Below are 144,179 nucleotides of genomic sequence, written 5' to 3'. Positions count from 1 at the left end.
TAATCCGAACTTCCCACTCCCATCTCCAAGATTTCTCGCGTGCTGCACCAATTCTTTAGAATGCACTACCCAGGACAGTTTGATTAATTCCTAATACCCACAGTTTCAAGCGGACCCTAAAAACTAATTTCTTTAGACTGGCGTATCGCCTAAACACACTATCTGTCCGTCCGAGTTTTCCCCCATATTAAAATCTTCTTCAATTTCAGGTTTATACCATTCATGTACTTAATAGCCTTGGTCAGGACTGTACACATACTGGCTCTATCTTAAGTGGTTTGTCTGGTTAGTGTTACTTTTCTGGTTAGTAAACATTTTTTTTTCCACCTGATTATGTGTATTCTCATTTATTACATTCCTATTAAGGTAACTGATCACTTTTATAGCATTGAAATTTTAAAGAAAGGAAAATATAGCCAATTTTCTAGCCTGTGCCTGACAGGCGCAATGCCCGTAAACTCGTTATGAAACATATTGCCCCTGACGAAGGGTTAATTGTGTCAATTATTCTAATATGCTTAAAGGAAGAGAATTTCAGAATACAAGAACTGGTGAGACATTTTCGATCAATCACTATCTTACTTGCTCCTCTGAGTATATAATTTATATGTTACAGTGCCCATGTAATTTACTGTATGTCGGCGAAACTACATTGGATTTTAAAACACGTATAAATTATCACAGATAGACTATTAGAAAAAAAACGGTTAGATCTGCCGGTTTCTAAACACTCTATTGAAAATGGACATACTGAGAAATCTTTAAAATTTATAATTATTGACCATATTTCACCTTTGAGACGTGGAGGGGATAGAGAACGTTTGCTTAAAATAAGGGAATTGGAGTGGATTAGGAAGTTGGATACTTTGAAGCCACATGGTTTTAATGTGGATTTTAAGATGAATATTACTCTGTAAGCATTGAAAATCTTTAGTTTATCCTGGTGATTTTTTTCGTCCAATCTGTGGTATTTTATAGTACTAATTTGTTTTTATTTTTTTTCCTTTTTTTAGATTAACTACGGCTGTAAGAAAAGCTGGGAAACATGATTCATCCCTATTCTACATGGTTAATGTTATCTTGATTGATGATTTAAAATTATTTTTTTCTGTAACTTATGATGTGCTACTGTCCAGAGGAATATAATCTTCTTTTTCTACATAATGAGGAATATGATGATAATGGTGACTATGATTTATATGGTCAGAGGTTGGTTTATAATCTTACATGTAGTCTGTATGGGTTGTGATTAGAGAGGTTTATATTGTGTACCCTCTCCGCTTCCCTTACTGGACCCTGGGTTGCTGTTCCCAGCTAATGGGGAGTGTTCCCATTCCAGATATGGACTATGTTAATATTCAGTATTACCTCAGATCTCAATTGACCATGTATCTGCATGCTTTCTGATATTGCCAGGATTGATGCATTGTGGTCTACGCTGAAATAGATAATATTCTATGTGCATACAATAAGAGCGATGTTTGGGCCACATTCCCTCTTGCAAAATGGTGTCAGAAGCAATGTTTTTTGCAGTGCGCAAGCGCACACTGAATACGTTTTTGTCACCTGATACGATCTCCTCTTGCCATGCGCAAGGGTGCACTGATGTCATATGGCGCATGGGCATTATATTGTGTCCCGGAGTTAAGATGGCAGAACAGGTCATTGCGGACACTGCGCATGCCCACTGCCCCTAACTTTTTGATTCAGTGCTATAGCGCAATTGCGGAAGTATGTTTGCTCTGGACATGCTCACTAGTACTATGTGGACGCCGGTGTTTGGCGCAAATTTAATGGCATATGGGGTGAGTCACTTTGTCTGCTAATTCTATACAGCTGTTATTAAATGACTAATTAAGTATTAATATGGATTTTGTCATTGTTAATTTTATGTACACTGTCACTTGTTGCACATGCTCCCCTTAATATTATACTGTATTCATTATCCTATGGGATGATTTATAATATGTGTCATAATACACTGTTTTGGAATAATTGCTGCTAAATTACTTTTGTAAGTGGTTTGCCTTATATACTATGCATATGCACTTTGTTATTTGCTTGAGAAAGGTCCCCACTGTGGACCGAAACATCACCATATGGGCCATTAAAATCAACTTTTTTCTCTGGACTGGAGTGCTGCTTTTATAATTTTGAAATATATATATTTATGTGACATGCAGAAGTAGTGCTGTTGCAGAGTGTGACATGCAGAAGTAGTGCTGTTGCTTTAAAAGCACCCAGCAACTATTAGAAGTAACACAAGCACATGAGACAGGAAGTGTTGTGCTCCAGAAGCATCCATTAACTAGAGGGGTTAACACAGTCACAGGAGAAGATGAGTGTTTTAGCAGAGCCCCAGGGGGATTGTGGGGAAGTTGTTTACTGTCTGGCTGGAGCTGAAGAGAAAGGTGGTTTGTGTGTTCTGTATCTCACAGAAGGGCCACTGCAAGTGAACAGAATTAAAGTCTGGAGTGAAGCTAAGCACACGTCAGGTAGAGTTCCTGAACTAGCAGTGCAGAGTATTGTCAAGTAGAAAGATAAGGACTGTAAGAAATGGTGTCACAGGGATCATCTCCCTCAGCAAACCCCCCCCCCTCCTCCATCTCACTGTGCTGTAAAGAATGCAGTGTTCATTAATGTGCCTTTGCATTAGAACTGTGCTATCCTGTACTACTGGGAAGACTGTGAACTGCTGTGCTGCTAAGGAAACTGTACTGTTTGTCACTGGAGCCTGTTGCTCATAAGACTTAACTTTCACTGGCTGTGCGACTTCTTATTAAATGCTACTGTTCTACCGTTTATAAGGACTCTTGTCAAGTGTGTCTAGTCAGCAAGTGAAACAATCTACGTGTCTGTGCCTGAGGGTCAATACCCCTGTGTGCCTGAGAGAAACTGCAGCACATGGTCTATGGTCGTCCTGAGTAACGGTTCCCCCAGGATTCCAAAGAATTCAGGTAACCTGTCTCGCCCCTATCTGAACCTAGCGACGTGCGTGTAACATTGGTGGCCCATACGGGGAGTCCTGAGTGGGAATTAGCGTGTAGAGGGAGAAGAGGAAAAGTATCTGGAAAAACACAGCAGCACAGCACCTCAACTCAACTCTGCTACACCAGTTAAAGGGGACCAGCCCTAAAGAAAACTCACTAGCAGCAATGGATGTGGAAATACAAATGGATAGACTTAGTGAGCTGCTTCTTCAGTTAACCTGTGAAGAATTGAGAACAGTAGAAGAACATATAAAGATGTCAGAAGAACAGATTTCTAAAGCAGACAACCGAAGGCAACTGTTAGCTGCCGTTAATGCAAATATGGAAAACAAAAGCAGTTGGAGCGCCAATGGTGAAGAGCCTGAGGTTTGGGGGAGAAATGAAGGGGGATATGTTGTGACCACTCACCTGGTCCTGCTGTGCAAAGGAGCCCCGTATAACAAGGGAAAAAGCTTCCAGGTGGGAGTCTGTAAGATGACCGCAGCTTAGCAGGAACTGCTGTAGAGAGCTTCTGTCTGCTTCAGCGGTCACATGACCAGGACCGTGTGACCGAAGTGGGCGTTCCACAATGACATCACGGCAGGTCCTGTAGTAGGCTAGTTGTAAACAGAGAAGCTTCCACCGCTCTCCACAGGGGAGATTAGCAATCAAGAAAGAAGGAATTGTGCGGTGTTAGTGAAGCGCTAGAACAACTAGACAGGGGATTAGGTTATAACACACAAACCTTTTATTGTTTAGTATGCTCTCTAACGCCACAACGTGTTTCGATAGCAGATGCTATCTTCCTCAGGTAGATTAGAGAGCAAATGAAAGAGCAACCATTATATAAGGTAGGTGCACCAATCAAAGGACACTAACAATTAAGACAACACAGGAAATACAAAACAGGAAGTAAAAAAAAAAAAAAAAGTAAGTAAAAGAAATGAGTCAGCTGAAGTTGGAGGCCCCCGGTGGCCAGTCCGAAGATCATCATGGAGACCCTCCATTGCCGCTTCCGGGAGGAAACCTTAAATCACCAACAAAAGAGAGAACCGCCAGCGCTAACTGGGAGGAAGTAATAGGAGAACTGCGAGCCGAGTTGATTGAGGTGAAAAAGTTGAATCGCTCCAGGCCAGAATTTGTCCCTCAGACCCAGGAGTGGGTTCCAAAACAGAAGATACCCGGCTTGTGAAGCGTGCCGTTCATCAAATCAGAGTATGGTGTGTGTACACTGTCTAAGATGTGGTGAGGAAGGACATTATGCCAAGAATGCCAATGGTCACGGTCGGTTGGGTTAAAAGACAGGAGGTTGCCAGTGCAGGGCACTGGTAACCCTGACATGGAGGAGGCCCTAGAAGCAAATCCAAATCTCACCAAACCCCAGAACGGTGCATGAGGTAAAACAGCTGCGTCAGTACTATTCCCAAGTGTGTTCCCGTCTACAACAGCTGCAAGAGAGACAGGGGCATCAGTTACTTAATGCCCATTGCGGAGGTCAAACGAAATACTCCTGGGAGGAGGATTCCTTGGTCAGTAAAGATAGCTTTATCAGCCTAATTGGTGAAAGGTGCTTTATACAGTGCCAGATAGATGGACTCCTGGTAAAAGCACTGTGGGACACAGGAGCCCAAGCGAGCCTTTTAAATGAAGAATGGAGAAGGCGCTACCTGCCACATACCTGCCTTTGGTAAAAGAACTCTTAGGACCAGTGGAACTCCACGGCAAAGCTGTCAACCAGACCGAAATCCTTTTCATAGGCTGGGTGGAAGTGACTTTCCAACTAAGGGCCACGAAGAACAGCAACACCATTGAGCTTTTCGTACCTTTTCTCGTGACCAGTGATCAGAAAGTGGCAGAGGATCCTATCCTGGGTTACAATGTGATCAGTGAAGTCATCACGAAATACAAGTCAGGGACGCTGGTGGTGGATGCAATTGCAACATCACTTGCCATACTCAACACTGTCGTGGAAAATGTGATTCATAGAGTAAATAAATCACAGAATACAATGGACCTAAAAGAAGTCAAGGTAGGCTGGCGCCCAACCATCATCCCTGCAAACCAAATGGTGGGGGTGAGGTTTGGAGTCCAGGTAAAACCGGGAAGAAAAGTCCAGAAAAGACTGTTTGTGCCAAAAGACTCCTCAGAACGTCCGGAAGGCCTAGTTCAAGGTGAGACTGTGCTTACGATTCCTACTGGTGGGTTTGTTCGGGTGACAGTAACGGTGATTAATACTACGAAACACAAAATTAGACTGAATCCAAAGACTGTGTTGGGTCACATTGAAACTGTTAAAACGGTATATCCAGCCAGTGTTAGACCCGCCCATGGGTCTACCGTTAATTCAGTCTCCCCACCAAGGAACAGGAGTTGCCCTGGGGAGGAAATTGCACGACCCACCTCAGGGTCCTTGGATCCCCCAGTATGCCTGGAACACTTGTGTGCTGAAGATATAGCGATAGCAAAACAGATGCTGAGAGAAGAGCGTCATGCATTCTCTAAAGATGACTCTGATATAGGCTGTATCCCATCGCTGCAACTGGAAATCAATTTGAAAGACATGGCCCCAGTAACCAGAAGTTACATGTCTGTGCCAAAACCATTACATCGTAAAGTGAAAGAATATTTACAAGATCTCATCAATAGAGGTTGGGTCCAAAAGTCAAAGTCGTCTTATACCTCTCCTGTTGTCTGCGTTAGGAAGAAGGAAGGTACATTGAGACTCTGTTGTGATTACCGGGAACTAAACCGAAAGTCAGTTCCTGATCGACACCCGATACCAAAGATTCAAGATATGCTGTATAGCCTATCAGGAAGTACTTGGTTCTCTGTCATTGATCAGGGTAAGGCATACCACCAAGTGTTTGTCATAGAGTCCAGTAGACCCTTGACAGCATTCATCACACCGTGGAGATTATACGAGTGGATCCGCATACCGTTTGGGCTCAGTTCAGCTCCAGCAGAATTCCAGAGGAGCATGGAGACATGTTTAGAAGGATTGAGGGACGATATCTGCCAGCCGTACTTGGATGACAATGTGGTACACAGCAAAACCTTCCGGGAGCATGTTGAACACATGAGGACCGTATTACAACGATATCAACAACATGTAGTTGAGTTGACCCCAAAAAATTGTGAACTGTTCAAAAGGCAAGGTCGATTTCTAGGGAAAATTGTGTCCGGAGAAGGATATACCATGGACCCAGCAGAAATCACTCCGGTACTGGCCTTAAAAGACAAGCGGCCCTTTACCGTCAGGGAGGCAGATATTAGGATTCCTCTCCTACTATCGCATTTGCATACGGAACTTATCCAGGATTGCCGCCCCACTATACCTCCTCTTGGGGGGGACGACAGAGACGACAACACCCACGGAGAAAAAGAAGAACGCGGGTAGGACGGGGCTTAAAAGAAACAATGCCGTTTTGTCCCAACAGCCCATTCTCAGTACAGCATACCACCAGGAGGTATTGGAAGAACTATTAGACTACCTGGTAAAACCACCCATCTTTTGATATCCTGATTTCAATTTATCATTTGTTCTTCATTGTGACGCTTCTCAAGTTGGACTGGGAGCTGCCCTGTATCAGCATCAAGATGGAAAATTGAGAGTCATCGGTTACGGTTGAACATTGACAGATGCCGAGAAGAATTACCATCTACATTCCGGAAAATTGGAGTTCCTGGCCCTGAAATGGGCTATATGTGAACGATTTAGAGATTATCTCTACTACAGCAAAGAGTTTAAGTATACACTGACAACAACCCTTTGACCTATGTCCTTACTACAGCCAAACTGAATGCAACCGGTCAGAGATGAGTCGCTGAACTAGCTGACTTAAATTTCAGCATCAAGTACAGGCCAGGAAAATGCAATGCGGATGCTCACGGATTGTCAAGAATGGCACTAGAGCCTGAGGAGTTCATGCAAGAATGCTCAGAGGTAGTCAGTCTAGAAGCAGTTGAGAGCACTACCCAAGCAGTACAAGCTTATCAGGAGGAAGACACACCATTGTGGTGTCCGTTGATGGTGGAAACCACCATAAAAGCGAGAGAACAAGATCACCCCCGGTCTATTCAAGAACTACCGAAAGGGAAAATCCCTAGAGCACAGCGGGAAGATCAGATAATAGGTAGAATACTACTTTATGTGACCAAAATCGGTTTCCAAGTAAACGAGAGAGAGAATGGACGAAGCTCTACCTCAGTGAAGACTGTATCCTGTATCATAAAGGAGGACAAAACTGACAGTTGGTACTACCCAGAGTATTCCGGTTGGTCTTCAAAGAACTCCATGAAAACATGGGACACATTGGGAGTGGATAGGACAACGAACTTGATCCGTGAACGTTTCTTCTGGCCGTACATGCAGAAAGATTTTGAGAGGTACGTGACGAGGGAATGTGGGTGTCTGAAAGATAAACGTCACAACACAGCAACCCGGGCACCTATGGGCAACATCCAAACCACATATCCGTTTGAGACTTTCTACATCTCGAGACGTACAAGGGTGGTTACTAGTGTTGAGCGAGCACTAAAATGCTCAGGTGCTCGAAGCTCGGGCCAAGCTCACCGTGATACTCGGGTGCTAGACCCGAGCAACGAGCCCAATGTTAGTCTATGTGAGTCCCGAGCATTTTTGCACCCCCGGCAGTCTGTAGAAAGCCTAAAAAGTGCCCAAAACGATAGTGACAGTGCTCAAATGACATGGGGACAGCATGTGGATCGCCCCATGAAGCATTTCTGACCCCCAGGTCACTGCTGTCAACAACGTGGTCAGAGGTATTAAGCCACTTTTACGGGCTCACAATAAAACGTTCAAAAACTAAACTGAAACTGCTTTCCTGTGAAGTATGTTAAGGAACTTCCTTTCCAGGGTAAAGACTTGTGTATAAGGTAAAATAAATAACCAAAAACAAAAATACTCCTCTACACCTTGGGCTATGTTCACAAGTAGCATTTTTAATGCGTTTTTGCACTTTTGTATTGCTTTCAACCGTGACAAATGCATTCACCAGGAAATGTCATTTTAACATTTTACAACCTTATCTGGCCATTTGCTGTGTGACACATGCATACAGTGCTGAAAAGACATGGGAACAGCATGAGGAAGACCCCTGGAAGCATTTCTGACACCCAGGTCACTGCCTAAAAGTGTACAGATCAGAAGTGATCCTTGCCGCATCAGAAGATGCAGACTTGCAACTATCCCCGTGCAAGTCCTTGTCCCAGGGCAGTGTTCAATTGTACCTCCCCCATTCCTTGCAATGCAAGCGCAAGTATGCAGCCTGCCACCCACACACCCCCAGACTGCAATACCATACTGCTTGCTTGCATTTGAAATTGGGCCTTTTAGGCATGTGGAGGCGGAATCTGGCCACCACGTCATGGCTGTGTCGGCGGCCTGGTATCCATACTCAATCCCCAGCCGCCCGGCGGCCGGGAGTCCATGCTTGGTCCCCAGCCACCAGGGGGTGGCCGGGTGTCCATACTCGGTCCCCAGCCACCCCGAGGCCGGGTGCCCACACACGGTCCCCAGCCACCTGGGGGCGGCCGGGTGTCCATAAACGGTCCCCAGCCGCCCCTATTTGTCCCGGTGCGCCTACACAAGCACGCATACCAAAACATTACCTGTGCCCTCCCCATTGCATTTAGTGGGAAGGACAGCCTAACCACAAACACGTGGACAAGTGAATGTGGCCAGGGATGGTCCATCTCACTGACGCCTTCACGCTGGGTTAATATTGTGGAAGCCTGGAAACAGTTGGACACTGGGATGCAACACGTCCTCAAGACATAGAGGATTGCGGGTCCTGGGTCATTCAGGCTTCAACACAAAGTTCAGAAGGTAGACAGCAGCAGTGGTCGGCCTCCTAAACAACGAGTAAATTATTCATGATCATGAGGCCATCCATCTCCTTAGCTTTCTGTTCCTTGGAATGCAAACGCATGTACTGTAAGTAGTAGCGGCTAGGCCTGAGGTGGTCAGCGTTTTGGCGAATATCCTACCTCCTCCGAGGATTGCTGGATGTTTTCCTGCTACTATCCAAGTTCTATGACTCCCATTAAAACAAAGCTTCAGGTGATGAATGATGGATGAGGTGGTGGCAAAGGAGAAAGAGTAGGAGGAACAGGGACCATTCACATCAATACCAGGCCAGTCAACCACACATGTCTTGTAGGATATGTTTCTGTACCAAAAGGAGCGGTTCGGCTACACAGTTATAGAGCATACAGTGAGTGCAATGCCTACCAAAAATTTCGAGGCACTCCAATGCCCCTTAGAAGTGACATGGAGGTCAGTGGGCCTTAACTAAACCGTTTTTTACATTTATAGCAACTGGGCCTCCTGTACACTGTTGGCCTAAGCAGTGAATGGAAGAGTCGTGGAGGTTAGAGGTAATTAAAAACAACATTTCAATGCCCCATGGAAGAGAAGTGGAGGTCACAGAAGCTTACCAAGACGGTTTTAATGCCACTTGGAAGAGATGTGGAGTTCAGAGTGGTTTAGCAAGACGGTTTTAATGCCCCTTGGAAAAGATGTGGAGGTCACAGTAGCTTAACAAGACCGTTTTAATGCCCCTTGGAAGAGACGTGGAGATCACAGTAGCTTAACAAAATGGTTTTAATGCCCCTTGGAAGAAACGTGGAGTTCAGAGTGGTTTAACAAGACGGTTTTAATGCCCATTGGAAGAGTGGTGGAGGTTACAGTAGAATAAAAAGACAATATCAATGCCCCGTGGAAGAGACGTGGAGGTCACAGTAGCTTAACAAGACAGTTTTAATGCCACTTGGAAGAGACGTGGAGTTCAGAGTGGTATAGCAAGACGGTTTTAATGCCCCTTGGAAGAGACGTGGAGGTCACAGTAGCTTAACAAGACCGTTTTAATGCCCCTTGGAAGAGATGTGGAGATCACAGTAGCTTAACAAGATGGTTTTAATGCCCCTTGTAAGAAACGTGGAGTTCAGAGTGGTTTAACAAGATGGTTTTAACGCCCCTTGGAAGAGTGGTGGAGGTTACAGTGGAAAAAAAGACAATATCAATGCCCCGTTGAAGAGACGTGGAGGTCACATTAGCTTTACAAGACGGTTTTAATGCCACTTGGAAGAGACGTGGCGTTCAGAGTGGTATTACAAGATGGTTTTAATGCCCCTTGGAAGAGACGTGGAGGTCACAGTAGCTTAGCAAGACCGTTTTCATGCCCCTTGGAAGGGACGTGGAGATCACAGTAGCTTAACAAGACGGTTTTAATGCCCCTTGGAAGAGACGTGGAGGTCACAGTAGCTTAATAAGACGGTTTTAATGCCCCTTGGAAGAGACATGGAGATCACAGTAGCTTAACAAGATGGTTTTAATGCCCCTTGGAAGAGACGTGGAGATCACAGTAGCTTAGCAAGACTGTTTTAATGCCTCTTGGAAGAGACGTGGAGATCACAGTAGCTTAGCAAGACGGTTTTAATGCCCCTTACAAAAGCCATGCAGTACAGCATATTTATTCCCATTATTGGGGAGTGGGTCTCCCATAGTCTTTGCCTATGCCTTCCAAGCAAAAGCTGGCAAAAATTAGGACGGAGGAACTTGCAATGCTGGCAAACAAGAGCCATGCAGTACAGCATATTAAGAACATTATTCCCATTATTGGGGAGTGGGTCTCCCGTAGTCTTTGCCTATGCCTTCCAAGCAAAGGCTGCCAAAAATTAGGACGGAGGAACTTGCAATGCTGGCAACATGGACCACGGTCACCCTGGTGGTATAGTGGTGGTTGAGGCTGAGGATAAGGAGAAGAGCAAAATACAGCCAAAATGAGGAAGCGTATACCCATGTGTGGGTGTGAAGCGGTGCATGGGAATACACCTCCCGAAATAACACAGTGGATTTGACTTTATTTTACTCTGCTGTCATTTGGTGGTGATGAGAAGTCTGGCCCAATCCAGCCCTTGTTCATTTTGATAAGGGTCAGCTTGTCAGCATTGTCAGTTGACAGGCGAGTGCGCTTATCAGCTATAATTCCCCCAGCGGCACTAAAAACACGCTCCGATAACACGCTAGCAGCGGGGCAGGCCAGGACCTCCAAGGCGTACAGAGTGAGTTCATTCCAAGTGTCCAGCTTGGATACCCAATGATTAAAAGGCACAGAGGAATCACGGAGGAAGCTGGTACTGTCGGCAAGGTACTCCCTCACCATCTTTTGAAACTTTCCACTCCTTGTGAGAGTACCCCGCGCCTCAGGGCCTGTAAGCTGGGGGGGTCTTAGAAAACTGTCCCAGAACGTTGACAGTGTTCCCCTGCCTCTGCTGGATTGCAGTTGCGTCTCTCTCGCCTGTACGCCTTGGTTGGGCTCTCTGCCGCTAGCGTGTTCAGATGGGAATTTTTTTAACAGATCTGCAGCAAGGGCCATCTGGTACTGCCACATTTTTGTAGACCTCTCCACCTCAGGAATAAGAGAGTGAAAGTTCTCCTTGTAGCGGGGGTCTAAAAGTGTCACCAAAAAGTAATGACTGTCACCCAACATTTTGACAACGCGAGGGTCACGATTAAGGCAGCGTAACATAAAGTCAGCCATGCGTGCCAGACTGGTAAAGGGCAAAACTTCCGTGTCCTCACCAAGTTGACGACTGACCATGCTCTCCTCCCCCTCCTCCCCACTGTCCTCAGGCCACCCACGCTGAACCGACGGTATGACAGTTGTACAGGTACTACCGTCTACAGCGCATGATACCAGCTCCTGTTCCTCCTCCTCCTCCTCTCCCTCATTGTCCCCCAATGCACATTGCGATCAGATGAGACTGGGCTGTGTGTAATCGCCCGCTACGGCTTCTTGATCCATCTCATCATACTCTGGCTGCAATGCCTCCTCTTCAATTCTCTGCAGAGAGTGTTGCAAAAGACAGACAAGTGGGATGCTGACGCTAATGATGGCGTCATCGTCACTCACCATCTTGGTGGACTCCTCAAAGTTTGTCAGGATGGTACATATGTCAGACATCCAGGCCATTGTCACACACAAGCATGCCTGGATGTAGGTTTAGCGGTCTCAGCCAGAGATCTGCCTGCTCTTTCACAGCTGTCCACAACTCACAAGCAGTGTGAGGTTTATCACCTAAGCTTATGTGTTTCAGCACAGCCTGTTGCCGCTTGGCGGAGGCAGTACTGCAGTGCTTCCAGCTGGTAACTGATGTGGTGATATCTAAGATGGAGGCTGAACATGAGTAGGAGGAGGAGGATGATGCGCAGGAGCTGTACACTTTGGGGGCAACTCTGACTGACATAGGGCCTGCAATCCTCGGTGAGGATATGTTCCGTCCCAAGGTCCGACTAAGTCCCTGCTTCCACTATGTTTACCCAGTGTGCCGTCAGGGAGATGTACTGTACCGTCCCTGACCTCAAGCACTTTTCCAGTAACTGCGTTGTTGAGGCCACCGCCATAAGGTTGCGGAAGGATTCCGTCTCCATCAGCCTAAAAAGCAGCATTTCCAACGCAAGCAGTCGTGAAATGTGCGAATTTAGGATTGTGGCCTGTTGGGCATTGGCTGCGAATTTGCGCTTTCGTTCAAAGGTCTGGGATATGGACAATTGAACGCTGCGGTGGGACGTGGACGTGGACATTGATGCTGTTTCTTGAGAAACTGCCATAACAAGTGAAGACTGAGAGGAGGGGTCATCTTTGCATGCAGTATGGACAGGGGATTGCCTTGCATGCACAGCAGGGGGTTCTCTTACACGCACAACAGCAGAAGAAGCAGTGGTGACACCCGCTGACACTGGTCATGGACCCTGGAGTTCGCCCCACAAAGTCAGGTGCTTTGCTGACATGTGCCTGATCATGCTGGTGGTGAGGCTGGTGGTTTTGTCACCCCTGCAGATGCTGGCATGGTAAGTGGTACAAATGGTCTTTTTGGGGTTATCAGCAGAGTCTTTAAAAAAATTCCAGACTCTGGAAGACCTACCGGTTGTACTGGCAACGTCCCTCGTGTTGGTGTTACGGGGAACGGTTGCCCGCCTTCTGTCTGCGGCCACCACACTGCTTCTTCCTGCCTGTTGAGGTATTCTGCCTCCCTCCCCCTGTGTGCTGCTGGCCTCGCTCTGCGTGTCCTCCTGCCACGTTGGGTCAGTTACTAGATCATCCACCACCTCCTCCTCTTCCACTTCCGCAACACGATCCTCCTCCTCATTTCGTGGTAATTGTCTCTCGTCATCGTCCACCTCTTGTGACAAATTGCCAGTGTCATCTTCCTGTGGCCGTGGCTGTTCAAATATTTGGGCATCGCTACATGGGATCTCCTCTTCTACCACTTCAAGCGGAGCAGGCGAGGATCACAAATATGGAAATGGACCAGTGAACAGCTCTTCAGAGTGTCCAACTGTGGGATCAGTTGCTGTCTGACGACACTCGGCATGGTGAGAGAAAGGAGCATCAGGGTGAGGAGGAGTACGCGGTCGAGACTCACGGCTACTAAAACTTGACCGTGTGGAAGACAGACCGGAGGTGGTGGTGCCCAGGTAACTGGAAGTATTATCTGCTATCCAATTAATAACCTGTTCACACTGATAAGTTCGCAATACTGGTATTGTTGTGTGCTTTCCTAGTAATTCGGTCAAGAAGTTGGAGAGAGAAGATGTGGCTGTTGATTGTGACACATTTTCACCCTGGCCACGGCCCCGTCCTCTACACGCACCATCACCAGAACGTCCAGTTCCACGTCCCTTGCCACGCGCCTTGCCCATTGTAAATGAAGTAAAATAGCTTACACTCACACTATCAATGGAAAAATGGTAATAAAAAGGAGATTAGAACCATGGACGAGGAAAACCACAGTTCTATTTCTCTGGCCTACACAAGAATCTTTCAAACAGATATATTTGTGTCTGAACAATCAGGGAGACACTATTACTGTTTTACTTTACGGAAAGAAGGCCAAAAGCTGGATAATACAGAGATTTGAACTGTGGAAATGCAAAACCACAGTTATAGTTATGTGGCCTACACCAGAATCTTTTAAACAGATATATTTGTGTCTGAACAGTCAGGGAGACACTATTACTGTTTTTTTTTTACGGAACAAAGGCCAAAAGCTGGATAATCCAGAGATTTGAACCGTGGAACTGTAAAACCACAGTTCTATTTCTCTAGCCTACACCAGAGTCTTTTAAACAGATATGTTTGTGTCTGAACATCAGGGAGACACTATTACTGTTTTTTTTTACAGAACAAGGCCAAAAGCTGGATAATACAGAGATTTGAACCGTGGAACTGCAAAACCACAGTTAGAGCTATGTGGCCTGTTACGAGTCCGGGTGGTGGAACCTCTGTGCCGAGATGCAAGGAGGGACCCAAAGGGGCGTGACTAAGTATCAACCCGAACCGACCCTGGTCGTACGGCGGCAAACGACACCGTGACCAGGTAGGATCCAGGCTGAGGGACCAGGTGCTACTCTGGGGACGACTTTGTAAGAGAGCAGGTGGCTCCCATGGGTCAGATGGCTGGGACTGACCGGTATGGCGGATGGACACTGCAGCGGACTGGCAGACAGGGCAGGTAACAGGCAGGTCACAGGTGAGCGCTCCAGGTGAGCAGGCTGGCAGGCTCGGCAGGTAATGGGCAGATAACTGGTTGGCAGGCAGGACGAGGAGTCAGGCTAGCAGCGGGACCTGAAGGCTGAATCAGAGATCCGACACTGTGCAACAACTTTGCTCGGGCACCTCCATTTTGGAGGAGGTGCCTTATATATGGGAGGTCCTCCGGCAATTGGCCGGGGACTCCTTAGGACGACGCGCGCGGTCCCTTTAAGAGAGGGGGAGCACGCGCGCCCTAAGCACATTGCCGGGGAAGGAGCGCGCGCCGGCAGCAGCGGGGGGAGAAGCGCTGGAGGACGCCGCACCAGGAGCAGGAAGGTGAGAGGGACAGCGTCTCTGCCTAGCAAGGGGCAGAGACGTCAATGCTACAGTACCCCCCTTTAGTACCCCTCTTTTTTTGGCCTGAAAGAAATTTTTCAAGGAGAAGCGGGGCGTGGATGTTCTTCCTGGGTTCCCAAGATCTCTCCTCAGGACCAAACCCCTTCCAATCTACCAGAAAAACGGTCTTTCCTCTTACCCTCTTGGTGGCCAGAATACTCTCTACCTCAAAGACGTCCTCAGCGGAAACGGAGCAGGGGGAGTACCTGGATTGTTGGAAAAAGAGTTAAAGACAACGGGTTTGAGGAGAGATACATGGAAGGAGTTGGGAATCCATAAGGTGGCCGGAAGTTTTAACTTGTGGGCCACTAGATTAATTTGCTTGAGGATTTCGAAAGGGCCGATGAAGCGAGGACCTAACTTGTAGGAGGATATCTTGAGCCGCACATGTTTGGAGGAGAGCCAAACATTTTCTCCTGGACAGAATTGAGGCGGATCCAGACGTCTCTTATCAGCATATAAGTGCGGACCTAGTACTCTCCTAAATGGTAGAAAACTCGCTGACAAGAGACTCCGCGTCAGGGTTGTCCACAGAAGCGGAGACGGGAAACGGAATGCGGGGGTGTTGGCCATAGACAATAAAGAACGGGGACTTGGAAGAGGATTCGCTCTCGTGGTTATTATAAGAGAATTCGGCCCAAGGAAGGAGGTCCACCCAATCAGAATGGTGGGCATTAACAAAGTGCCGGAGGTAGCTGGTAAGGATCTGATTGATCCGCTCAACTTGACCATTGGACTGAGGGTGATAAGCGGAGGAGAAATCCAGGGTGACATCCAGCAGTTTACATGTGGCTCTCTAGAAGCGTGAGGTGAATTGAACCCCTCGATCCGACATGATGTGGAGGGGTAGGCCATGGAGACAGAAAATATAGCGGATAAAGTCCTTAGCCAGCTCTGGTGCAGACTGGAGACTAGGCAGGGGAATGAAGTGGGGCATTTTAGAAAAGCGGTCCGCGACCACCCAAATGACAGTACACCCGGCAGAAATAGGGAGATCGGTAATGAAGTCCATAGCGATGTGTCGCCACGGGGCAACAGGTATGGGAAGCGGCAGGAGATGACCGGCTGGTAAGTGTCTGGGAACTTTGTTGCGGCCACAAGATGAACAGACAGAGACGAAGTCTACCACATCCTTACGCAGGGTAGACCACCAGTAATGCCGGGAAATGAGCAGGAAGGTCTTCTTTTGGCCAGCATGGTCAGCTAGTTTAGAAGAATGACCCCAGCGAAGAACCTTCTCACGGTCAGGAACTGCCACGAACTTCTTGCCGGGTGGAAGACGAGTCAAATCCAAGGGGGCCACATTCATCACCTTGGAGGGGTCAATAATGTGCACAGGCTCTTCCTCTTGGACGGAGGACAGGAAGGATCGGGACAAGGCATCAGCTTTGACATTCTTGTCCGCCGGGCGGAAATGAAGGATGAAATCGAAGTGGGCAAAAAACAAAGACCACCGGGCCTGACGTGGATTAAGTCTCTGGGTATTTTGGAGATATGCCAGACTTTTGTGATCCGTGTAGATGATCACCGGGTATAGAGCCCCTTCAAGCAGATAGCGCCACTCCTCCAGCGCCAATTTGACGGCTAGCAATTCTCAGTCTCCTATGGAGTAATTGTGCTCAGAGGAGGAGAATATTTTGGAGAAAAAGCCGCAGGTTACCATTCTCCCGGATGGAGACTTTTGGGTGAGCACCGCTCCGGCTCCAGAGGAGGAAGCATCAACCTCAAGGTAGAACTGTTTGTTGCAGTCCGAACGGTGCAGCACAGGGGCAGAGGAGAAGGCTTGCTTGAGGGAAATGAAGGCCTCCACAGCCTCGGGTGGCCATACCTTGGGATTTGCTCCCTTAAGGGTGAGCGCAGATATGGGAGTAGTCCGAGACGAGAAGTGTGGAATGAAGAGACGATAGTAATTGGCGAAGCCCAGGAATCGCTGTATCGCCTTCAACCCCTCCGGACGGGGCCACTTTAGGACAGCAGAGAGCCTCTCGGGATCCATTCGCAAGCCTGTCTGGGACATAACATAGCCCAGGAATGGAAGAGAGGTCTGCTCAAAAAGGTACTTCTCGTATTTAGCATAGAGGTGGTTCTGCCTGAGCCTAAGCAGGACCTGATGAACATCCCTCCGGTGTGTGGGAAGATCCGGAGAGAAGACCAAGATGTCGTCCAGGTATACCACCACGCAGGAGTAAAGATGTCGTTGACCAGTTATTGGAAGACGGCGGGAGCATTGCAGAGGCCAAAGGGCATCACACGGTACTCATAGTGTCCGTCCCGGGTATTAAATGCAGTTTTCCACTCGTCTCCTTGACGGATACGGACCAGGTTATACGCTCCACGTAGATCTAGCTTGGAAAAGATCCTGGCGCCTTTAAGGCGATCAAATAACTCGGAGATGAGCGGCAGGGGGTATATATTTTTAACCATGATCTGATTGAGTCCTCTATAGTCAATACAGGGGCGTAGCGAGCCATCCTTTTTTTTGACAAAGAAGAATCCAGCTCCAGCCGGGGAAGTAGACTTCCGGATGAATCCCCTAGCCAGATTCTCCTCTATGTACTCAGACAAGGCCCGGGTTTCAGCCGCAGACAATGGATAAATACGCCCACGGGGTGGAGTGGAGCCAGGTACCAGGTCGATCGGGCAATCATATGGCCTATGAGGTGTCAATGTCTCTGCTTCCTTTTTACCGAAGACATCAGCATAGGGCCAGTAAGGAGCCGGAAGACCGGTTAAATTAGCTGGGGTAGGTGGTGGACGAACCGGGCGAACCGGAACCAGGGAGGTCTTATGGCAGGACGGCCCTCACCGGAGTACTTCACCGAAATGCCAGTTCAACACGGATTCATGTGTCTGGAGCCAAGATAGGCCTAGCAATAGGGAGTGGGAGAGTCCGGGTAGCACATGGAAGGAGATAACCTCAGAGTGCAGCATTCCCACCTGCAGGGTTATGGGTTCCGTGACGAGCAGGATGGTCACCGGAAGGAGTCTTCCATCCACGGAGGCGACTGACAATGGTTCAGCCAGAGACTTGGTGGGAATATGGTATTTCTCAACCAGGAACTGGGAGATGAGGTTTCCAGCGGATCCAGAATCCAGGTGGGCGAGTTCAAAGTGACGGTTCTCTCCCCAGGAGATAGAGAGAGACAAAGTCAGGGATGGAGAGGACTTACTTTTATCTAGGGCGACCTCTCCGAGCGGTCCTAGACACTGTAGTTTCCCGGCCTCTCCGGGCAGGAACGGATCAGGTGCTCCTTACTGCCACAAAAGAATCAGCTCCCTTCGGCTCGGCGTGACTCTTGGCGAGATTTGACCATCTTGGTCTGGTCGATCTGCATGGGTTCGGGTGAGTGCACCCGGGGAGTGACAGAAGAGGAGACAGGTCTCTGGAAAGTAGGAGCAAGGCGGGGAAACCTTCTCTCACGGGTGGTCTCTTTGGTGCGCTCTTGAAACCGGATGTCAAGCCGGGTAGCCAGTGACACCAGGTCATCCAGGGTGGTAGGAATGTCCCGACCGGCGAGCTCGTCTTTAATCCAGCCGGAAAGGCCCTCCCAGAAGATGGACACCAGGGCCTCGTTATCCCAGGCAAGCTCAGAAGCGAGGGTGCGGAACCGTATGGCATATTGGCCCACTGTGAGACTCCCTTGGCGGAGACGTAGTAGAGAGGAGGCTGATGAGGTCTTACGTCCTGGTTCATCAAAGACTCTGCCGTGAGGAAAGACGACAGGTCGGACACCAGGGGGTCTCCTCTCTCCCACAGGGGATTTAGCCAAGCCAGTGCCTCCCCAGTGAGATGGGACATGATGAATGCCACTTTGGCCCGGTCGGAGATAAACTGATGAGCCAAGAGTTCAAAGTGCAGGGTGCACTGGTTTATGAAGCCCCGAGCTTGAGCGGGGTCGCCTCCGAAACAAGGAGGTGCAGAAAGCCGGGGTCCAGAGCAGGAGGCCATGGTATTGGTGGGCAGCGGCGCTGCCGGGGTGCGAGTCGTGCGACTATCGGTGGTTACTGGAGGAGCAGTCAGTGTGTCCAGCGGGAGTTGACACTCCGCAGGTGATTCAGGATGGACTCCTGTTGGGATCTCTGACGGGAGACTTCATGGTATAGGTCAGAGAGTGAGGGAGCTTGGGTGCCACCAGGTTCCATGGCCCGAGCAAACTGTTACGGGTCCGGGTGGTGGAACCTCTGTGCCGAGGTGCAAGGAGGGACCCAGAGGGGCGTGACTAAGTATCAACCCGAACCGACCCTGATCGTACGGCGGCAAACGACACCGTGACCAGGGAGGATCTGGGCTGAGGGACCAGGTGCTACTCTGGGAACGACCTTGTAAGAGAGCAGGTGGCTCCCACGGGTCAGATGGCTGGGACTGACCGGTATAGCGGATGGACACGGCAAGCAGGCAGAAGTCTCTGGTGGCAGACAGGTGGTCATGGTACGTGACGGCAGAGCAGGTAGTAGTCTCTGGTTTTACCAGGCAGGTGGTCACAGCAAGTGACGGCAAAGCCTCCAGGCAGGCTGGCAGGAAACAGGCGGGCGCTCCCAGGTGAGTGGGCAGACCGACTAGGCAGGAAACAGGCAGGTAACAGGTGAGCGCTCCCAGGTGAGCGGGCCGACGGACTCTGCAGGGAATAGACGGATTCTCTCAGGTGAGCGGACTGGCAGACAGGGCAGGTAACAGGCGGATGCTCCCAGGTGAGCGGTCTGGCAGATAGGGCAGGTAACAGGCAGATGCTCCCAGGTGAGCGGACTGGCAGACAGGGCAGGTAACAGGCAGGTCACAGATGAGCGCTCCAGGTGAGCAGGCTGGCAGGCTTGGCAGGTAACGGCAGATAACAGGCTGGCAGGCAGGACGAGGAGTCAGGCTAGCAGCGGGACCTGAGGGCTGAAGCAGAGATCAGACACTGTGCAACAACTTTGCTCGGGCACCTCCATTTTGGAGGAGGTGCCTTATATATGGGAGGTCCTCCGGCAATTGGCCGGGGACTCCTTAGGACGACACGCGCGGTCCCTTCAAGAGAGGGGGAGCGCGCGCGCCCTAAGCACATTGCCGGGGAAGGAGCGCGCACCGGCAGCAGCGGGGGGAGAAGTGCTGAAGGACGCTGCACCAGGAGCGGGAAGGTGAGAGGGACAGCGTCTCTGCCTAGCAAGGGGCAGAGACGTCGATGCTACAGGCCTACACCAGAATCTTTTAAACAGATATATTGGTGTCTGAACAGTCAGGGAGACACTGTTACTGTTTTTTTTTTTACGGAGAAAAGGCCAAAAGCTGGATAATACAGAGATTTGAACAGTGGAACTGCAAAACCACAGTTATAGTTATGTGACCTACACTAGAATAATTTAAACAGATATATTTGTGTCTGAACAGTCAGGGAGACACTATTACTGTTTTTTTTATGGAAAAAAGGCCAAAAGCTGGATAATACAAACGTTTGAACCGTGGAACTGCAAAACCACAGTTATAGTTATGTAGCCTACACCAGAATCTTTTAAACATATATATTTGTGTCTGAACAGTCAGGGAGACACTATTACTGTTTTTTTTACGGAAAAAAAGGCCAAAAGCTGGATAATACAGAGATTTGAACCGTGGAACTGCAAAACCACAGTTCTATTTCTCTGGCCTACACCAGAATCTTTTAAACAGATATATTTGTGTCTGAACAGTCAGGGAGACACTATTACTGTTTTTTTTTTACAGAACAAAGGCCAAAAGCTGGATAATACAGAGATTTGAACTGTGGAACTGTAAAACCACAGTTCTATTTCTCTGGCCTACATCAGAATCTTTTAAACAGGTATATTTGTGTCTGAACAGTCAGGGAGACACTATTACTGTTTTTTTTACGGAACAAAAGCCAAAAGCTGGATAATACAGAGATTTGAACCGTGGAACTGCAAAACCACAGTTATAGCAATGTGGAATACACCAGAATCATTTAAACAGATATATTGGTGTCTGAAGAGTTACAGACGCACTCAATTTTTTTTTTTGGGGGGGGGGATACCAAAAGGTTAATAAAACGCGTATTTGTACAGTCTGACTGAGGAAAAAAAAACAACAGGAATTAGATGAAAAAAAATGGATTTTTCCTGGCCCCTGAGACCGGGGTGATAAGTCTAGCAATTTGACCAGCAGGAGCACACAGGACTGTAATGCACTGTTTGTTGGTATAACCACTGCGTCTCCTATACAGCCTGTCTGCCTGCCTGCCTGATATCTGGCATGGATATTAGTCCTGAGAAGGACTGTTTGATTTGGCAGGCTTTAGAGACCCTACACTACCTATTTCTCGCTATATATCTCTCCCTAACTCAGCAGCACTGATCCTACACTGTCTTATCCCGGGCAACTGTGTCCAAGATGGCGGCGCACGGTTTTAAATACTCGAGGTGATGCTGTGCGGCCAGCCAATCACTGTAATGCCCACAAGCAACATGGCTGCAGCATTACAGTGACTGGTTGGCAATCCCTGCATGTTCATTGGCTCTGTAAAGAGCGCCAAACGTGCAGGGTGGAGACGCGAGCTCCCGCCCGAGTAACCCGGAAATGCTCGGTGCTCGCTGAGCATCCCGAGTAGCGAGATGCTCGGGCGAGTACCGAGCAGTGTCGAGCATGCTCGCTCAACACTAGTGGTTACGAATACATCTTGGTGGTGATGGACCATTTCACTCGATTTGCTCAAGCATATGCCACCACCAATAAATCAGGTAGAACAGCGGCAGAGAAGATCTTCAATTATTTTTCTTTGAGGTTTGGGTTCCCTATAAGGTTACACCATGACCAAGGAAGAGAATTTGAGAACCAGCTCTTCGCCAAGCTAGGAAAGTACTGTAGAATTCAGAGATTCCACACAACGCCCTATCACCCAGAGGGTAATGGACAAGTGGAACGTTTTAACCGGACTTTATTGTCGATGTTGCGCACTTTAACAGCTGATGAGAAGAAAGACTTGAAAAGTTCTCTGTCAAAAGTGGTACATGCCTATAACTGTACAAAGAGCGCTGCAACGAGTTACTCACCCTTTTTCCTATTGTATGGACGATCGCCAAGACTGCCAATCGACATCATGTTCGATACTCCAGTGTCAGAGACTTACAGAACGTATCCGGAATACGTTCGAAAATGGAAGGAACGGATGGCAGATGCATACAACATAGCGTCCAAAGTGGTTACGCAAGGACAGAGCAAGAGTAAGGAGTACTATGATTGAAAATGTTATAGAGCAGAATTGGCACCGGGAAGCCGGGTGCTAGTCAAGAATGTACGTGAGAAAGGCGGTCCAGGTAAACTTCGTTCATACTGATAAGAAAAGGTGTATGTGGTTGTAAGGAGGAAAGCTGATGACAGCCCAGTGTATGAAATCCAATTGGAACCAGAATAGTCCATTGGAATTTACTACTATCCTGTGATTATCTCCCACCACAACAAGACTTCCCAGATGTAGACCAACATTGTCAGAAATTGACTAAGGGACCACCACAGAATGAAGGTGGATAGTGACCTGAAAAAAGTTCCGAGGGAGAAGAACGCACCGTTGTATTTCTCGGACCGGCAAGGAGAGGGATGTACCATCCTCAGGAGAGTGAACTAAGTCCTGAGGCTCCAAAGTTCATACCAAGGAGTACAGATGAAGTCCAATTCAGATCTGATGATCGAGCACCAGCCCCTGAGGAGACCGATCGACACTCAGGAGGAGCGGAATTACCAGACCGTGCAGAAACAAGCAACTCAGGAGAAGTACAAGAACTTAAAGTGGCAGCTCCAAGAGCATCTGAGGAAGCATGGGAAACGAGTGTGGCAGAAGAAACTCCTGTGACCGAAGAACCCGTGGTATCTGAGGAACAACCCACCAGGAGGATATCGACTCGAGAAGTGAGGAGGCCCATGATGCTGACATATGAGACACTTGGTGAACCGAGTCAAGTGCCAAGGACTGTCGACTGGAAACAGGTATCTCTGCCTGCGGACCGGGTAAGCCCACTTGAGTGGTATTCGCCACCGAGAGGCAGTATGGAAGATGTTGCCTAATGGAAAGACTTGCTTTCATGCTTTGATTTTTCTTAAAAGACTTTGTAGAAACAAAGAACTGTTAAAGCATAGATAGAGAGAGCTGGTTGAAGACATACGAAAAGCTCCAGCTGAAGAGATGCTGATTGTTTTAATTGTGTTAATTGTTGAGTTCTTACAGGCGTCCTACAAGAAAAAGGTCATAAGAATAGGTTGTTATCAATGTTTATGAACGTTATACTAATTTGTCAATGCCAATTTGTATATAAAGCTATCCAACTTTCACCACTGTCTCAGAATTGGTCAGATTGACCAATTAAGACGAATGTCGAGGACGACATTCAAAAAGGAGGGAAGAGTGTGACATGCAGAAGTAGTGCTGTTGCTTTAAAAGCATCCAGCTACTATTAGAAGATACACAAGCACATGAGACAGGAAGTGTTGTGCTCCAGAAGCATCCAGCAACTAGAGGGGTTAGCACAGTCACAGGAGAAGAGGAGTGCTTTAGCAGAGCCCCAGGGGGATTGTGGGGAAGTTGTTTACTGTCTGGATGGAGCCGAAGAGAAAGGTGGTGTATGTGTTCTGTATCTCCCAGAAGCGCCCCTGGAAGTGAAAAGGATTCAGATCAGGAGTGAAGCTAGGCACTAGTCAGGTAGAGTTCCTGATCTAGCAGTGCAGAGTATTGTCAAGTAGAAAGATAAGGACTGTAAGAAATGTTGTCACAGGGATCATCTCCCTCAGCAAACCCTCCCCCCGTCCTCCATCTCACTGTGCTGTAAAGAATGCTGTGTTCATTAATGTGCCTTTGCATTAGAACTGTGCTGTCCTGTACTACTGGGAAGACTGTGAACTGCTGTGCTGCTAAGGAAACTGTACTGTTTGTCACTGGATCCTGTGGCTCATAAGACTTAACTTGCACTGGCTGTGCGGCTTCTTATTAAATGCTACTGTTCTACCGTTTATAAGGACTCTTGTCAAGTGTGTCTGGTCAGCAAGTGAAACAACCTACGTGTCTGTGCCTGAGGGTTAATACCCCTGTGTGCCAGAGAGAATCTGTAGCACATGGTCTATTGTCGCCCTGAGTAACGGTTCGCCCAGGATTCCAAAGAATTCATGTAACCTGTCTCGCCTCTATCTGAACCTAATGGGGTGCGTGTAACATATATATGACATAGAGTGCAGAGCTGTGTATATATATATGGCATACAGTGCAGAGCTGTATATATATATATATATATATATATATATATATATATATACAGTACAGACCAAAAGTTTGGACACACCTTCTCATTTAAAGATTCTTCTGTATTTTCTTGACTATGAAAATTGTACATTCACACTGAAGGCATCAAAACTATGAATTAACACATGTGGAATTATATACTTATCAAAAGAGTGTGAAACAACTGAAAATATCTCTTATATTCTAGGTTCTTCAAAGTAGCCACCTTTTGCTTTGATGACTGCTTTGCACACTTTTGGCATTCTCTTGATGAGCTTCAAGAGGTAGTCACCGAAAATGGTTTTCAGTTCACAAGTGTGCCCTGTCAGGTTTCATAAGTGGGATTTCTTGCCTTATAAATGGAATTGGGACCATCAGTTGTGTTGTGCAGAACTCAGGTGGATACACAGCTGGTAGTCCTACTGAATAGACTGTTAGAATTTGTATTATGGCAAGAAAAAAGCAGCTAAGTAAAGAAAAACGAGTGGCCATCATTACTTTAAGAAATGAAGGTCAGTCAGTGCGAAAATTGGGCAAACTTTGAAAGTGTCTCCACGTGCAGTTGTAAAAACCATCAAGCGCTACAAGGAAGCTGGCTCACATGGGACCACCCCAGGAAAGGAAGAACAAGAGTCACCTCTGCTTCTGAGGATAAGTTTATCTGAGTCACCAGCCTCAGAAATCGCAGGTTAACAGCAGCTCAGATTAGAGACCATGTCAATGCCACACAGAGTTCTAGCAGCAGACGCATCTCTTCAACAACTGTTAAGAGGAGACTTTGTGCAGCAGTCCTAAAAATAGCATGGTAAAATAGCTTCTAGGAAACCACTGCTAAGGACAGGCAACAAGCAGAAGAGACTTGTTTGGGCTAAAGAACATAAGGAATGGACATTAGACCAATGGAAATCTGTGCTTTGGTCTGATGAGTCCAAATTGGAGATCTTTGGTTCCAACCACTGTGTCTTTGTCATGAACGGATGGACTCTACATGCCTGGTTCCCACCGTGAAGCATGGAGGAGGAGGTGTGATGGTGTGGGGGTGCTTTAATGGTGACACTGTTGGGGATTTACTCAAAATTGAAGGCATACTCAACCAGCATGGATACCACAGCATCTTGCAGTGGCATGCTATTCCAACCGGTTTGCGTTTACTTGGACCATCATTTATTTTTCAACAGGACAATGACCCCAAACACACCTCCAGGCTGTGTAAGGGCTATTTGACCAAGAAGAAGAGTGATGGGGTGCTACGCCAGATGACCTGGTTCCACAGTCACCAGACCTGAACCCAATCGAGATGGTTTGGGGTGAGCTGGACCGCAGATTGAAGGCAAAAGGGCCAACAAGTGCTAAGCATCTCTGGGAACTCCTACAAGATTGTTGGAAGAGCATTTCCGGTGACTACCTCTTGAAGCTCATCAAGAGAATGCCAAGAATGTGCAAAGCAGTCATCAAAGCAAAAGGTGGCTACTTTGAAGAACCTAGAATATAAGACATATTTTCAGTTGTTTCACACTTTTTTATTAAGTATATAATTCCACATGTGTTAATTCATAGTTTTGATGCCTTCAGTGTGAATGTACAATTTTCATAGTCATGAAAATACAGAAAAATCTTTAAATGAGAAGGTGTGTCCAAACTTTTGGTCTGTACTGTATATATATATACAGTACAGACCAAAAGTTTGGACACACCTTCTCATTTAAAGATTCTTCTGTATTTTCTTGACTATGAAAATTGTACATTCACACTGAAGGCATCAAAACTATGAATTAACACATGTGGAATTATATACTTATCAAAAGAGTGTGAAACAACTGAAAATATCTCTTATATTCTAGGTTCTTCAAAGTAGCCACCTTTTGCTTTGATGACTGCTTTGCACACTTTTGGCATTCTCTTGATGAACTTCAAGAGGTAGTCACCGAAAATGGTTTTCACTTCACAAGTGTGCCCTGTCAGGTTTCATAAGTGGGATTTCTTGCCTTATAAATGGGGTTGGGACCATCATTGTGTTGTGCAGAAGTCTGGTGGATACACAGCTGATAGCTCTACTGAATAGACTGTTAGAATTTGTATTCTGGAAAGAAAAAAGCAGCTAAGTAAAGTAAAACGAGTGGCCATCATTACTTTAAGAAGTGAAGGTCAGTCAGTCTGAAAAATTGGGTAAACTTTTATTACTTTTATATATTACTATAGGAGGTGGTAACTGCCTCCTCTTTGACCTTGCACTCCCCCCCATTTAACCAGCAGGTGATTTATATTCTATTCTACCAGCCCATTTGAATTGTAGGTGTTTCAGCCCAGAAGTGACATGTTCTGTCCAGAGTTATAGGCTTGTATCCCAAGAGAGGTATGTTAGCAGAGTAGTACCCATCAGCTGGGAGGTCACCTTGCAGCGGTTGATGGGCACATATGAATTGGCCAATTTATGCGCTAAGAACCTCTGTTTTTTGTAAGTAAAGTTCATTAAGTAATAACACAGTTTATATCAAACGTTTTTATTGTCTTTATGTATTTTGACCATAATGGAGTGCTGCTGCGCTCTCTTTTTATACACTGTGTGCAGAATTATTAGGCAAATGAGTATTTTGATCACGTGATACTTTTTATACATGTTGTCCTACTACAAGCTGCATAGGCTTGAGAGACAACTACCAATTAAGTAAATCTGGTGATGTGCTTCTCTGTAATGAGGAGGGGTGTTGACTAATGACATCAACATCCTATATAAGGTGTGCTTAATTATTAGGCAACTTCCTTTCCTTTGGTAAAATGGGTCAGAAGAGAGATTTGAAGGGCTCTGAAAAGTCCAAAATTGTGAGATGTCTTGCAGAGGGATGCAGCAGTCTTGAAATTTCCAAACTTTTGAAGCGTGATCACCGAACAATCAAGCGTTTCATGGCAAATAGCCAACAGGGTCACAAGAAGCATGTTGGCCAAAAAAGGCACAAAATAACTGCCCTTGAATTGAGGAAAATAAAACGTGAAGCTGCCAAGATGCCATTCGCCACCAGTTTTGCCATATTTCAGAGCTGCAACGTTACTGGAGTATCAAAAAGCACAAGGTGTGCGATACTCAGGGACATAGCCAAGGTAAGGGAGGCTGAAAAACGACCACCTTTGAACAAGAAACATAAGATAAAATGGCAAGAATAGGCCAAGAAATATCTTAAGACTGATTTTTCAAAGGTTTTATGGACTGATGAAATGAGAGTGACTCTTGATGGGCCAGATGGATGGGCCAGAGGCTGGATCAGTAAAGGGCAGAGGGCTCCACTCCGACTCAGACGCCAGCAAGGTGCAGGTGGGGTACTGGTATGGGCTGGTATCGTCAAAGAAGAACTTGTGGGACCTTTTCGGGTTGAGGATGTAGTGAATCTCAACTCCCAGACCTACTGCCAGTTTCTGGAAGACAACTTCTTCAAGCAGTGGTACAGGAAGAAGTCGGTATCGTTCAAGAAAAACATGATTTTCATGCAGGACAATGCTCCATCACATGCATCCAACTACTCCACAGCGTGGCTGGCCAGTAAAGGTCTAAAAGAAGAAAAAATAATTACATGGACCCCTTGTTCACCTGATCTGAACCCCATAGAGAACCTGTGGTCCATCATAAAATGTGAGATCTACAGGGAGGGAAAACAGTACACCTCTTGGAACATTGTCTGGGAGGCTGTGGTGGCTGCTGCACGCAGTGTTGATCAAAAACAGATCAAGCAACTGACAGAATCTATGGATGGAAGGCTGTTGAGTGTCATCATAAAGAAAGGTGGCTATATTGATCACTATCTTTTTTTGTTTTTGTTTTTGCATGTCAGAAATGTTTATTTTTAAATTTTGTGCACTGATATTGGTTTACCTGGTGAAAATAAACAAGTGAGATGGGATTATATTTGGTTTTTATTAAGTTGCCTAATAATTCTGCACAGTAATAATTACTTGCACAACCAGATATCCTCCTAATATAGCCAAATCTAAAAAAAAAACACTCCAACTTCCAAAAATATTAAGCTTGGATATTTATGAGTCTTTTGGGTTGATTGAGAACATAGTTGTTGATCAATAATAAAAATAGTCCTCTAACATACAACTTGCCTAATAATTCTGCACACAGTGTATATCTTATTCAGTTTCTGTAGCTTGCACCTGTTCACATTTAGGATGTGCTGGTCAGTTCTTTTTATATATTACTATAGGAGGTGGCAACTGCCTCCTGTTTGACCTTGCATTCCCCCCATTTAACCAGCAGGTGATGTATATTCTATTCTACCAGCCCATTTAAATTGTAGGTGTTTCAGCCCAGAAGTGACATGTTCTGTCCAGAGTTATAAGCTTGTAGCCCAAGAGAGGAATGTAGGCAGAGTAGTACCCATCAGATGGGAGGTCACCTTGCAGCGGTTGATGGGCACACATGAATTGGCCAATTTATGCGCTAAGAACCTCCGTTTTTTGTAAGTAAAGTTCATTGAGTAATAGCACAGTTTATAAGTTTATATCAAACGTTTTTATTGTCTTTATGTATTTTGGCCATAATGGAGTGCTGCTGTGCTTTCTTTTCATATATCTTATTCAGTTTCTGCAGCTTGCACCTGTTCACATTTAGGATGTGCTGGTCAGTTCTTTTTACACATATGTATATACAGTGCCTACAAGTAGTATTCAACCCCCTGCAGATTTAGCTGGTTTGATAAGATGCAAATAAGTTAGAGCCTTCAAACTGCAAACGAGAGTAGGTTTTATGAACAGAACCATAAATCTTACAAACCAAAAAGTTATGCCGCTCAGTTGAATTTTATTAAATTTTAAACATAAAAGTGTGGGTCAATTATTATTCAACCCCTATGTTTAATATTTTGTGGAATAACCCTTGTTTGCAATTACAGCTAATAATCGTCTTTTATAAGACCTGATCAGGCCGGCACAGGTCTGTGGAGTTATCTTGGCCCACTCCTCCATGCAGATCTTCTCCAAGTTATCTAGGTTCTTTGGGTGTCTCATGTGGACTTTATTCTTGAGCTCCTTCCACAAGTTTTCAATTGGGTTAAGGTCAGGAGACTGACTAGGCCACTCCAACACCTTGACTTTTTCCCTCTTGAACAAGGCCTTGGTTTTCTTGGCTGTGTGCTTTGGGTCGTTGTCTTGTTGGAAGATGAAATTACGACCCATCTTAAGATCCTTGATGGAGGAGCGGAGGTTCTTGGCCAAAATCTCCAGGTAGGCCGTGCTATCCATCTTCCCATGGATGCGGACCAGATGGCCATACCCCTTGGCAGAGAAACAGCCCCACAGCATGATGCTGCCACCACCATGCTTGACTGTAGGGATGGTATTCTTGGGGTCGTATGCAGTGCCATCCAGTCTCCAAACGTCACGTGTGTGGTTGGCACCAAAGATCTCGATCTTGGTCTCATCAGACCATAGAACCTTGAACCAGTCTGTCTCAGAGTCCTCCAAGTGATCATGAGCAAACTGTAGACGAGCCTTGACATGACGCTTTGAAAGTAAAGGTACCTTACGGGCTCGTCTGGAACGGAGACCATTGCGGTGGAGTACGTTACTTATGGTATTGACTGAAACCAATGTCCCCACTGCCATGAGATCTTCCCGGAGCTCCTTCCTTGTTGTCCTTGGGTTAGCCTTGACTCTTCGGACAAGCCTGGCCTCGGCACGGGAGGACACTTTCAAAGGCTGTCCTGGCCGTGGAAGGCTAACAGTAGTTCCATAAGCCTTCCACTTACGGATGATGCTCCCAACAGTGGAGACAGGTAGGCCCAACTCCTTGGAAAGGGTTTTGTACCCCTTGCCTCCACGATCTTGTCTCTGATGGCCTTGGAATGCTCCTTTGTCTTTCCCATGTTGACCATGTCTAAGTGCTGTTCACAAGTTTGGGGAGGGTCTTAAATAGTCAGAAAAGGCTGGCAAAAGAGATCTTTAATCCACACATGTGAAGCTCATTATTCTTGGTGCCCGAACTACTTCTTAATACTTTAGGGGGACCAAACAGAATTCTTGTGGTTTGAGGGGTTGAATAATAAATGACACTCTGAATTATCTTTTAACGTTTTAAAAAAAAAAAAAAAAAAAAGCAAAAACAAAATTTGCTGCAGTGCATTTCCCACTTCCAGGCTGATCTACAGTACAAATGTCACAATGCCAAGTTAATTCCGCATGTGTCAACCAGCTAAATCTGCAGGGGGCTGAATACTACTTGTAGGCACTGTATATATATATATATATATATATATATATATATATATATATATATATACAGTAAAGACCAAAAGTTTGGACACACCTTCTCATTAAAAGATTTTTCTGTATTTTCATGACTATGAAAATTGTACATTATACATGTGGAATTATATACTTAACAAAAAAGTGTGAAACAACTGAAAATATGTCTTATATCTAGGTTCTTCAAAGTAGCCACCTTTTGCTTTGATGACTGCTTTGCACACTCTTGCCATTCTCTTGATGAGCTTCAAGAGGTAGTCACCGGAAATGGTCTTCCAACAATCTTGAAGGAGTTCCCAGAGATGCTTAGCACTTGTTGGCCCTTTGCCTTCACTCTGCGGTCCAGCTCACCCCAAACCAGCTCGATTGGGTTCAGGTCTGGTGACTGTGGAGGCCAGGTCATCTGGCGTAGCACCCCATCACTCTCCTTCTTGGTCAAATAGCCCTTACACAGCCTGGAGGTGTGCTTGGGGTCATTGTCCTGTTGAAAAATAAATGATTGTCCAAGTAAACACAAACCAGATGGAATAGCATGCCGCTGCAAGATGCTGTGGTAGCCATGCTGGTTCAGTATGCCTTCAATTTTGAATAAATCCCTAACAGTGTCACCAACAAAGCACCCCCACACCATCACACCTCCTCCTCCATGCTTCACGGTGGGAACCAGGCATGTAGAGTCCATCCTTTCACCTTTTCTGCGTCGCACAAAGACACGGTGGTTGGAACCAAAGATCTCAAATTTGGACTCATCAGACCAAAGCACAGATTTCCACTGGTCTAATGTCCATTCCTTGTGTTCTTTAGCCCAAACAAGTCTCTTTTGCTTGTTGCCTGTCCTTAGCAGTGATTTCCTAACAGCTATTTTACCATGAAGGCCTAATGCACAAAGCCTCCTCTTAACAGTTGCTGAAGAGATGTGTCTGCTGCTAGAACTCTGTGTGGCATTGACCTGGTCTCTAATCTGAGCTGCTGTTAACCTGCGATTTCTGAGGCTGGTGACTTGGATAAACTTATCCTCAGAAGCAGAGGTGACTCTTGGTCTTCCTTTCCTTGGGCGGTCCTCATGTGAGCCAGTTTCTTGTAGCGCTTGATGGTTTTTGCAACTGCACTTGGGGACACTTTAAAAGTTTTCCCAATTTTTCGCACTGACTGACCTTCATTTCTTAAAGTAATGATGGCCACTTGTTTTTCTGTACTTAGCTGCTTTTTTTTGCCATAATACAAATACTAACAGTCTATTCAGTAGGACTATCAGCTGTGTATCCACCTGACTTCTGCACAACACAACTGATGGTCCCAACCCCATTGTCCTGGGACCTGTATTGTTCAACACCTTTATCAATGACTTAGATGAAGGAATTGAGGGTAAACTGCTTAAATTTGCTGATGACACAAAGCTAGGAAGGATAGCTAACACTAGAGAAGAGAGAGAGGCTTCAAAAAGACCTAAATAAACTGGAGCAGTGGGCAGCAACTAACAGAATGGTTTTTAACAGGGAAAAATGCAAAGTACTACATCTGGGCAATAAAAATGAAAAAAACATATACAGAATGGGAGGAATAGAGCTAAGCAACAGTACATGTGAAAAAGACTTAGGTATACTGAACATGAGTCAACAGTGTGATGCAGCAGCAAAAAAGGCAAATACAATTCTTGGATATATTAACAGAAGCATACAGTCTAGATCACGTGAAGTCATTATCGGACTTTACTCCTCTTTGGTCAGACCTCATCTGGAATACTGTGTCCAGTTTTGGGCACCACATTTTAAAAAAGACATTGACAAACTGGAGCAAGTTCAGAGAAGAGCGACCAGAATGGTGACCGGTCTGCAAACCATGTCCTATGAGGAACGGTTACAGGATTTTGGAATGTTTAGCTTGCAAAAAAGAAGACTGAGAGGAGACTTAATAGCTGTCTACAAATATCTTAAGGGCTGTCACATTGTAGAAGGATCATCTTTATTCTCAAGAAAAGACTAGAAGCAATGGGATGAAACTGAATGGGAGGAGACACAGATTAGATATTAGAAAAAACTTTTTGACAGTTAGGGTGATCAATGAGTGGAACAGGCTGCCACGAGAGGTGGTGAGTTCTCCTTCAATGGACGTCTTCAAACAGAGGCTGGACAGATATCTGTCTGAGATGGTTTAGTGAATCCTGCTTTGAGCAGGGGGTTGGACCAGATGACCCAGGAGGTCCCTTCCAACTCTACCATTCTATGATTCTATGATTCTATAAGGCAAGAAATCCCACTTATTAAACCTGACAGGGCACACATGTGAAGTGAAAACCATTTCTGGTGACTACCTCTTGAAGCTCATCAAGAGAATGCCAAGAGTGTGCAAAGCAGTCATCAAAGCAAAAGGTGGCTACTTTGAAGAACCTAGAATATAAGACATATTTTCAGTTGTTTCACAATTTTTTGTTAAGTATATAATTCCACATATGTTAATTCATAGTTTTGATGCCTTCAGTGTGAATGGACAATTTTGATAGTCATGAAAATACAGAAAAATCTTTAAATGAGAAGGTGTGTCCAAACTTTTGGTCTGTACTGTATATATATATGGCATACAGTGCAGAGCTGTATATATTTATATATGGCGTACAGTGCAGAGCTGTGTATATGTATATATATACTAGCTATTGAAGCCGTTCAACGCCCGGGTGCCGAGCATTTTTATTGGTATATGGTCTCCCATGCTGGTATGTGCTGCCCCCTCCTGGTATTTGTGTTGCCCCCATCCTGTCCCCACCATCCTATCCTGGTATGCATGGCACCCCTCACCCCCTATCCTGGTATGCATGGCACCCATCACCCCCAATCCTGGTATGCATGGTACCCTCCACACCCAATCCTGGTATGCATGGCACCCCTCATCCCCAATCCTGGTATGCATGGCCCTCCTCATCCCCAATCCTGGAAGGCATGGCCCTCCTCATCCCCAATCCTGGAAGGCATGGCCCTCCTCTTCCCCAATCCTGGTATGCATGGCACCCCTCACCCCCAATCCTGGTATGCTTGGCTCCCCTTATCCCCTATCCTGTATGTGTGGTACCCCATCCCTCATCCCTATCCTAGTATGTATGGTATCCCTCATCCTGGTATGCATCGGCCCTCACCCACATCCTGGTATGCATGACTCCCCTCATCCCCAATCCTGGTATGCATGGCTCCCTAATCCCCAATCATGGTATGCATGGCTCCCTCATTCCCAATCCTGGTATGCATGGCTCCCTCATCCCCAATCCTGGTATGCATGGCTCCCTCATCCCCAATCCTGGCATGTATGATACTCCTCATCCCCAATTCTGGTATGTATGGCACCCCTCATCCCCAATCCTGGTATGCATGGCTCCCTCATCCCCAGTCCACATATGCATGGCACCCCTCATCCCCAATCCTGGTATGCATGGCTCCCTCATCCCCAGTCCACATATGCATGGCACCCCTCATCCCCAATCCTGGTATGCATGGCTCCCTCACCCTCATCCTGGTATGCATGGCAATCCTCATCCCTATCCTGGTATGCATGGGCCCCCCATCCCCAATCCTGATATACATTGTACCCCTCATCCCTATCCTGGTATATATGGTACCCCTCATCCCTATCCTTGTATGCATGGTACCCCTTATCCTGGTATGCATGGCACCCCTCATCCCTATTCTGGTATGTATGGTACCCCTCATCCTGGTATGCATGGCACCCCTCATACCAATTCTGGCATGTATGGCACCTCTCATCCCCAATCCTGGTATGCATAGCACCCCTCATTCCCAATCCTGGTATGCATGGCAACCCTCATCCCCAATCCTGGTATGCATGGCACCCCTCATCCCCAATTCTGGTATGCATGGCACCCCTCATCCCCAATCCTGGTATGCATGGCACCCCTCATCCCAATCCTGGTATGTATGGCACCCCTCATCCCCAATCCTGGTATGCATGGCTCCCCTCATCCCAATCCTTGTATGCATGGCTCCCCTCATCCCCAATCCTGGTATGCATGGCTCCCCTCATCCCCAATCCTGGTATGCATGGCTCCCCTCATCCCCAATCCTGGTATGCTTGGCTTCCTCATCCCCAATTCTGGTATGCATGGCTCCCTCATCCCCAATCCTGATATACATTGTACCCCTCATCCCTATCCTGGTATACATGGTACCCATCATCCTTATCCTATTATACATGGTACCCCTCATCCCTATCCTGGTATGTATGGTACCCCTCATTCTGGTATGCATGGCACCCCTCATCCCTATTCTGGTATGTATGGTACCCCTCATCCTGGTATGCATGGCACCCCTCATCCCCAATCCTGGTATGCATGGCACCCCTCATCCCCAAACCTGGTATACATGGCACCCCTCATCCCCATTTCTGGTATGAATGGCACCCCTCATCCCCAATCCTGGTATGCATGGCACCCCTCATCCCCAATCCTGGTATGCATGGCACCCCTCATCCCCAATCCTGGTATGCATGGCTCCCCTCATCCCCAATCCTGGTATGCATGGGCCCCTCATCCCCAATTCTGATATACATGGTACCCCTCATCCCTATCCTGGTATACATGGTACCCCACATCCCTATCCTATTATACATTGTACCCCTCATCCCTATCCTGGTATGTATGGTACCCCTCATCCTGGTATGCATGGCACCCCTCATCCCTATTCTGGAATGTATGGTACCCCTCATCCTGGTATGCATGGCACCCTCATCCCCAATCCTGGTATGCATGGCACCCCTCATCCCCAATCCTGGTATGCATGGCATCCCTCATCACCATTGCTGGTATACATGGCACCCCTCATCCCCAATCCTGGTATGCATGGCACCCCTCATCCCCAATCCTGGTATGCATGGCTCCCCTCATCCCCAATCCTGGTATGCATGGCTCCCTCATCCCCAATCCTGGTATGCATGGCTCCCTCATCCCCAATCCTGGTATGCATGGACCCCTCATCCTCAATCCTGGTATGCATGGGCCCCTCATCCCAAATCCTGATATACATGATACCTCTCATCCCTATCCTGGTATACATGGTACCCCTCATCCCTATCCTATTATATATGGTACCCCTCATCCCTATCCTGGTATGTATGGTACCCCTCATCCTGGTATGCATGGCACCCCTCATCCCTATTCTGGTATGTATGGTACCCCTCATCCTGGTATGCATGGCACCACGCATTCCTATCCTGGTATGTATGGTACCCCGCATTCCTATCCTGGTATGTATGGTACCCCTCACCCCCCAATCCTGGTATGCATGGTCCCCTCACCCCCGAATCCTGGTAAGCATGGTCCTCCCACCCCCCAATCCTGGTATGCATGGCACCCCATCCCTCATCCTGGTATGCATGGTACCCCACAATGCTATCCTGGTATGCATGACACCCCTCATCCCTATTCTGGTATGTATGGTACCCCTCATCCTGGTATGCATGGCACCCCTCATCCCTATTCTGGCATGTATGGTACCCCTCATCCTGGTATGCATGGCACCACGCATTCCTATCCTGGTATGTATGGTACCCCTCACCCCCCAATCCTGGTATGCATGGTCCCCTCACCCCCCAATCCTGGTATGCATGGTCCCTTCACCCCCCAATCCTGGTATGCATGGTCCCCTCACCCCCAATCCTGGTATGCATGGTCCCCTCATCCCCCAATAATGGTATGTGTGGTACCCCTCATCCTGGTATGCATGGTCCCCTCACCCCCCAATCCTGGTTTGTATGGTACCCCTCATCCCCCAATCTTGGTATGTGTGGTACCCGTCATCCCTCAATCCTGGTATGCATGGTCCCCCTCACCCCCCAATCCTGGTATGTGTGGTACCCTTCATCCTGGTATGCATGATCCCCCTCACCCCACAATCCTGGTATGCATGGTCCCCACACCCCACAATCCTGGTATGTGTGGCCCCCTCACCCCCAATCCTGGTATGTGTGGCCCCCTAATTCCTTTCACACTGTACACACATACAAAAAAATAAACACTTATACTAACCTTTCTTCTCTGTGCTCCAGCGCTGCTACGTTCTGTTCTGCCGGAGGCCGGGGGAGGAGTGCGGCACCAGAGCACCGTGTTGTCCGGCACCATTTGGTGAAGACACGCTGCAAATGTGTCTTCAGTAAAATCGCGCCGGATAGCGCTATGCGCATGCGCCGATCCGACGCCTCACTCCTGCCCCGGTCTCCGGCAAAGAGAGGCGCCGCGGCAACGCTCCTCCCGGTCAGGTAAGTATGTAACTATGGCTCCGGACATCGCGGTATGCGCTCAGTGCCCACGCATACCGCGATCTCCGGCGGCATACACTCCTCTTACCTGTAACGCAGTCTATCGAGGCTTCAGACAGTGGGACGCATCCCCGGTTATATTATAGATATGGCATGCAGTGCAGAGTTGTAAATATATATATATATATATATATATATGGCATACAGTGTAGAGCTGTGTATTTATATATATATATATATATGGCATACAGTGCAGAGCTGTGTATATATATATATATATATATATATATATATATGGCATACAGTGCAGAGCTGTGTATATACACTGTGTTCCAAATTATTATGCAAACAATATTTTCTCAGATTTTCCCAAATTACCTATATGAATTGCAGTCATTGTAATTTTCCAGTCAAATAACTATTAGAGTACAATTGAAAGGTTTTTGTACAAACTGCCTATGATAACAGTATATTTTTTAAAAAAATTAAAAACTCAAACTACACTCAAAATGCATGTTCCAAATTATTATGCACAGCAGAGTTTTCAACCTTTTCATTTTAATAAAGAACAAAAAAATGGTCATTTTTGAAATTATGAAATTATAAACATTAGCAGGTTATTACAAACTGAAATCAAACAGTTTTCAACTCAAAACTTTATTCTAGGTGATGTTACATTTGCACATAGGACCGCTTGTTCGAAAGGAGCTTCTGAACTCTCTCGTCCATTGAATTTGTCAGGTTTTGGATGGTTTCTGCTTCCAATTGTTTTGCATGAGGACAGAATACCCTCCCAGAGCTGTTACTTAGATGTGAACTGCCTCCCGCCATCATAGACACTCCTTTTGATGAAGCTCCAGAGGTTCTCAATGGGGTTGAGGTCAGGGGAGCATGGGTGCCACACCATAAGTTTGTCCCCTTTTATGCCCACAGCAGCCAGAGATGCAGATGTGTTATGTGCAGCATGAGATGGGGCATTATCATGCATGAAATGATCTCGATGGTCCAGATGGATGGAGTGGAGGATGGCTGGTTGATGGACACCCCATGCAAACACGGCTACGGCGCTAACAAGGAGGAGGTGGAGTAATGTTTTGGTCTGGAATCATGGGGAGAGAGATTGTCGGCCCTTTTAGGATCCCTGAAGGGGTAAAGATGAACTCCATAATGTATGTTGAGTTTCTCAAACAGCACTTCCTTCCGTGGTTCTAGAAGAAGAACCGTGCATTCCGCAGCAAGATCATTTTCATGCATGATAATGCCCCGTCTCATGCTGCACATAACACATCTGCATCTCTGGCTGCTGTGGGCATAAAAGGGGACAAACTTATGGTGTGGCGCCCATGCTCCCCTGACCTCAACCCCATTGAGAACCTCTGGAGCATCATCAAAAGGAGTGTCTATGATGGCGGGAGGCAGTTCACATCTAAGTAACAGCTCTGGGAGGGTATTCTGTCCTCATGCAAAACAATTGGAAGCAGAAACCATCCAAAACCTGACAAATTCAATGGACGAGAGAGTTCAGAAGCTCCTTTCGAACAAGCGGTCCTATGTGCAAATGTAACATCACCTAGAATAAAGTTTTGAGTTGAAAACTGTTTGATTTCAGTTTGTAATAACCTGCTAATGCTTATAATTTCAAAAATGACCATTTTTTTTTCTTTATTAAAATGAAAAGGTTGAAAACTCTGCTGTGCATAATAATTTGGAACATGCATTTTGAGTGCAGTTTGAGTTTTTTATTTTTTTAACAATATACTGTTATCATAGACAGTTTGTACAAAAACCTTTCAATTGTACTCTAATAGTTATTTGACTGGAAAATTACAATGACTGCAATTCATATAGGTAATTTGGGGAAATCTGAGAAAATATTATTTGCATGATAATTTGGAACACAGTGTATACTTTATATATATATATATATATATATATATATATATATATAGATATAGATATATATATATAGATATATAGATATATATATATATGGCATATATGTCCATGTAAGATACTGGGTTGAAAATGAGAAAAAGGGGGTAATAATATCGCTGGCAAGATAATAGGCAAATATATCAACTATTCAGATGTCCTGTGGAATGTATAAAGATCCCCTCATCGTCTGGACAAATTAAAACTAAGATCTAATGTAATTCGAGAATGTATAGTATATGCCATTAACTAAGAGTGGCACAAGCTAAATACATGCCAGTTGCCAGGTATATTCTCCACCAAAAATGTATACATTGCAATTATGGTGCACCTAAAATACATATCAATATATTACAGGTTAAATACAGTGCACAACATCAAACAGCAATATATAATGACTAGTGATGAGTGAATTTGTTTGAAATCCGAACTTACAACTTAAATTCGACACAAGTATGGCACATTCAGATTTGTGATCGAAAATGCAAGCAAAATTTCTTAAATTTGGGAAAAATCGTCAACGCTCGGCGAAAAAATGCGGGAATATGATTGCAGGGCAACTACAGAGGTTTTAACAGTTTTTCTAGCATAGTGTATGATGAGCGGGGGGAAGTGGAAGATTAGTGGGGGGGCTAGTGATAGTTCAGAACAGGTCAGATCAGCATTGCGCTTGTAATTTTTTTTTTTCCTGTAGGCGGTAACTTTAAGTCAGGAAAGCGCGGCTAGCCAATCAGCACGCAGGAAGCATCCACACTGTCCAGCCACAAGGGCTTCTGCAATTGGCTGCTGAAATCACGTTCTCTCTATATAAAAAACAGCCATGTTCCCTCAGCGCCATTTTAAGCATGGCACTGCGGGAGACAGACGCTGCTGAGTGTGCGCCTGTGTACTGAGAGATATTAGCTAGATAGAGGGGCGCTTGTGTGAAAGTCAGATAGTGTAGATAAGTCCTGTGCTGTGTTCCTGTTCAATCGACCGTGCAGCATATTTTTTTTTCTTGGGCAATTACTGAGATTCTGACAGAAAGAGCAGGGCTCATGCCATAGAACAGTGTTGTGCACCGGTTGTATTGTGCTCCATGCACGAGTATACCTTCAGTCTATTTTGCACTTGCTAATGTGATAAAGCAAGCAAGCCCTTTGGCCACTTTTTGATTTTGTGGGGTTGAAATTCAGCTATCTATAGAGCTTGTCATTGCAGAGCTTCTGAGTGCAGAGCACAAGAACCTTTTTTTTTCATTTGTTAATGTGATAGTGCAAGCTGTGTTAGCCCAGTTTGTCATTTTTTGGTGGGTGAACTTCAGCTGTATGCACAGTAAAACAAATATATTTTTTCTGTTGGCCTGCAGAGTCCACAAAAGATTTTTTTGTGTCACAAAAGTGATACACTCTGCTAAAAGCCACCTACTATGTTAGCGGTGGCGAACTTCAGCTGTTTTCAGAGTAAAAAAAATTGAATTTTTTGTCTTGCTAGGCAGAGTCCACAATTTTTTTGTGTTGCAAACGTGATACACTCTGCTGAAAGCCACCTACTATTTTAGTGGCGGTGAAATTCAGCTGTATGCAGAGCTCATGCAGAGTAAAAAAAATCTATTTTTTACTGTGACTAGCGTGATACAGCAGACTAGATCTAAGTTTGATATATCTTGGAGCATATATTCTATGTTATACAGGCCTCATCCACAGTCAAAAAATACTTTCTTCGATTCCTAGCGTTATACAGCAATGTGTATCTCAGTTTGAATTAGTTTGGAGAATATCTCGTATGTTATACAGGCCTCATCCACACTAAAAAAAACTTTCTTCTGTTACTAATGTGATATAGTAGGGGACATCTCAGTTTTGAAATTGTTCGTAGCATATCTCCTATGTTATACAGGCCTCATCCACACTAAAAAAAACTTTCTTCTGTTACTAATGTGATATAGTAGGGGACATCTCAGTTTTGAAATTGTTCGTAGCATATCTCCTATGTTATACAGGCCTCATCCACACTAAAAAAATACTTTATTCTGTTACTAACGTCATACACTATGGGACATCTCGGGATGCCAAGGGAAGGTGGATCACTGCAATCGAAAGGGGTTGGCAATACCAGAAAAAATGTTAGTGAAGGTATTAGTGAAGGCGATGAACAAATGGAAGAGGTGATAGGCGAGCAGAAGTCAGAACATGAAAAGGATAATCGTCCCCTCGCCATTTGTGTTTGTCGGGAGGTGACAGGGGAAACAAGCATCAGAATTACCCAGCCACCAAACACAGCATGGGCTTGAACCTCATAAATGAACCCGACATATGTTCTTGCTGCACTATCTGCAACATGATCCCCATATAGATATGATTTGAAATAGTGCTGGCTACTGGGTTGCCACTCTGTTAGATCCACGTTATAAGAGTACATTTTTCCAGATGCTTCCCATCCTGGAAAGGGACCCGCAAATGCTAGAGTATCGAAACACGCTTTTATACAACTTTGAGATAGGTTTTCCCCAATCCAGCAGTGAGGCACACAGAGTTCATCGCAGCTCTACACTTTCAACCTCAGTCATGTCTATTAATCAACACCAAAATATTAGTAGCAGCAGTAGCGTAAGTTGCAGAAGCAATTTCTGTCCGTCCTTTCACAAATTTTTTAGACCAACTCATGCACCTGCACAACAGAGTACAAGTCTGACAAGTGGTGAACGATTGGAGAGGATGGCGGACTCCTGATTGAATCTCTATCTGCTGCGTTGGCTGTAGTGGAAAAGGTTTAGGTTCCTAATTCTAAAATTTCTACTTTAGTGAAATTGATGCCACTTTACTGTTGTCTGCCACTAATTTTTGGAAATGTGGAGAATCATGATTGGGTCTCCATCTATTGTGTTGGCTGTAGTGGAAGAGGTTTCTGTCTCCATTAAACTACTTCTACTCTGGTGAAATTGATGCCACTTTGGTGGTGTTTGGCCCTAATTTAGGGCAATGAGTCTCTCTGTCTCAATCTTTGCTGCCTTGGTTTGGTTTTTACAGAATTTAATTTTCTGTATTTATTTAATACATCATCACTACCTACTTGCTTTATTTCTCTAAATGCTTTCTTTTTGTTACTTATTTCACCCCTTACTGCTCTATTTAGCCATAGCAGTTTCCTCCTATTTCTAGCATGTTTATTCCCATAGGGTATATATTGTGCACAGGTCCTATTCAGGATGCTAATATTTGTCTCCCATTTGCTTTGTGTAGTTTTATGTCTCAGGATATCGTCCCAGTTTATTGCACTAGGATCATCTCTCAACCGTTGGAAATTTGCCTTCCTGAAGTTTACTGTCCTTGTAAGCCCTCTACTACACATCTTATTAAAGGATACATGAAAACTTATTGTTTTGTGATCACTATTACCCAAGTGACCCCCAACTCTTATATTTGATATGTGGTCTGGCCTGTTGGTTAATATAAGGTCTAGCAGTGCCCCACTTCTTTTACCTTTGCTGAAACTACAGGTTTCTGTTCCCCAATGTATTTCAGGGTAGTTGAAGTCCCCCATAATAATGACTAAGTCCCACAGTTGTGGTCATGTAAAAGATTGTTTACTCCTACACGTGACAAAGATAAGAGTTTGAACTCCACCATCTACAATCTGTAGGCAACGGAAATGGTGGTCTTAGGCCCTAACTTTTTAAATGTGAACTGTTCTGATTGTGGCTCCATCTGCTAAGTTGGCTGTAATGGAAGCGGTGTCGATCCCCATTATACTACTTATTGTAGCGTCGGCGTCCCTGCCTCCTGCTAGGCAGGGACGCTGTTCCCCTGACCTCTCCGCTCCGTGCCCGGCGTCCTCCTCCCGCTCTGCTGGCAGCGCGCGCTGCTTCCCGGCCACTGTGCTTAGGGTGCGCGCGCGCTCCCCCTCTCTTAAAGGGGCCGCGCGCGCCGTCCTAAGGAGTCCCCGGGCAATGGCCGGAGGACCTCACCATATATAAGGCACCTCCTCCAAAATGGAGGTGCCCGAGCAATGTTGTTGCATAGTCTATCACTCTGCTTCAGCCCTCAGGTCCCGTTACCAGTTACCTGCCAGTTACCTGCCAGTTACCTGCCAGTTGCCTGCCAGACTCCTGCTTGATACCTGCCTGATACTTGTCTATCTACTTGCATTCTTGCGGTCCGACAGTCTGCCTACCAGCCCTGCCAGTTTGTCTATGGATCTGATTGCCCGCTCACCTGGGAGCGTCCGCCTGCTACCTGCCTGCTAGCCTACCTGGAGGCTCTGCCGTCACGTGCTGTGATCACCTGCCTGTCCAGAGACTCTTACCCGCTCACCTGGGAGTGTCCGCCTGCTACCTGCCTGCTAGCCTACCTGGAGGCTTCGCCGTCACGTGCTGTGACCACCTGCCTGTCCAGAGACTCTTGCCCGCTCACCTGGGAGCGTCCACCTGCTACCCGCCTTCTAGCCTATCTGGAGGCTTCGCCGTCACTTGCCGTGACCACCCGCCTGTCAAGAGACTGTTCCCGTCACTTGCCGTGACATCCTGCCCCCCTACCCAGAGACTGTCCCCGTCACTTGCCGTGACCTCCTGCCCTTCTACCCAGAGACTGTCCCCGTCACTTGCCGTGACCTCCTGCCCTTCTACCCAGAGACTGTCCCCGTCACTTGCCGTGACTACCTGCCCGCCTACCCTGGGAGCCACCCGCTTCCTTACAAGGACTGCCCCTTCGTATCGTAGCTCAGAGGTTCCACCTCCCAGACCCGTTACAGTTTGCTCGGGCAATGGAACCCGGTGGCACCCAAGCTCCCTCGCTCTCGGACCTATGTCATGAACTGTCCCGTCAAAGGTCCCAACAGGAGTCCATCCTGAGTCTTCTGCGGAATGTCAACTCTCGCCTGGACACTCTGACTGCTCCACCAGCAACCACCGCTAGTGTCATGAGTCGCAGCCCGGCAGCGCCGCTGCCCACCAATACCATGGCATCCTGCCCCGGACCCTGGCTTTCTGCACCTCCTCGCTTCGGAGGCCACCCCGCTCAAGCTCGGGGCTTCATAAACCAGTGCACTTTGAACTCCTGTCCCACCAGTTTATCTCCGACCGGGCCAAAGTAGCCTTCATCATGTCCCATCTCACGGGGGAGGCACTGGCTTGGCTAAATCCTCTATGGGAGAGAGGAGACCCCCTGGTGTCCAACCTGCCAGCCTTTCTCACGGCTTTCCGGAAAGTCTTCGACGAACCCGGACGGAAGACCTCATCCGCATCATCTCTGCTACGCCTCCATCAAGGAAATCTCACTGTGGGCCAATATGCCATACGGTTCCGTACCCTTGCTTCGGAGCTGGCCTGGGATAACGACGCCCTGGTGTCTGTCTTTTGGGAGGGTCTGTCCGGCCGTATTAAAGATGAACTCGCCGGTCGGGACATACCTACCACTTTCGACGACTTAATAACTCTTGCCACCCGGATTGACATCCGGTTCCAGGAACGCGCCAAAGAGGTCACCCGTGAGAGGAGGTTTCCACGTTTAGCCCCTACCTTTCAGAAACCTGTCACTTCTCCTGCTACTCCCCAGGCGCACTCACCCGAGCCTATGCAGGTCGACCAGACCAAGATGGTCAAGACCCGTCAAGAGTTACGCCGAGCCGAGGGGAGCTGCTTCTACTGTGGCAGTAAGGAGCACCGGATCCGTTCCTGTCCGGAGAGGTCAGGAAACGCCTGTGTCTAGAAACGCTCAGAGAGGTCGTCCTAGACAAGAGTAAACCCTCTCCATCTCTGTTGCTGTCGGTCTCTATCATCTGCGGGGAGAACCATTATTTTGAACTAGCCCAACTTGACTCTGGAGCTGCCGGAAATCTCATTTCTCAGTCCCTGGTAGAGAAATACCGCATTCCCACCAAACCTCTAGCTGTACCCTTGTCTGTCGCTGCCGTAGATGGGGGCCTCTTTCCACATCCCATCCAACTCATCACCGAATCCATAACCCTGCAGGTGGGAATGCTGCACTCTGAGAGCATCTTCTTTCATGTTCTGCCTGGACTCTCTCACGCCCTCTTGCTAGGCCTACCTTGGCTTCAGAAACATGCACCCGTGCTTGATTGGCAGACCGGAGAAGTCCTTCGCTGGGGACAGGACTGCCATAAGACTTGTTTAGTCCCCGTCCATCCTGTCCATCCTTCTCCTACCCCAGCCAATCTACCTGGTCTTCCGGTTCCCTATTGGTCTTATGCGGACGTCTTTAATAAAAAGGAGGCAGAGACATTACCCCCTCATAGACCATACGACTGCCCAATCGACCTGATGCCCGGCGCTACTCCTCCCCGTGGGCGTATTTACCCTTTGTCCCAGGCTGAGACCCGGTCCATGTCTGAATATATTGAGGAGAATCTGGCCCGGGGATTTATCCGGAAATCGACCTCCCCGGCGGGAGCAGGCTTCTTCTTCATCAAAAAGAAGGACGGCTCACTCCGTCCCTGTATAGACTATAGAGGCCTTAACCAGATCACGGTGAAGAATAAATACCCCCTTCCGCTCATTCCGGAATTATTTGACCATCTGAAGGGGGGCTAGAATCTTCACCAAGCTGGACCTCCGTGGGGCGTATAACCTGGTCCGTATCCGTCAGGGGGATGAATGGAAGACGGCATTCAACACCCGGGACGGCCACTATGAGTATCTGGTAATGCCCTTTGGTCTCTGTAACGCTCCCGCCGTCTTTCAAGAGTTGGTCAATGACATCTTCCGGGACCTTCTCTACTCCTGCGTAGTGGTGTACCTGGACGACATCTTGGTCTTCTCTCCGGATCTTCTCACTCACCGGAGGGATGTTCGTCAGGTCCTGCTCAGGCTAAGGCAGAACCACCTCTACGCTAAATATGAGAAGTGCCTCTTTGAGCAGACCTCGCTTCCGTTCTTGGGCTACATAATCTCTCAGACCGACCTACGAATGGATCCTGAGAAACTGTCTGCCATCCAGAAGTGGCCCCGACCAGAGGGGTTGAAGGCTATGCAGCGGTTCCTGGGCTTCGCCAACTACTACCGCCTCTTCATACCGCACTTCTCTTCCCGGACTGCCCCAATCTCTGCGCTCACCCGTAAGGGTATTAATCCCAGAGAATGGCCGCCCGAAGCAGAGGAAGCCTTTCTTTACTTAAAACAGACTTTCTCTTCTGCCCCGGTGCTGCATCGTCCGGAAAGCAACAAACAATTCTTCCTGGAAGTGGACGCCTCCTCCTCTGGAGCCGGAGCGGTACTTACCCAAAAGTCGTCTTCCGGAAGAATGGTAACTTGCGGCTTCTTCTCCAAACTCTTCTCCCCTTCTGAGCGCAATTATTCTATAGGAGACCGAGAGTTATTGGCCATTAAGCTGGCACTGGAGGAGTGGCGTTACCTGCTCGAGGGGGCTCTTCACCCGGTAATTATTTACACGGACCACAAGAACTTGGCTTACCTCCAGAGCGCCCAGAGACTTAACCCGCGCCAAGCCCGGTGGTCCTTGTTTTTTGCCCGCTTTGATTTCGTTCTTCATTTTCGCCCGGCAGACAAAAAAATCAAAGCTGACGCCTTGTCCCGATCCTTCCTGGTGTCTGATCTAGAGGAGGAGCCTAAGCACATCATTGATCCCGCCAGAGTAATGCAGGTGGCCCCCGTGAATCTAAATCGTCTCCCTCCCGGTTAGACGTTCGTAACAGTACCTGATCGGAAGAAGATCCTACACTGGGGTCACTCGTCTAAGCTAGCTGGCCACGCCGGTCAGAAAAAGACCCTCCAGCTTATTACCCGGCATTACTGGTGGCCTACCCTGCACAAGGACGTAATAGACTTTGTTTCAGCCTGTGTGTCCTGCGCCCGCAACAAGGTTCCGAGACATCTGCCAGCCGGTCGCCTCCTTCCTCTTCCAGTACCTGCTGCCCCGTGGCAGCATATAGCTATGGACTTTATAACGGATCTCCCTGTCTCTGCCAGTTGTACGGTCATTTGGGTGGTCGCTGACCGCTTTTCCAAGATGGCTCACTTCATTCCCCTGCCGGGCCTCCCGTCTGCACCCGAGCTGGCTAAAGACTTTATCCGCCACATCTTCCGTCTCCATGGCCTGCACCTCCACATCGTGTCGGATCGTGGGGTTCAGTTCACCTCACGCTTCTGGAGAGCCACATGTAAGCTGCTGGACGTCACCCTGGACTTCTCCTCCGCTTACCACCCACAGTCCAATGGTCAAGTGGAGCGGATCAATCAGATCCTGACCAGTTACCTCCGGCACTTCGTTAATGCCCACCATTCGGACTGGGTGGATCTCCTACCATGGGCCGAGTTCTCTTACAATAATCACGAGAGTGAGTCTTCCTCCAAATCCCCGTTTTTTGTAGTCTTCGGTCAGCATCCTCGGATCCCATTTCCTGTCTCCACCTCGGTGGACAATCCGGCTGCGGAATCTCTCGTTAGCGAATTCTCCTCCATTTGGGAGAGTACCCGATCCGCACTCCTTCAGTCATCCGAGCGGATGAAAAAACACGCTGACAAAAAACGCCTGGATCCTCCACAATTCCGTCCTGGAGATAAAGTCTGGCTCTCGTCCAAATATGTCCGGCTCAAGATTCCTTCCTACAAGTTAGGGCCTCGGTTCATCAGCCCACTGGAAGTTATCAAACAAATCAACCCAGTGGCCTATAAATTAAAACTCCCGGCCAACTTGCGGATCCCTAACTCCTTCCATGTATCTCTCCTCAAACCCGTGGTACTTAACTCTTTTTCCAAGTCTACAGGTACGCCTCCTGCTCCGGTTTCCGCTGAAAACGAGTTTGAGGTAGAGAACATTCTGGTCACCAAAAGGGTAAGAGGAAAGACCTTTTTTCTAGTGGATTGGAAGGGGTTTGGTCCTGAGGAGAGAACTTGGGAGCCCCGGGAGAACATCCATGCCCCTCTCATCCTTGATAAATTTCTGTCTGGCCTAAAAAAGCGGGGGCCTAAAGGGGGGGGTACTGTAGCGTCGGCGTCCCTGCCTCCTGCTAGGCAGGGACGCTGTTCCCCTCACCTCTCCGCTCCGTGCCCGGCGTCCTCCTCCCACTCTGCTGGCAGCGCGCGCTGCCTCCCGGCCACTGTGCTTAGGGCGCGCGCGTGCTCCCCCTCTCTTAAAGGGGCCGCGCGCGCCGTCCTAAGGAGTCCCCGGGCAATGGCCGGAGGACCTCACCATATATAAGGCACCTCCTCCAAAATGGAGGTGCCCAAGCAATGTTGTTGCATAGTCTATCACTCTGCTTCAGCCCTCAGGTCCCGTTACCAGTTACCTGCCAGTTACCTGCCAGTTGCCTGCCAGACTCCTGCTTGATACCTGCCTGATACTTGTCTATCTACTTGCATTCCTGCGGTCCGACAGTCTGCCTACCAGCCCTGCCAGTTTGTCTATGGATCTGATTGCCCGCTCACCTGGGAGCGTCCGCCTGCTACCTGCCTGCTAGCCTACCTGGAGGCTCTGCCGTCACATGCTGTGACCACCTGCCTGTCCAGAGACTCTTACCTGCTCACCTGGGAGCGTCCGCCTGCTACCTGCCTGCTAGCCTACCTGGAGGCTCTGCCATCACCTGCTGTGATCACCTGCCTGTCCAGAGACTCTTACCCGCTCACCTGGGAGCGTCCGCCTGCTACCTGCCTGCTAGCCTACCTGGAGGCTCTGCCGTCACGTGCTGTGACCACCTGCCTGTCCAGAGACTCTTGCCCGCTCACCTAGGAGCGTCCACCTGCTACCCACCTGCTAGCCTATCTGGAGGCTTCGCCGTCACTTGCCGTGACCACCCGCCTGTCAAGAGACTGTTCCCGTCACTTGCCGTGACCTCCTGCCCCCCTACCTAGAGACTGTCCCCGTCACTTGCCGTGACCTCCTGCCCTTCTACCCAGAGACTGTCCCCGTCACTTGCCGTGACTACCTGCCCGCCTACCCTGGGAGCCACCCGCTTCCTTACAAGGACTGCCCCTTCGTATCGTAGCTCAGAGGTTCCACCTCCCAGACCCGTTACACTTATACTCTAGTGAAATTAATGCCACTTTACTGGTGTTTGCCACTAATTTTTGGAAATGTGGAGAATCCTGATTGGGTCTCTATCTATTGAGTTTGGCTGTAGTGGAAGAGGTTTCTATCTCCATTAAACTACTTCTACTCTGGTGGAATTTATGCCACTTTGGTGGTGTTAGGCCCTAATTTAGGGAAATGTAAACACTTCTGATTGAGTCTCCATCTACTGGGTTGGCTTTAGGGGAAGACGTGTCGTTCCTAATTCTACAATTTCTACTGTACTGAAATTGATGCCACTTTGCTGGCGTCTGCTACTAATTTTTGGAAATGTGGAGAATACTAATTGGGTCTCCGTCTATTGGGTTTGGCTGTAGTGGAAGAGTTGTCGGTCACCATTATACTAGTTCTATTCTAGTGAAATTAATTCTTTAGTGCAGATATTTTTGTCACAGGGGTACACAAGATATAATCGAAATATGGTTTCTTAGTACCATGGTATATAAAGCAGGCTATATTTCATCTTTTAATTTTTCGGTGCTGATATTGTTCTCCATACAGGGGTTCACATTTGTAATGAGAGAGCACTAAATGTGCTCAACTTGGTGGTTCGGCAGTTTCTCAAAACCTACCCATATCTTCCAGAGCTGCTTGTGAAAGTACAACGTGTGTGTGCCCATTTCAAGAAGTCAGCTATAGCTTCCACCACTCTGGCAGTGCTTCAGCAGCATATGTAGCTGTTAGAACCTTCCTGTTAGTTTTTTCTATTTTGTGGTCACGTGACCTGCTGCCTATTTATTCCAGCTTCACCCTTCTGGCCTGGCTGGACAACAGTGTTATTTGGACTCTCTATCTAGCCAGGTGCTTTTGTACCTATCTCTCTAGTTCGTTTGGTCCTTTGGACCTCTAAGTACTTTTTGTCTGTTTGTATTTTTGCTCCGCTACAACTTCTGCTAGGAGGTGTCCAATTTTGTCCCAGTCCCTAGTTCTTTTAGGGACCCCTCCCCTTATTCTATAGGTCTGCGTTCAGACTAGCTGAGGACGAAGGCAGGTCTGCTCACAAGGAACAGGTTGCCCGCTGCATCGTAGGGAATCAGCTTAGTCTTATGGCAGGGACAGATTCCCTTTCCTTAGTTCTTGTAGCAGATCATAACAGTAGCTTCCAGCTCACCGACTGTTGTGTGATGTCACCACATATTGGAAATCAATGTTGCAGATGTTGGGAAGGAAGGATTTGTGAACAGCAGATAGAAGTTGTATAATACCAGCTTCAACATGCCCATCGGCATTCAGGTCAGCCTCCGCACATTAGAACTGATGAGTGGGCATGGATGTCTGACATATGTGTCGTCCTCCAAAACTTTGAGGAATCCACCAAGATAGTGAGTGGCGATGATGCCATAATTAGCGTCACCATCTCACTTCTCTGTCTACTGAAACGCTCGGTGCTCAAAGTTAAAGAGGAGGCATTGCAGGTGGAGCAAAGAACTATGCAGCCCAGCCTCATCTCAATGCAGATTGGGTGATAATGAGGAGGATGAGGATGAGGAGGAGAACATGGATAGTCATCCTCTTGGGTAGGACAGGGAAGTCTTGGCTGTCTTGGAAGTCTTGATACCCCTCTTTCAGTCTGTGGGAAAGCAGTATGAGTTTCGCTTAATGACTTTCAGTGTCCTAAACCGTGGCTTTGCTTATGCACGTTATTTCTCAAAACGCATTGCAGATTATGCCATTGTCCAACTCTGTAGTGATTAAATTCAAGGCGTAAAAAAAGATCTTTGTCTGTGACTAAGTACCACAGAGAAGTGTGAGCTGATGGTGGACGGGCTGCCATTGCTTATGCACCAAGCTGCATTAGAGGACTTCCTGGGATTAATGACAGCCAGAGTAAATATGGTTTCCCTCTATGCCAGTCCTTTCACCGAGCTAAAGAATATGGCTGTGGTGAAATACAACTCTCATCGAGAAGCAGTGTCAGACTGAAGAACATTGGGCCCACCAGAGGATTTGATTCTGAGGGACCACCTTTCTCCCCCGCTAAAAACCCCCTAGCAGCTGCAACGTTTGCACTATTAACTAATAAATAAACTAATAAAGGAGAATAAACTAGTAAAGGAGAAGCCAGGGCCCACTGGAGGATTCCTCGGTTCTCTGGTGGGCCCATTCAACCCTGCCGAGAAGCATCCCTGGCTAAGAAAAGTGTGTGGGAAGGTTCCCGGACACTCTATGGCTGTTTTTTTTTTTACTGTGGACTGGCTCCGTACCATCCCTTGCCACATTCACTTGTCCACGTGTTTGTGGTTAGGTGGTCCTTCCCACTGAGTGCACTGGGGAGGGCAGGGGTAATGTTCTGGAACCCGTGCTTCTGGGAGGTGGGGACGACACCGTGAGAAACCATGGAGCTAGGGACAGAGTATGAAGACCGAGCCGACGCCATGAGGTCGTGAAAAGCTTCCACCTCCACAAGTCTAAAAGGTAACATTTCAAGTGCAAGCAGCTGTCCAGAAATGTGGCAGTATAGTATTGCGGCCTGTGAGTGGGTGGGTGGCTTGCTGCATACTTGCTCTTGGATTCCAAGTAACAGAAAACTAAGGAGATGGATGGGCTCATCATCATCACAACCTGAAAGGTTTGCGCTATTAACTCTCCTGATGGAGAAGCCAGGGCCCACTGGAGGATTCTCCGGTTCTCTGGTGGGCCTGTTCAACCCTGCCGAGAAGCAGTCCTGGCTAAGAAAAGTGTTTGGGAAGGTTCCCGGTTACCCTATGGCTGCTTTTTTTACTGAGGGGGAAACCCATGCAAACATGCAAACACAGGGAGAACATACAAAAGCCTTGCAGATGTTGTCCTTGCTGGAATTTGAACCCAGGATCCCAGCACTGCAAGGCTTCAGTGATAACCACTGAGCCACTGTGCTGCAGTTCACCCTCTGATATCTAACAGGCTGGAGAAACTTGCACCTAATGTCACTCTGTATCTTCAGCTCCTTTGTGAGAAACTAATGTATTTGGGCCACTCTGTCTACCAAATATAATTCCTGAGAAGGAAATTGGGGATGGCTTCACTACTGGTACTGAGGGCAATGCTAATATCATGGCATCGTACCATAGTTCACTGTAAATAATCCAGGCTGGTAGGAGCCAAACAGATTCCCAAGAAAAGTACCAGCAGTAATGTTCTGGGACCCGTGCGTGTGGAAGGCGGGGACGACATCGGGAGAAATAGTGGCGGCTGGGGACCAAATATGGAGACCCGGCAGCTGCCGTCATGAGGTTGTGAAAAGCTTCCGTCTCCACAAGCCTAAAATGTGACAGTATAGTATTGCGGCCTGTGGGTGGGTGGGTGACTGGCTGCATACTTGCGCTTGCATTCAAAGTAACACTGACGTACAAAGCCACCCATAACCTTTCTTCTCCATACATCTCTGAACTAATCTCCCGATATATTTCCTTACGTAATCTCCGGTCCTCCCAAGGCCTCCTTCTTTCCACACTTATTTGTTCCTCAACCAATTGCCTCCAATACTTCTACCCAATATCCCCCATCCTCTGAAATTCTGTGCCTCAACACGTCCGATTAGCTACCACATTCGGATCCTTCAGACACAACCTGAAAACTCATCTCTTCAAGACAGCCTACAGCCTGCCATTGCCTCGCTGCCACCTCATCTCAACACCACCGTAGCTAATGCAACTCCACGACCTACTGTCTCCTTCCCCACCATCCTGTAGAATGTAAGGCCGCAAGTGCAGAGTCTATAAGACTTAAGATGCAATATGGCACCTTGGCAAAGCTCAGTTATGTTCTCCCTCTGATATCTAACAACAACAAACAGGTCATGCTGGAGAAACTTGCACCTACTGCCACTCAGTGTCTTCAGCTCCTTTGTCAAAAACTAATGTTTGCTCAGCCAGTCTACCAAATAGAATTCCTGAGGTATGGAAATTGTGGATGGCTTTGCTTCTGGTACTGGGTGCTAATACCAAACCGTGGTGTGCCATTCAATGAATAGTCTTGGCTTATTGGAGACAAGCTCATTCCCACAGAAAAGTATCAGCAAGCTAAGGAGATGGTGGCCTCTATTATCATGAAGGATTTTACTCGTTGTCTAGTAGTCTGGCTTTTATATTAAAGATCCTGCTCATTTTTTTTAAGTGAGCACGCAGAGACCGTGGTTTCTGCAGCAGCACATCCAGAACGGGATAGGGGCGGAGAAATTGTTGTACCATCAGGTTGAGGATGCAAGCCATGCAAGGCACGTGTCTGATGTTGCCCCGATGTAGGGCCGCCACCAGGTTTGCACCGTTATCGAACACGGCCTTCCCTTGCTCCAGGTTCAGTGGAGACAGCCATTGCTCAAACTTGGCCTGGAGAGCTGTCCACAACTCTTCAGCTGTATGACTGCGATCTCCAAGGCATATTAATTTTAACACTGAGTGATTGCGGTGAGACCTGGAAGCGCAGTACGGAGGTGGGGGGGATTCTCTCTGCACTGTTGGAACATGTCTCAGTAAGGCAGAGGTTGAAGGTGCAGGTGGAGACCCTAGAGGAGGTGGAAGATGCAGAAGCACTGGAGGAAGTGTTAGATACAGAGGTATGTTCCGCAAGCCTTGGGGATTCCAAAACTTGCAGTCTAGAGACACCTTGGTGTCTAGTGGTTTAGTTCTCCATCCCCTGGTGTGTAGTGGTTTAGTTCAACAACCCTGACTGTTTAGTAGGTTAGTTTTCCAACCCCTGTTGTCTTATTAGTTTAGTTCTCCAACCCCTGTTTTCTATTAGTTTAGTTCTCCATGTTCTGGTGTGTATTTGTTTCAATCTCCAACCTTAGCTGTTTAGTAGTTTAGTTCTCTAACCCCTGTTGTATATTAGTTTACTTCTCCATGTTCTGGTGTGTATTTATTTCTTTCTCCAACCCCCCAGAGGTTAACATCTGGTGACGAGGGTTTGGAGTCTTCTCTGACACTACTTCATCCGGTCTCAGATCAACTGAAAAAAATTTTGGACATCGCTACAAATGCTTTCCCCCTTCTTGAGTCTGTGAAGCTTTGGATCAGACCTCTGATGCCCCAGAATAGAATGTGTGAACAGCTCTGCAGACTCACCCATCTGTGCTTCCCCATAGTCAGTTTGTCGGTAGGAGAGTTGTGATGTGGGTGAAAACAAGGGTAATTGGGGTGGTATCTCTGAGAACTGTACTTGTGTGATGTTAATGTAGCACCCTGAGGATTCGTCTGCTACAGGGGTATTACACCTCAAGCCAGAGGTGTGGTATTCCACTCCCGGGTAAGGATGGAGTGTGGGACTGAGCTCAGTAGGCTGCATGCACTACATACATCCCATTTCCGGGGGACAGAACTACGGTACTCCCACCAAGTATATGTGCAGGTACGACAGCGTCTGTCCCTGGCTGGAGTGGGAGGGGGGTGGAACATCCCAGTAGTGTAGGGGCAGATAGGGGGAGTACTCTGGGTAAAGCTAGGAGCTCATTGGGTGCTAGTCACCTGGGCTCACACATAGAGGGAGTATATAAGGTGGGCACCATCTTAGGACAGGGTCGAGTCTTTAGGAAGAGTTCAGCCAGGAGGGCTGACAGGGAGCTGTGGCTCCGTCTGGGCCCAGCTCCAGGGCTGAGCCTGCAGAGAAGCAGAGAGGAGAAAGAAAGGCCCAGAGTGGAAGACAAGAGGGAACCCTAAGAACCCAGAATCAGACCAAAAAGGGTGAAGGGTTGGCGGACACGGGTACCGGAACCCGAACTGGTGGAGGCCACTTATCCTCAGCCAGGAACCGGAGGTCGTGGTCAAGATTTGCCACGACCCTCACCAAATCCACCAGAAAGGCACACCAAGTATAGGGTCAGGGAACCCAGAGGAGGTTTGACCACTAAGAGACCCGAGGGAGCCGGCCAAAGGTGGATCCCTGGTGGGAACGGCCTGAGACAGAGAGAGAGAAGGGAGCTCAGAACCACGCTCCGGAACTGCCTGGGGGTTAGCCGAGTCCAGGACCTGGTGGACGCAGCACGGCTCGGGTGGTCACTCAAGGCCAGAGTGACTGAGAGAACACCCGTGAGTAAAAACCCTGAAACTGCATCTCCTGACTCTGACTCTTCTTACTGCACCATCACAACCCCCATCATCTACACCTGCTGCCCTGAGGCCATACCCCTCCCGTTGGGGGTTATACCATCCTCGCTGCACCCATACCACCGGCCTCAGCGGACTGTTCTGCAGCGGTGGCTTTAAAGCCACACTCAACGGGTGGCGTAGTCGACACTCAAGTTAACATCTACTGCCTTAGACTGCCACTTAGTTTGACACCCTGGGCACGGACCGGGTCAACGCCACAAGGACTACTACCCCTATCCAGATCCGGCTCCGGGTATCCCCATGAACACGACCCAGGGGGTGCGTCAACTTTGGCGTAGTCGGCAGGATAACGTGCCCGCAACTACCGGGTACTGCGTGCCTGAAGAAAAGTTCACATTTACCTCAAAAAGAAGTCTCCCGCCGGTTCCGGAGGGTCCACGCCATCGGACGCCATCACAGATCGTTTCCCGCCGGTTGCCCGCCATCTGCAGCTTTTTCCCGCCATCCACAGAGTTTCCCGCCACTGGGAGACGGTTCCCGCCATCTGAGAAGATTTCCCGCCCTGGCAGAGCGGACGCCATTATGGGCGTGCCAAAGGGTGGCAAGAGGTCACCTCCCATCGTGGGCCAGGACCAAGAATGGCGCCAAAAACGAAGACCGCCCCCACCAGCAGAGACTGCAGTGATTGAGATGTCCGTCAGCGTGGGGGGTCTGCCCCTGGAACTGACAATCACCAAGTTGCCCCAGGACCGTCCTCAATGGGGGCGGATACAGAACAAAACAGAGAAGATGGGTGCCGCCTGGAGGAGTCTGGAGAAGTCGTACCCGGAGATGGAGGGAGAGGCAGGCAGCACCGACCCTGTGGTCAGGAGCCTGTTGCAAGCCACCACCCCACTAGGCCTGGTGGAGATCCTGGCACAGCTCCCCCGAGACCGGGAGCGTGCACAGACCGCGCTGGAGGGCCTCGCACGGAGGATGGCCCAGGTGCAGCGAGAAACGCTGACGGAATGGAGCAGGGAGATGGCCCAGCAGGCTGGAACCCGCCAGCGGAGCACACTACCCGCAACGAGGAGCATGCCTGCCCCTGAAGAGGATGCGGAAGGGACGGAGGCCGGAGACGACGCCGCAGAGGGAGCTGAAGAGACGGAGGCAAGTAAAGGGGACGTCACTACCCCAAGCCCAGCCACCGTAAGCCTACCCCCGCTCCCCGTCGCAGAGCCCGAAATCCCACCGCTTGTGCCCGTTGCCGCACCGCTACCGCTCCAGACTAGGCCTCAAGCAGGAGCCGCGGCCACGCCCCCTGTGACGTCACGCGCCTCAACCCTGAGCGCGGCCAAGCAGGAGACGCCACCGGCCTGGTCGCAGGGCCGAGTACCCCCGGGCGCCGCAGTACCAACAGCGCCCTCTACCGAGCCACCGGCCTGGTCGCAAGGTCGAGTACACCCGGGCGCCGCCGTCTTCACGGTGCCCTTTACCTTCAGGGTGCCCCAGGCCTGGTCGCAAGGCCTGGTGAACCCGGGCGCCGCTGCCACCACCGCGCCCTCAACCTCTACAGTGCCGCACCTGGGTGAAGACTTGCTCGCCCAGCACATTTGCCCGGATGGGCAGCCCTTAGAGTGGCCACCGGAGTATTACCATCCCCGACTCCGGAAGGAAAGACCCCTGGATGAGCCCCTGATCCCGGCTCCGGCGCCCGTCAAGATCACCCCACTCTCGTTGGAGGAAGCGCAGTTTGCGTGGGACCCCACCGGAGGAGACCTCATCGGGTTCACTCAAGAGACCCGGGCGGCTGCAGCTGAGCGTGCGGAGTGCTGCCGGCAGCAATTAGAGGTTTTCGACCGGGAACGACGAGATAGGCGGGTCCGCGAGGAGCAGCTGCAAGTGAAGAGTGCAGAACAGAAGAGCCGGACCCGACGGAACCCCCGTGCAGCCCACGGTCCCCGTGCCACCGGGACTGTAATTAAATTCCAACTGCAGCACGGTTGGGGCTTCATCCGGGATCACCGCACCCCCGGCGACGTCTTCGTGACCCGCAGGGATGTTGAGTCCCACCTACCGGAGGGACACAGAGGTCGTGACCTATACCTGGGTGACGAGGTCACCTTTACCCGGCACCAGTGTGCTAAAGGACCCTATGCCCTTCATGTACACCGTTTGACGGAGGAAGAGCTGAAGTGTCAGGAGGAGCAAGAGGACCCGGACGGGTCTGAAGAATACAGGGAGGAAGCATCAGGAGGACGCCGTTATTAGAGTACGGTAAAAAGAACTGTACATAGTTACCCGTCGGGGTACCAGAACTGCTGCTGATTTAAATATGTTCCCCGTTGGGACAAGTGTGAACTGTTACCCGTGTGTCCCCATCCCTTAACAGGCTGAGGACTGTGAGCAGCCATCCCTTATTCCCACTGGCCGAGGACTGAGAGCGGCCATCCCCTTGTATATAGTTGCGCTTTTTAAGGCGCCCCCTACTGGTTTTATAGGAAAACTGTTGTTCCTTAAACTGACTGTGGCACTTTTACCTGGTCACAAGCGCACAGTGGCCAGTAACTCAAAGAACATTTATATGAGAGAGTTTTTATATGGAAAAAGTTTATATTGCTAAAATTTGATAATGTTTTATGTTTAATATGTTCTTGGATGTTATGAAAAAAAAATTGTATGTTTTTGGATATTTTATTCTTTTACAGCCCGAGGACGTGCTGTGATTTACCAGGGGGGAATGTAGCACCCTGAGGATTCGGCTGCTACAGGGGTATTACACCTCAAGCCAGAGGTGTGGTATTCCACTCCCGGGTAAGGATGGAGTGTGGGACTGAGCTCAGTAGGCTGCATGCACTACATACATCCCATTTCCGGGGGACAGAACTACGGTACTCCCACCAAGTATATGTGCATGTATGACAGCGTCTGTCCCTGGCTGGAGTGGGAGGGGGGTGGAACATCCCAGTATTGTAGGGGCAGATAGGGGGAGTACTCTGGGTAAAGCTAGGAGCTCATTGGGTGCTAGTCACCTGGGCTCACACATAGAGGGAGTATATAAGGTGGGCACCATCTTAGGACAGGGTCGAGTCTTTAGGAAGAGTTCAGCCAGGAGGGCTGACAGGGAGCTGTGGCTCCGTCTGGGCCCAGCTCCAGGGCTGAGCCTGCAGAGAAGCAGAGAGGAGAAAGAAAGGCCCAGAGTGGAAGACAAGAGGGAACCCTAAGAACCCAGAATCAGACCAAAAAGGGTGAAGGGTTGGCGGACACGGGTACCGGAACCCGAACTGGTGGAGGCCACTTATCCTCAGCCAGGAACCGGAGGTCGTGGTCAAGATTTGCCACGACCCTCACCAAATCCACCAGAAAGGCACACCAAGTATAGGGTCAGGGAACCCAGAGGAGGTTTGACCACTAAGAGACCCGAGGGAGCCGGCCAAAGGTGGATCCCTGGTGGGAACGGCCTGAGACAGAGAGAGAGAAGGGAGCTCAGGACCACGCTCCGGAACTGCCTGGGGGTTAGCCGAGTCCAGGACCTGGTGGACGCAGCACGGCTCGGGTGGTCACTCAAGGCCAGAGTGACTGAGAGAACACCCGTGAGTAAAAACCCTGAAACTGCATCTCCTGACTCTGACTCTTCTTACTGCACCATCACAACCCCCATCATCTACACCTGCTGCCCTGAGGCCATACCCCTCCCGTTGGGGGTTATACCATCCTCGCTGCACCCATACCACCGGCCTCAGCGGACTGTTCTGCAGCGGTGGCTTTAAAGCCACACTCAACGGGTGGCGTAGTCGACACTCAAGTTAACATCTACTGCCTTAGACTGCCACTTAGTTTGACACCCTGGGCACGGACCGGGTCACCGCCACAAGGACTACTACCCCTATCCAGATCCGGCTCCGGGTATCCCCATGAACACGACCCAGGGGGTGCGTCATTAAGATGGAGGAAGAGGAGCAGAGGCCACTTGGTGCAGCGCTTGTCATCTACTGGAGCACATATTTTTCCTGTCCCTCATCTACAAGGTATACCGCCGTGCGACTGCCAAAGAAAGGGAGTGGAGTCCAGTAACAGAAGTTTTCAAAATGCTGCACAATTGCTCACTGCAGCAAAACAAAGCTACTTCTCATCTCTCATATCGTACGTGTTGAGAGCGGGAAAAAAAGAGGGCAAAACAGGCACCAAGCATACAAAATCATGAGGTATAGAAACAGAGTGTTGAAAAATATTTAGAAATTTTATTATGACTGGGATAAACAACACCACTAATTAAAAACATGGTAAAAAACATATACGACAAAGACAAGTGAGAATGTGACCCCTTATAGAGTTTTTAGTATAAATAGCCAATAAATATAAAATAAATAATGAATAAATATTAATTCATATATCCAAAATATTGCACAGGTATGGTATATAGAAGTTTGATTTTGTTCCTAATAGTATAAATGTACATATGTGGAGTATACTTTCCAAATGTGTCGCAGGAAAGCCACAAATATACTGATATTCTCCCTAACATGGACAAGTGCCAAATAAAGAATAGTAAGGAAGAAAGCATATAAATCAATTACAGAAAAGGACAAAATATACCAACCATGTGAGAGTCATAAATGAAGCAAAGGCATTTCTTGGATATCCCCTTTGCTCCATTTGCCGGTAATTCGACAAAGTGAACCATTTTACTGAACCTATCTACAACCACCAAAACCAGAGTTTTGCCTGCAGATACTAGTAGGTAAATAATAAAATCCATGGACAACTGTGTCCATGGCCTGCTAGGAATAGGTAGCGTAAGAAGAGTGCCAGACAGACGGGTATGCGATACCTTAGAACGCGCGCAAACACTAAAAGAAGACACATGTTCAATCACATCCCAATGCAACCCCGGCCACCAAAAATGACGAGAAAGGAGGTCCGCAGTTACCTCACCACCTGGATGACCAGCAAGCACAGAGTTTCATGTTCCTTAATTACCTTGCGGTGCAGATTAGATGGTATGAATAACCTTCCTGAAGAGCAGGAGGTAGAGGTGTCCCCTTGCGCCTCGAGCACCTCACCCTCTGGTTCTGGGTACAATGCCGAAATGACTACCCCCTTCTGCAATATCGGGGCAGGGTTCTCCTGGTTACCACTACCAGGAAAGCTACAGGACAAAGCATCAGTCTTGACATTTTTGACCCCTGGACGAAAAGTGACAACAAAATTGAACCTAGTAAAAAACAGGGACCATCTAGCTTGCCTAGAGTTGAGACGTTTAGCCGATTGAAGATATCACTGACCATAAGAACCTGTCATAAAAGTAATAGGATGGACAACCCCCTCCAATCAATGTCGCCATTCTTCAAACGCCAATTTAATCGCCAAAAACTCCCTATTACCCACGTCATAATTTCTCTCAGCCAAAGATAATTTCTTAGAAAAGAAAGTGCATGGACACCAGTTACCAGAGGACGGACCCTGAGACAATACAGCCCCAACCCCCACCTCCAACTCATCAACTTCTACAATAAAGGATTGGGAAACATCGAGTTAACTGAGTATAGGTGCCATGGAAAAACAGCTCTTTAGGGAGGAAATGATGGAAAATATCATTAATGAATTGCTGGAACACTGCAGGTGCATTGGTCAGACCGAAAGGCATAACCAGACTCTCGAAATGCCCTTTAGGGGTACTGAACTCTGTTTTCCATTCATCCCCTCTCTGATTCTAACTAGATTGTAGGCTCCCCTTGAATCCAACTTGGAGAACACCTTAGCTCCCACAACCTGGCTGAACAAATCTGGAATCAAAGGAAGAGGGCATGGATCCCGGATGGTAATTCACGGAAATCTAAACGGAGGACAGCCATATTTTTTCTTCACGAAGAAGGTCCCTGCAGCCACAGGCGAAGTTAAGGGTCTGATATGTCCCTTCTCCAGACTTTCAGCAATGAAATACTTCATGGCTTGTCTCTCAGGGCCAGAAAGATTATACAGTCTGGACTTTGGTAGTTTAGTGCCGGGGGTCAGGTTAAAAGGACAGTCATATGCACGATGAAGAGGCAACTCCTGACACCCCTCTCAGAAAAAACATACTCAAAACCAGACAAAAATTCAGGTAAGGTTTCCATAGAGACTGTAGAAAGGGATTCATTTAAGTATGTTTCACCAACCAGGGTAGGCCCAATACAATTGGGGTGGGAAGGCCGTCCAGGACATAGCAAGGAACTATCTCACAATGAACCGACCCCACCCTCAGTCTCACATTATGTACAATCTGAATCGGAGCTTTCTGTGCAAGTGGCACTGAGTCGATGGCGAAGATTGGAATGGGCTTAGCTAAATTACAACAAGGAAGACCATGAGTTCTCACAAACTCAGCATCAACCATGCTGACTCCAGCTCCACTGTCAACAAACACAGAAAATGTTCTTGGTTTTGCTCTCTAGCACCATCTCTGCTGTCAGGACAAACCCTGGAACTGCAGGGTGACGATAAATGCACCCCTTGCTTATCCAACTACAGACTATCAAGGGTTAAACAAGTTTACTTTTGCTTAGGCATCAAAGGATGGGCCCAAATAAAATGTTCCCTTTTTCCAGAAAAAAAAGCACGTCTTTTTTATTGAGAATCTCCAGGGAAATGTACCCGCTAACTGCATGGCTTCCTCCACCTCCCCAAGTACTGGTTCACTGCCAGACTGCTCTCCTGGCAAAGGTGCATAACCCCGACAAGAAGGCCCCAGAAAAGGTGGTCTTACCCACCTATCCTGAAGGCATCTATCAACACGTATGGCCAATGACATGGCAGCCTCCAAGGACTCAGGAGTTTCATATACTGCCAAAGCATATTTCAACTTTTCAGTAAGGCCCTGACAAAATTGGCTTCTAAGAGTCAGGTCATTCCATTTTGAATCAGTTGCTCATCTGTGGAATTCGGAGCTGTACATCTGCACTGACTGATACCCCTAATGAAGGCGACGCAACCTGGACTCAGGCAAGAAGATTCGATCAGGGTCATCATAAATGAGGGCTAAGGCCCCCAAAAAAACCTCCACAGACCGAAGACAAACCGAACCCTGTGGCAAAGAGAATGCCCAGGATTGAGGATCTCCTTGCAGCAGTGAGATCACAATTCCCACTCCTTGCTCCTCATTTCCAGAGGAGTAAGGACAAAGTTTAACATACAGTTTGCAAGCTACATTTAACACAAAAAAACTTGTCCTTACCTCCTGAAACCCTGTCTGGGAGGGCAACCTTGGGTTCAAGCTGGACCAGCCTACCTGCAGAGACCCCAACATTAGCAACCTGCAGAAGCTGTTGCTGCTGCTGATCATCATGGCAGAGTTCAGTCACCTCCAGAAACAGACAGTGCAGCTGCTCTGCCAGCTCTGCAATCGGATCTGTCAGGGAAATATTGAGGAATACTGAAAATATTCTTCCTCCCCCTGTCATAGATATTGACCATTTCTCCCAAGCCTCTCTTCACCCCCTCCTGTATTCCCCTTTTGGTCAGTACAAAAGCTGTTTCCATGTAAATCTCAGCACAAAAACCCACTTAACACAGTCATGAGTAAGGCCTTAAACAAATTCTGGCAGCCAACAGGTGCCACCAAACTACTTAAAATGCGAGCATCCTTTTCTCTGGCAGACACAGGGGGTGATTAGACACAGAGAGGTGGACGAAGCTCGTTAAGTTGAAAGGCAAAGCAGGTCGTCCCGTGCAGGTGACAGGGTCATGCCAGATGGTGACATGGTCAGTGGTAGCTGCCCCATGACTAGTACGGCTTCAGAGGTGGTGAGAAAGGATGGGGAGAAACACGGGGATCATAAGGAAGGTGGTCCCGTGCCACCGACAAGTGCCATGATGGACTGTGACAGGGCCGGTCTTAGCTCCCCTATTGGGAGCACAGCTCCTAAGGTAACGATGACAGGTAAAAAGGTAGGCCCCATAACGCGGCAAGGTAACAGGAACGTGTGTCTCCCTGTCTGTCAGGAGTATGGGAGGAAGGTACCTATAGCCTGTCAGAGGTGTGGGGAAAATGTATCCCGAACCGGTCAGGGTGACCGGAAAACTGGATTCCCAGTCGATCAGGGTGGTGTGCAAGTTGGGTCCACGGCTTGTCGGATCAGCAGGAAGGGTGGGCCAGGAGGTGGGCTTAAGGGGTGACCTGTAAATCAGCCCCTACGCCACCTCAAAGAGGGGGAGATGTCAGGGAAATATTGAGGAATATTGAAAATATTATTACTCCCCCTGTCATAGATATTGACCATTTCTCCCAAGCCTCTCTTCACCCCCTCCCGTATTCCCCTGTTGGTCAGTACAAAAGTTGTCCCCATGTAAATCTTAGCACAAAAACCCACTTAACACAGTCATGAGTAAGGCCTTAAACAAACACTGGCAGCCAACAGGTGCCACCAAACTACTTAAAATGCGAGCATCCTTCTCCCTGGCAGACACAGGGGGTGGTTAGACACAGAGAGATGGACAAAAGTTGTTAAGTTCAAAGGCACTCACAAACCATTCCCAGCCACCAGCCCCAGTCTGATCAGAGCCGATATGAAATATGGAATAACTGAAGTTCCATAACTTCAGTTTTTCTTATCCGTAGGCCCCTTCTGGGGGGCTGTAGCTCAAAAGTAACAAAACAGCAAATTGCAACTATGCGATATGTGGTCTCTAAATGAAGGTAAAATCGTAATAGAAAATATGGTACCATTTTGGGTTTCTGTGATCAACCAGCGATAAGTTATCCCAAAAAACAGATTTTTAATACAAACATCAAGGGTGGAGCCGAGCCCACATGATGTCATCACAGGGGGTCTCTCCCTTCAGCATAACATAGTTTGCTGAGGCTGGAGCCATGTTCTTTGTCCGGGAGTAAATGTCTATAATAGCGGAGGACCCTGTTCGATAACAGTTTAAGCGGAGCGTCTACCCTCTACCCATATAGAATAGTCACAGCGATCTTTATAGTGTAAGTTTCTTCTTTAATCCTTATTATTTTGTGTAACTGCTTATGTATTTTAATGTTTCCTTTGTAACATCCTTGTATATATTTTTCCTAAACACTGCCTCCCTTTTTGATTAAATACAAAATGTAATAGTTGTTTCTTTTGTCCTGTAATCGTTCCCTCCCCCAAAGCTATACGCTACCAGAACGCAGGCGTCCGCCCAGGCCTGTATTATATTTCAAATCTGGACGCTGGTGGCAGAGAATATTCATAATTGGGCTATCGTGAAGCAGACAGTGACCGTAAACATGCATTTCATGCGTTGGAATCCAGAGGTGTAACGCCCATATGCTCATTGGTCGCTTGCTGATACCTAAGGAGTGAGTAGTCTGGATCGTGTGCTCGCGATTCCAGATGGCACGGTGAGATATTGCGTGATCTCCCCGGTCCCGTCCCATAACCAAGAAAGAGGAAAAAAACACGCCCGGAAAAAAAAACACACACACAAATACGTAAAACTAACCACGTGTCAGGGTTTTTTTTTCTCCTAAATATGCATGGCCGGTAATAGTCTCATGCACAGTGTGGGAAAGACTAAGTGCAACACAAAGGGATGAGGGGAAGGAAACCCAGAAACTAGGGAAATGTGGAGACCCCTAGGCAGTTCTAATAACACCCTGCCTCCCCTACTGTCCCTATATTGGTTCCACACAAATCGCCGATACCTAAGCCCTGTATATCCCTAGTACTAGGCCCTGGATAGGGAAGGGGGTGTGAGCACTGGTCATTTTTCACTATAAACTAAAGACTACAAGGGAGACAAACAAAAGGGGATAACTTAGCTTAAGCAGACATCAGAGGAGAAATGCCAACAGTCTTCCAAGGGCACCAGAGAAGGAGCTGCTAGTACTCCAGCCAGAGCCAAAGAACATAGAAATATCACCAGCGAGTCCCAGAAGAAGACTGAGATGTTTTAAACACCAAGACCAGGGTGTGTCAATTAGAGCAGAAGGGAGGTAGCAGCTGGGTCCTAAAAGCGGACGCATTAAGAAGGCATCTGCAATGCCAAACGAAGTGACCTTCTGCAGCCAGATACAGAGCGACTGTCTGTTACATCTGACACCTCCGTGACAATATTATTCTGTATATGCACTGTATGACTTGGAGTGATAATGTTATGTAAAATCCCTTAGGCTGCATTCTCACATTTGTGTGAAAGGTCCGTGAGTTGCCAGATTTTTTTATAGGACGGCACATAGACTCATAGAGTTTTCTGGGTCCATTCACACATCCCTTAAAATCACGGATCTGAGAATGAGATCCGTGAGGGTCAGAGAATGTCCTGTTCTGATCGGATTTTGAGGACCAGAATAGGACATGCTCAATGCGTCTGTAAAAGCGGGAAGCACACGGGCACTACACACGGATACAGGAATGTAGCCTTATTATGTATAGCACAGTCCCTTAATATGTAGTGTACTCACTTATTATGTAAAGTGCCATCCTTAGTTACATAGTCTCCTTTCTTATTATGTATAACAACTTCCCTTATTATGTACCATCCTCTCTAGTTATATATGACTAGCTATTGAGCCCGTTCTATGGCCGGGTGGCGAGCATTTTTATTGGTATGTGGTCTCCCATCCTGGTATTTGAGCTGCCCCATCTTGGTATTTGTGCTGCCCCCATCCTCGTATTTGTGCTGCCCCATCCTGGTATTTGTGCTGCCCCCATCCTGGTATTTGTGCTGCCCCCATCCTGGTATTTGTGCTCCCCCATCCTGTTCCCCCATCCTGTTATGTGCTGCCCTCATCCCTATCCTGGTATGCATGGCATGCCTCATCCCTATCCTGGTATGCATGGCACCCCTCACCCCCAATCCTGGTACGCATGGCACCTCTCACCCTCAATCCTAGTATGCATGGCACCCCTCACCTCCAATCCTGGTATGCATGGCACCCCTCACCACCAATCCTGTATGCATAGCACCACTCACCTCCAATCCTGGTATGCATGGCACCCCTCATCTCCAATCCTGGTATGCATGGCACCCCTCACCTCCAATCCTGGTATGCATGGCACCCCTCATCCCTATCCTAGAATGCATGGCACCCCTCACCCCCAATCCTGGTATGCATGGCACCCCTCATCCCCAATCCTGGTATGCATGGCACCCCTCATCCCCAATCCTGGTATGCATGGCATCCCTCATCCCCAATCCTGGTATGCATGGCACCCCTCATCCCCAATACTGGCATGCATGGCACCCCTCATCCCAATCCTGGTATGCATGGCGCCTCTCATCCTGGTATGCATGGCTCCCTCATCCCTATCCTGGTATGCATGGCACCCCATCCCTCATCCTGGTATGCATGGTACCCCTCATCCCTATCCTGGTATGCATGGCCCCTCATCCAAATCCTGGTATGCATGGCCCCCCGAGATCCCTATCCTGGTATGCATAGTACCCCTCATCCCTATCCTGGTATGCATGGCACCCCTCATCCCTATCCTGGTGTGCATGGCATGCCTCATCCCTATCCTGGCATGCATGGCACCCCTCACCCCCAATCCTGGTATGCATGGCACCCCTCACCCCCAATCCTGTATGCATGGCACCCCTCATCCCCAATCCAGGTATGTATGGCACCCCTCATCCCAATCCTGGCATACATGGCGCCCCTCATCCTGGTATGCATGATACCCCATCCCTCATCCCTATCCTGGTATGTTTGGTACCCCTCATCCTGGTATGCATGGTACCCCTCATCCCTATCCTGGTATGCATGGCCCCTCATCCGAATCCTGGTATGCATGGCCCCCCCAGATTCCTATCCTGGTATGCATGGTACCCCTCATCCCCCAATCCTGGTATGCATGGTACCCCTCATCCTCCAATCCTGGTATGCATGGTACCCCTCATCCCCCAATCCTGGTATGCATGGTACCCTTCAATCCTGGTGTGCATAGCACCCCTCATCCCCCAATCCTGGTATGCATGGCACCCCTCATCCCCAATCCTTGTATGCATGGCACCCATCATCCCCAATCCTGGTATGCATGGCACCCCCATCCCCAATCCTAGTATGCATGGCACCCCTCATTTCAAATCTGGTATACATGGCACCCCTCATCCCCAATTCTGGTATGCATGGCACCCCTCATCCCAATCCTGGTATGCGTGGCACCCCATGTCTCATCCTGGTATACATGGCACCCCTCATCCCAATCCTGATATGTATGGCACCCCTCATCCCCCAATCCTGGTATGCATGGCACCCCCCATCCCCCAATCCTGGTATGTATGGTAGCCAAACCCTTATCCTGGTATGCATGGCTTTCTCATCCCCAATCCTGGTATGCTTGGTACCCCTCATCACCCAATCCTGGTATGCTTGGTACCCCTCATCCCCCAATCCTGGTATGCATGGTACCCCTCCTCCCCCAATCCTGGTATGCATGGTACTCCTCATCGCCCAATCCTGGTATGTGTGGTCCCCCCACCCCCAATCCTGGTATGCGTGGTCCCCTCACCCCCAATCTGGTATGCATGGTTCCCTCATCCCCCAATCTGGTATGCATGGTCCCCTCATCCCCCAATCCTGGTATGCATGGTATCCTCATCCCCAATCCTGGTATGCATGGTCCCCTCATCCCCCAATCCTGGTATGCATGGCACCCCCATCCCCCAATCCTGGTATGTATGGTAGCCAAACCCTCATCCTGGTATGTGTGAACCCCTCATCCCCCAATCCTGGTATGTGTGGCCCCCTCGCCTCCCAATCCTGGTATGCATGGTCCCCTCACCCCCAATCCTGGTATGTATGGTACCCCTCATCCCCCAATCCTGTTATGTGTGGTCCCCTCATCCCCCAATCCTGGTATGCATGGTCCCCTCATCCCCAAATCCTGGTATGCATGGTCCCCTCATCCCCAATCCTGGTATTCATGGTCTCCTCATCCCCAAATCCTGGTATGCATGGCACCCCTCACCCCCCAATCCTGGTATGTGTGGTCCCCCCACCCCCAATCCTGGTATGCGTGGTCCCCTCACCCCCAATCTGGTATGCATGGTCCCCTCATCCCCCAATCTGGTATGCATGGTCCCCTCATCCCCCAATCCCGGTATGCATGGTCCCCTCATCCCCAATCCTGGTATGCATGGTCCCCTCATCCCCAATCCTGGTATGCATGGCACCCCCCATCCCCCAATCCTGGTATGTATGGTAGCCAAACCCTCATCCTGGTATGTGTGACCCCCTCATCCCCCAATCCTGGTATGTGTGGCCCCCTCGCGTCCCAATCCTGGTATGCATGGTCCCCTCACCCCCAATCCTGGTATGTATGGTACCCTTCATCCCCCAATCCTGTTATGTGTGGTCCCCTCATCCCCCAATCCTGGTATGCATGGTCCCCTCATCCCCAAATCCTGGTATGCATGGTCCCCTCATCCCCAATCCTGGTATTCATGGTCTCCTCATCCCCAAATCCTGGTATGCATGGCACCCCTCACCCCCCAATCCTGGTATGTGTGGTCCCCCCACCCCCAATCCTGGTATGCGTGGTCCCCTCACCCCCAATCTGGTATGCATGGTCCCCTCATCCCCCAATCTGGTATGCATGGTCCCCTCATCCCCCAATCCCGGTATGCATGGTCCCCTCATCCCCAATCCTGGTATGCATGGTCCCTTCATCCCCAATACTGGTATGCATGGCACCCCCCATCCCCCAATCCTGGTATGTATGGTAGCCAAACCCTCATCCTGGTATGTGTGACCCCCTCATCCCCCAATCCTGGTATGTGTGGCCCCCTCGCGTCCCAATCCTGGTATGCATGGTCCCCTCACCCCCAATCCTGGTATGTATGGTACCCCTCATCCCCCAATCCTGTTATGTGTGGTCCCCTCATCCCCCAATCCTGGTATGCATGGTCCCCTCATCCCCAAATCCTGGTATGCATGGTCCCCTCATCCCCAATCCTGGTATGCATGGTCCCCTCATCCCCAAATCCTGGTATGCATGGCACCCCTCACCCCCTAATCCTGGTATGCATGGTACCCCTCAATCCTTGTATGTATGGTACCCCTCATCCCCCAATCCTGGTATGTGTGGACCCCCTCATCCCCCAATCCTGGTATGTGTGGCCCCCTCATCCCCCAATCCTGGTATGTGTGGCCCCCTCATCCCCCAATCCTGTTATGTGTGGCCCCCTCATCCCTCAATCCTGGTATGCATGGTACCCCTCATCCCTTTCACACTGCACACATACAAAAAAAATAAACACTTAAACTCACCTTTCTTCCCTGTGCTCCAGCGCTGCTGTGTCCTGTTCTGCCGGAGGCTGGGGGAGGAGTGTGGCGCCGGAGTACGAGCGTGCCCATACGCTCCTCCCGGTCAGGTAAGTATGTAAGTATGGTGCCGGAGATCGCGGTATGTGTTCAGTGTCTACGCATACCGCGATCTCTAGTGCTTACATAGCATATTCTTGTTTTTTTTTTCAGTCACAGTGCCCTCTTTTATTACATAGTCGTCTCTTGTTAGATATAAAATGACTGCTGATGAGGTAGCATCTGACCAGAAGACCAGTCCATCATCTCCTCCATCAGAATAGAAACTTTCCCATGCTCCATCAGCCGTCAATATATACTGCATTATATATCTAACAAGAGAGGACGTCGTGTAATAAAAAAAACAGGGCACTATATTATCTGATATGTAAGGGGCGGTGCAGTACATAACAAGAGAGGGCACTGTGTAATAAGGGATGGTAATATATATAACAAAGGAGACTATGTAAGATATATTTGTATATATGGATATATATATATATTTAATCTGTAGTTTTTTTGTAATAAAAGGAGGGGGGCCCAGACACATTTCTTGCACAGGGGCCCCAAGCTGTCAGTGTCAGCCCCTGGTGAGTATATATAGGAGAGTGGAATGGCTAACACTTAACAGCTGAGATCATCCAACCAGGGAAGCTTCAGATACTGAAGCTGAACAGTTTAACCCCTGCACTGCTAACAGAAATCTGTACCGCTTAATATGAAGAAGTGCTTCTGGTCAGTGCAGGAGTGCATGAAATCAGTCGCTGCGGCCTTCTGGGCCCTCTCTGTCATGGTAAATCTGTGACATTAAAGCAGTCTAATTGTCATTTTGAGGTAACAGATTCCCTTTCAATAAGCTTAAAAATAATTTCACCCAACGAATGAATTCTTTGCTCTTGCATCAAGTGATTCACAGCTTGCTTAGATAGATCGATAATCAGTTTACGATAATTGGCTGCAGTGTTAATGCTCCTTAAAAGGGGTTGTTTCACATTGGAAAATTACCCCTATCATCAGGTGGTTGGGTGGGGTTAGCTTTCTGACCTCTGCGGTCATGACTTTGTTGTCGGGTATCCCAGGACCAGGGGCTCCTTCCCTGCCCCTAATGCTAGGGGCGCCCTCGCTAGCCCTGTTCCCTAGATTACTTCTGATAGTGAAGACACCAGGGCCATGTACCTTGTCTGAGCTCCTGAATCCAGCCTCAGTGAGGGAAGAGGGAAGTAGTAGTGTATGGCAATACACCAACTAGACTAATAAGGTAATATAAACAGGGATAAAGGAAAATGCCAAACATACAAATATGCTCACACAAACAACAGAGGTAAACACCGGGGAGTGGAGGATGGGGGAAAACCAAAGTAGGAGAAGGAGAGGATTAACATACAACCAAAACCACGCAACAGTCTTAGATAAATTCATCAAACACCTTCTCAAACAAAAACAAACCAACAAACTCCTGAATTATGCAGCAATGAAACTACCTCTGGCAATGAGCGCTTGCCAGAGCCCAGAATATATAGGAGAGGGGAGTGGCTAACAGTGAACAGTTGAGAGCCAAGGCAGCGAAGCTTCCAACAGCTCTCAGCTCTCAGGTTAACCCCTGCACTGCCAAAATAAACCTTCACCGTTTAATATGAAGGTGAAATGCTTCTAACCAGTGCAGGAGTAGGAGGAATCAGGCGCTTCTGTCTTCTGGCTCCTCTCTGTTGCGGTAAACCCATGACATCTGCTACATGCTACAACTAAAACCTCTGATTGTGTCACAACTACTGTACCAAGTAAACTAATTTATATATCGTTGTAATCAGGGTCTCTTTTCCTACATTATGCTGCTCTCAAAGGAGGTAGCGAAAACCTGCTGACAGATTCACTCTAAGTGATCTTGCCCCCTACTGATAAGATTTATCTCAAAAAATGTCCTATTGTAAAGTCAAAACAGTACTTCTACAATACAATATATTTCGACTTATCAGGTGGCATAGTTACAATCTGATAATAATTAGAAGTAACACTAGAGTGAGAAATAAAATAAGAATTTTATTTAACGTAAATTAAAATGATCATTAAAACAGGATTTAGGTGCTAATACTGGAAGACTTATATGAGCCTACAGAACTATATACAGTTATATGAAAAAGTTTGGGTACCCCTATTAATCTTAAGCTTATTGTTTTATAAAAATTGGTGTTTTTGCAACAGCTATTTCAGTTTGATATATGTAATAACTGTTGGACACAGTAATGTTTCTGCCTTGAAATGAGGTTTATTGTACTAACAGAAAATGTGCAATCTGCATTCAAACAAAATTTGACAGGTGCATAAGTATGGGCACCTCACCAGAAAAGTGACATTAATATTTAGTGGATCCTCCTTTTGCAAAAATAACAGCCTCTAGTCGCTTCCTGTAGCTTTTAATGATTTCCTGGATCCTGGATGAAGGTATTTTTGACCATTCCTCTTTACAAAACAATTCCAGTTCAGTTAAGTTTGATGGTCGCCGAGCATGGACAGCCCTCTTCAAATGATCCCACAGATGTTCAATGATATTCAGGTTTGGGGACTGGGATGGCCATTCCAGAACATTGTAATTGTTCCTCTGCATGAATGCCTGAGTAGATTTGGAGCGGTGAGGTGCCCATACTTATGCACCTGTCAAATTTTGTTTGAATGCAGATTGCACATTTTCTGTTAGTACAATAAACCTCATTTCAAGGCAGAAACATTACTGTGTCCAACAGTTATTACATATATCAAACTGAAATTGCTGTTGCAAAAACACCAATTTTTATAAAACATTAAGCTTAAGATTAACAGGTGTGCCCAAACTTTTTCATATAACTGTATATGAAAACGCTGCCACACTCTGCATACCCCAGCCACATATACTCACCTGATAATTCTTGGTACTAATGAGGAGTTCCAATTGTATGGGCACTCTAAATGGCATTTGTAGCATCGGAGTCTCTGCCTCCTGCCGGGCAGAGATGCCGTTCCCCTCACCGCCGCGGTCCTGGTCCAGCGTCTTCCTGCTCCCCTGCTGCTGCTGTGGTGCGCACTGCGTGCAGCTTCCCGGGTACTGTGCTTAGGGCGCGCATGCTCTCCCTCCCTCTTAAAGGGGCCGTGCGCGCCGTCCTAAAGAATCCCCGGCCAATGGCCGGAGGACTTCTCCTATATAAGGCACCTCCTCCAAAATGGAGGTGCCAGTGCAAGGTTGTTGTTTTGTGTGCTAACACTTTCCTCAGCTCTCAGGTCCCGCTGCCTGTCAGTCCTGCCCGCCAGTCTAACAGTCCAGCCCGTCAGTCTGTCTAACAGTCCAGCCCGCCAGCCTGTCTAACAGTCCAGCCTGCCAGTCTGTCTTACAGTCCAGCCCGCCAGTCTGTCTATCAGCCGTGCCCGTCAGTCTGTCTACCTGCTGTGCCCACCAGCCTGTCTAGCTGGAGCACCTGCCAGTTACCTGCCGTGCCCTCCAGCCTGCCTACCTGGAGCACTTCTCAGTGACATGCCGTGCCCGCCAGTCTGCCTAACTGGAGCACCTGTCAGTGACCTGCCGTGCCCGCCAGCCTGTCTATCTGGGCACCTGCCAGTTACATGCTGTGCCCGCCAGCTTGCCTACCCGGAGCACCTGTCTGGCTATCTGCTGTACCTGCCTGCTTATCTGCCCGACCACCCGCCAGCCTTCCTGCCGTGCTCATCCACTGTACCGGTCAGCTCCAGTCATCTGACCCGTGGGAGTCAACTGCTCTCACACAAGGTAGGTCCCAGAGTTGCACCTGGTTTACCTGCCCGGTCCCTCCCTGGTTCATGGAGTCGACTAAGCAGCCGTGTGACCTGGGTCGGTCCGAGTAGGCACTTAGTTACGCCCCTCTGGTCCCTCCTTGCACTGAAGCACAGAGGTTCCACCACCCGGACCCGTAACAGCACTTCTGCACTTCTGAGCGCCAACATATTGTTACTCTAATGGTTTGATACTTGCTCCACCACCAGGCGTTCTATGCACAGGTTGCACAATGTATGGATGCATTTTCTCCCCTTTTACCTGTATCATAATTTTCCAAATAAAGGTTTTTGTATGTTTTGAAACACAATTGGACTGTTTGATCGTTTTTTGTTTGTTCTATTCCACTGCTTGCACATGACGATCAGTCCTATGTAGGTCCTAATATCTATTTACATACTGTATATTGAATATGCTGTTAATTCTTTCTTGTCATTGTGACAAGATGAGTCGTGACTGGAAGATGTTGACAAGAAGGTCTGACCAGATGGAGAAGAAACCGTAGAAAACGACTCTAATCAGACGAGACGAGAGCTGTAAGTTCCTGGATGTAAATATTATTCTGTATCTGCGCTGTGTGACTTGGAGTGATAATGTTATCTGTAAAATCCCTTACGCCACATTCTCACATTTGGGTGATATGCCTGTGTGCTGCCAGATTTTTTTACCGGACGGCTCACGGACTCGTAGTTTTATAGGTTCATTCACACATCTGTGAAAATCACAGATTTGAGAATGAGATCTGTGAGGGTCAGAGAATGTCCTGTTCTGATTTTGAGGATCAGAATAAGACATGCTCAATGCGTCTGTAAAAGCAGGCAGCACACTGACAGGGCACACTGATACAGGAATGTACCCTTATTATGTATAGCACAGTCCCTTAGTATATACTGTATATACTCACTTATTATGTATAGCGCCATCCTTACTTACTTAATTTCCTCTTTTATTATGTATAACTCTGTCCCTTATTATGTGCAATGCTCTCTAGTTATATATGGTGCTGTCTCTTATTACATAGCTTCCTCTGCTATTATGTACAGTGCTGTCCCTTACATAGTGTATTCTTGTTATTTTTGTTATTCACAGCGCCCTCTTTTATTACATAGTCCTCTATTGTTAGTTATAAAATGACTGCTAATGGAGCAGAATCTGACTAGAAAACCGATCCATCAGCCTCCTCCATTAGAAAATAAGCTTTCCCATGCTCCATCAACAGTCATTGCATTATATATCTAACAAGAGAGGATGCTATGTAATAAAAAACAGGGCTCTATATAATCTGATATGTAAGAGACGGTGCTGTACATAACAAGATAAGGTACTGTGTAATAAGGAATAATAATATATATAATAAATTAGACTATGTAACATATACACAGTATATATGTGTGTGGATATATATATATTTCTTGCACATAGGCCCAAGCTGTCAGTGTTCATCCCTGCTGGTACATATGTCCCTCATCCTGGTATATATGCCCTCCATCATGGTACATATGTCCCTCATCTTGGTATATACAGAGGGGAAAATAAGTATTTAATACACTGCCAATTTTTGCAATTTTTGCCATCTACAAGGAATAGAGAGGTTAGTAATTTTAAGTACACTTCAACTGTGAGAGACAGAGTCTAAAAATAAAAAACAGAAAATCACATTGCATGATTTTTAAATAATTAAATTGCATTTTATTGCATGAAATAAGTATTTGATCACCTCCCAACCAGCAAGAAAAACAAAAAAACAAACAACAAAATTGTCGACCTGCTGGGATGGGCTACAGGACATTAAAAAATGGAAGAAACACAAGATGACTGTCAATCTTCCTCGGTCTGGGACTCCATGCAAGTTCTTGCCTCATGGGGTAAGGATGATTCTGAGAAAGGTCAGGAATTAGCACAGAACTACATGGGAGGACCTGTTCAATGACCTGAAGAGAGCTGGGACCACAATCTCAAACATTACTGTTAGTAGCACACTGCACCATCATGGATTAAAATTCTGCAGGGCACGCCAGCACATGTCCAGGCTAGCTTTAAGTTCGCCAATGACCATCTAGATGATACAGAGGAAGCATGGAAGAAGGTCATGTGGTCAGATGAGACCAAAATAGAACTTTTTGGCATCAACTCCACTCGGCGTGTTTGGAGAAAGAAGAAGGATGAATACAACCGCAGAATCACCGTCCCAACTGTAAAGCATGGTGTGGGAAATATTATAATTTCGGGGTGATTTCCTGCAAAGGGGAGAGGACAACTGCACCATATTGATAGGGAGGATGGATGGGGTCATGTATAGCAATATTTTGGCCAACAACCTGCTTGCCTCAGTAAAAGCATTGAAGATGGGTCATGGCTGGGTCTTCCAGCATGACAATGAGCCGAAACACACAACTAGGGCAACTAAGGAGTGGCTCTGGTCTGATTTCTAGGTCCTGGAGTGGCTTTGCCCGTCCCCAGACCTAAACCCAATAGAAAATCTTTAGAGGAAACTGAAACTCAATGTTGCCCAGCAACATCTCGAAACCGGAAAGATCTGGAGAAGATCTGTATGGAGGAGTGGGCTAAAATCCTTGCTGCACTCTGTGCAAACTTGGTCAAGAACTACAGGAAACCTCTGACCTCTGTAATTGAAAACAACGGTTTCTGTACCAAATATTAACTTCTGTTTTGTTATTGTACCAAATACTTATTTCATGCAATAAAACGCAAATTAATTATGTAAAAAATCATACAATGTGATTTTCTGGATTTTTTTAAGATTCTGTCTCTTACAGGTGAAGGGAACCTACGATAAAAATTACAGACCAGTTCATTCTTTGTAGGTGGGAAAACTTGCAAAATTGTCAGAGTATCAAATACTTATTTTCCCCACTGTATTTCCATCATGCTGGCCTCATCCTATTATATATATTGCCCATTCTGGTATATATCCCTTATCCTGTGCCCCATCCTGGTATATATATATCCACCATCTTAATATATGAGCCTTGTTCTGTTGCTGTTCTTTAATATATACTGTACTGAAATTGATGCCACTTCGGTGGTGTCTGAAACTAATTATTGGGTCTCCATCTGCTGGGTTGACTGTAGTGGAAGAGGTGTCGGTCCTAATTATACTATTTGAACTGTAGTGAAATTGATGCCACTTCGGTGGTGTCTGAAACTAATTATTGGGTCTCCATCTGCTGGGTTGACTGTAGTGGAACAGGTGTCGGTCCTAATTATACTATTTGAACTGTAGTGAAATTGATGCCACTTTGGTGGTGTCTGCCACTAATTTTTGGAAATGTGGAGACTCCTGATTGGGTCTCTATCTCCTGGGTTGGCTGTGGTGAAAGAGATGTCGGTCCAAATTATACTATTTTTACTATAGTGAAATTGATGCCATTTCGGTGGTGTCTACCACTATTGTTTGAAAATGCGGAGACTCCTGATTGGGTCTCCATCTGCTAGGTTGGCTGTAGTGGAAGACGTGTCTGTCCCAATTATACAAGTTTTACTCTACTGAAATTGATGCCACTTCGGTGGAGTCAGACCCTAATTTAGAGAAATGTGAACATTCCTGGTTGGGTCTCCATCTGTTGGGTTGGCTGTAGTGGAAGAGGTGTCAGTCCTAATTATACTATTTGTACTCTAGTGAAATTGATGCCACTTTGGTGATGTCTGACACTAATTTTTGGAAATGTGGAGTCTCCTGATTGGGTCTCCATCTGCTGGGTTGGCTGTAGTGGAAGACGTGTGGGTCCCCATTATGCTAGTTCTACTCTACTGAAATTGATACCACTTCGGTGGTGTCAGGCCCTAATTTAGGGAATGTAAACACTCCTGGTTGGGTCTCCATCTGCTAGGTTGGCTGTAGTGGAAGAGGTGTCAGTCCTAATTATACTATTTCTACTGTAGTGAAATTGATGCCATTTCAGTGGTGTCTGCCACTAATTTTTGGAAATGTGGAGACTCCTCATTGGGTCTCCATCTGCTGGGTTGGCTGTAGTGGAAGAGGTGTCGGTCCTAATTATACTATTTTTACTGTAGTAAAAGTTACGCCACTTCGGTGGTGTCTGACACTAATTTTTGAAAATGTGGAGACTCCTGGTTGGGTCTCCATCTGCTGAGTTGGCTGCAGTGGAAGAGGTGTCAGTCCTAATTATACTATTTCTACTGTAGTAAAATTGATGCTACTTCGGTGGTTTCTGCCACTAATTTTTGGAAATGTGAACACTCCTGATTGGGTCTCCGTCTGCTGGGTTTGCTGTAGTGGAAGAGTTGTCAGTACTCACTATAATATTTCTACTGAAATGAAATTGATGCCACTTCGGTGGTGTCAGGCCCTAATTTAGGGAAATGTGAACACACCTGGTTGGGTCTCCATCTGCTGGTTTGGCTGTAGTGGAAGAGGTGACAGCCCTAATTATGCTATTTGTAATGTAGTGAAATTGATGCGACTCCGGTGGTGTCTGCCACTAATTTTTGGAAATGTGGAAACTACTGATTGTGTTTCCCTCTGCTGGGTTGGCTGTAGTGGAAGACATGTGGGTCCCCATTATACTAGTTCTACTCTACTGAAATTGATGCCACTTCAGTAATGTCAGGCCCTAATTTAGGGAAATGTGAACACTCATGATTGGGTCTCCATCTGCTGGGTTGGCTGTAGTGGAAGAGGTGTCGGTTCCCATTATACTAGTTCTACTCTACTGAAATTGATGTCACTTCGGTGGTGTTAGGCCCGAACACTCTTGGTTGGGTCTGCATCAGCTGGGTTGGCTGTAGTTGAAGAGGTTTAAGTTCTTATTATACTATTTGGACTGAAGTGGAATTGATGCCACTTTGGTGGTGTCTGCTACTACTTTTTGGAAATGTAGAGATGCCTGATTGAGTCTCTATCTCCTTGGTTGGCTGCACTTGAAGACGTGTGGGTTCACATTATACTATTTCTACTGTCGTGAAATTAATGCCTCTTTGGTGGTATCTGTCACTAATTTTTGGAAATGTGGAGTCTCCTGATTGGATCTCCATCTGCTGGGTTGGCTGTAGTGGAAGCGGTGTCGGTCCTTATTACTCCATTTCTACTGTAGTCAAATACGACTTTGGAGGTTTGCCTCTAAAAATGTTGAGACTCTTAGTTGGGTCTCCATCTGCTGTGTTGGCTGTAGTGGAAGGGGTGTCGATCCTCATTATACTATTTATACTGTACTGAAATTGATGCCATTTCGATGGTGTCAGGCCCTAATTTAGGGAATGTGAACACTCCTGGTTGGGTCTCCATCTGCTGAGTTGGCTGTAGGGGAAGAGGTGTCAGTCCTAATTATACTACTTCTACTGTAGTGAAATTGATAACATTTTGGTGGGGTTCGCCACTAATTTTTGGAAATGTGGAAACTCTTGATTGGGTCTCCCACTCCTGGGTTGGCTGTAGTGGAAGAGGTGTCAGTCCTAATTATACTATTTATAACGTAGTGAAATTGGTGTCACTTCGGTGGTGTCTGCAACAAATTTTTTGAAATGTGGAGACTCCTGATCGGGTCTCCATCTGTTGGGTTAGCAGTAGTGGAAGAGGCATCAGTCCTAAATATACTATTTGTACTGTAATGAAATTGATGCCATTTTGGTGGTGTCAGGCCCTAATTTAGAGAAATGTGAACACTCCTGGTTGGGTGTACATCAGCTGGGCTTGCTGTAGTGGAAGAGGTTTCAGTTCTTATTATACCATTTGTACTGTAATGAAATTGATGCCACTTCGGTGGTGTCGGGCCCTAATTTAGAGAAATGTGGAGACTCCTAATTGGGTCTCCAACTGCTGGGTTGGCTGTAGTGGAAGATGTGTTAGTGTTAATTATTCCGTCTCTACTGTAGTGAAATTGATACCACTTTGGTGGTGTCTGGCACTAGTTTTTGGAAATGTCAAGATGCCTGATTGGTCTCTATCTGCTGAGCTGTCTGTAGTGGAAGACGTGTGGATTTCCATTATACAATTTCAACTGTAGTGAAACTGATGCTACTTTTGTGGTGTCTTCCACAAATTTTTGAAAATGCGGAGACTCCTGATTGTGTCTCCATGTGCTGGGTTGACTATAGTGGAAGAGTTGTCAGTCCTAATTATACTATTTGTAATGTAATGAAATTGATGCCATTTCGGTGGTGTCAGGCCCTAATTTAGAGAAATGTGAACACTCCTGGTTGGGTCTCCATCTGCTGGGTTGGCTGTAGTGGAAGAGGTGTCGGTCCTAATTATACTATTTCTACTGCAGTGAAATTGATGCCACTTCAGAGTTGTCTGCCATTTATTTTTGGAAATGTGGAAACTCCTGATTGGGTCTCCATCTGCTGGATAGGCTCTAGTGGAAGAAGTGTCGGCTCCTATTAGACTAGTTCTACTCTACTGAAATTGATGCCACTTCGGTGGTGTCTGCCACTAGTTTTTGTAAATGTGGAGACTCCTGACTGGGTCTCTATCTGCTGGGATGGCTGTAGTGGAAGAGATGTCGGTCCTAATTATACTATTTGTAATGTAGTAAAATTGATGCCATTTTTGTGGTGTCTGCCACTAACTTTTGGAAATGTGGAAACTCCTGATTGGGTCTCCATCTGCTGGGTTGACTGTAGTGAAAGAGGTGTCGGTCCCAATTATACTAGTTCTACTCTAGTGAAATTGATGCCAATTCAGTGGTGTTAGGCCCGAACACTCCTGGTTGGGTGTGCATCAGCTGGGTTGGCTGTAGTGGAAGAGGTTTAAGTTCTTATTATACTATTTGTACTTTAGTGAAATTGATGCCTCTTCGGTGGTGTCAGGCCCTAATTTAGACAAATGTGTACACTCCTGGTTGGGTCTCCATCTGCTGGGTTGGCAGTAGGAGAAGAGGTGTCGGTCCTAATTATTCCATTTCTACTGTAGTGAAATTGATACCACTTTGGTGGTGTCTGGCACTAATTTTTAGAAATGTGGAGACTCCTAATTGGGTCTCCATATGCTGGGTTGGCTGTAGTGGAAGAGGTGTGGGTCCTCATTATACTATTTCTACTGTAGTAAAATTGATGCCACTTTGGTGGTGTCTGCCACAAATTTTTGAAAATGCAGAGACTCCAGATTGGGTCTACATCTGCTGAGTTGGCTGCAGTGGAAGAGTTGTCAGTCTCCATTATACTAGTTCTATTCTACTGAAATTGTTGCTACTTCGGTGGTCTTTGCCACTAATTTTTATAAATGTGGAGACTTCTCATTGGGTCTCCATCTGCTGGAATGGCTGTAGTGGAAGAGATGTCGGTCCTAATTATACTATTTTTACTGTAGTAAAGGTTATGCTACTTCGGTTGTTTCTGCGACTAATTTTTGGAAATGTGGAGACTCCTGATCAGGTCTCCATCTGCTGGGTTGGCTGTAGTGGAAGAGGTGTGGGTCCCCATTATACTAGTTCTACTCTACTGAAATTGATGCCACTTCAGTGGTGTCAGGCCCTAATGTAGGGAATGTGAACACTCATGATTGGGTCTCCATCTGCTGGGTTGGCTGTAGTGGAAGAGGTGTCAGTCCTAATTATACTATTTCTACTGTAGTGAAACTGATGCCATTTCGGTGGTGTCTGCCACTAATTTTGTGGAGACTCCTGATCGGGTCTGCATGTGCTGGGTTAGCTGTAGTGGAAGAGGTGTCGGTCCCAATTATACTAGTTCTACTCTACTGAAATTGATGTCACTTCGGTGATGTTAGGCCCGAACACTCCTGGTTGGGTGTGCAGTCGTATTATTTGTAATGTAGTGAAATTGATGTCACTTCGGTGGTGTCTGCCACAAATTTTTGGAAATGTGGAAACTCTTTTGTTACGGATCTGCGTAGTGGAACCCCTGTGCTGTGCTACAAGAAGAGACCTGAGGGGCGTAACTAAGTGCCTACTCGGACCGACCCTGGCCACACGGCGGCTTAGTCGAGTCCGTGAACCACGGAGGTACCGGAAAGGTGAACCAGGTGCTACTCTGTGACCGACCTTGTGTGCGAGTAGGCGACTCCCATGGGACTGATGGCCGAAGCCGACAGGCACAGCAGATGAGCACGGCTGGTAGAAAGGCAGGTGATGCGGATAGACAGGCAGGTGGGCACGGCTGATAGACAGGCAGGGGACGACGACCAATAGACAGGCAGGCGGGGATAGCTGATAGACAGGCGGGCACGGTTGATATATAGGCTGGCAGGCACGGCTGACAAACAGGCTGGCGGGTGTAAAAATATACTTCTTTCTGTATTTTTTTCTATCGAGGACTTCTCAAAGTATCAATATCAAGATATTCTTATAAAAAAATGTATCTATTTATTCTCCGGTTGTCCATTAGAAAGAATGATTGCAGAAGATACATACAATAATTAGTAACAAAGTGATTGTTCATTTGTCCATAATTAGCTTAATTGTTGAGATTCACCAATCTTTTCCTGGGATCCTGGATGGTAGATTGCATCTGTCTGTGTCCAGCATGTGTGTCAAGATGACACCATGTGTCCGGGTAAAGAATGTGTTTCCTTGGGCCTACATCAGCAGCTGATTTACACATACAGTGCTGGCCAAAAGTATTGGCACCCCTGCAATTCTGTCAGATAATACTCAGTTTCTTCCTGAAAATGGTTGCAATCACAAATACTTTGGTATTATTATCGTCATTTAATTTGCTTGCAAGGAAAAAATACAAAAGAGAATGAAGCAAAAATCAAATCATTGATCATTTCACACAAAACTCTAAAAATGGGCCAGACAAAAGTATTGACACCCTCAGTCTAATACTTGGTTGCACAACCTTTAGCCAAAATAACTGCGAACAACCACTTCCGGTAACCATCAATGAGTTTCTTACAATGCTCTGCTGGAATTGTAGACCATTCTTCTTTGGCAAACTGCTCCAGGTCCCTGATATTTGAAGGGTGCCTTCTCCAAACTGCCATTTTGAGATCTCTCCACAGGTGTTCTATGGGATTTAGGTCTGGACTCATTGCTGGCCACCTTAGAAGTCTCTAGTGCTTTCTCTCAAACCATTTTATAGTGCTTTTGGAAGTGTGTTTTGGGTCATTGTCCTGCTGGAAGACCCATGACCTCTGAGGGAGACCCAGTTTTCTCACACTGGGCCCTACATTATGCTGCAAAATTTGTTGGTAGTCTTCAGACTTCATAATGCCATGCACATGGTCAAGCAGTCCAGTGCCAGAGGCAGCAAAGCAACCTCAAAACATCAGGAAACCTCCGCCATGTTTGACTGTAGGGACCGTGTTCTTTTCTTTGAATGCCTATTTTTTTTTCCTGTACACTCTATGTTGATGCTTTTTCCCAAATAGCTCTACTTTTGTCTCATCTGACCAGAGAACATTCTTCCAAAACATTTTAGGCTTTCTCAGGTAAGTTTTGGCAAACTCCAGCCTGGCTTTTTTATGTCTCGGGGTAAGAAGTGGGGTCTTCCTGGGTATCCTACCATACAGTCCCTTTTCATTCAGATGCTGACGGATAGTACGGGTTGACACTTTTATACCCTCGGACTGCAGGGCAGCTTGAACTTGTTTGGATGTTAGTCGAGGTTCTTTATCTACCATCCGCACAATCTTGCGTTGAAATCTCTCGTCAATTTTTCTTTTCCGTCCACATCTAGGGAGGTTAGCCACAGTGCCATGGGCTTTAAACTTCTTGATAACACTGCACACGGAAGACACAGGAACATTCAGGTCTTTGGAGATGGACTTGTAGACTTGAGATTGCTCATGCTTCCTCACAATTTGTTTTCTCAAGTCCTCAGACAGTTCTTTGGTCTTCTTTCTTTTCTCCATGCTCAATGTGGTACACACAAGGACACAGGACAGAGGTTGAGTCAACTTTAATCCATGTTAACTGGCTGCAAGTGTGATTTAGTTATTGCCAACACCTGTTAGGTGCCACAGGTAAGTTACAGGTGCTGGTAATTACACCAATTACAGAAGCATCACATGATTTTTCAAACAGTGCCAATACTTTAGTCCACCCACTTTTTTAGGTTTGGTGTGGAATTATATTCAATTTGGCTTTAGGACAATTCTTTTTGTGTTTTCTCATTGAAGACAAATTAAATAAAGATAATAATACCACAGAATTTGTGATTGCAATCATTTTCAGGAAGAAACTGAGTATTATCTGACAGAATTGCAGGGGTGCCAATACTTTTGGCCACCACTGTAATATAGTAATAAACTAGTTATATTATTATTATCTTAAAATGTTATACACATAAAATTATGCAATTTTTTCCAACTTCTGTGTGAATAAAGAAATAAATCCATTTTAGAGTTGTTTGATCAAATCCTGCTTTGGAATGAAAACTCTAAGGAAATATAAAAAATAAAATTAAATATCAAATTCATACAGAAACAGAATTCTTTAAATATCTTATACATATATTTGTTCTAATGTAATTCAAAATATTGCTACTTTAATTTATATATGAGATTATAATTTATTAATTAATATTTTATTTATTACCATAAATATATAAATACAATTATACACAATCTCTACTGTATATAAGTGTGCATATATATATATTTATATATATATATTTATATATATATATATATATATATATATATATGAACTAGCAGATACTATTTACAGTTCAGACCAAAAGTTTGGACACACCTTCTCATTTAAAGATTTTTCTATCTATATTTTCATGACTATGAAAATTGTACATTCACACTGAAGGCATCAAAACTATAAATCAACACATGTGGAATTATATACTTAACAAAAAAATGTGAAACAACTGAAAATATGTCTTATATTCTAGGTTCTTCAAAGTAGCCACCTTTTGCTTTGATGACTGCTTTGCACACTCTTGGCATTCTCTTGATGAGCTTCAAGAGGTAGTCACCGGAAATGGTTTTCACTTCACAGGTGTGCCTTGTCAGGTTTAATAAGTGGGATTTCTTGCCTTATAAATGGGGTTGGGACCATCAGTTGTGTTGTGCAGAAGTCAGGTAGATAGACAGCTGATAGTCCTACTGAATAGACTGTTAGAATTTGTATTATGGCAAGAAAAAAGCAGCTAAGTAAAGAAAAACGAGTGGCCATCATTACTTTAAGAAATGAAGGTCAGTCAGTCCGAAAAATTGGGAAAACTTTGAATGTGTCTCCAAGTGCAGTGGCAAAAACCATCAAGCACTACAAAGAAACTGGCTGACATGAGGACCGCCCCAGGAAAGGAAGACCAAGAGTCACCTCTGCTTCTGAGGATAAGTTTATCCGAGTCACCAGCCTCAGAAATCGCAGGTTAACAGCAGCTCAGATTAGAGACCAGGTCAATGCCACACAGAGTTCTAGCAGCAGACACATCTCTTCAACAAATGTTAAGAGGAGACTTTGTGCAGCAGGCCTTCATGGTAAAATAGCTGCTAGAAAACCACTGCTAAGGATAGGCAACAAGCAGAAGAGACTTGTTTGGGCTAAAGAACACAAGGAATGGACATTAGACCAGTGGAAATCTGTGCTTTGGTCTGATGAGTCCAAATTTGAGATCTTTGGTTCCAACCACCGTGTCTTTGTGAAACGCACAAGAGGTGAACAGATGGACTCTACATGCCTGGTTCCCACTGTGAAGCATGGAGGAGAAGGTGTGATGGTGTGGGGGTGCTTTGCTGGTGACACTGTTGGGGATTTATTCAAAATTGAAGGCATACTCAACCAGCATGGCTACCACAGCATCTTGCAGCGGCATGCTATTCCATCCGGTTTGCATTTAGTTGGACCATCATTTATTTTTCAACAGGACAATGACCCCAAACACACCTCCAGGCTGTGTAAGGGCCATTTGACCAAGAAGGAGAGTGATGGGGTGCTACGCCAGATGACCTGGCCTCTACAGTCACCAGACCTGAACTCAATCGAGATGGTTTGGGGTGAGTTGGACCACAGAGTGAAGGCAAAAGGGCCAACAAGTGTTAAACATCTCTGGGAACTCCTTCAAGATTGTTGGAAGACCATTTCCGGTGACTACCACTTGAAGCTCATCAAGAGAATGCCAAGAGTGTGCAAAGCAGTCATCAAAGCAAAAGGTGGCTACTTTGAAGAACCTAGAATATAAGACATATTTTCAGTTGTTTCACATTTTTTTGTTAACTATATAATTCGACATGTGTTAATTCATAGTTTTGATGCCTTCAGTGTGAATGTACAATTTTCATAGTCATGAAAATACAGAAAAATCTTTAAATGAGAAGGTGTGTCCAAACTTTTGGTCTGTACTGTAACTACACAATTTTACTGTATAAAATAATAAATAACTAATGATACATTGTATAACACTTTGATACAACATATAATTACATTTTTTCTTAGCCACTACCTAAACCAAATCTTCCGTCTCTGTCAAAAATCTCCAGAAAAGTTCTGTTTAGAAAATACATCTTTCTATCCTTCAAAAACTCAGATAATTGCCTGTTCCTCTGTCTACATTCCATGATGTCACTGTGAGCTGGTCGTCTCACCTGTCTCTGTCCGTCAATTTTGGCCATTTTCCTTTCTAGAGAGAAGTCACAGTTCTGACTGAGTTTTAACTCTTTCTGTGAAAAAAATGACTTTTGAATCATCTGATATGGCTTATAACATATATGAAATCTTCTACGTATTTCATAGATTTCATTTTGAGGATGACTCATTGGCTTCTGATATTTTTCCTTTTCTGGTGTTACAAATTTAGCTTGATTTATTTTCTTTTCACGATTTTCATGTTTTCTAACAAAATCCAGCAACTGCGCACATTTAAATAGAGAAACTTTTTGTGACGCAATAACTCGAGATACTGGATTTAAGAATTTGAATTTTTGTACAAAAGTTGTTATCATTTGTTGTAATTTTCCATTTTTGATGAGAGCTTTGTACAACCATTCAAATATGGACATGAATGTATATGTACATTCTTTCCTACCAATTCTTAATTTTTGAAGATCATCTATGTCTGGGAAATCCTTTGTGGCACAATAAATCAAATATTTTAATCTGTCCGAATCATTTTTCCATTCATTAGGAGAGTCATTTTCACAGGGCATTAAATTTAAAAGTCTGGAAAATGTGACTGGAATCCACATTTTAAATAATTGATTCCTCTCCTCATTGGATAAATCAAACTTATCAGAAAAGCTCTCAAATATCTCTGAATTTCTACAGACATGGATTTTGACATTATATTTTGGCATGATTTTGTATAATTTTAGCAAATTTTTCCTCATTTTAATTTGGAGTTGGGCCTCGGTAGCTTCTAAGTTTCCTGCTATTTTAGTGGCCCTTGTATGTCAGCTCCTCCTACGTCAGTTATTTGATATGTCAGTTTCTCGTATGTCACTCATGTCTCCTCCCATGTCAGTTTTTTGTATGTCCGTCTCTTCCTCAGACCCAAGGTCACCTTCAGTTACAGACATGTGTCTTACTTCTTGTTCAATTTCCACATTACACTCAGAATCAGTATCACCATTTGACACTACTTCTACACATTTGTCCAGCTTAGACTTCTCTAACACAAGACTATGAAATACATCTACCAAATGTAGAATATTTCTCAATTTTTCTTTGTCTCTTTGAAAAGATATCAACTTAGCATTTAACTGTAAATTCTGAAATTCACATTCGCTATATAAACTAAGCCACAAAACATTTAAGTCAGTTTCATCATTAACTTTGAAGTTAATCTTACTTTGTTTAGCAAAAGAAGAAATTATATCCATATTTTGCTTACCTTCAGATTTCTTAGCTTTGGTGATCAGCACGTCTTATCCTCAGTTCGTCTGATTCTGGTGCCTTGTAGTACTTCTGGTGCCTGTCAATCCATCTGGAGAATAGATCAGTCCTCAATCTGTAGGTTCTTTCTGATTCTTGTGACAAAGTTAGTGGATTTCCTGACACGTGAACAACAGCTGTTCAGCTCGTCTCATCTCTTCTCTCCCCCCTTTGTTCAAGACGGAAATTCACATGCAAACATGAAAAATCAGGACTGGATAAGGCCCGCCAATGTAAAAAAATACTTATTTCTGTATATTTTTTCTATCGAGGACTTCTCAATGTTATGATCTGCTACAAGCACTAAGGAAAGACAGGAGATCTGTCCCTACAATGGAACTAAGCTGGATCCCTACGATGTAACGGGGAACCTGATCCTGCGATCAGACTCGCTAAAGTCCTCGGCTAGTCTGAACGAAGACCGATAGATGTGAGGGAAGGGATCCCTACAAGAACTAGGGACTGGGAGAAAGATGGACACTTCCTAGCAGAAATTGTAGCAGAAATAAGACAAACAAACAACATAGAACATAAAGGTCCGAAGACCTAGCAAAACTGACAGAGAAAGGTAACAGAGCACCAAGCTAGCTCGAGAGTAGAAATTACAATGAAGTCCAGCAAGGCTAGGAGGGCGGAGCCGGATTAAATAGGCAAAAAAGGTCATGTGACCAGCAAACTAGATAAAACCTAACAGGAGAGTTCTAACAGTACCCCCTCTTCTAAGAGGATCCTCCGGATCCCCTAGGCCCGGGCTTATCAGGAAACCTCCTGTGAAACGCTCTGACAAGTCTAGAAGCAGAAACATCATCCGCCCTCACCCATGAGTTATCCTCGGGTCCGAAACCCTTCCAAGCGACGAGATACTGCAAACTCCCTCTATACCGTCTAGAATTTAGGATGCGGGAAATTTCATATTCCCCATCCTCCACCACCGGAGGAACAGTGGCAGAGGCGTCACCATCCGACACATCAGCTCTTTTCAACAGAGAAACATGAAACACCGGGTTAATCTTCCAGGAGGTAGGAACCTCCAACCTAACAGCAGATTGGTTAACTATCTGAAGCACCTTAAAGGGCCCTACAAACTTGGGACCCAATTTTTTAGAAGGAATCCTCAATCGCAGATTCTTAGAGGACAACCAAACCATGTCACCAATAGCAAACAAAACCTCTTGCCGTTTCCTATCAAATTACCTCTTAGATTTTTTGTTAGCCTCCTGAAGATTACCACGCACATCCGTCCAAACTCTCTCCAAATCACCGGAAAAACTCTCCTCCTCAGGCACAGCCGATATCAATTTGGAGAATGACCCAAAAGACGGATGTCTCCCAGAACAGCAAAAAAAAGGCGAACACCCAGCAGAAGAGGATGTATGGTTGTTAAGAGCAAATTCAGCAAGTGGCAGAAACTCAGACCACCCCTCCTGATTGTCTGCCACAAAACAATGCAAAATCTGCTCAACATCCTGGTTCTTTCTTTCTGTCTGGCCATTAGACTCAGGATGATATCCGGATGAAAACGACAAATGAACTCCCAACCTGTCACAAAAGGCACGCCAAAAATGACCCATGAACTGAGGTCCCCTATCAGAAACAATGTCAGTAGGAACGCCATGTAGTCTGACAATTTCCTTGACAAAGGCCTTAGCGAGTGTCGTAGCGCAGGGCAGTTTGATGAAGGGAACCAAGTGACACATCTTGCTAAAACGGTCCACGACCAACCAGATGACCGTGAAACCCTCAGAGGGGGGAAGGTCAGTAATAAAGTCCATAGCCAGATGTGTCCAAGGTGCACTAGGAACCTCCAGAGGGCAAAGCAACCCCACAGCAGGAGCATGCGAAGACTTAGATCTAGTACACACAGTACATTGACGCACCCACTTAATGACTTCCTTTTGCCATCCAGGCCACCAAAAACTGCGACCCACAAGTCTCTTGGTCTCAGAAATTCCTGGATGACCTGCCAACCGAGACTCATGACACTCAACAAACAAATCTCTCCTAAAGGTCCTAGGCACAAACAACCTCCCATGGGGAGTTCTAGACGGGGCATTCTCCTGAGCTTTAAGAATCTCATCCTCCAAAATGGAGTCCAAAGCAGCAATCACAACATCTTCCTGTAAAATGCTCTCCTCCGCCTCCTCAGCACTGACCATTGGAGAAAAGCTGCGAGACAAAGCATCAGCTTTAACATTCTTGGTACCCAGGATGTAAGTAACGGAAAAATTAAACCGCGAGAAAAAAAGTGCCCACCTAGCCTGACGGGCATTAAAGCACTTGGCAGCATCAAGATAGATCAGATTTTTATGATCAGTGAAAACCTGAATGGGAAATTCAGCACCTTCCAAGAGATGACGCCAGTGTTCAAATGCGAGTTTAATCGCCAGCAATTCCCGATTACCAATATCGTAATTAAGTTCAGTCTCAGAATTTTTTTTTGAAGAAAAAGCACAGGGATGTACTCCATCCTTGTTTTCCTGAGACATCACCGCACCGACCCCCACAGAAGAAGCATCAACCTCAACCAAAAACGGCTTAGTCACATCAGGCTGCATAAGGATGGGAGCAGAGGTGAACCTCTCCTTTAGAAACACAAAAGCTTCAGAAGCCCACTGAACCGCATTAGCACCTTTCCTGGTGAGATCGGTCAGTGGTTTGACAATAATAGAAAAATTCTTTATGAATTTTCTGTAATAATTGGCGAAACCCAAAAACCTCTGTATCGATTTCAAACCAATAGGCCTAGGCCATTCCTGCACAGCTTGAACTTTAACCGGATCCATCTCAAAACCTTCATTGGAGATAATGTAACCCAAAAAACTAATTCTCTGTACAGCGAACTCACATGTCTCTAGCTTAGCAAAAAGCGAATTGTCCATTATTAACTGTAAAACCTCACGTACGCTCCGCCAATGAGACTCCAGATCCGGCGAATAAATCAAAATGTCATCCAAATACACAACCACATTTTTGCCGATCAAAGGTCTAAGGATGTCATCAATAAGATTCTGAAAAAATGCTGGAGCATTGGTAAGACCAAAAGGCATAACCAGATTCTCAAAATGACCCACAGGAGTGTTAAAAGCAGTCTTCCATTCATCACCCTCCTTCATGCACAACAAATTGTATGCCCCCCGGAGATCAATTTTAGAGAACCACTTGGCCCCCACTAACTGGTTAAACAAATCAGAAATCAATGGCAATGGGTAAGGATTGCATACAGTAATTTTATTAATCTCACGAAAGTCCAGACAAGGACATAAACCGCCGTCCTTTTTTTTAACAAAAAAAAATCCAACAGCCACAGGAGACTTGGAAGGCCTAATGTGACCGGCGGCCAAGCTTGTCTGTATGTATTCCTCCAAAGCCTTTCTCTCAGGAATAGTAAGATTAAATAAACGACTTTTAGGAAGAGTCGCTCCAGGGACAAATTCAATGGTACAATCATAGTCTCTATGAGGAGGCAAAATTTGCGATTCCTTCTCAGAAAAAACTTTCCAAAAATCCTGAATAGGTACAGGTAATTCCCCTTTATCCACAGCAGCAATGCGCCCATTACAACACTTGTCATAACACTTAGGGCTCCAGGACTTAATTTCATTGGTAGACCAATCCAGTACAGGATTATGCAATTTTAACCAGGGTAACCCCAACACTACTGGAGAAGGCAAATTATTTAATACTACCAAATCCAAATTCTCTTGGTGAATACCATTAATAGTGAGGGGAAATTCACAGACCTTGTGAGTAACACTCTTTAAGGGAGAGCCATCGACAGAAACCACAGCAATAGGGGATGACAAAGGTTTGGGTTTTAACTTAAGTTTTTCCAGGAATCCCCCATCAATCACATTCAGAGTAGAACCACAATCCACAAATATCCGAAATTCAATTAATTCTTCCTGAGCAGTGGTAGTAGCAGAAAGAAGTACACCCTTAGTATTTAAACAGGCTATACGAGCGTAACTGACCTTTTTTTTTTCTTTGTTCATACGAAGCACACAGTTCTTAATGAAATGGTCAGATTATCCGCAATAAAAGCACAAACCTTCAGAAAATCTGCGGTCTTTTTCCTGAGAGCGGGGTGACATCGCCCCAATCTCCATCGGCTCTCCGATATCAGTACAGACCCTCTCAAGACTTGGAGCTGACATGGCAGAGGATTTACTCTCATTAACCCTTGCACGCAGTCTCCTGTCCACCCGTATAGCTAATTGCATTGCTTCCTGCAAGTTTCCAGGTGAAGGATAAGCAATCAGCAGATCCTTAACCCTTTCACCTAGCCCCACAAGAAACAAACTTTTCAAAGCTGATTCATTCCACCCAACCTGAGCAGACCACCGACGGAAGTGAGTACAATAATTTTCCACATTACCTGATCCCTGCCTCAAACGTCTTAATTCAGACTCAGCAGATGAGACACGATCAGGATCATCATACAACAACCCCAAAGCAGAAAAAAAACTATCCACTGATCTAAAGCACGGATCACTAGGTTGGAGAGAAAAGGCCCATCCCTGAGGTTCTTTGCGCAAAAGTGACATTATGAACCCTATGCGCTGTGATTCATCACCAGAGGATCGGGGTCTTAAACGAAAATACAATAAACAAGCATTTTTAAAGGAAAAAAAATCTTGTTGTTCACCAAAAAATAGATCAGGCAGACGTACCTTTGGCTCTACAAAATGTGCTCCAGAACAGCTACTCACGTGTTGTTGGAGCTTGGCCACCTCCAGAGAGAGTCCGTGCAGGCATTGAGCCAAATCCTGAACCGACACCATGATGGAAACTGGAGGTCTTTCCTTAGAGAAATTTTTGGGCTGGACTTACTGTTATGATCTGCTACAAGCACTAAGGAAAGACAGGAAATCTGTCCCTACAATGGAACTAAGCTGGATCCCTACGATGTAACGGGGAACCTGATCCTGCGATCAGACCCGCTAAAGTCCTCGGCTAGTCTGAACGAAGACCTATACAAGAACTAGGGACTGGGAGAAAGATGGACACCTCCTAGCAGAAATTGTAGCAGAAATAAGACAAACAAACAACATAGAACATAAAGGTCCGAAGACCTAGCAAAACTGACAGAGAAAGGTAACAGAGCACCAAGCTAGCTCAAGAGTAGAAATTACAATGAAGTCCAGCAAGGCCAGGAGGGCGGAGCCGGATTAAATAGGCAAAAAAGGTCATGTGACCAGCAAACTAGAAAAAAACCTAACAAGAGGAGTTCTAACACTCAAAGTATCAATATCAAGATATTCTTTAAAAAAAATGTATCTATTTATTCTCGGGTTGTCCATTAAAAAGAATGATTGCAGAAGGTAAATACAATAGCTAGTTACAAAGACATTGTCCATTTGTCCATAATTAGCTTAATTGTTGAGATTCACCCATATTTTCCTGGGATCCTGGATGGTAGATTGCGTCTGTCTGTGTCCAGCACACGTGTCAAGATGACACCATGTGTCCGGGTAAAGAACGTGTTTCCTTGGGCCTACATCAGCAGCTGGTTTACACACAGATCCTTGTCCTGTGTCCTGTGGAATTGCAAGAGCCCCCCTGTCTCTAACATGGGCTTTTATAGCACCTGTTATTCCGCATATGGTAGTGAACAAAAAATACACACACAAATAGCGCATGTCATCTAGAAACCCTAGCACGAGGCTGATGCAATCTTATGCAATGTATGGTACAGAATTCAGAATTAAGAATAAAATGAATATCCATAATTATTATTTAACAGCGGGCACAGCTGATAGACAGACAGGTGGGCACGGCTGATAGACAGGCTGGCGGGCATTGGAACCTGAGGGCTGGGGAGAGTGTTAGCACACAAAGAACAACTTTGCACAGGCACCTCCATTATGGAGGAGGGGTTGTAAGTAGGGGCAGTACTCCGGCTATTGGCCGGGGACTTTTTAGGACGGCGTGCGTGTCCCCTTTAAGAGGAAGGGAGCGCGCGCGTGCCCTAAGTACAGAGACTGGGGATCTATGCACGGTGTGCGCGCCGCGGACAGGCACTGTGATGAGGCCGGGCGGAGGAGCATGGAACGCCAGACCAGAGCCGCGGTGGTGAGTAGATCGGCGTCTCTGACGGGCAGGAGGCAGAGATGCCGACGCTACAGTATCCCCAACTCTTCTTCAAGCCCGCAAGAAACTTTTCAAGAAGAGGAGGAGCATGTATGTTCTTCCTGGGCTGCCAAGACCTCTCCTCAGGACCAAACCCCTTCCAATCCACAAGAAAAAAGCTTTTTCCTCTTACCCTCTTGGTAGCCAGAATGTTCTCTACCTCAAAAACGTCCTCAACGCTGACTGGATCTGGAGCTGTACACGGATAATGAGAGAAAGGATTGAGGACAACAGGCTTGAGGAGTGACACATGGAAGGAGGTGGGGATCCGTTATGAGGCAGGAAGTTTCAGCTTGTACGCCACCGGATTAATTTGGCTCAGAATCTCAAACGGGCAAATGAATCGAGGACCCAACTTGTAAGAAGGCATCTTGAGGCAAACATACTTAGAGGAAAGCCAGACCTTGTCTCCCGGACGGAAAAGAGGCGAATCCAGACGTCTCTTATCGGCGTGTCTCTTCATCCGCTCAGAGGACTGTAGAAGTGCAGCTCTAGTGTCTTTCCAAATCACCGAAAAGTCATTGACGAGACACTCTGCGGCAGGATTGTCCACTGAAGAAGAGACAGGAAACGGAATTTGGGGGTGTTGATTGTAAACCACAAAAAACGGAGACTTAGCAGAGGACTCACTCACATGGTTGTTATAAGAATACTCGGCCTAAGGCGGAAGTTCTACCCAATCGCTATGGTGAGCGTTGACAAAGTGCCGAAGAAAAATGGTGAGGATCTGATTAATATGTTCCACTTGACCATTGTACTGAGGATGATAGGCCGAAGAAAAGTCCAAAGCGACATCCAGCAGCTTGCACATGGCTCTCCAGAAGCGAGAAGTGAACTGAACTCCTCTGTTCGAGACAATGTGGAGGGGTAAGCTGTGGAGACGAAAGATGTGACGGATGAAGTCCTTAGCCAGCACAGGTGTGGACAGAAGACCAGGCAAAGGAATGAAGTGGGCCATCTTGGAGAAGAGGTCAGCGACCACCCATATAACGGTAAAACCGGCAGATACCGGAAGATCAGTGATGAAGTCCATAGCAATGTGTTGCCAAGGAGCAGAAGGCACGGGGAGAGGAAGAAGACGACCAGCTGGAAGGTGCCTAGGTATCTTGTTACGGGCACAGGAGGAACAAGCCGCGAAAAAATCCGCAACATCCATGCGCAGGGTGGGCCACCAATAATGTCGGGCAATAAGCAGAAGCGTCTTACTCTGGCCGGCATGACCAGCCAGTTTGGACGAATGATCCCAGAGTCAAACGGAGCAACAGTCATTATTCTGGAGGGCCAATCATAAATAAAGGAAACGTTTTTTTTCCTGCTCATCTGTCCCTTTGTGCCTGGCTGCAATCCTCGAAGAGTCCAATAGAAATATGAAGAAATCCGGTACCAAAGCAATATGTTCCAAAGCTTTGTTCCAAAAAATTCTTAGGTATAAAAACACAGGCATACATTTTTGAAGGTGGAGGGCTTAATACAGCAAGGTCCCAGGACACTGGTTTACGCGTTTCAGGGCTATGTGTGCCCCTTAATCATAACCTAGCTGTATGGCTGTGGCATGGGAATTTTAAACTAGCCGAGCAAACATGTCCCGCCTCCCTTGTCACATGACTTACAAAACCTCTGTATCAAACACATTTTAAAATGCCAATGTAAAACACATATACAAGTTTAAAAACAAATTACAATATTGTAACAAGGTGCTATAAATGTGATTCGTGAACAGTTTTAATAGAATAGAATCAAATCCGAGCGTTTATTCAGGCTGGTGGGGTGGGCGGTCTCCTTCATCAGAATCCAATAGGTTTACTGACTCAGGAGTTTCTGTCTCCAAGCCCCACCTCTCCTAGGCTTGTTGACTCTTTGTATCCCAAAGAATGGGAAACCCCTCAGATCTCCTCCATGTACTTGAAAAAAATGCTTGGATACATTGGATGGATTACAGGCTTCGCCGTTCACTGAATCACGAAGATGCTCGTTAATACGATGTCGCAATTTCCTCGTAGTGCAGCCTATGTATGAGAGATTACAGACATTGCAGGTAATTATATAAATGACATATGAGCTTCTGCAGTGGATAAAATTCTGAATTTTAAACATTTCTGGTTTCGCTATTTTCTGAAATTGTTTAGTATTCACTGCATATCTACATGTACCACACTTATTATTACCACATTTAAAAAAAACCCTTGTAGATAGCCATATTCTATTTCCCAAACCTGTCATCACCAGACTTGGTGATAAAATATTGGACAAAGTTGGAGCTTTCCTAGTTGAAAATAAGCAGCCTTCCTTCAGAATGTTATCTAAGATTTGGTCACTTTTTAACATTGGCAAATATTTTTTAATAATTGATTCAATCTGACTATATTCCTTGCTGCATGTTGCTACAAATACCGTTTTTTAATTATTTTTCCGTCTCTGCTGATTTTTACACTTGCCCACCATATCTGACCGGGGAATTTTTTCCACTGATTTAATTGCTCTGGTAAGAGACCAGTCCTGATAACCTCTTTCTTTGAGTCTACTGCAGATATCATTTCTCTCCTGGATATAACATTCGTGGTCACTGCAGTTTCTTTTAGATCTATACATCTCACCCCTTGGAATATTAACCCTTACGTGTCTTGGATGACAAGAATCAGCTCTGAGGATAGTATTTCCCATGGTTTCTTTACGAAAAGTCGATGTTTTTACTTTACCATCAGATACATTTGCAGAAATTTTTAAATCCAAAATACTAATCTCTGCCTTACTGCACCTGTAAGTAAAAAAAAGATTGCAATTGTTGGCATTAACATATTCCATAAATTGGGGAACATTGGCAACGTCTGTGGACCACAGAATGATCATATCATCCATATATCTAGCATCTATATATATAATTGTCTTATCCCGTTTGTCTGTCTGTCTGTCTGTCCAGGAAATCCCGCGTCGCTCATTGGTCCAGCCGCTGTCTGTCAAGGAAGTCCCGCGTCTCTCATTGGTCCGGCCGCGGCCAATCAGCGACGTGGGATTTCAGAAAAAGATGGCGGCCGTTAGCGTCTCATCTGCCGCATGGAGGTCAGCGGCGATGCAGCCGGGAGATGAGCGGCGCTAGTTGCTCATCTCCCCGCTGCTGGCAGCACAAGTACCCCGACAGGCGGCGCCGCTCACCTCCATGCAGCTAACGTCGGGAGATCAGCGGCTTGGCCCGCTGATCTCCGGACGGCAAGTGTGAACGGAGGACCGGGGAGAGGCGCCGCCGGTCGGGATGCTTCTGCTGCGAGCAGCCGCTCATCTCCCGACTTCTCGCAGCGGAAGTAGCCGCACAAGCAGCGCCGCTCCCCGGTCCTCAATAATGCGACGCTGATTAGTCGCGGTCGACGCCCCCGACCAATCAGCGATATAGAAGGAAAATTTAAACGCCGCTCTGCTGATTGGTCGCGGTGGCAGGCCGCGACCAATCAGTGATATGCGCGGCAAATTTAAACGCCACTCTGCTGATTGGTCGCGGTGGCCGGCCGCGACCGATCAGCGATATGGAAGGAAAATTTAAACGCCGCTCAGCTGATTGGTCGCGGTGGCCGGCCGCGACCAATCAGCGATATGGGCGGCAAATTTAAACGCCGCTCTGCTGATTGGTCACGGTCGCTGGCCGCGACCAATCAGCATTATTGGCGCCAAATTTAAACCCTGCTCTGCTGATTGGTCACAGTGGCCGGCCGCAACCAATCAGCGATATGGGCGGCAAATTTAAACGCCGCTCTGCTGATTGGTCGCGGTGGCCGGCCGCGACCAATCAGCGATATGGGCGGAAAATGTAAACACCGCTCTGCTAATTGGTCGCGGTCGCTGGCCACAACCAATCAGCATTATTGGCGCCAAATTTAAACCCCGCTCTGCTGATTGGTCGTGGCCGCCAGCCGCGATCAACCAGCGATTTTGGCGCCAAATTTAAACCCCACTCTGCTGATTGGTCACGGTGGCCAGCCGCGAACAATCAGCATTATTGGCGCCAAATTTAAACCCCACTCTGCTGATTGGTCGCGGCCGCCAGCCGCGACCAATCAGCGATTTTGGCGCAAAATTTAAACGCTGCTCTGCTGATTGGTTGCCGCCGCCAGCCGCGACCAATCAGCGAGATTGGCACCAAATTTATACAACGCTGTGCTGATTGGCGCCAAATTTAAACACCGCTCTGCTGATTGGTCGTGGCAGCCGGCCGCGATCAATCAGCGAGATTTGCGCCAAATTTAAACCCCGTTCTACTGATTGGTCGCGGCCGCCAGCTGCGACCAATCAGCGAGATTAGCGCCAGATTTAAACAACGCTCTGCTGATTGGTCGAGGCCGCCGGCCACGATCAATCAGCGATTTTGGCGCCAAATTTAAACACCGCTTAGCTAATTGCGCCCGATCGGCCGCATACATGTTCTAGAATACCTGATGCGCTAGAATCGGGCCACCATCTAGTAATGTGGTATACTGTATTGGAAAGGGTTGTCAGCTGAAAAAATACTTGACTCTTCCCACCAAGAAACGAACAAATTAGCAAAAGAAGGGGAAAATTTTGCGCCCATTGAGGCACCCCGGCATTGTAAAAAATATTTATTATCATACAGAAAATAGTTATGGCTTAATAGGAATTCAAGTGCCAAACAAACAAAGGAAATCAAGTCTGGGGAATAATTCGAATATTTCTGCAACATCTCAGAGACCGCTTTTATTCCCAAGGCATGTGGAATACAAGAATAAAAGGATTCAATATCACATGCAACCCATGTGTGTTTTTCCTCCCATACAACCCGTTCCAAAAGGGTTAACAAGTGATTTGTATCCTTTATATAGCCTGGACAAATTTGTACCACCGGCTGCAAAAGAGAGTCCACCCATTGGGACAAATGTTCACTATATGACCCTATCCCAGAGACAATAGGTCTCATGGGTGGGGGGAACCTCCCCTTATGAAGTTTATTCTTGTCAATGGTGTGTAGAGGCTCCTCCTCTGGGTCAGCAGACAGAGAAGAGCGGGATAGAACGTCAGCTTTAATATTCTTGTCTGCCGGGCGGTAATGGAGAGTAAAGCTGAAATGAACAAAGAACAGAGACCATCTGACTTGACACGGATTTAGCCTTTGGGCGGTCTGCAAGTAAGCGAGGTTTTTATGGTCAGTGTAGATGGCCACCGAATCCAGGGCCCCTTCAAGCAAGTAGCGCCACTCCTCCAAAGCTAATTTGATGGCCAGCAGTTCTCGATCTCCTATGGAGTAATTGCGCTCGGTCGGAGAAAAGAGTTTGGAGAATAAGCCGCAGGTCACCATTCGTCCGGACGAGGATTTCTGGGTGAGCGCTGCTCCTGTCCCGGAGGAAGAGGCATCAACCTCCAAGAAGAACTGTTTATTGCAATCTGGACGTTGTAGCACTGGAGCAGAGGAGAAAGCTTGCTTAAGAGAGGCAAAGGCACTTTCCGCCTCGGAAGTCCATTCCCTGTGATTTGCCCCTTTACGGGTGAGAGCAGAGATGGGAGCAGTTCGGGAGGAGAAATGAGGAATGAAGAGGCGGTAATAGTTAGCGAATCCCAGAAACCGCTGAATAGTCTTCAACCCCTCAGGTCGGGGCCACTTTAAGATGGCAGACACCTTCTCGGGATCCATCTGCAGTCCGGTCTCTTAGATGATATACCCCAAAAATGGTAGGGAGGTCTGCTTAAAGACGAATTTTTCGTACTTAGCATACAGGCGATTCTTATGGAGCCTCAGCAGTACCTGACGAACATCCCTCCGATGAGAGGGCAGATCAGTAGAGAACACCAAGATATCGTCCAGGTACACAACCACGCAGGAATACAGGAGATCTCGGAAGATGTTGTTCACTAACTCCTCCAAGATGGCTGGAGCATTACAGAGACCGAAGGGCATCACATGGTACTCGTAGTGACCATCCCGAGTGTTGAACGCCGTCTTCCACTCGTCTCCCTGGCGAATCTGGACCAGATTGTATGCCCCTCAAAGATCAAGCTTAGTGAAGATCTTTGCGCCTTTTAGGCGGTCAAACAACTCCGAGATGAGAGGCAGGGGGTACTTATTTTTGATGGTAATCTGGTTTAGGCCCCTATAGTCGATATATGGACAAAGAGAGCCGTCTTTCTTTTTGACGAAGAAGAATCTTGCTCCAGTTGGAAAGGTGGATTTCTGGATAAATCCCCAAACAAGATTCTCTTCTATGTACTCAGAGACATAGCATGGGTCTTGGCCACGACAAGGGGTAGATTCGCCAGCGAGGAGGTGAAGCACCAGGTATTAGGTCGATGGTGCAATCATACGGCCTATGAGGTGGTAGTGTCTCTGCCTCCTTTTTATCAAAGACATCCGCATATGACCAGTAGGGTGCCGGCAGGCCAGGTAGGTTAGCTGGAGTAGACAGAGGTCGAGCAGGACGAACAGGAACCAGACAGGACTTATGACATTCCTGACCTCACCCTAGCTCCAATTCAGGATGGGCTTATGTCTCTGTAACCAAGGGAGGCCAAGCAAGAGGGGATGAGAGAGACCGGACAACACGTAGAAGGAGATCTTCTCCGAATGTAGAATTCCCACCTGAAGAGTTACAGGCTCAGTGACAAACAAGATGGTCTCAGAGAGAAGCTTTCCGTCCATGGAGGAAACCGCTAAAGGATCAGCCAGACATATAGTAGGAATCTGATATCGCTCAACGGCCTGTTGAATGAGGTTCCCAGCGGCTCCAGAATCCAGATAGGCAGTCTCGAAGAAGCGGGTCTTGTCACTGGTAACCGAAACGGACAGATTCAAGGGCGGAGAGCAAGAACTTTTGCCTAGGACGACCTCTCCGAGCGGTCCCAGACACTGGAGTTTCCCGGTCTCACCGGACAGGAGCGGATTAGATGCTCTATATTGCCACAGTAGAAGCAACTCCCCTCGGCGCGGCGGGCCTCCTGGCGACACTTGACCATCTTAACTTGGTCTATTTGCATAGACCCTGGAGAAGAAACTGGCGGGGATGTTGGTTGCGAGACTGGCCTTTGGAAGGTTGGTGCGAGGCGCAGGGATCTTCTCTCATGGGTCGCCTCCTTAGAACGCTCCTGAAAACGAATGTCGATCTATGTAGCTAATGACACCAGGTCGTCCAGAGAGGTAGGTATGTCACGACCGGCTAGCTCATCCTTGATCTGTCCGGAAAGGCCCTCCCAAAAGGTAGACACCAGAGCCTCATTGTTCCAGGCAAGTTCAGATGCGATGGTGCAGAAACGCATGGCTTACTGACCCACAGAGAGACTCCCTTGGCGGAGTTGGAGAATGTTAGAACTCTCCTGTTAGGTTTTTTTTAGTTTGCTGGTCACATGACCATTTTTGCCTATTTAATCCGGCTCCGCCCTCCTGGCCTTGCTGGACTTCATTGTATTTACTACTCCTGAGCTAGCTTGGTGCTCTGTTGCCGTTCTCTGTTAGTTTTGCTAGGTCTTCTGACCTCTATGCTTTTTGTTGTGTGTTTGTCTTTGACTGCTACTATTTCTGCTAGGAGGTGTCCAACTTATCCCAGTCCCTAGTTCTTGTAGGGATCCCTCCCTCACATCTATAAGTCTTCGTACAGACTAGCCGAGGACTTTAGCAGGTCTGATCGCAGGATCAGGTTCCCCGTTACATCGTAGGGATCTAGTTTAGTTCAATTGTAGGGACAGATCTCCTGTCTTTCCTTAGTCCCTGTAGCAGATCATAACAGTAAGTCCAGCCTTAAAAGAAAAAAAAAAAAATTTCTCTAAGGAAAGACCTCCAGTTTTCCATCATGGTCTCGGTTCAAGATTTGGCTCAACGCTTGCAGGGACTCTCTCTGGAGGTGGCCAAGCTCCAACAACACGTGAGTAGCTGTTCTGGAGCACATTTTGTGGAACCAAAGGTACGTCTGCCTGATTTATTTTTTGGCGAACAACAAGATTTTTTTTCTTTTAAAAATGCTTGTTTATTGTATTTTCGTTTGAGATCCGGATCCTCTGGTGATGAATCACAGTGCATAGGGTTCATAATGTCACTTTTGCGCAAAGATCCTCAGGGATGGGTCTTCTCTCTCCAACCTAGTGATCCGTGCTTTAGATCAGTGGATAGTTTTTTTTCTGCTTTGGGTTTGTTGTACGATGATCCTGATCGTGTCTCATCTGCTGAGTCTGAATTGAGACATCTGAGGCAGGGATCAGGTAATGTGGAAAAATATTGTTCTCACTTCCGTCGGTGGTCTGCCCAGGTGGGGTGGAACCATTCAGCTTTGAAAAGCTTGTTTCTTGCAGGGCTAGGTGAAAGGGTTAAGGATTTACTGATTGCTTATCCCACACCTGGAAACTTGCAGGAGGCAATGCAATTAGCTATACGGGTGGACAGGAGACTGCGTGCAAGGGTTAATGAGAGCAAATCCTCTGCTATGTCAGCTCCGAGTCCTGAGAGGGTCTGTGCTGACAATGGAGAGCCGATGGAGATTGGGGCGATGGCACCCCGCTCTCAGGAAAAAGACCGCAGGCTTTCTGAAGGCTTGTGCTTCTATTGCGGAAATTCTGGTCATTTTATTAAGAACTGTGTGCTTCGTATGAAGAAAGAAAAAAAAAATGGTCAGTCATGCACGTATAGCCTGTTTAAATTCTAAGGGAGTATTCCTATCTGCCACTACTGCTGCTCAGGATGAATTAATTGAATTTCGGGTATTTGTGGATTGTGGTTCTACTCTGAATGTGATTGATGGGGGATTCTTGGAAAAACTTAGATTAGAACCTAAAACTTTGTCATCCCCTATTGCTGTGGTTTCTGTTGATGGCTCTCCCTTGAAGAGTGTTACTCATAAGGTCTGTGAATTTCCCCTCACTATTAATGGTATTCATCAAGAGAATTTGGATTTGGTGGTATTGGATAATTTGCCTTCTCCAGTAATATTGGGGTTACCCTGGTTAAAATTGCACAATCCTGTACTGGATTGGTCTACCAATGAAATTAAGTCCTGGAGCCCTAAGTGTTATGACAAGTGTTGTAACGGGCGCATTGCTGCTGTGGATAAAGGGGAATTACCTGTACCTATTCAGCATTTTTGGAGAGTTTTTTCTGAGGAGGAGTCACAAATTTTGCCTCCCCTTAGAGACTATGATTGTACCATTGAATTTGTCCCTGGAGCGACTCTTCCTAAAAGTCGTTTATTTAATCTTACTATTCCTGAGAGAAAGGCTTTGGAGGAATACATACAGACAAGCTTGGCCGCCGGTCACATTAGGCCTTCCAAGTCTCCTGTGACTGTTGGATTTTTTTTTGTAAAAAAAAAAGATGGCGGTTTACGTCCTTGTCTGGACTTTCGTGAGATTAATAAAATTACTGTACGCAATCCTTACCCACTGCCATTGATTCCTGATTTATTTAACCAGTTAGTGGGGGCCAAGTGGTTCTCTAAAATTGATCTCCGGGGGGCATACAATTTGTTGCGCATGAAGGAGGGTGATGAATGGAAGACTGCTTTTAACACTCCTGTGGGTCATTTTGAGAACCTGGTAATGCCTTTTGGTCTTACCAATACTCCAGCATTTTTTCAGAATCTTATTAATGACATCCTTAGACCTTTAATTGGCAAAAATGTGGTTGTGTATTTGGATGACATTCTGATTTATTCGCCTGATCTGGAGTCTCATTGGCGGAGCGTACGTGAGGTATTACAGTTATTAATGGACAATTCGCTTTTTGCTAAGCTGGAGAAATTTGAGTTCGCTGTACAGAGAATTAGTTTTTTGGGCTACATTATCTCCAGTGAAGGTTTTGAGATGGACCCGGTTAAAGTTCAAGCTGTGCAGGAATGGCCTAGGCCTATTGGTTTGAAATCGATACAGAGGTTTTTTGGGTTTCGCCAATTATTACAGAAAATTCATAAAAAATTTTTCTATTGTTGTCAAACCGCTGACCGATCTCACCAGGAAAGGTGCTAATGCGGTTCAGTGGACTTCTGAGGCCATTGAAGCTTTTGTGTTTCTAAAGGAGAGGTTCACCTCTGCTCCCATCCTTATGCAGCCTGATGTGACTAAGCCGTTTTTGGTTGAGGTTGATGCTTCTTCGGTGGGGGTCGGTGCGGTGTTGTCTCAGGAAAACAAGGATGGAGTACATCCCTGTGCCTTTTTTTCAAAAAAATTTTCTGAGACTGAACTTAATTACGATATTGGTAATCGGGAATTGCTGGCGATTAAACTCGCATTTGAACACTGGCGTCACCTCTTGGAAGGTGCTGAATTTCCCATTCAGGTTTTCACTGATCATAAAAATCTGATCTATCTTGATGCTGCCAAGCGCTTGAATGCCCGTCAGGCTAGGTGGGCACTTTTTTTCTCGCGGTTTAATTTTTCCGTTACTTACATCCCGGGTACCAAGAATGTTAAAGCGGATGCTTTGTCTCGCAGCTTTTCTGCCATGGTCGGTGTTGAGGAGGAAGAGGTGAGCATTTTACAAGAAGGTGTTGTGATTGCTGCTTTGGACTCCGTTTTGGAGGATGAGATACTTAAAGCTCAGGAGAATGCCCCATCTAACACTCCCCATGGGAGGTTGTTTGTGCCTAGGACCTTTAGGAGAGATTTGTTTGTTGAGTGTCATGAGTCTCGGTTGGCAGGTCATCCAGGAATTTCTGAGACCAAGAGACTTGTGGGTCGCAGTTTTTGGTGGCCTGGATGGCAGAAGGAAGTCATTAAGTGGGTGCGCCAATGTACTGTGTGTGCTAGATCCAAGTCTTCGCATGCTCCTGCTGCGGGGTTGCTTTGCCCTCTGGAGGTTCCTAGTGCACCTTGGACACATCTGGCTATGGACTTTATTACCGACCTTCCCCCCTCTGAAGGTTTCACGGTCATCTGGGTGGTCGTGGACCGTTTTAGCAAGATGTGTCACTTGGTTCCCTTCATCAAACTTCCTTGCGCTACGACACTCGCTAAGGCCTTTGTCAAGGAAATTGTCAGACTACATGGTGTTCCTACTGACATTGTTTCTGATAGGGGACCTCAGTTCGTGGCTCGTTTTTGGCGTGCCTTTTGTGACAGGTTGGGAGTTCATTTGTCGTTTTCATCCGGATATCATCCTGAGTCTAATGGCCAGACAGAAAGGAAGAACCAGGATGTTGAGCAGTTCTTGCGTTGTTTTGTGGCAGACAATCAAGAGGGGTGGTCTGAGTTTCTGCCACTTGCTGAATTTGCTCTTAACAACCATACATCCTCTTCTGCTGGGTGTTCACCTTTTTTTTGTTGCTCTGGGAGACATCCATCTTTTGGGTCATTCTCCAAATTGGTTTCGGCTGTGCCTGAGGAGGAGAGTTTTTCCGGTGATTTGGAGAGAGTTTGGACGGAAGTGCATGCTAATCTTCAGGAGGCTAACAAAAAATCTAAGAGGTACTTTGATAGGAAACGGCAAGAGGTTTTGTTTGCTATTGGTGACATGGTTTGGTTGTCCTCTAAGAATCTGCGATTGAGGATTCCTTCTAAAAAATTGGGTCCCAAGTTCGTAGGGCCCTTTAAGGTGCTTCAGATAGTTAACCAATCTGCTGTTAGGTTGGAGGTTCCTACGTCCTGGAAGATTAACCCGGTGTTTCATGTTTCTCTGTTGAAAAAAGCTGATGTGTTGGATGGTGACGCCTCTGCCACTGTTCCTCCGGTGGTGGAGGACGGGGAATATGAAATTTCCCGCATCCTAAATTCCAGACGGTATAGAGGGAGTTTGCAGTATCTCGTCGCTTGGAAGGGTTTCGGACCTGAGGATAACTCATGGGTGAGGGCGGATGATGTTTCTGCTTCCAGACTTGTCAGAGCGTTTCACAGGAGGTTTCCTGGTAAGCCTGGGCCTAGGGGATCCGGAGGATCCTCTTAGAAGAGGGGGTACTGTTAGAACTCTCCTGTTAGGTTTTTTTTAGTTTGCTGGTCACATGACCATTTTTGCCTATTTAATCTGGCTCCGCCCTCCTGGCCTTGCTGGACTTCATTGTATTTACTACTCCTGAGCTAGCTTGGTGCTCTGTTGCCGTTCTCTGTTAGTTTTGCTAGGTCTTCTGACCTCTATGCTTTTTGTTGTGTGTTTGTCTTTGACTGCTACTATTTCTGCTAGGAGGTGTCCAACTTATCACAGTCCCTAGTTCTTGTAGGGATCCCTCCCTCACATCTATAGGTCTTTGTACAGACTAGCCGAGGACTTTAGCGGGTCTGATCGCAGGATCAGGTTCCCCGTTACATCGTAGGGATCTAGTTTAGTTCTATTGTAGGGACAGATCTCCTGTCTTTCCTTAGTCCCTGTAGCAGATCATAACAGAGAAGAGAGGAGGCAGTCGAAGATTTTCGTCTGGGCTCATCGTACACCTTCCGGAAAGCCGCGAGAAAAGCCTGGAGGTCGGACACCAGAGGATCCCCTCTCTCCCACAGAGGGTTAAGCCACGCCAACGTCACTCAGGTGAGGTGCGACATGATGAATGCCACCTTGGCCCTGTCGAAGGTGAACTGGTGCGCCAGGAGCTCAAAGTGAAGTGAAAACTGATTAATGAAGCCCCGAAATAGGGCAGGATCATGACCAAAATATGGAGGAGCAGATACCCGGGTTACTAAGTCTGGTGCCACAGTGCCACTGGTTTTAGGATGGCGCGCGCGCCCACTTTAAGAGGAAGGGAGCGCGCGCGTGCCCTAAGTACAGAGACTGGGGATCTAAGCGCGGTGCGCGCACCCCGGACAGACGCTGTGATGAGGCCAAGGGGGGAGCGGAACGCCGTACCGGAGCCGCGGTGGTGAGTGGATCGGCGTCTCTGACCGGCAGGAGTCAGAGACGCCGATGCTAAAGTACCCCCCCTTTACGCCCCCTCTTTTTCAAGCCCCCAAGAATTTTTTCAAGAAGAGGAGGAGTATGTATGTTCTCCCTGGGCTGCCAAGACCTCTCCTCAGGACCAAACCCCTTCCAATCCACAAGAAAAAAGGTTTTTCCTCTTACCCTCTTGGTAGCCGGAATGTTCTCTACCTCATAAACGTCCTCAGCGCTGACTGGAACTGGAGCTGTACCCAGATAATGAGAGAAAGGATTGAGGACAACAGGCTTGAGGAGTGATACATGGAAGGAGTTGTGGATCCGTTATGAGGCAGGAAGTTTCAACTTGTATGCCGCCGGATTAATTTTTCTCAGAATCTTGAACGGGCAAATGAATCGAGGACCCACCTTGTAAGAAGGCATCTTGAGGCAAACATACTTAGAGGAAAGCCAGACCTTGTCTCCCAGACGTAGATGAGGCGGATCCAGACGTCTCTTATCAGCGTTTCTCTTCATCCGCTCAGAGGACTGTAGAAGTGCAGCTCTAGTGTCTTCCCAAATCACCGAAAAGTCACTGACAAGACACTCTGCGGCAGGATTGTCCACTGAGGAAGAGACGGTAAACGGAATTCGGGGGTGTTGACCGTAAACCACAAAAAACGGAGACTTAGCAGAGGACTCACTCACATGGTTGTTATAAGAATACTCGGCCTAAGGCAGAAGTTCTACCCAATCGCTATGGTGAGTGTTGACAAAGTGCCGAAGAAAACTGGCTGTTCATCATTATGCTATTTGTACTGTGGTGAAATTGATGCCATTTTGGTGGTGTCTGCCACTAACTTTTGGAAATGTGGAAACTCCTGATTGGGTCTCCATCTGCTGGGTTGGCTATAGTGGAAGAGGTATCACTCCTAATTATACTATTTGCACTGCAGTGAAATTGATGCCATTTTGGTTGTGTTTGCCACTAATTTTTGGAAATGTGGAGTCTCCTGACTGGGTCTCCATCTGCTGGCTTGGCTGTAGTGGAAGCGGTGTCGGTCCTTATTACCTCATTTCTACAGTAGTCAAATTGATACCACTTTGGTGGTGTTTGCCACTAAAAATGTAGAGACTCTTACTTGGGTCTCCATCTGCTGGGTTGGCTGTAGTGGAAGAGGTTTCAATCCTCATTAAGCTATTTCTACTGTAGTGAAATTGATGCCACTTTGGTGGTGTCTGCCACTAGTTTTTAGAAATGTCGAGACGCCTGATTAGGTCTCCATCTGCTGGGTTGGCTGTAGTGGAAGACGTGTGGGTACCGATTATACTAGTTCTACTCTACTGAAATTCATGCCACTATGGTGGTGTCAGACCCTAATTTAGGGAATGTGAACACTCCTGGTTGTGTCTCCTTCTACTGAGTTGGCTGTAGTGGAAGAGGTGTCAATCATAATTATACTATTTGTAAAGTAGTGAAATGTGGAGATTCCTGATTTGGTCCCCATCTGCTGGGTTGGCTGTAGTGGAAGAGGTGTCGGTCCCAATTATACTAGTTGTATGCTACTGAAATTGATGCCACTTTGGTGGTGTTAGGCCGAAACACTCCAGGTTGGGTGTGCATAAGCTGGGTTGGAAGAGGTTATGTTCTTATTATACTATTTTTACAGTAGTGAAATTTATGCCACTTTGGTGGTGTCTGCCACTAGTTTTTGGAAATGTTGAGAGGCCTGATTGAGTCTCTATCTCCTGGGTTGACTGTTGTGGAAGATGTGTGGGTTCCCATTATACTATTTCTACTGTAGTGAAATTGATGCCACTTCGGTGGTGTCTGCCACAAATTTTTATAAATGTGGAGACTCCTGATTGGGTCCCCATCTGCTGGGTTGGCTGTAGTGGAAGAGTTGTCAGTCCTAATTATACTGTTTGTAATGTAGTGAAATTGATGCTACTTTGGTTGTTTCTGCCACTAATTTTTGGAAATGTGGAGACTCTTGTTTGGGTCTCCATTTGCTGGGCTGGCTGTAGTGGAAGAGGTGTCAGTCCTAATTATATTATTTGTACTGTAGTGAAATTGATGCCATTTTGGTGATGTCTGCCACTAATTTTTGGAAATGTTGAAACTCCTGATTGGGTCACCATCTCCTGGGTTGGCTGTAGTGGAAGAGGTGTTGATTCTAATTATACTATTTCTACTGTAGTAAAATTGATGCTACTTCAGTTGTTTCTGCCACTAATTTTTGGAAATGTGGAGACTCCTGATTGGGTCTCCATTTGCTGGGTTGGCTGTAGTGGAAGAGGTGTCGGTTCCCATTATACTAGTTCTACTCTACTGAAATTGATGCCACTTCGGTGGTGTCTGACACTAGTTTTTGGAAATATGGAAACTCCTGATTGGGTCTCCACTAGTGATGAGTGAGCGTCCTCGCCACTGCTCGGTACTTGCACGAGCATCTCACTGCTTAACATGCTTGGTGAGTATTTCCGAGATACTCCTGAGGGAAATCGGGTCCCAGCCCCGCATGTTGGGCGCTCTTTAGACAGCCAATTAACATGAAGGGATTGCCTGCCACGCATTGCAATGCCGTAGCCATGTTGATTGTGGCATAACAGTGAAGGCTGGCAGCATAGCGTCATCGGATGTATATAAGACCCAGTGTCCCTATGCTTGGCACAGTTTACCCTGGAAACAGGCAGAGTAGGGAGAGGTGCTGCTGAGTGAGGGATAGAATTGACGGTGTAATAATTAGGTATAGGTATTCCACAGTAAGATATATATCCATCTGAACTAACAGTCCTGAGGACTAATCCAGCTGCATATATAAATCCAGATGACAGCAGGAGCTATGCAGGCAGAGTTTGTGGACACTGTAAACAGCAGAATAGGGTCCATTGCACATTCTGTCTGCTCTGCTGCTGTTACAGATATCCGTAGCCTTAGATAACAGGGCTATTTTTGTTGCTCTTAATCCTGATTGTTTTGCTTAAAAAGTGATATAGTACACCATTTTACTGATCTATTTGCTTGTTAGCAGAATTCAGACAGATTTTTATTTTGTTTTATTTGCATTGCTGTATTGTAGAAGTAGAAACTTTTCCATCATCGGATGTGACCCCATATTACTGTGGTAATAATACAGACATTTTGTGGAGCGTGCCAAATATTACCCTCCATTTAAAGTCTACCACTTTGGTGTTGTTCATCCTATTCACACTTTATCGCTGACCAATACCACAGCTATAAGACCACTTCCTAAAGCTGTGGTCATCAGACGTTATACCATATTACTGCGGTAATAATCCTTACATTTTTGGGAGCGTGTCAAGTATTACACTCCATTTAAAGTCTGGCAGTTGTGTGTTCAAATATATTCACAGTTGGTTGCTGACATACCGTATCTGTGAACAATGTTGTCAGAGTATTAAGCCACTTTTACGGACTCTGATAAAATGGCTTGCTCAGCTGTACATGGAGGTAGACATGGAACACTGTCTCTTTAAGTTTTCGAGTTGGTTTAATAAAACGTTATAAACCAGCCTAGAGTTCATAAGGTAAATACAGCCCATTCGGCATAACGGAAAAAAATATATATAAAGATGCAGCACAGTCCATATATTGGCTGGGTTCAGGACACTCAGGGTTAACCACACACAGTTCAGCACAATACATGCAAGTTCCTATCTGGAGTAAGTCTCTCCAGATTCAAAAGACTGGCTATTTATAGCCTGGACCACACCCTGAGGTGGAGATATGGAGAACAACTTCCCACCCTCTCTATGGTGGTTCTCATAAAACACGCCCTTTCAAACAAGGCTGATTAACCCTCTCTGCATCTACCATGCAGGAGAAAATTTCCATGTTTCACATCACTGAAGCTAATAGCCTCAGTGAAGCATATCTCTCCTCCAGTATTCTGCCAGTGACTTTGTCAGAAGACTGACAATAAAACATACAAACACAAAGCTAAATTGGATTTTCCTGGGAGAAATGTTAAGAAACATTCTTTGCAGGGTCATGACTTGTATATAAGGCCATAAAAAATAAAAAAAATAAAAACTATAAAAACACAGCAGGATCTTTAGTATAAAAACCAGACTCGCCAATGCAATCTCTTAATCCTTGCAAGCTTCAACACAATGTTCACAAGGTAGACAGCAGAAGTGGTGGCTCCCCTAGACAACGAGAAAACTCCTTCACGATGGTAGAGACCACCATCTCCTTAGCTTGCTGCCTGGTACTTTTCGGTGAGAATGAACTTGGCTCCAAGCAGCCAGGAATTTCCAGCGAATGGCACGTCATGGTTTGATATGAGCAACCAGTACCAGAGGCGAAGCCATCCCCAATTTCAATAACTCAGGAATTTTATTTGCCAGACTGGCTGCTGTGAGGTTTCTACTCACTTGGGAGAGTTGGTAGTCAAAACAGGAAGCATTTCCATTAAAAGGTCCATTCTAGTTTATTGCGGAGTCATAATCCAGCCATAAACTAAGGAAAATAAACAGCCTTCAGTTCAGGCAAACAAAGTAAACAGCTCTTTAGGCAAAGTCTCTTGAGAACCAGTCCTAATCACACCGGCTGGAAAACATTCAGTACACCGGCTCAGTTTGCAGATACCACAAAATAGGACCTCTTCCTCATCACACAGACTATGTGTCAAACAATGGACTCCATTTTACCTTGTTAACCACACCCAGAGGTGAAGTATGTGAGTAGCCAGACCCGCCCATCTCTCCGACTACCCGCAAAACCTGGGCCTAGATGCACCAAACAATCCTCTTAGTGCTTGCGTGCATTACAGCAACATTCCAGGATTACATCACAGACGACAGCCATCTCTGTGATACATACCTCCGATCAACTATGTGTCTGTGCCACCTTACACTACTCAAACATTCGTTTCTCACAAAGGAGCTGAAGACAGAGTGGCAGTATGTGCAAGTTTCTCCAGCATGACCTGTTTGTTATATATCAGAGGGAGAACAGAATTGGGATTTGTTATTTTATTATTATTATATTATTATAGTCCTAATTGTAATATTTCTACTCTGGTGAAATTGATGCCACTTTGGTGGTATCAACATTTAATTTTTTGAAATGGGGAGACTACTGGTTGGGTCTCCTTCATGTGTGTTGCCTGTAGCAGTAGGCCTCCCAGACCAGAAGGCCTCCACTTACTTTCAGTCAACTACCCATGTTACTATCCTTACATTTTTGTACCAATAATAATCTATGAAGTTGATTTTCTACCATCTGAATGTGGCTAAGCAGGTTGAGTGTTGCATGTGGTATCAGAGCTCCCAGCACAGCAGACCTACACCGATCCCTCATCCACCTCATCTTAATTTGAAGTTCAATTCAAAGCTGTAAATGCTGGCCTAGACCCTAATACCTCATCTATGGCCCATGGCTGATTGCTGCTTTGGGTCAATTGAGGCCACTTTCCTGCTGTCTGCCTCTAATTTGATGTGTTTTGGCAGCTTTTGGGCGAGTTTGAAGGTGTTGTGTATGGGTTTAGTTTTGACCCCCATTGAATCCAATGGCGTTCGGTAATGTTTGGTGAAAATTCGACAAATAAATCGGTGAATATTGCAATTCCGAGCCGAATATTGAAATATTTGCTCATCTCTACTTGTCACCACTAAAGTGTCTGAGAAATAAGACAGTTGAACCACTTGCCAAGCCTTATTATTCTAAAATCAATAAAAGAACCTAAACTTGAAAAAATTTCCAAAATCCACTAGCAAGTATAAAAATAACAATCTTTATTGATAAATAATCCATAAAAAGATTTTTTCATTGTCAAATAATCACCAAATCATTTGAAAGAGGGAAAGGATGAAACAAACAAAAGAATCAGCACAAAGGGACACATATAATAATTCCATATAAAGTTTGGTCTCAGTTCCTATAGGTGATATTGCCTACGATGAGAAGGTGACTAGTAATGTAGAGATGATAATTCAAATGATCTCTAATAACAATAATCATATAGATGAATCACGTCATCTTGAAAATAGAGCGTTCAAACCCTCAACAAGGCAATACCCAAATGGTTCACATCAAAATACACATGCTGTAACTGACCCAGACCATTGAACTTACTTGTTTGGTGGAATAGGGCATTCTTGAAAAGATATATGATTAAGGGCCTAATACCACGGGGTTTACGAGTTCAAATCTTTCCATCCTTTGTGGTGGATGATGAACCCCTTAAACTGAGATGGGAAGAAGTTGCCGGGGATTGTTCCCGTGGCTTTATGGAGATCTTAATACAGATGGATGATAAGATCCTTAAAGATATTGAGAAAGAAATAGAGGAAATACAAAGTAATATCAAAAAGGATCTTAGTGACAAGGCCCTTGAAGAAATTAATAAAGAATTGGAACTTAATTTCGTTAATTGGAAAAATGAAGTGTGTACTGCAAAAACAAAGAAGTTTCAGAAAGATATGGCAGATCTTCAGAACAACATGATGTATCGGTGGAGAAATAGGGGCTCTAGAAAAGGTTCCATGATCAGGTCACATTCTGGCTCAATCTCATCTCATACCTCAATGGATGAAACACGCCCCAATACCAGTGACTCTCAATCTGAGAACACTGTACATATGGGCATCACAAGGGATCTAAGGAACAAGACCAAATCCTATCCGAAAAGAAAAATCACTCCCCCACATCAATATACTAAGAAAACCAGGAGTAATAATATGGAGGTAATTAATCTCTCTAAACATGAACTGTCTCCCACACACTATGAACTTCTGAAATTAGGTCTGTCCTTTTCACCGGTCAGTGGATTCGATTACTTCTTGGCAGTTAAGGATCTCCACCTCTTCTGCCTCAAATTAATTTTGAAAAAATTACACCATAGACCTGAGCATGAGTTGAACTCTATGAGTGATAGGGAGTTGGAGGCATTGGATACATTGGAGGATCTCCTATTGGAGCAAGGCCCAAGCACTGATTTTCCTAAAGCTATTCTGCCCAAATCAACCACATTTCCTCCCTTGTCGATTTGCTCATCAATTGAAATTTTCCCCAAAATGGTCATGGAAGATTTAAAAAAAAATCCCGGGTGGGATTAGGAGAGATAATGTACATCCATTACAGAGAAAAGCCCTTAAAGAACTAAAACGAGGGAAATGTCATGATCTGGCCAGTTAATCAGTATGAGAAGGAGGTATATAGACAGCTGAAGGTGAAAGAAAATTACTCCATTGAGCCTAGTAATCCAACATCACACTTCAGTCTTGAACTTCAAAAAATCCTGATCACTGCATATGAAGAAGGAATTATACCAAAAAAAGTATTGGAGGGTTTAGCTGTAAAATCTCCAAAAATACCCACGCTATACTTGCTCCCCAAGATTCATAAAGATCCATTGGATCCCTCGGGGCGTCCGATAGTCTCTGGCATGGGAGGTCTATGCGAACCAGTCTGTAAATTCATTGACCACTATTTGAAACCACTGGTGGAGACGTTACCCTCCTATGTCAGGGACTCTTCGGACGTCCTGGGGAAATTGGATGGTATCTCCCTGGATGAGGATATGTGGCTGGTGACAGCAGACGTCGAGTCCTTATACACCTGTATAAATCATGATGATGGAATCAGTGCCGCCCGTTTTTTCTTAGGGACAAGTAGTCTGGACAGGCCCCTGGTCAACCTGATTTTGGAACTATTGGAATTCATTCTTGAACACAATTTTTTTGTTTTCAGGGATCAGTTTTATTTGCAGAGACGGGGAACCGCCATGGGCGCGGCATGTGCCCCGTCGTATGCGAATCTCTTCCTCGGCCTTTGGGAGAGGGGGATTTTCTGCGACGGCGGGGTGCATGCCGCGGGCCAGGTGTTGTACTGGTTCCGGTACATAGATGACCTTCTAATCATTTGGCAGGGCACCACATTGCAATTGAACACTTTTTTTGAGGCATTAAATGTTAACAACTATAATATCAAATTAACATACAAATATAGTAGACAAGAGATTGATTTCTTGGATATTGCAATGTCGGTGGACCCGAGGGGCCTGATCCAGACCAGTATCCATCGTAAAATAACTTCTGTAAACTCTGTACTACACGCCTCTTCTGCACATTTACCCTCGACCATCAGGGCCATTCCCACTGGACAATTTATGAGGGCTAAAAGAACATGCTCTACTGCTGTCTCTTTTGAACAGCAAGCTATAGATCTACGAGATCGTTTTTTGGATAGGGGCTATAGCCGCAGAACAATTAAGAGGGGCTTCAATAAGGCAAAGGCAGTCCCGCGGGAAAGACTCCTCAGGACTACCAAGAAAAAACTAACTGATATCCCGAAGATAAGATTTATCTCTACTTTTAATTGTGAGTGGAATTCTATGAAAGTTATTCTTGTGAGACATTAGCCCATCTTACTCACTGATCCAGTTTTGAAAAAGGAGATCTCTGAATTTCCACTCATGACAGCAAGACGCAGTAGAAATCTTCGGGATCATCTAGTCCAAAGCCACTATGTGGCGAAAGGAAAGAGTCACTTTGGGACTGGCAAACAAAAGTGGGGATGCTTTCCCTGCGGTGACTGCCTTGCCTGTACAAGGGGTAACATTATTAGAGCAACCTCCTTTGACACTGCGGATGGGACTCGGACCTCTGCGGTCACCAGTTACATATCCTGTAGTACATCATACGTGGTGTACTACGGGGTGTGCCCATGTGGGAAAATTTATGTAGGACTAACATCTAGGAAGCTACGTATCCGAACTCGGGAATATGTCAGGGACATTGTGGCGGCAGGGGAGGTGGAGGACCTAACGACCGTGAAGACTATCCCAAAACACTTTAAGACCTGTCATAACTCCGATCATCGGGGTTTTAAAATTAGGGGGATTGATCAAATCCACTGTGGTATTCGGGGAGGCGATGTGAAAAAAGCTCTAGCCCAACTTGAGCTTAAGTGGATCATCAATCTGGGGTCTATGTCACCCCTTGGGCTAAATGAGAAACTTAGTTTCTCACCCTTCTTGTAATCTCTACACTTTTAACTTGATTTTAACCTTGTTTTTCTTTTGTGTGATTCTAATTTTTCCTCTTTATGCCTCCGTATTTTAGCGTGAATGACTTGCCATTACTCCCGTTCTGTGATAATATGGGAAGTACCCAACTTTATTGTGTCTTAGACCTACCTTTATTTGGATTTTGTATCTATTGAACTCCAACGAGTGAACCAGCAACTTTGAAGTCACCTTATTTTTCTCCTACATCATTGGACATTTCTTTATTTTGTGCACTCGATGTATATATGATATTTATTATATTGATTTATATACTGTGATATACAAGGATGTGACAAATGTATGTTGTGTTTTTTTTATTTGTTTTTTTTTTATGGTCATGCACATGTATTTACCTGTATCTGTGCACACTACTATACTACGCGCATTCTTAGTCTGATGTGCCAAAAAATGCATTTTTGAATTGTTTAAACTTTAATGTGTATCTGTCTTTTGTGCATTTGGTTATAATTATAACTTTTGTGTACTGATATGGGTGTACTACCATGTTTTGCGTTTGCATAACTCTGCATTAGGTATTTGTGCATATTGATATGTCTGTGCTATATCTATATATTAGTTCACTCACTGATGCACATGTATTTGTCCACATTGTGCGCTTTTTGGGTGCATCAGTACTGTGAGGTATTTGCAACCTCTTTATTAGTCCATCTACTTTCTTTATTTATTCCTCTATAAAGGTTGGTCTTACGTTGGGAAATAGCGCCCCCATAATATTGATTATGCTATGGACTTTTGTATCTGTGGTTCGCGGGTCTCCAGGATGGAAAAGTTTCCCTGGTTACATGATACGAGCATGGACTCCCAAAAAATGGCGCCAGTAAGCGCATGCGCACTGCGACAGTCAATCCTATACCGGGCTAAGGCCTCCGTCATTTCCGGCATGCACATATGACGTCAAACGGGGATTTCCCTAGTGCGTGCCGGAAAGGAGAGCCAGACCCCGAACTTCCGGTTTCTCTGTCGCAGCGCTGGGGCACGGCACATGGATTGGTGGACTCTGGATATGGACGGGTATTTAAATGGTGAGGCACGCATATTCCTGATCACACTCCCCTTGAGAAAGCATTGAGTGTGCGAAACGCGCGTCGGGGCGTCACATACGGCACGGGACCAAATTCAGTGACTATTCCTATGGGTAAGTTCAATGGTCTGGGTCAGTTACAGCATGCGTATTTTGATGTGAACCATTTGGGTATTGCCTTGTTGAGGGTTTGAACACTCTCTTTTCAAGATGACATGATTCATCTATATGATTATTGTTATTAGAGATCATTTGAATTATCTCTACATTACTAGTCACCTTCTCATCGTAGGCAATATCACCTATAGGAACTGAGACCAAACTTTATATGGAATTGACGCGCCCCCTGGGCCAGTGCTGTAGGGGATACCCGGAGCCGGATCTCGATGGGGGTAGTAGTCCTTGTGGCGGTGACCCGGTCCGTGCCCAGGGTGTCAAACTAAGTGGCAGTCTATGGCAGTAGATGTTAACTTGATTGTCGACTACGCCACCCGTTGAGTGCGGCTTTGAAGCCGCCGCTGCAGAGCAGTCCGCTGAGGCCGGTGGTATATGTGCAGCAGTGATGGTATAACCCCCAACGGGAGGGGTATGGCCTCAGGGCAGCAGGTGTAGATGGTGGGGGTTGTGATGGTGCCGTAAGAAGACTCAGAGTCGGGAGATGCAGTTCAGGGTTTTTACTTACTGGTGTCCTTTTAGTCACTCTGGCCTTGAGTGACCACCCGAGCCGTGCTGCGTCCACCAGGTCCTGGACTCGGCCAACCCCCAGGCAATTCCGGAGCGTGGTCCTGAGCTCCTTTCTGACTCTCCCTTTCTCTGGCCGTTCCCACCAGGGATCCACTTTTGGCCGGCTCCCTCGGGTCTCTTGGTGGTCAAACCTCCTCTGGGTTCCCTGACCCTATACTTGGTGTGCCTTTCTGGTGGATTTGGTGAGGGTCGTGGCAAATCTTGACCACGACCTCCGGTTTCTGGCTGAGGATTAGTGGCCTCCACCAGTTCGGGTTCCGGTACCCTTGTCCGCCAACCCTTCACCCTTTTGTCTGTATTCTGGGATCTTGGGGTTCCCTTCTTGTTTCCTCTCTGGGTCCTTCTTTCTCCTCTCTCTCTCTCAGCAGGCTCTGCCCTGGAGCTGGGCCCAGCCGGAACCACAGCTCCCTGTCAGCCCTCCTGGCTGAGCTCCTCTGCTCTGCTCCTCTTACCTGACTGAACTCACTGACCCTATCCTAAGATGGTGCCCACCTTATATACTCCCTCTATGTGTGAGCTCAGGTGACCAGCACCCAATGAGCTCCTATCTTTACCCAGACTACTCCCCCTATCTGCCCCTACACTACTGGGATGTTCCACCCCCCTCCCACTCCAGCCAGGGACAGACGCTGTCGTACCTGCACATATACTGGTGGGAGTACCGTCGTTCTGTCCCCCGGAAATGGGATGTATGTAGTGCATGCAGCCTACTAGCTCAGTTCCACACTCCATCCTTACCCGGGAGTGGAATACCACACCTCTGGCTTGAGGTGTAATACCCCTGTAGCAGCCGAGTCCTCAGGGTGCTACAGAATTATTATATGTGTTCTTTTGTGCTGATTCTTTTGTTTGTTTCATCCTTTCCCTCTTTTAAATGATTTTCTCATTATTTGACAATGAAAAAATCTTTTTATGGATTATTTAGCAATAAAGATTGTTATTCTTATACTTGCTAGTGGATTTTTGAAATTTTTTCCAAGTTTAGGCTCTATGATTGAGGATTCACTACATAGTCTTGTTCATGTAAAATTGAATGGGGAGATATGACTTATCTATCTTCAGCCAGTATATATTACTTATATCTTTGGAATAGTTTCTTGCATTAAAATCAATAAAAGGCAAGGAATGCATTAAAAATTATACGGAAATTATCATTAAGAAGAGGCTGACAACAAGAGGTGCAACTGTCATAATGGATTGGGAATTGGACTCTAATGAAGCTAAATATCAATTAATGGATTTTAATGTGGGCAAAAATAAAGAAGATAATGCTAATATTTTTAAAATGATATAGATTAGATAGTGGACAGTGCCTTTAATAGAAAGCTTTTTTCAGAAAAGCTTAAAAGGTCTCTCATTAACACTTTAATAGCTATCCATATACACCGATTTTTTTTATCTACTTCCAAAAATTTACAAAAAATCTTAACAGACTTCTGGAACATCCTATAGATTCTAGAATTATTATAGAAATAGTAGAGACTTTAGTGGTGCACTATCTCCAAAAGATTGGTAAGAAATTGCCAGATTGCCTATCAGATACTAATCAATTCCTTGGAAAGGCGGAAACTGTTGACGGTGACAAGAGTCTCTACACCAACTTACCTTATGAGGATATAGGTGTAATTAGGGAAATATTCTGTGAAAATCCTATAATCTTTCACCCCGTCACCCAGAAACCTGTTTTCACTTTCCTGACCAGGCCAATTTTTTCAATTCTGACCATTGTCACTTCATGAAGTAATTATTCTGGAACGCTTCAACGGATCCCAGTGATTCGAAGGCTGTTTTCTCATGACATATTGTACTTCATGATAGTGGTAAAATTTGCTCGCCATTACTTGCATTTACTTGTGAAAATATCATAAATTTGGAGAAAATTTTTAAAATTTCACAATTTTCAAACTTTTCATTTTATCCCCTTAGACCAGAGTTATGTCACACAAAGTAGTTAATAAATAACATTTCACACTTGTCTACTTTACATCAGCACAATTTTTGAAACATAGTTTTTTTTTGTTAGGGAGTTAGATTGGGCGCACGGCAGGGCTTGGAAGGGAAGGAGCACCATTTGACCTTTTGAACGCAAAACTGGCTGGAATCGAGAGCGGATGCAAGGTCGTGTTTGGAGAGCCCCTGAAGTTCCTAAACAGAGGAAACTCCTCACTAATTACCCCATTTTGGAAACTAGACCCCTGAAGGAATTTATCTAGATGTGTGTTGAGCACCTTGAATACCTTAGTGCTTCATAGAAGTTTATACCGTGGAGTCGTGAAAATAAAAAATCACATTTTTTCCCACAAAAATGTTATTGTAGTCCCAAAATTCTCATTTTCACAGGACCAACAGGAGAAAATGGATTGTTTGCAATTTCTCCTGATTATACCAATACCCTGTATGTGGTGGAAAACTACTATTTAGGCATACGGCAGAGCTTGGAATTGGAGTGCAGACTTTGATGCAATGGTCTGTGCGAGCCATGTCAAGTTTGGAGAGCCTCTGATGTGCCTCGTCAGTGGAAATCCCCCACAAGTGACCCCATTTTGGAAAATACATCCCTCAAGGAATTTATCTAGAGGCATAGTTTTAGTAATGATTTTAATGCTTCTAGTTTTATTGGTGTATGAATTTATGATGTGGTGGTATGTGTAAGTTGAGCGGGCTGAGTACATCAGATTATAAAAGTGTTTTGAGTCAACAGGGTAAAACCAAATTGTATTAATTTATGGACGTGGTATGCTTTGAAGCAGTCCTCAATACAAAGGCCAAGTTTCTCAGGGCAGGCTTCACAATCGTAAATTGTGTCCTTTCGTATTCCCCTCTTGGAGTGTACTGAGCATGCACAGCACTTTTTTGTCTTCTTCCCTTCTTTGCTGTATGGGGAACCTCTCCAGGAAAATGTTGACCTGGTACAATGCGAGGACCATCAGTTTGAGAAGTACTGGGACTGTAACCTTCCTAAGTGCCAAACATTAGGGCCTTGATGACTACCTCCTGAAACTGAAGGAAGGTTTGTACCGCGCATGGCCAATTTTTTGTACTATACTTTACCATTTGGGACTTCTGTTGTGGTACCTGGGACATTGACAAGAGATATGTTGACACGGTGTATGGAGGTCATGATAAGGGCATCCCTCTTATACTCGACCACCAGCATGTTGTCACTGCATTGGGCTCCGCTCTCACCCTTTCTCAGCTGTTGCCCAATTAGCAGCTTAGGGCGGATTCTCTGTTTTTTTTCACACGTAGCCGAATGCAACTGTACCTCTGACAGAGAGGGTCTTGAAGAGTGGTATGCTGGTGTAAAAGTTATCTATGTAGAGGTGATAACCCTTATCCAGCAGTGGCTGCAGCAATTCCCACACAATTTTTCCACTCATCGCCAGGACATGTGGGCATTCATGGGGTCAATCTTGATGTCCTTCCCTTCGTAGATCCTAAATCTGTGGGTGTTGCCTGAGGTATTCTCACACAGCTTGTAGTTTAATTTCGTACCTGGCCCTGTTACTGGGAATGTTAGCTTCCCTTTGAAATGAACCAGAGATTCATCTATATAGATGTCCCTTTGGGGGCTGTACAACTCAGCAAATTTTCTGCTGAAGTGGTCAACTACTGGCCGAATTTTATAATTTTATATAGACGATCAAACTTAGGATCGTCTCGGGGAGGGCACTTCACATTATCACTATAATGCAAAATTTTTTGGATTGCTTCAAATCGTGGCTTTGTCATGGCTATACGGAATACAGGTGTGCTGTAGAGTATATCAGTACTCCAGTATTGCCAAAGATGTATTTTGACTGAGCTCATATGCAGCACAAAAACCCCAAAATGTCATAATTTCTGTTGCATTTACAGGGGTCCATCTAGCATATGATGACGTGGGATTTTGGGTGAAAAATCGATGGGCATACAAATTTGTCTGGGCAATCATAAGATTTATTATTTCCATGCGGAAAAATAATTTAGAAAAGTCAATTTCAGTGAGGCCTATACTGTCAAATTGGATTCCTGAGCTACCCATGAAATCAGGAATAACAGGCTGATGATTTTTGGGGGCTGAAGTCCATATGGGATCGATTGCTGTACAGGTTGCTTTGGTCCTAGGACACCTTGCTGGGGATCCCACCTCACTGGATGAGAAAGAGGAAGAGAAACAGAGGAATGTGGGATGTTTCTCACTGCCTGAATCCGTGTCAGAGGCAAGGATGCAGTATGCCTCCTCTGCTGAACAGTGTCTTCTTGACTAAGGGACATTTTTATATTATTCTTCAAAACACTGGGGATGTGTGTGTGAGTGGTGCTTTTACACATGTATTGTGTGGGACTTGTGTAAAGGGTATTATTTATTATAAAAAGTAGAAAGAAAAAAGTAGAGAAAAAACGTAGAAAAAAAATGTAAAGAAAAAAGTAGAGGAAAAAAAAAGGAAAAATTTGGAAGAAACACTTTAAAGGAAAAAAATGAAAAGAAAAATCAGTACAAGTGTACAAGTAAAAATAAGTTTGTATAAAAAAAAATTAGTGACATTCACTACACTAATGCCCTACCTATAAAGTTAGTTTTTTGCAAAAGAAAAACTGACTTCACTAACACTGCCATGTACTCTCCCCTAATGTGCCAGTTAAAAATTTATTCGGCGCTATTCTTTTCTTTTGCAATAGAAAAAGGAAAGTCACTAACACTGCGAAATACGCTCCCCTAATGCACTAGCTAAGTTACCCGGTGCCAACAATTCTTTTTTTTGGAAAAGAAAAAGGTACGTCACTAACACTGCGACGTACGTTCCCCCAATGCACTAAGAAGTTACCCGGTGCTAACAATTCTTTGTTTTTTGCCTACCTATAAAGCTCTTCTGTACTACTTTTTTTTTTCTAAAAGAAAATTGGACGTCAATTACACTGCAACGTCCTCTCCCCTAATGCACTACCTCCCAACCTACAAAGCTACTCTGTACTACTATTATTCTTTTTTTAAAAAAAGAAAATCAGATGTCACTTACTTTGCAACATCCGCTTCCCTAATTCCCTATCAATAAAGCTATTTTGTACTAACGACCATTATTTTTTTTCTAAAAGAAAATTAGATGTCATTTACACTGCGACGTCCGCTACTCTACCTATAGCAAAAAAATGAAAAAGTCCCTTGGCGCAGACTGTGATCAGCAGTTATACTGATCAGAGTGCTGCGGCCACGGGAAGAGCATGAATGCTCAGTACAGGAGGCGGTGTACATGGGAAAGGCGCAAAACAGCGCTTCAAAGACACAATTGAGAATGGGGTGGGGGGGTGGGGTGTTAGTTGGAACAGTGATTTGGAAACAGTTGCTGCTGTGATCACAGATCGGTCACACAGCAGTCTGCACACAGACAGCACAATGCACAGCACTGGATCGCAGGAGACAGGAAATCGCATTGGCCATCAATGAACTTATTTCTCTCAGGTAACACAGAGGGGGTCTACAACTGCTCTGCATGGCAGCTCTGAGGAAGAGATGGTGTAGCGCGCAGGGGATGGGGACGACTCGGTACCCGGGCCTTTGCCTGGTTTGGGGGTGTCGCGGTGGTCGGCTCCTGGGCCCGTACCCTGGGGTCACTCTTGAAAAAGGGGATTGGTACTTGGATAAAATAAATAAACAGTTTGTGACGCCACCTGTGGTACCTGGTAATGATTACCAGCGCTGCTTCAGACCTCCGGGGGTGTTGGGATGCAGCTGAGGTGTTTCTGCTCCCCACAGGTGGAGCGGGCCCCCGGGGCAGTGTGGAGTTTTATGGTGGGTGGTGATGCTGGGGCTTGTAGTGCAGGCGGGATGGCGCAGCAGGAGTAACTGACAGAGACAGGAGATTCGCTTCAATACCTTTACTGGTGCGGATGTCAGGTATGGTCCAGGGTACTCAGTAGGATGGGTGCACTTCAGGACTTCTCCCCAGTGAGCGGGTATAAGGCCTTCTGGTCCGTGTCTGCCTCTCTGTATGCTCCTGGCCAGCCTGCACTGGGCCTAGCTTATGTGTCGTGCTGTTCCTTCACCTGACGCTCAGTAGTAGGACCTTCTGCTGGCAACCACTATCCCTGGGCACCGAGGCCTTCGTGGCTCCTGGTCCTTTAATGGGTCTAGCTTCAGGTTGGCCAGGGACTTGTAGTACTCCTGGAATGCCCGTGATCCCTACTGGGTATACACTGTGTTCCAAATTATTATGCAAATAATATTTTCTCAGATTTTCCCAAATTACCTATATGAATTGCAGTCATTGTAATTTTCCAGTCAAATAACTATTAGAGTACAATTGAAAGGTTTTTGTACAAACTGCCTATGATAACAGTATATTTTTAAAAAAATAAAAAACTCAAACTGCACTCAAAAAGCATGTTCCAAATTATTATGCACAGCAGAGTTTTCAACCTTTTCATTTTAATAAAGAACAAAAAAATGGTCATTTTTGAAATTATATGCATTAGCAGGTTATTACAAACTGAAATCAAACAGTTTTCAACTCAAAACTTTATTCTAGGTGATGTTACATTTGCACATAAGACCCCTTGTTCGCAAGGAGCTTCTGAACTCTCTCGTCCATTGAATTTGTCAGGTTTTGGATGGTTTCTGCTTTAATTGTTTTGCATGAGGACAGAATACCCTCCCAGAGCTGTTGCTTAGATGTGAACTGCCTCCCGCCATCATAGACACTCCTTTTGATGATGCTCCAGAGGTTCTCAATGGGGTTGAGGTCACGGGAGGCAGTTCACATCTAAGCAACAGCTCTGGGAGGGTATTCTGTCCTCATGCAAAACAATTAAAGCAGAAACCATCCAAAACCTGACAAATTCAACGGACGAGAGAGTTCAGAAGCTCCTTTCGAACAAGGGGTCCTATGTGCAAATGTAACATCACCTAGAATAAAGTTTTGAGTTGAAAACTGTTTGATTTCAGTTTGTAATAACCTGCTAATGCTTATAATTTCAAAAATGACCATTTTTTTGTTCTTAATTAAAATGAAAAGGTTGAAAACTCTGCTGTGCATAATAATTTGGAACATGCATTTTGAGTGCAGTTTGAGTTTTTTATTTTTTTTTAAATATACTGTTATCATAGGCAGTTTGTACAAAAACCTTTCAATTGTACTCTAATAGATATTTGACTGGAAAAAATACAATGATTGCAATTCATATAGGTAATTTGGGAAAATCTGAGAAAATATTATTTGCATAATATTTTGGAACACATTGTAAAGGGACCCTGTAGGCGTGGACCCAGTGTCCGGTTGGTATATCGGGGTGAGCCTATGATGCTCCTCTGCCCCCTCTACTCCTCTCTCCTTTCTACTCTTGCCTTCGGCCACACTCGGGGCCCTCAGAAGTCAGGAGCAGACGTGCTGCATCTTCGCTGCTCTCAGGGTCAGCACTCTCTGAACAACTAATTCTGACTGAAGTGCCTGGCTCCACCCTCCATATATATATATCCCTAATGGGGCTCCCCCTGGTGGTATGAGGTGGATAGGTGGAGGTGTTTGTATGAAGTGAGGGCCTCTTGTGGAGAAGTCCATCCATGCACCCTTTTGGGATCTGTGGTGCCTGTGCGCCTGTGGAGTGAAGCACTTTGTAACAGGTTACAATAATAATAACAATTATAATAACATTTTCTTAAAAACATAATAAACACTCTTCTTTAAAATCTCAGTGAGATCCATTAACTGGTGTCCATCTCACTGGTGAAGATGAGCAGCATGAGGGACCCGTCTGAAAACCCTCAACGTAGGCCCTGGGCGTGGCTGCAGGGCATAAGTGATCCAGGTGCTGGACCAAGTCTTCGGCCACTCCAAACGGGTTTTTGTTCTGTGGCCTTATAAGGGGGCACTTTTGATGAGTGCAACTATTTACAAATAAAGTTTTTGGCTGCTCACAGTCCTCAGCCTACAAGTCTCTGTACCCTGACGGGGAACTACAGGCACACATTTAATTTCAGTTTACACAATAAACAATATGCAATACCCTACTGGGTAACTATTTATAAAGTAGGCACTTTGTGTTTATTCCCTAAACCTGGTAGGGATCTGTCCTTGTGTGCTGCGTGTGGACCTTCGTAGCACTGGGGTGTTACTAGTGTCTGTGCATGCACTTTCTGTTAATCTAGCAGATGTACGTGCTGGTAGGTTATAAAACTGTCTTAATCTCTCTATGGGACTGGCAAGTGCAGTGTCCACTGGGCCTGCAGGCTCTGCTTCAACTGGTGCTTCTCCACTTACTGGGGACTCTTCCTGTTCCTGAGCAGGCTCTTCCAGGGTGCTTACAGGTTCTTCTGGTTGTTGATAGAAGTGTATCACCGGTATTATAACTACTCCATCAAGTTGAGGCCAGTCTGCAGGGAAATCTCCTAGAACTGTGTGAAGCACTTCTTCCTTGGGTTCTTCCGGTGATATAGGAGGTAATTCTTGCTCTGTTGTCTTCAGTAGACCTGGGCACACTTTCAAATGGTCTCTTGAGACTGTTGTGGTCGTTTTTCCTCCCTCTTTGCTAATCAGGCAAGATTTACTGTTGTCAAATCTGGAGTTCAGCACTGTGTAGGGCTCTCTTTCCGACTGGTCATCGAGCTTGTGACTTCTTCTCTTCCGCTTTAGCACTATCTCTCCAGGTGCCAAGGGTTCTGCTGGTGCATGTTTATTGTACTGTTCTTCCTGCCTCTCCCTTACTCTGTTCAGACTGTCTTCGACACAGGCCTGTACTCTCCTGTACTGCTCTTGCCGATTTGTATCCCAGTCTTCAGTGGACATATCTGCTTCAGGTTCTACCACTCCGAGTTCCAGGTCCATGGGCAACTTTCCGGGTCTTGCTCTCATGAGGTACAATAGGGTACAATTAGTAGAACTCACAGGTATGTGATTATACAGATCTACCAGGTCAGGTAGTTTGTCTGGCCACTGGTTCCTTTCTTCCAAGGGTAAGGTTTTCAGCAGGTCTATGACGATGTTGTTCATTTTCTCACACAAACCATTAGTCTGAGGGTGATACGGCGTAGTCCGGATCTTCTTGCACCCATACAGATGACAGAATTCTTTAAACAGCTCGGCTTCAAAGGCAGGGCCTTGATCCGTCAGCACTTTGGCCGGTTATCCATGAGGCCTGCAGAAGTATGCTTGGAACGTTCTTGCTGCAGTTTCTGCTGTCAGATCCTTGACAGGGGCTACCACCAGGAACAGGGAATAATGATCCACCATGGTCAGTGCATAGGAATAGCCTGACCTGCTGGGTGACAACTTGATGTGATCCAGAGCGACGATCTCCAGGGGCTGGGTTGTTTTGATGGGCTGCAAGGGTGCTTTCTGGCTGCCGTAGTCTTTCCTTCTGAGGCTACAGGGCCCACAATTCCAGAACCACCTTTCTATGGAACTCCACATTCCAACCCAATAGAACTGCTCCTTCAGCAGGGTTTCCAGCTTTTTCCAGCCAAAGTGACCTGCTTGGTCGTGGTAGGCCTCCAACACCATCTGGATATCTGTCCTGGGTACAACAATCTGCCATACCATTTCATGGGTCTTGGGGTTGACATACCTTCTGCACAGCTTCTCTCTGTAGATGTGTTAGAACCCTCCTGATAGTTTTTGCTATCTAGTGTTTTGCGGTCACGTGACCAGCTGCCTATATATTCCAGCTCCACCCTTCTGACTTTGCTGGACTTCAGTGTTTTTTGCCTGTCTCTCTAGCCAGGTCCTTCGGTGCCTATCTCTGTCTAGTTCTCTTAGTCCTCTGGGATGTCTAGTACTTTTTGTCTGTTTGTCTTTTGCTCTGCAACAACTTCTATTAGGAGGTGTTCCATTTTTGTCCCAGTCCTTAGTTCTTTTAGGGACCCCTCCCTTTATTCTTTAGGTCTCCTTTCAGACTAGCCAAGGACAAAAGCGGGTCTGTTCACAAGGAACAGGCTGCCCGCTACATCGTGGGGATTCAGCTTAGTCTTACTGTAGGGACAGCCTTCCCCTTTCTTTCCTTAGCTTATGTTGCAGATCATAACAGTAAGTCCAGCCCAAAAAAAACTAAAAGGAAAGAAATTCGGGGATCAGTATGGTTTCCGTCCAGGATTTGGCTCAACGCCTGCAGGGATTGTCTCTGGAAGTGTCCGAGCTTCAGCAACATGTGAGTAGCTGTCCTGGAGTGCATTTTGTCGAACCAAAGGTAGGACTGCCTGATGATTTTTATGGTAAACAGCAAGATTTTTTTTCCTTTAAAAATGCTTGTTTGTTATATATTCGTTTGAGATCAAGGTCCTCTGGGAATGAATCACAGCGCATCGGTTTTATTATGTCACTTTTGCGCAATGAACCACAGGGGTGGGCCTTTTCTTTCCAACCTAATGATCTGTGTTTAAGTTCTGTTGAAGAATTTTTTTCTGCTATGGGGCAATTATATGACGATCCTGATCGAATCTCATCTGCTGAATCAGAACTTAGACGTTTGAATCAGAGGTCAGATGATGTTGAAATTTATGGCACACACTTCAGGAGATGGGCCTCAGAAGTTAAATGGAATGATTCGGCATTGAAATGTTTATTTCTTGCTGGTCTGAGTGAAAGGGTTAAGGATTTGCTAATTGCATTCCCTGCACCTGAGACTCTGCAGGAAGCTATGCAGTTAGCTGTTCGTGTGGACAGGAGAATAAGGTCCAGGGTCAATGATGTAAAAACTCCTGTAACTTCAGGTCCTAGTTTCCAGAAAATCTGCTCTGACAGCGGAGAACCAATGGAGGTTGGGGCGATGTCACTCCGCTCTCAAGAAGGAGATCGGAGATTCGCCGAAGGTTTGTGTCTTTATTGTGGTAAAGCTGATCATTTGATTAAGTATTGTGAGCGTCATTTAAGTAAAGGAAAAAAAAAGGTCAGTTACGCAAGTATAGCTTGTTTACGCTCTGCAGGAGTGTTCCTTTCTGGGAGTACTGCTCTGCAGGGAGATTTGATTGAATTTCAGGTATTTGTGGATTGTGGTTGAACACTTAATGTGATTGATAAAGGGTTTTTGGAAAAACTTAAATTGAAATCCAAACCTTTGTCATCTCCTATTTCTGTGGTTGCAATTGATAACACTCCTTTGAAATGTATAACTCACAAGACTGCTGCATTTCCTCTCACTATCAATGGTGTTCACCAAGAAATTTTGGACTTGGTTGTTTTGGATAATTTGCCCTCTCCAGTTGTTCTAGGATTGCCTTGGTTAAAACTGCACAATCCTTTATTGGACTGGTCTACTAATGTGATTAAATATTGGAGTCCAAAGTGCTATGATAAATGTTGTAATGGTCGCATTGCGGCTGTGGAAAAATGGGAATTACCAGTACCTATTCAAGATTTTTGGAGGGTTTTTTCGGAGAAGGAGTCGCAAGTTTTACCTCCTCATAGGGATTATGATTGCGCCATTGAGTTTGTTCCGGGTGCTACTCTTCCCAAAAGTCGATTGTTTAATCTGACTATCCCTGAAAGAAAGGCCTTGGAGGAGTACATAGAGACTAGCCTAGCTGCTGGTCACATTAGACTTTCTAAGTCGCCTGGGGCAGTCGGATTCTTCTTTGTTAAAAAAAAAGGACGGCGGTTTACGTCCATGTCTGGATTTTCGTCAAATTAATAAGATTACTGTACGCAATTCCTACCCATTGCCGTTTATTCCTGACCTGTTTAACCAGTTAGTGGGAGCCAAGTGGATCTCAAAAATTGATCTCCGAGGGGCATACAATTTGTTACGTGTGAAGGAGGGTGATGAATGGAAAACTGCTTTTAACACTCCGGTAGGTCATTTTGAGAATCTGGTGATGCCTTTCGGTCTTACCAATGCACCTGCATTTTTTCAGAACCTTATTAATGACATCCTGAGACCTTTGATTGGTAAGAATGTGGTTGTGTATTTGGATGACATTTTTATTTATTCACCAGATCTAGAGTCCCATTGGCAGAGTGTACGTGAAGTTTTGCAGTTATTGAGTGATAATTCACTCTTTGCTAAGCTTGAGAAATGTGAGTTCGCTGTGCAGAAAATTAGTTTTCTGGGCTACATTGTCTCCAGCGAGGGCTTTGAGATGGACCCTGTGAAGGTTCAGGCTGTGCAGGAATGGCCTAGGCCTGTTGGTTTGAAATCTATACAGAGATTTTTGGGTTTTGACAATTATTACAGGAAATTCATTAAGAATTTTTCTGTAATTGTTAAACCTCTAACCAATCTCACCAGGAAAGGTGCGAATACGGCCCAGTGGACTGCTGAGGCCATTGAAACGTTTGAGTATCTCAAAGAGAGGTTCAGTTCTGCCCCTCTCCTTATGCAGACTGATGAGACCAAGCCTTTTTTGGTCGAGGTCGATGCTTCATCAGTGGGGGTCGGAGCAGTTTTGTCTCAAGAGAACGAGGGTGGAGTACATCCTTGTGCCTTCTTTTCGAAAAAATTTTTGGAAACCGAACTGAATTATGATGTTGGAAATCAGGAGTTGCTGGCTATTAAACTTGCGTTTGAACACTGGCGTCATTTTTTGGAAGGCGCTAGATTTCCTCTTCAGGTTTTCACAGATCATAAGAATTTGATCTATCTGGATGCTGCCAAGCGCTTGAATGCCCGTCAAGCTAGGTGGGCACTTTTTTTTTCTCGGTTTAATTTTTCTGTTACCTATATCCCTGGTACTAAGAATGTTAAAGCCAATGCTTATCTCATAGCTTCTCTCCTACGGTCGGTGCTGAGGAGGAGGAGAGCATTTTGCGGAAAGGAGTTGTGGTGGCGGCATTGGACTCTGATTTGGAGAATGGGATTCTGAATGCTCAAGATGATGCTCCATCTAACACTCCCCATGGGAGGTTGTTCGTGCCTAGAGCCTTTAGGAGAGATTTGTTTGTGGAGTGTCATGAGTCTCGGTTGGCAGGTCATCCAGGAGTTTCGGAGACTAAGAGACTTATCAGTCGCAGTTTTTGGTGGCCTGGATTGCAGAAGGAAGTCATCAAGTGGGTGCGTCAGTGTACTGTGTATGCTAGGTCAAAAGCTTCACATACTCCTGCTGCGGGGTTGCTTTGCCCTCTGGAGGTTCCTAGTGTGCCTTGGACGCATCTCACTATGGATTTTATTACTGATCTTCCTGTGTCTGAGGGTTTTACTGTCATCTGGGTGGTCGTGGACCGTTTTAGTAAGATGTGTCATTTGGTTCCATTCATTAAGTTGCCCTGCATCAAGACACTCGCTGAGGCGTTTGTTAAGGAGGTTGTCAAGCTCCATGGTGTCCCCACGGATATTGCTTCTGATAGAGGATCTCAGTTTGTGGCTCGCTTTTGGCATGCTTTTTGTGACAGGTTGGGAGTCCATTTGTCATTTTCGTCTCGTTATCATCCTGAGTCTAATGGACAGACTGAAAGAAAGAACCAGGATGTTGAACAGTTTTTGCGTTGCTTTGTGGCAGACAATCAAGAGGGGTGGTCTGAGTTTCTGCCTCTTGCAGAATTTGCTCTTAACAATCATACATCCTCCTCTGCTGGGTGTTCTCCTTTTTTTTGTTGTACTGAGAGACATTCGTCTTTTGTTTTTTTCTCCAAATTGGGGTTGGCGATGCGGGAGGAGGAGAATTTTTCCGGTGATTTGGAGAGAGTTTGGACTAATGTACGTTGTAACCTGCAAGAGGCTAACAAGAAGTCCAAGAAGTAATTTGACAGGAAACGTAAAGAGGTTTTGTTTACTGTGGGTGACATGGTTTGGTTGTCCTCGAAGAACCTGTGGTTGAGGATTCCCTCTAAAAAACTGGGTCCTAAGTTTGTGAGTCCATTTAAGGTGCTTCAGGTTGTTAACCCATCTGCTGTCAGGTTGGATGTCCCTACTTCCTGGAAGATTAATCCTGTGTTTCATGTTTCCTTGTTGAAAAAGGCTGATGTTTCTAATAGGGACGCCACTGTCACAGTTCCTCCTGTGGTGGAAGACGGTGAATATGAAATTTCTCGTATTTTGAATTCAAGATGGCATAGAGGGAAATTACAGTATCTTGTCTCCTGGAAGGGTTTCGGTCCCGAAGACAACTCCTGGGTAAGGACAGATGATGTCTCTGCTTCTAGGCTTGTTAAAGCTTTCCACAGGAGGTTTCCTGATAGGCCTGGGCCTGGAGGATCCGGAGGATCCTCATAGAAGAGGGGGTACTGTTATAACCCTCCTGATAGTTTTTGCTATCTTGTGTTTTGCGGTCACGTGACCAGCTGCCTATATATTCCAGCTCCACCCTTCTGGCTTTGCTGGACTTCAGTGTTTTTTGCCTGTCTCTCTAGCCAGGTCCTTCAGTGCCTATCTCTGTCTAGTTCGCTTGGTCCTCTGGGACCTCTAGTACTTTTTGTCTGTTTGTCTTTTGCTCTGCAACAACTTCTGTTTGGAGGATGCTCATTTTTGTCCCAGTCCTTAGTTCTTTTAGGGACCCCTCCCTTTATTCTATAGGTCTCCGTTCAGACTAGCCTATGACGAAGGCGGATCTGTTCACAAGGAACAGGCTGCCCGCTACATCGTAGGGATTCAGCTTAGTCTTACTGTAGGGACAGCCTTCCCCTTTCTTTCCTTAGTTTATGTTGCAGATCATAACAAGATGAACACCCGGCTTCTCTCATTCCACAGTTACTTGGCTTGTGGAGGAGCATCCTTCTCTAGGTGAGAACCTTCCTGGGTGGTCAGTCTTTTGATGAGGCTGACAACCGGGTCACTGTCTTTAGTCTCCTTCCAACTGTGATGGGGTAGAGGATTCAGCGTCCTTCCCTGACGTCTTCTGGTGACGTGTTGCTCATGGACCACTCCGCTTTGGTGGAAAGCAGGTAATTCAACTTCCTCTAAATCATCCACTTTATCCTCGGTGTCTGACTGGTGGGGAATCCTTGACAGGGCATCAGCATTGGTGTTCTTGTGACCTGCCCGGTACTTGATGGTGAACTGATTATTTGACAGTCAGGCCACCCAACGCTGTTCCATGGCTCCCAACCTGGCTGTCTCCAGGTGTGTCAAGGGATTGTTGTCAGTAAAACCTGTAAACTTAGTTGAGGCCAGGTAGTGTTTGAACCTTTCAGTGATAGCCCAGACCAAGGCCAGGAACTCCAGCTTGAAGGAACTGTAGTTATCCGGGTTCCTCTCGGTAGGGCGTGGCTTCCTGCTGGCATACACAATTACCTTCTCTCGTCCATTCTGCTTTTGGGACAACACAGCTCCAAGTCCCTCATTGCTGGCGTCGGTGTACAGCAGGAAAGGCTGTCTGTAGTCAGGGTAAGCCAGGATTTCTTCACCAGTCAGGATTTCCTTTATTACTGCAAAGGATTCGGCCTGTTCTTTGCCCCACTGGAATGGGGGACTCTTTCCTCTTTTGGACTGTCCTACCAGGAGGTCTTGTAGAGGTGCTACCTTTTTGGTATAGTCCTTTATGAACCTCCTGTAGTACCCAACCAGTCCCAGGAATTGCTGTACTTCTTTGATGCTTCTCGGTTCAGGCCACTTCTGGATGGCAGTGACCTTCTCCGGGTCTGGTGCTACTCCCTCCAAGCTGACTACGTGTCCCAGGTACTGAACCTTCTGCTTGAGCAAGTGGCATTTAGAAGGCTTTAGTTTCATCCCATACCAGGACAATGCTTCAAATACCTCCACCAGGTGCTTCAGATGGTCCTCATATGTCCTCGAGTACACGATAATGTCATCCAGGTACAGCAGCACTGTCTCGAAGTTCCGGTGTCCCAAGCAACACTCCATCAACCTCTGGAACGTTCCGGGTGCATTGCAGAGTCCAAACGGCATACTGTTGTACTTGCACAGTCCCATTGGGGTGGTGAAGGCCGTCTTCTCCCGTTCTTCCTCAGCAACAGAGACTTGCCAGTACCCGCTAGTGAGATCCAGTGTGGAGAAATAATTGACAGATTTTAGTGCAGCCAGGGATTCCTCTATACGGGGCAAAGGGTATGCATCTTTATGTGTTATTCGATTAATTTGTCGGTAATCTACACACATCCTCATGCTACAGTCCTTTTTCCTGACCAGGACCAGGGGAGCTGCCCTGGGGCTACAACTATCCCTTACTACCCCTGCCTTTTTCATGTCGTGTAACATTTCCTTGGCTTTCTGATAATGTGCTGGTGGTATGGGTCGGTAACGCTCCTTGATGGGTGGATGGCTACCGGTGGGTATGTGATGTTGTACCCCTTTGACCCTTCCAAAGTCAAGTGGGTGTTTACTAAACACTTGTTCATATTCCTGAACCACTCTGTAAACACCGTGTTTCTGATGGACATGAGTGGCATCAGTTCCAACATGGAGCTGTTGACACCAATCCTCCAGCTGAGCTTCGGAGTCATTGTCCTCCACTGTGTCTGGATGGGTCAAGGATTCCACTGTGTGTATGGCATCATCATTCACAGAATACAATCTGGCAACAGTGGCGTATCTTGGTAATTTAACTTCCTCCTCCCCACAATTTAGGAGACGTATGGGTACCCTCCCATTGCGTACATCAACTACTCCTCTAGCAGTTAAGAGTGTAGGTCTGTGCTCCGAGCTAATGGGCTCCACTACTGCCTGGTAGTTCTTTCCCTTGAGACCTATTGCTGCCCTACACCAAATTAGCATCTCACTCATTGGGGGAATCACAATGGGTATCAGGTCTGTCACCCGTACATTACCAATCTCACCACCTGTTAATTTTACCTGTTGCTGGTACAGGAGGGCTCGAATTTCTCTCTGGAGCACCTTCCTCTGCCCTGGTTTGGCAGTGTCAGCAATCTGTTGGAGCAAAAACAACACTTCTCCCAAACAGTTACCAACAATATTTGTACCAAGTATCATATACAAGTCTGTATCACCAGGGTTAGATTCCACTACAATCAGTCCTTGGTCCTTTAGTTCCGCTCTCCCCACCTTCACTGTCATGTCCTTAAACCCTACTAGGTTAAGAGGAAGGCCGTTAGAAGCATACACAGAGAGGTTCGGGGCTGGAGTTCATCTACGGACCAGTACCTTTCGTAGAGGACATCAGGTATGATGGTTACCTGTGAGCCAGTGTCCAGTAATGCAGGTGTCGCTATACCGTCCAACACGATGGACAGGAAAGGCCTTCCTCCTACAAACTGATGGTACCAGCTTGATGGGCCTGGTTGAGTTACTCCTGGGTGTCGGCCCTCGGCCTCAGGGTTTGCCCGTTTAAAGGACAGTTCCGCGCTGTGTGGCCTGCCTTGTGGCAACGGTAGCAGATGAAGTCTCCTGGAGGGTGACGTTGGTCGTTGGTCCTCCCACGGGGTGGCGTTGTCCTCCTCCGGGGTGGCATTGTCCTCCTATGGGGTGGCGTTGTCCTCCTTCTTCTCCTCATCCAGGGGACATCTTCAGGGCTGTCAGCGAGTAGGATCCTTCCTTCCGGCTCGGGCTCCATCTGTAGCTGCAGGGTGCTCAGGACAGTGGCCAGGGTTTTACTTAGCTCACGCACTTCAGAGCGTAGGCTGTCCAGCTCGCTAGGGGGCACAGTTTGCATCTTTGTTTCAGCTGTTAGTGAAGGAGCAGTGGGTACTGCGGGCACTGGGGTGACCCCACTCTGGTAACGCTGGATAGCAGTATCTGATGGTTCCAGGGGCTGCAGACCCTTAATATCCAGGTCCCTCAGGGTGTCAAAGGTGGCGTCTGGATGATCTAAAGCCCACCATCGTACGGTTCTGCTCTCCTCCTGGCACCTCAACCCCCGGATGAATTGTTCTGTCAGCATTTTATTCTCATCTTGTATGCTGGCCGGACTAACCTGTTTCAGGGCCCACAGGGCTTCCCGTAAGCGCCAGGCATAGTCCCGGATACTATCCTCAGGTTTCTGGGCACAGTGGTAGAACCTCATCCGGAGATCTGTCTCAGTGCAGTTTTCAAAGACAGTTTGCAGTCTCTTAAAGATAATGGATACTGATTCCTGGTCTGCGGCTGGCCTGGTTTCAACTTCCCACTCTGCGGCACCAGTCAATAGTCCCAGAACAACAGCGGCTCTCTGCTTATCAGTCATAGAATACATGTCCAGTACACCGCATATTTTCCTTTTGAATCCAGACAGGGTGTCTGGCTTGCCATCATACCGGGGAAGCCATTTCACTCCAGGGATATACGGCAGGGCCATGGGTATCAATGGAGTCACGACCCCTGCTGGTGGGGCGGCCGCTCCGGTCTGTGCAGTGCCGGGCGCAAGTTGAGCATCAGGAGCATTAACAGGTGCTCCGGCGGCTTGCTGGTTGTCGGCCATGGTTGCGCCCCCCTAGTGAACCATAGTCTACCTTCTTTACTTGGATCGGGTAGGCCGCAGCTCCGCAGGCAACGGTCTCCTTCCAGGACCTTGCGTCTCCCTCGCGGCTGACGTCAGAGCGTGCGCTTGACGACGGTCTCCTTATAGGACCTGACGCTTCCTGGTTTGGAGTCAAGACTGAGGCGGGGCTTGAGCTTCGCGCGCTTCCAGCAGTCACGCCTCTCCGATTACCGGGTATACAAGCTGTTGCTTACTTTTTGGATAAACACACTACGGGAGATCGCAGACAGGATTAGTTTATCTTAGAGCTATTGCATTTCGTCCTGGATAAGAACTACTTTGTTTTTTATCATAAATTCTATCGACAGATAACAGGGACCGCGATGGGTGCACGGTGTGCGCCCTCGTATGCAAATCTATACCTAGGGTAGTGGGAGGAGACTATAGTGTATAAACCTGAGACCTTTTGTAACCATGTATCTACATGGCTTAGATTTATAGATGATGTGTTTTTTCTGTGGACTGGTACCCTGGAGGAGTGTGAGATGTTTATTGCTGACCTTAATAGAAATGTCTTAAATATTCGGCTAACATCCAAAATCTCAAATTTGGAGATTGATTACCTGGTCTTGAAATTATCTAAGGTGGATAATCATATTTGTACCACTCTTTTCAGGAAGGAAACAGCCACAAATAATCTACTACACTATACAAGCTTTCACCCGAAACATCTACGAAATGGTATCTCAAAGGGACAGTTTCTCTGATTGAGGAGCAACTGTACCACACTGGAGGAATTTCAACAACAATATGAAAACATTCACTCAATGAATCATCATGAGGGGCTATCCGAAAAGGATCATTTCCAATGCATTTGAAGGAGCGAGAACCAGGAACCGGGATGATCTATTGCAAACACAGGTACATAAATGTGATAGGCCATTAAGTCTGATCACGACATTTAACAACCAGTGGGGGGATATTCGTGAGATCCTCACAAAAAATTGGGGAATATTACTTAGTGAGCCCAAATTGATGAGACATATTTCGGCAGTCCCCAGCCTGGTTGCTCGGAGGGTGAAGAACTTTAAGGACAGCCTTTGCCATAGTCATTATGTACGTCCTACAACGAGCCTAAAAAGGGGTGGGAGGATTTTTGGAACATACCCCTGTGGTGGCTGTAATATCTGCCAATATACTGTGGCGCAAGATGGGATCACACTTCCAACTGTGCCATATAGGATTCGATCAAGGACGTATTTTAATTGCAGATCCCGAAATTTGGTGTATGCTCTGATCTGCGGATGCCCGAAGGTATATGTGGGGCAGACGACACAGGAATTGAGAAAGAGGATACCACAACATCTTTCTAATATCTCAACGGCTAAGAGAGATCGAGATAAGGATAAACCTATTACATCGGTGGCTGCACATTTCCTGGAGGTCCATAGGTGTAGATTGGCAGGACAACAGGTAATGGGATTAGAGCATGTACGAACAAATATAAGGGGAGGTGATCTGACTAAGGCACTTCTGAGATGTGAATCAAAGTGGATTTATAACTTACATAGCCTGGCTATTGAGGGACTGAATGGAGAGCTACTGTTTACAGGGTTCTATAAACAATTATGAATGGATCGTGTTAATGCTACCCTTAATCATCTCACTTGTAGGTCTGGAGGATATGGAAGCTGAATATGGAGGATTGTGAGGCTGATTTTGGCTCAACGCAATGAGGAAAGACAAGATAAAATATTGCTATGATAGCGATTTATACAGAATATTGCAAGGACCTCTGAATATTCGGGCTCCACTATATGCTGTGGCTTCGTACAAGGAACATTATAAGAACAAGCCAATACCCGGACTATACTGGTGGAGGGAACAAACATTGGGGGTGACCTTATCAGTCACGAAAACTCCAGGACTTACGCTGGGATGTTTTTCTTGTACTCCTTAGCATAACTGTTTATTATATTGCGGATTGCATAATGATTTATCGTGCCCCAGGACTGGGTGTATGTGCCTGTATATCTGTCTACCTTTGCTGGAGGGGCTATGGGTTCGGCCTGGCATATCTCCCTGGTGATCAATAGTGCATTTATGAGGTTTCCTCCCTCCCCTTAGCCCGGTAGTGGGATGCTTTCTTCAGCTTTGTAGCTGGATATATTCATAACGGCCTTTACCTGATGCTGCTCTATAATACAATATGCATTGGTTGTCCTGGCGTGCAAATACCTTTGCCAGGTGTTGGGAAGTTCTCCAAAAGGAATAATGTATATATCTGGCTCTTACGTGAGATATACATGAGATTTCCAGCTATGGGCATATGTATATTTGGATGTCCATCTATGTTTGACCATCATGGAGTCTCCATACTCTGATATGTGTATTTGAATAAACTCTGTATGGAAGTGACAATAACTGTATTGTATGGACATTCAACAGCCGTATGGATATCGAGGTGGCCCATGGGGTGATATTGTGGATATACTTACCTCTCTGGCGACCAATAGTATTTCTCCATCTATTTTCATCTGCCTTATAGTGGGTTTTGCTTATAACAATTCTCTATTAAGTATCTCTATGATATAGACTGTATTGAGAGACCTGATTTGGCAATATTGAGGTGGCCCCTGGGGTGATATTGTGGATATACCTACCTCTATAGCGATCAATAGTATTTCTCAACCTTTTTTCATCTGCCCTTTAGTGGGCTTTACTTATAACAATTCTCTATCAGTTATTTCTATGATATAGACTGCATTGAGGGGCTTGATTTGGCAATAACTTCGCCAATTGTGGGACTTTGTATATACCTGACCCTGACCGGGCTTACCTCTATACTGACATATGTACAAAATCCTTTGTTTGTGAGTGTATGGTTACATCTTGCCAGCATGTTTTCTGGATACTGTGGCACATGCGAAAACCCCCCTAATCGCATGTCAGCAACAGTGCGCACACATCTGGATGTGTAGTATATGTGACGTATCACTATATAGCGACTATTAGGCTCTCAAAATATGACATAATTGCCCTTATGAATCTATATCGGGATGACAATACCTGTATTTCATAGGTGCCTTTTATGGCATCAAAATGGGACCCGTTGTGGATGTACTTACCTGAAATATACTGCTCTTCTGATTTGCGTATACCTGGGTGGCTTCTTGCGGATATTATTTGGGTCACATGCTCTATTAGTGTAATAATGTTTAAAATAGTGTTATCTAATGATGGGTGGGAAGATGTGATGTGTGGCTTACATAATACACCCTGACGTCTGGGGCTGTCTGTGACGGAGCTGTGAATGATTTTGTGGACTGACATAATAAAGTAAACTTGACGATACCCAGGTTGTGGTAATACACAATTTGGTTTATAAAATATATGGTGTGATCAGTCTGTATAGGGGCTGTAGAAATATAGCCTACAGCGATGCGTTGTCGAAGGTGGGGGAAGTATTCTCTCTAACAGGGCTGTGTCCATCCCAAGCAGCGTTCAGAGACAGACAGCCTGCAGTGACATGGTTGCTATGGTGAGGAAAAGCTCCTCTCAAACACACCAAGAACAGCCACTTGCACATGTGCGGTCTGGAGCACTTCCAGGTCGGAGGTCATGCTTTGCTCCAGCAACGTGCGGTCTCTGGCGGTCGTGCACCAGCTGATACACCAGTAATTAGGCTCTGTAACTTGTACCATATATAAAAGCGTCGCAAACCTGTGCCTTACAAGCCCCTGATGAAGCCACCATGTGTGGTGACACGCGTTGGGCATTGATTGTCCACTGACACCATCCCAGTGTAGGCTCTCCCGTATTTGGGGATTAGTGATCTCAGTGTTAATGGGAACAGCAGGGGCACTAACAGCATGAATGAGGGGTTTATTGTGGTCTGGACATTGTTTTTTCTGGTGTGGGATTATATATGATTCACCAGTTTAATGCCCTGGTCTTGTGTTGTTTGTGCCTTGGATTATTTTACCAAACATTTTGAAATTTACATCTTCTGTCATAGTATATATATTTTTTGATATTCTTTGGTATTGTACATTCCCTTTAACACTGGTGGCGGTTAGCCACAGTTATTGTACCAATGTGTAAAACTGATCACCAGGGACAGCCTAAGTGTGTATTTTATCCTGTTACTATCTGATTTATTGTGATCATGTGTTTCTCTGGGATGGTTTTTGGAGTAGGTGGGTTTTCAAACAGTGGATAATCCCACTATAATAAGTTTTACTTGTGTTTTAATGAATTGGATTGTGACGTGGTTTTTTATGTATTTATATATAAAATAATATTTATTGTAATTTATTGAAGTATTGTGTATATTTGGTGATCACTGTACAAGAGCATACCCCTTTCGATGTTTGTTTATGTCTCCGATTCCCGCGGTTACGCCCCTCTTCTTCCCGCGCGGCGACTCGAAAATGGCGGACAATGGCAGGAAACAGCGGCAATTGGCGGGAAAACTTCACCACGGTATGCGACACAGTTCTTTAGGGAGCACAGTACCCGGTGGCAGCGGGCACGATATTCTGTTCAGGAAGTGATATGGCGCCCAGGGGATGGGGACGACTCGGTACCCGGGCCTTTGCCTGGTTTGGGGGTGTCGCGGTGGTCAGCTCCCGGGCCCGTACCCTGGGGTCACTCTTGAAAAAGGGGATTAGAACTTGGATAAAATAAAAAAACTGTTTGTGACGCCACCTGTGGTACCTGGTAATGATTACCAGCGCTGCTTCAGACCTCCAGGGGTGTTGGGGTGGCAGCTGAGGTGTTTCTGCTCCCCACAGGTGGAGCAGGCCCCCGGGGCAGTGTGGAGTTTGATGGTGGGTGGTGATGCTGGGGCTTGTAGTGCAGGCGGGATGGCACAGCAGGAGTAACTGACAGAGACAGGGGATTCGCTTCAATACCTTTACTGGTGCGGATGTCAGGTACGGTCCAGGGTACTCAGTAGGATGGGTGCACTTCAGGACTTCTCCCCAGTGAGCGGGTATAAGGCCTCCTGGTCCATGTCTGCCTCTCTGTATGCTTCTGGCCACCCTGCAACTGGGCCTAGCTTATGTGTCGTGCTGTTCCTTCACCTGACGCTCGGTAGTAGGACCTTCTGCTGGCAACCACTATCCCTGGACACCGGGGCCTTCGTGGTTCCTGGTCCTGTAATGGGTCTAGCTTCAGGTCGGCCAGGGACTTGTAGTCCTCCTGGAATGCCGATGATCCATACTGGGTATAAAGGGACCCTGTAGGCGCGGACCCGGTGTCCGGTTGGTATATCGGGGTGAACCTATGATGCTCCTCTCTCCTTTCTCCTCTTGCCTTCGGCCACACTTGGGGCCCTCAGAACTCAGCAGCAGACGTGCTGCATCTTCGCTGCTCTCAGTGTCAGCACGCTCTCTGAACAACTAACTTTGACTGAACTGCCTGGCTCCACCCTCCATATATATATATCCGTAACGGGGCTCCCTCTGGTGGTATGAGGTGGAAGGGTGGAGGTGTTTGTATGAATTGAGGGCCTCTTGTGGAGGAGTCCGTCCATGCACCCTTTTGGGATCTGTGGTTCCTGTGCGCAGCAGGGCGCCACAATGGCGTGTAGAGTGGTGATCACTATTTTTAGATCAACCCTTTTCGCACTGATTGGTCAATAACTATTGTTCACTCAATCAGCGCCAAAAGGGTTAAGCAGCCAAGGTGACGTCGTGATCACCTCATCCATTGTGACTGCTGTGATTGAGCTGTCCCCAATCACAGCATGTCACATTGATTTATTTTTTTTATAACTTTATTGTCACACCGCTTTGATTGGCTGGTAAGAATTGAGCAGCCAATCACAGCGATCGCGGATGCGGTGGAGGGCGGTACAGCCCAATGGCGGGACGTGCATGGATGGCCTGCTGTTAGAGACAGCAGCCATCTTAACTCAGTCACCGTGCAATGGAAATAACCTATCAAGAATTGGAAGTAGACACCATCATATCAAAAAACAAATTCATCTTAATAAAATAAATATTTAAAAAAACACTCATTAAAATATATGTATAAGGGGAAAGAACTGGTAGAGTAAACGTATCCATAGATCATATATAAATGATCCCACAGGGGGGAGCTCTTGCTCCATCTCAAATAGTAAAAGGATTTTTACTAGGGTTTACATACACAGTGGCAAATCAATAGATTCAATAAGACAAAACCCAAAACTCTACATGAGTAGAGTGATATAAACTCCTCTTTAACCATATTCAAAAATCCATGTCACAGTGACACTCAGATATTTCAGTCTAATATAGATGAATAAAAAATAGGTAACATGGTGGCGGTGCGTCTAACATGACAATCAACTGCTGATCAGAAACATAGAATGCAACATACTAGCACACAAATGGCGGATCAATCAGTGACCGAGTGAGCCAGGGGAAATATGGGGGCTATTCCTAGCAAACTCTCAAAGTTTACATAGTTACATAGGTTGAAAAAAAGCCCTAGCTCCATCAAGTTTAACCTTTCTCCCCAATTGTACATTTTGTTCCTAAATTAACTATAACCCACAATGTTAAGTGTATTGAGAAAATCATTCAGCTCTTTTTTTAAAAGCTGTTATAGTGTCGGCCATTACTACCTCTTGTATTCAGTATAAGGCTGTTGTGTGGTACAGTATCAAATGCCTTTGCAAAGTCCAGATAAATCACATCCGCCGCATTACCAACATCCAGATTTGCACTTACCTCCTCATAGAAACCCAACATGCTAGTTAGACATGACTTATTCTTGAATCCGTGCTGATTGTTAATTATTATATTATTCTTTGCTATTTATGTCTGCAGGTCATCTCTTATGATGCACACTACGCATGTCAGAGTTACTGGACGGTAGTTGCCTGGATCCACCTTCTTATTTTCTCAAACGCAGGCGTAGTTCTTCTTGTGTTAACTTAGTTATATCAGGTGGTAAACGTTGATTTTTGCCTTGTTGAAAGATCCCAGGAACAGGGAACATGGATGAAAAGTGCCTGTTTAATATCGGTTTTTTTCTTTTTGGCATTGATGCATTTATAAAATGTTCTGGGATATATTTTAATGTCGCAGGCACCACACTAGAAGCAGCACCCTATGCATTGAATTGATATGTACAATTTCTTATCTCTATACTTCTACTTTGACTGTCCCTCTGTGCAGTTATCATTGAGGATATTACTTACTGTATTTTCATCTGGCCACTACTCATGAGCACCTGTTTGGTTAAGTTGATTGTTCCACATGTAACCCTATATTCAGGTATACACTTATACACAGTTAGGGCCATTAACCCTTTGGACCTCACTTATGGCCACTAATGAAATAAAAGCATCAGTGCAGTTTATATGGAGATTTGTGCAATATTTCTATTCGTTTACCCCCTTCTTTCGTATATTACCAATTATTTGCAAATTGTCTCTTCAGAGAGAAAGAGAACTAGGACTCTAGTGCATCCTATTGGAAGTATCAATCCTAAAAGTCAATATTGACCCTTTAACGAGCCTTATCACATGACTTAGGATAAAAGTCAAGACCAGAAACTTAATTTGCAGACGCTGTGTTTCGTGGGTACTGCCCCTCATCAGTGCAAAGTGTGAGTTCTGGTTTGGCTGATTGAGAGGCGTCAGACAGGTATCTAAGAAGTAACGTTTCTCCTTGCGGAGAGCGACATGCTAAGCACATCAAGGTGAGGAGACTTTTCGAGCTGCAATGCTCCTCTGGGAAATATATTTGCATTGATCCACTTCGTAGAAGGGTTTAGCTATTATTAAGTCATTGTTTGATCAATACCATATGCTGCTATATTAAAATTGTTGAAATATGACATTTATTATTAATTTTATGTGAGTGCCTTTTATGTTCCACCACATGCCCAATTCCCCAAAATAAAGGTATTTTTAAATCATATTTACTTGTTTCTGTACCTCTTTAACTGTTCTCTGGTTTTATTACAATTTGTTTATCTGTAGATAACTTTGCTAGCTTGATTTTTTTTTTTTTTTTATATTTCTTATTGAAATCTTTATACTCCTGAAATGCTATTTCTGTATTCTCGGCCTTCAAAATTTGGAATTTCCTTTGTTTTTGTCTTATTAAATTTTGTTCTGTATTATTTATCCATAATGGTTTCTTTTTATTCCTTGACATTTTCTTGCCACAGTATATAACTTTTCCACAGGATTCTAGTAGTATATCCTTAAACATGCCCAATTTATGTTCAGTTTCCCCAGTTACCATGACATGGTCCCAGTCTAAGCTCTTCCCTTACTTTGTTGAAATCAGCTTTCCTAAAGTTCCAGGTTTTTGCATTTCCCCTTTTGAATGTTTCAGTGAAAATTACATTGAAACCTACCATATTATGGTCACTGCTTCCCAAATGATCCCTGATCTGTAGATGTGAAATTGTATCTTGTCTATTTGAGAGAACCAGATCTAGCAGATTATCTCCCCTGGATGGTTATCTACCAGCTGAGAGAGGTAATTGTCTTGAATTGCGGATAAGAACTTGCAGCTTTTATGTCTGGATCTGGTCTGTTCATTTATATTAGGAGGCTTGTAGCAAACTCCAATTAGCAGCTTTCCATTATTGCCTTCCCAATGTACATTTACAGACACTGACTGTACATTGTTGACCTCACCAATACAAAAAAAGCTGGCGCCAAACACACCCAAATGTAAGAGTATCAAAGTTGTTCCATTAAAAATATAATTTTTATTACATCAATATTAAAACCTTCATTCCGTAGAAAAGTGATACACACAGAAGTTGCGCGGTGAAAACACAAGAAAATTGTATGACAATTACAAGCGAAAAACATGTATCCATCAATAGTGCGTAGGTAATTGGGTAGCATGTGAAGAGATATCTATACATGTGGATTTGCTGCATTTCAATGTAATCAATAGGCGCAAAATCGTGCCGGAATCGTGCCGCGGCTGGCACTCGGGTCGGGAGAGGAGGCTGCTACTTCTCTCATCTGACCGCTGCTCTGGCTGAAAACAGCAAGAGCAACGTGGATGGGAGAAGCAGCAGCCTGCTTCTCCCAGCCCGCATGCCAGCGGCAGTGTAAAAAAGAATAAAAAAGTAAAAATTAATAATAAACCTTCATACTCACCTCTCTGGCGGCCCCCGGTGTCCTCTTGGGCGATGCTGTCCAGTCGGTGGCTCGATGTACACTGTGGGGCGCGGACTCGCTGTGTACTTACAGGACCTGCGGTGAAGTCATTGATCACCTGATAGTCACACGGCCATCAGCTGATCGGTGACGTCAGCGATCACCTGATGGTCACGTGACCATCAGGTGATAAGTAACGGCAGCAATCAGCTGATGGTCACGTGGCCATCAGGTGATAAGTAACGGCAGCAATCAGCTGATGGTCACGTGGCCATCAGCTGATTGCTGAAACTGGTAATCAGCTGATCGGTCTCATAACCAATCAGCTGATGCTTACCATGAGAGCTTTCACAAGAATCTTCAGCTGATGAACCCCAGCAGCACTGTATACTGACAGGGGTGATTTTACAACCCTCCCTGTCAGTATACAGTGCTGTATTCTACACCTGTGACATCAGTGATGGCTGATGTCACAGCTATAGAAATGATCTGGATCGTCGTGGGACAGACGTGATTGTGGATTGCGTCGTTGACGACGGACAGGTGAGGGATATTGTTGTTTTTTTTTTTCTCGTTTTTTTCAGGAGATCGAGGGCTTCGCAGAGGCGGGTAATAAAAAAAATTGTAGAACCGTATGTGTTTTATTTCAAATAAATAAATATTTAAAATCATGGACGTGTCTTTTATTGAAAATGCGCCATCCATTTTACTATGTGGTTAGTAATGGGGAGACGCCCTCCA

This window comes from Phyllobates terribilis, unplaced genomic scaffold (genome assembly GCF_046119375.1).
Source record: "Phyllobates terribilis strain yellow unplaced genomic scaffold, ASM4611937v1 Scaffold_23__1_contigs__length_19252631, whole genome shotgun sequence".
NCBI classification, from domain to species: domain Eukaryota; kingdom Metazoa; phylum Chordata; class Amphibia; order Anura; family Dendrobatidae; genus Phyllobates; species Phyllobates terribilis.
Note: the sequence above shows the minus strand (reverse complement) of the source record.